We start from the raw sequence: 140,900 nt of genomic DNA, 5'->3' as shown, positions 1-140,900 counted from the left end.
AGGAGATGAGAACATGCCAGAGGGTCTCATTACAAGTACCACAGAGAGCACCAGTGGAGTCAACCTGAATCCATTTTGAAACAATATCCTTAACTGGAATCCCTGCATTTAATACACGCAAGAAAAACATCTTAAGTTTTGGGAGCAAATTAAGTTTCCAAAAGAAATTCCACCAATTGACAGAAGAAAATTCATGAGAAGTGGATTGAGAGTTGAGAAAATTAGTCGCTTTCTTAGTGTTGAAGCGGCCATCTTTTGCAAGGGTGCAGCACCATGAATCGTTGCCATTGGACAAGGGTATAAGAGATATCGCATGTGTAATATGCAGAGCAGCCGTTCTAAGTCGGTCCAAGTCCCAGGTAAGATTGTTCGAGGTCAACAGAGAAACCTTTTCAGGGTAGGAACGCCGAGATGCATTCAAACGAATGATAAAACCTGGGATGGATGGGATCTAGGGATCGGTTCAAAAATAGGTGTTTTGACCGGACCCAATCCTCCTAAAATTGAAAGATCTCAAGTGACCAATGATTTTGGTAATGCTGTTCCAAGTCCAAGATCCCTTTTTTGAGATCGTTCTGGGGTCGAAGAGAGAAGCATTGGGAAAATACCGGGCTTTTAGTACCCGAGTCCAAAGGGCATTATCATCGGTTAAAAGTCTCCACCCAAGCTTCAAAAGAAGCGCATTATTATAGGTTATGGCCCTCCTAAACCTCAGGCCATTGATAGACAAGGGCCGGCACAATTTTTTCCAATAGAGTAAGGAGGTTCTCCTATGGTTCTCAGTACCCCCATTCCAAAAATTATAACAAATTGAATCAATTTAATTTCCTGCAAATCGAGTTAGGAAAATAAAAATAGTTCATAAGATAAGCAAGTAAAGAACCAATCACAGATTTAATCAGAACACTACGCCCTATAAAAGATAGAAAGTTAGATTTCCAAGATGAAAGTCTACTATTAATCCTGTTTATTATAGGAGATAGGCATTTAGTTCTAGATCTGAAAGGGAATAATTTGGTTCCAAGGTAAACAGTGTCTTTTGACATTTCAGAGATGCCCAAAATAGAACAAAGTTGAACTTTATCAGCTCCAGAGACATTTTTACTAAAATGAATCCCGCTCATAGTCATGAGATTGTGTTTCGTTTCCTCCTTCGTTCCCTTTGCCTTAGCGTCTCCCCACTCACTTACCTTTTCTACTCATCCTTTCACCTACCCCACTCTTTCTTCTAATTCTCGGGTTCTGAGCCAGCTGATGTCCAATTAATGTTTCAGGTGTCTGGGTTAGGGATGTCTTTTTACGAGGCTCTTTCCCCAACCATTCCTTGTTTTGGCATGGGTCCTACCTCCTTTACACCAATCCCCACTTCCCCCCCCCCCCTTCTTTTCAACTTCTTCTTCTTCACTATTTGTTTCCATCGTTGTCTGGTGAAGTACGGGTATCTCTCTTCTTTCCCTTTCTGTCTGCTCTTTTTCAGAAGGTTTTTGGCTTCTTTGCACTGTCTAGGTTCGTTTGTTGTCTGGTTGGGGTAAAGGAGGTAGGACCCATGCCAAAACAAGGAATGGCTGGGGAAAGAGCCTCATAAAAAGACATCCCTAACCTAGACACCTGGAACATTAATTGGACATCAGCTTGGTGAAGTACGGGTATCTCTCTTCTTTCCCTTTCTGTCTGCTCTTTTTTGGAGGGTTTTTGGGTTCTTTGCACTATCTGGGTTCGTTTGTTGTCTGGTTTCAGGTTGGAGGTGCTCTCTCTGTTTGGTTTGTCCTTTCTAGCCCCTTTTGGTGGAAGATACGATGTCTCGATCAGCTCGCTTCTTCTAGCCGACATCGGTCCCTTGGTTCCTAGGGATCTTTGGTCTGGGATCGAAGGCTTCCTGTTGCCCGGGTCATTCGCTCCAATACGCCCTGTCGGGGCTCTTCTTCTGCTGTTTGGAGGTTCCCTGTGAGGAAAGTGGATACCTCCATGGTGAAATCTGAGGCGCAACCACTATTTTGCTCAAAAATTCTGTTTGGGTTCACTTTGGAGTACCCTCGCCCGTCGAAGGATGCTCTCTGTTCTAAGCTGGTGGATGTTTGGGAACCTCTTGGTCTGGTGTATCTCTGTTGCTATGATCGAGGTGGGTTTATGGTGGAGTTCTACTCCAGTTCTAATAGGGATAAGGTATTTTCTCTCGGACCTTGGTGGTGTGGCAGGTGCTTAATAAATCTTGTTCAGCATGTGTTGGATGAAGACCGATATGACTATGAAAAGAAGGTTTTCCACATTTGGGTGCAGTTAAGTCCTGTGATGCCTGATCTATTCTCTGTTGATGCCTTTAAGCAGGCTGTTTCATGTATCGGTAAATTATTGGATGTGCATGTTAACCCTACTGATCGGCCAATTGGTGTGGCTCGTGTTAAAGTTCTGCACAAGGTAAAGCAACCGGCTTAACTGTCATCCAAATAGAAACAAGTTTGGTGATCTCTTATCTATCTCCTTCAAGTATGAGGCCTTCAAAATCTGCTTTCGCTGTGGGCGTTTTTTCCATGTGGTGGACTACTGCTCCTATAATAGGTACACTGATGGTCGTTGGATTCTGAGGGGGTTCTATGACAATGCTCTGACCCAACCTCTGTTTATTAACTCTGTGGTTTTACCTGCTAATTCCATTATGGACATTGCTCTGCTGGAACCGGATGTTTCCTCTTCGGAGGAGTTGGGCCTCCCTATCCCCAGCTCGGTGAACAATGTGGATATGGAAGTTGATGTCTCTTCATCTTTACTTCTTGATGCCGATCCGGTTCCCCCACCTATTATTATTCCTTTCCCTGTGGAATCTACTTCTGTTGATGATGTCCCAGCTTCAATGGATTGCTCTGGCCCTCTTACCCCAGTGGACCCTTTGGTGAATAAGTATGTGCCTCTTGATGGTTGTATCAATGCTGTTAGTCCTCAATCTAGTGAGGATACTTTTATCTCTTCTTTTTTTATTGATCTACAACCCCTTCCTTCCTTTGGGGATTTGTTCGCAGAAAATGTGTTGGCTGAAGTCTGTGTTCAGGGACCTCCTACATTTGATCCTCCTTCCCGGGAACCTGATGGTAGCTTTGCTCTTAACCCTCCCCTTACTGACCCTGGGTTTGGTTCTTCTGCTTCCCTACTGGCACAATTCTCCAGTCTTGCTCCTCCCTTCTCTGGTTCGTCTGTCCAGTCCCCTCTCTGCAAAAAGCGTAAGTTGGTGACCCCTTCCTTACCCCCTTCTCTTGCGGCTGAATTTACCTCATTCCGTGGTACCCTGGAATCGGCTCTTGCTTCCTCTTCGGACCCTGCTTTTCTCCTCTCTCTGATCAAGGAGTGGCTTAGGGAAATTTCTTCGGACACGGAAGCTGGCATTGCATCCAACTACACTGAGATTGTCTCCCTCAACCCAGACACCGACGAACTTGGTGGGACATTGATGCCTGGTTCGGTAACCTTCTTCTGCTCTAACTCTTGTTTTTTCAATTGCTTTTTTGTTTTTTTTCTTCATTAGTCTTCTCAGTTTAGCCATTTGGTTGTTTGACCTTAATAGGCGTGCTTTGCTTCGTTCCTTTGTGCCTAGGAAATTCACCTTTTAATCTGTTACTTCTTAATAGTATATTTCCTTTGTTTTTGTCTTTTTTTCTACTTTTTATCTATTTATATTGTTCGGTGCTTGTTAGAGTTTCTATCATGATTTTTCTGGCTTGGAATATTTGTGGTATTAACAATTCCTTTTCTAAAAAATGTCTTTCCCATCATATTAGTAGTCTGAATCCTGATGTTTTTTTCTTGTGTGAAACGAAGTGCCAAAATCATAATCTTTTAAAACTGAAAGAGATATCAATGGGGTATAAGATGATTGTGGCCTCGGACTGCCCCTTTGGACATAAAGGTAAAGGGGGTCTATGTGTGTTTGCTAAGGCCTCTGTGAGTATTTTGAATTCACTTTCTAATCCCCTTTTCTTTGATATTAAATTATGTGATCTTGCCCTGGGAGTTTTTTGGATTTTCTTTATTTACGCCCCCCCTCGAAGCAGCGAAAGAGTGAACTTTTGGAATGTTCTGGGGACTGCTCTTGCCTCCCTATTTGAACCGTTTTGTGTTCTTGGTGATTTTAATGAAGTGCTATCTCATTTTGATAAGCTAGGTGGGACTCATTTTCATCCCTCTTCCTCCTCCCTTTCTCTTTCTGATCTTATTACCAACCTCTCTTTGGAGGAAGTTAGACCCTTTGGCTCCCAGTTTATGTGGTCCAATCATCAAAAACCCCCCAAGCTGATCAGGGAATGCCTGGACTGGGCCTTTTGCTCCCCCTCTTGGTTACAACGGTTCCCTTCAACATCCCTTAAAAAACTATCGTCGATTGGCTCTGGTCACAATCCAATCCTTCTCAATCCTCACCCTCGAAAAGCCTCCTTTAAAAAACTTTTCCATTTTCAGCTTGCTTGGACCTCTCATCTTGACTTTGCCACTTTGTGTTCTAACTATTAGAATACTCCTTCCTTGGATCCTTTCCACAGTCACCTTATATCTTTCTCTAACCTTCTTAGTGGTTGGAACAGACAAATACTTGGACATATTGATAATCTTAAGAGGTATCTGTTCTCCAATTTTGAACACCTCGAAAATCTTGACCCCCCTCCCCTGCTGATAACCTGAACTCTATTTCATCCAATTTAAGATGGATTTTTTATGCAAAGGAAGGTTTCTAGCTTAAAAAATCTAGGCACAGTTACATCAAGGACGGGGATAGAAACATTAAATTTTATCATTCTGCGGTCAAATCTAACCTTCGTCAAAGGAGTATTGACTTTCTGCAGCTAGAGAGCGGTGAAACAACTTCCAATCCCTTCTCCATTGCGAATGCTTTTGCTGACCACCTTTAACTAATTTTCACCTCCTCTGATCCCTTGGATGCCAGTTTTATTGCCAGTTTTATTGAATGTCTCTTTTCTCCCATTGTCCCCTCCGATCAACGTGACCTTCTTTGTGCTCCCACCGTCCTTGGAGGAGGTCAGGAATGTGGTGTTCTCCTTGGGCCCCCTCAAAGCACCCAAAATTGACGGCTTTCAAGCTTGCTTTTTTCAAAAAATTTGGGAAGTTATAAAAGTTGATTTATTCTCTTTCAATTCTTGTGTATTTTCCAACTTCCAACTTCCCTAGAACTTAAATCATACTCTTATCTGTCTTATACCTAAAGTTGATAAGGCCTCTAAGCTTGGGGACTTCAGACCGATCAGCCTGTGTACGGTGAGTTACAAGATTATTGCTAACAGGTTAAGGGCTTTTCTTCCTTTATTTATTTCTCTGTGCCAGGCTGTGTTCGTGGCTGGTCGTCAGATTTCTGACAATGTGATCATTGCACATGAAAATTTTCACTTCCTAAACCACAAAAAAGGTAAGATGGGTTATGTGGCAATTAAAATTGACATGTCTAATGTTACGGCCTGGAAAAAAAAAAAAAACCTGAACCCTAACCCGAATCCGAATATAGATCCGAAACCCGAAGTCGTGGGATCATGTGCGTTACAGAGTATTGATTTGATGTTTGAACGGGTAGAAGATGAAGAAGGAATCCCGGTGGTAACCCACCGCTTGTTGACAAAATGACAGATACCTCCCCCGTGCGGTTGTGAAATCCACGCGCAGATGTACAACTCGCGATAAGGAACCCCAACCTCGTAATAGGTGTTTTTGGTATTATAAATGTGTCCGTGTGGGTCCGCTTGTGGAACATTTTGACTTTTGGATGTTCCGACACGGAGAAAACAAAAACTGGATTCTCAGGTTGATATATTAGTTGATTGTTGCATCAACCAGAGGATCGTACCATCGCAGATTTTGCTCCTAAAGGCGCGGGGCCCAGTGTTTTGAGTCGGGAATCTCACCGCTGCACCCCGAATACTGGATTGGAATATTTTCCTCAACATTCTAGGATCCATGGGGCCCACAAAATCCAAATGTCTACGTAAGGATCTGCTCAATGCATAAAGAGACAAAATCCCTCAAGAAAAGACAAAATTAAGGAATTAGTATTGAGATTAGATTATGTGAGAATTAAGTTAATGACACCTATTAAGTCAATGACACCTATCAAATTAAGTTAATGACACCTATTAAGCTAATGACACCTATCAAAGTAAGCTAATGTCACCTATCAAATTAAGCTAATGACACATGTATACACCTAATAAAGAAAGTAAAACTAAAACCTATCTAATCTAACCGACTCTTATTAAGATTTAAATAATCAAACCCTATCAAATTTAAGAAACCGACTTATATTAAAATTTAAATAATTAAAGACTTTATCTAAACCCCACCTACCCACTTACACGATTCTAATCTTTTGAACCAAAACAAAAGAAAAGAAGAGAAGGAGAAGATGAAAAGAAAGAGAAGCCGATTGAGAGAGGAGAGAAAAGAAAAGAAAAGAAGGAGAAGAAAAAGAAAGGAAGAAGAAGGGGTTGCTAACCTAAGGTAATATCTTCACCCCCCCCCCCCCTCATCTTCTCTTCAACCTAATTATGTTAGATTCTATGAAACCCATCTTCCTTCCTCATCAAATTGTTCCCCCTAAACCCCTCTATTGCCTAATCTTCTCCTAAACCTATGGATTCTTTTAATTTCTTTCTTGAGAGGGAATTGAGTAAACCCATCTCTTGATTCCAACTTCAAGGTAAGCCTGACCTTGGCATTAGATGGTCCTGTTTATAGTAATGATCACGCAACAACATCCATGATCAATTGAATGTAGATTCAGCCCAAAACCCCCATTAGAAATTATGTTCTCTGCATTTTTGGGACTGTTGTGCATCTCTGGTCGATGTCCTAGTTGACTGGGTCATCAACCAGAGAATGTAACTTAAATTTTTAGAACATTACCATCTCTGGTTGGTGTCCCAGTTGACTGGTTCATCAATCAGAGAATAACTATATCAATTTTTGGAATACTGTCATCTCAGGTTGGTGTCCCGGTTGACTGCCTCATCAACCTGAGATGTTGTTTCACTTGTGAACACACCTTGGACCCTGTCCAACTTTACCATGGGGTAACCTTAGAACTCCACATGACCTTAGGCACTTTCTAACACATGTGTATTGGTTTAATAATCATAGGACATAGCTTCTCCGTCTTCAAACCTATCGACAATCAACTTGAGAACCAATCTAGCTACGCGAACACAAGTAATCAAGGTGAGTGGGAATATGCCATACATGTAGGTGTAATACAACTATTGTGCTATAATATGGTAATTGATTATGTTATTTCTCATTTTTGTTTCTTATTATTATTATGAGATTCACATGAAAATTGTTGAGGTATGATATTATTGTTGGGATGCTTACATGTGATTATTAGAATAGATGTCGTAGTCGGCTTGGAAATGAAAGGTATGGTATGCCGTAGTATGGGATGCGGGAGTACCGTATACTTCATACTATGTTCATGTAGAATGGCATGTGGCTAGGGATCAACATCAATCGTACTACGAACCCTTGCCAACAGGGGTTAAGGTGTTGGATACCACAATTATGTGAGGTAAATGTCCTGAAAGGGCATTGGTCATTCAGTAGACTCATCGAGTCATTAGGACAGGTGGGGTCGGTTGCTCCATCAGCCAATAGGGCTAGTGGTAGTACAGTGGTAACTTAGAGGGCTGGTTGGGCTGACCTTGAGAAGGGATGTTGGGGCCGACTAGTTTTTTCTGACAACTCAATAGATGTATCACGGATGGGGTTAGAAGCCCGTACCAGAGATACATGTATTAGGAATTGTAGTAGTACCTTCTCACCTGGACTTAGTTTTGTTGTTAGGTGGATTTAATAATAAAATTGAACCTCATGCATATAGGATCATATTTGTGTTGCATTTACATGCATGATTTATTTTTCATTCATGGGGCTCGGTGAAGCTCACTCTCGTGGAATATTTTCTTTTAGATTATCTTGCAAGTGGATATAATAGTAGTAGGAAGCATTACTTCAAGGCGGAGGCTGATGACTACTATGATCGTGCTGGTGCTGACCCTGAGGGTTGTGACCCCAATCAAGCAGATGATTAGGGTGTCCTTAGAGAACAAGGACTGATGACATGGCATTATCTTTATGTTTTATTTGCTAATTACCACCATTTTTGGTGGAAAAGTTTTCAGTGTTTATATTTTAGAATAGTTGTGTGTTGGCTCGATGATCGTGAACTTGGGAACATCGAGCTGTTGGAACTTTCAATGTAATTAATATGTATAACACTTATAGCACTTTACTTTCCCTGCACTCTGATCAATGTAACACGTGTTATCTTGAAATTGTGTTGTGCTTGTGACGTGTATTTACTGCATCTTGATCCTGGTGGTCTCCGAATACGTCGGGTATTCGGGTCAGCCATCGAATCCTCCCAGGGGGTGGTTTCGGGGTGTGACATCTAAGGCCTATGATAGAGTGGAGTGGTCTTTCCTCTCTTCCATCTTTAAATTTCTTGGGTTTGGGGATAATTGGTACAATCTCATTAATGCTCTGATTTCGTCAGCATCTTTCTCCATCAAATTTAATGGTAGCCCCTTTGGTCAGTTTAGTGGCACCAAGGGAATTAGACAGGGCTGCCCACTCAGCCCTTACCTCTTTATCTCAGGAATGGAAGTGTTGTCCAGGCTCATGTCGACGTACAAGGAGTTAAATATGTTTCGAGGTGTTAAAGTGGCTAGGAATGCCCCCGAGATATCTCACTTGTTATTTGCTGATGATATTTTCATTTTTTGTAGAGCGGTGCCTGAAGATCTCCTAACTGTCAAGGCTATCCTTGACCTGTTTTCTGATCTTTCAAGATAAGGAACTCTCCCTTCTTCTGAACTCAAAAGATTCTATCAACCATACCCATTTCATCAAAAATGATTGTTAAGTGATAATAAAAAGACAATAATGCCCTCATCTCTAACCTCATACCCTTCTTTTTTCTTCTTTCTTCTTCTTCTTCCTCCTCCTGCAACCCCACCGGCCGCCACCCCTCTGCACCTCTGAGGATGGCTTATTTTAGGGCGGTTATGTACAACCAAAGAGTCACCTAGCGGGACCATTTTGGCCTCACCAATGGCTTAGAACATGGAGTCAGTTGTTTCCTTCCCCTCTCTATGTCTCCATTAATCTAGTCCCAAATCATTACATAACTTTAGGGTTTTTTTCTTCCTCTGTTTCTGGGTTCAGAGACAGAGAAAAGGAAGAGGGGAAGTAAGAATTGGTGCCCATACCAAGAGCTAAAGCTAAGGGGAGGTTAGCGGAGGCGCCCATGATTTTACTACTGATGAGTGAGGAAGCGATGGTGGCAATGATGAGGTCTCGCCGGACTCGGTCAAGACAGGTTGTGTAACTCGAAGTTTCGAGTAATTGATAACGTAATAAGCCATGGTGAACTAAGTTTGATTCTCTGAAGGATGCACAGGTTCTATTTCTCTGACGATGCAGCCCTGAGACTCAAGAATCTGACGATGCTCCTGAGGGACATCAGGCAAAACGGCCACCACGAGTGGATACACACTCTTCACCTTCCTAAGCACCTTCGCCAAACCCACAACACCTTTAATGTAATCTCCATTCCCTGCCAAGAAGAAAGTCACGTATGCTTTAATCAGTGCACTCGCAGGTTTAAAAAAAGCGGCGTTTATGATTGTGTTGCTAACAATTATGGGAGCCGTTATTGATTAAAAGGGTCTTTGTTGTTGGAATCGTAAGGGAAGAAAGCACTAAAGCCAATGAGAGATTGGATTTGCCGAGGAAAGCAGAAGAGAGAAGGTTTTAGGTTTGTTAATGGCAAAAGAGAAGTCGAGAAAATTTGGGAATTGTTGTCTACCCGGTTTGGTTGTAGCTCTGAAAGAAAGCGAGTTTGGGTTTACTTAAATAGACTATGAAAATGCAGGATGTTGGAAAGGACAAAAATGGAGTGGATTTAAACCAGGGGAGTAGGTCGGTTGAAGTAGGAGTGAGAGTGAGAGAGGAGTTGCAGGTGTGACGGTGGTGTTCACTGGAGAAGAAGAAAGAAAGAGAAATGAGGGATGGGGAGGAGTGTGAGAGGATAGTGAATGTTATTAGGGGGTATTATTGGAATATCACAAACATAAGGGCATTTTGGAGTTTAATTGAATATATTTAAGGTGATGTCATCACTTAACAGCCATTTTTTACGGAATGGGGTTTGTCATTCGGGCATCATCGAGGGGGAGGGGGAGTAATTTACCCAAAAAAACGAGTGTGTCAATTGCAAACGAAATCCTTCATCAAATTGAGCAATTTAAAAAAGAGAAAGTTACTTGAACACACCCTGTACTATGGCCCTTTTGCTTACGATTACCAACGTTTGAAATAATTACTTGATACCCCCGAAACTTGACGGTGTTAGTCTGTTGTTAGTGTTTAAATGGAAATGTCTGTTTTACCCTCACCTTTAACCTCTATGAAACCATAAAAATGCATAAATAAGGAAAAAGAGAACGAGGATAAATGACAAGAATAAGGAAAAAGAAAAGGGGAGAAAACCCATTTGAGATTAATCCGTCCTCTTACCTGTAATAGAATAAATCGATCGATCTCCAATGCCTGCTTATCAATCTGAGGAGCTTAAAGACTCAGAAAACGCCATTGACAGAGGGTTATTTTGAGATGAAGAAGAAGAAGAAGAAAACCCTTAATACTATTCATCAGAGTTATTTGGGCAGCCAGATCCAGCCTGATAGTGGATTTACCAGGCGATCAGCCTATGGCAAATGGTAGACCACTACTAGGGCTACCCAACCTCCCCAACATGCAGAGGATCCATTAGACCCTTGGACCTGCAAAGCCCAGCCTAGGGAACTCAGCCTAGCTGTCGATTGCAGGCACTGGGCGATGCAGTAAGGCCCAGAGCCATCGCCCAGTGAAGAAAGCAGGGGACTATTTTCAAAACCCAAATTGTGATTTCTGAATGGATTGATATTCTGTAACATACTGCTGCATCTGTTCTTGCTGTTGAAGATTGAGTTATAAATCATGAAGCCCACCACAAGAATCCATCCATTCCTGCGAACCGCACAAAGTAAAACCTAGATTCTCCGGATACTGCTGCGCTTGAACAACCATCATAACAAAAAGATTTCTTACCAAATCACCAAACACCAAATTTCTTCCTTTCTGTATATGTATTGATCAGAGAGAAACGTTGCCATGAAAGAGATGGAGAGAGAGATGTGGAGCAGTGGAGAATGGAGAGAAATTTCAATTAAATTAGAGGTGTGAAAGAGTCAGATGTGTCATTTTGGTCACTGGGAACAGCTGAAGAATAGGATTTATTTTTTATTTCTTTGTATTCTGTCAATCTGTTTCAATCTCTGGCGTGGGGGTTAGGTGGGGTGGGTTTCTATTTCTTTATTTTAATGGGGATTTGTTTGTTTCCCAGTTTTGGATGGGCATTGAAATAAGGAAAAAGAGATTTGGAACCTTAATTCTATCAAATGCTCTCTCTAACTTTCACTTCTCCTCCGCCTCCTTCTTATAGTAAGCAATGCATCTAATGGTTTTGCAGAACTGGGTAAACCTGTTCTTATTAGATCATTAACATCTATTGTCCTTGATGCAGTGAAGACTGGAAAATATCTTATACAGTGCCATTTCACAGACAAAAGGAAGCTCCAAGCTACAGATACCCAATTTTTCGAGGTACATAAGCAAATGCTAGCCTAAGAAACAGTAACATTTTTATTGAGCTGAACGATACATCAACAGAACGAGGGAAATTTCAAGATGTATACCCATTGAACCAAACCTTAAGGGTTTGGGGTTATTTTGATTTGATATTTGTTTAAGAAAAGAGAATTTTTTCTGAAATCGATTAGGGTTTGAATCTGTAATTGGGTTGTAGGAAAGAGGAGGAGGAGGAGGAGGAAGATGGTAAAAGGGTCATTTCACTACCCCTGAAGGGTAGTTTAGGCATTACAAAAAGTTTAACTGATGACATCATCACTAAACTAACGGACAGGACCTACTTGAAAGAAATGATAAATTATAGGGGATGTTCAAGTAATTGTTTGAAAATTTGAGGAGAATAAATAATTAGGCTATAATCTAAGGGGTGTCCAAGTAATTTTTTCTTAAAAAAAAAAAAAAACAAATCGTTTAATAATCTGTTAAATTTATTGTTTTATGAAATACAATAATTTTTATGATTCAATTCGATTCGATTCGATTTTGACCCCATAAACCGTTGGTTTTTAATCTATTATAACTGATTAGCTTGATATGCTTATGAAGCGATTGAAAAATTGGCTAATCTTTCTATAAAAAAAAAAAAACAAAATCTGAAAAATTTGTAATCCTAAGATTTTAGATAATATTTTGGGAAATTATCCCTGAGCTATTCCGTTATTTTAATGCAATCACACAAAATTAATGGGGTTAGTCTTTTAACTATTAATTAGTGATGTCAGTAGGTTAGATTTTTAAAAGACTATTTTACCCTTCCCATTGAAACAATGGAACCTAGTCTTCTTCTTCTTCTTCTTCAATTGAACGAAGAAGACTTCCCACCTCTGCAACTACTCATCGTTGCCCATCTCTAACCTCTGCACCCTTGCACACACTCACTTGGTCATCGCTCACCTCTACAACCATCGTCGAAGTCGAAGGAAGAAACCAATTTTGGTTGCAGGTTTTTGATACTGAAAGCACGGTATGAAATAGAAAAGAAGAAAATGAACAAATTTATTGTAGATTCAAATATGACGGTTATTGTTGTGGTACTTCCTACCAAAAAAAATTTGTTGTGGTACTTGTGATGAATTATGATGTATTAAACGCATATAAAACTAGACTACGTTTCTTTAAACAAAGAAAAGGGCTGTAAAATTACAATATTACCCCCCCCCAAACTCTTTATTTTTTCGTCATTTAGGTGACTAGATTTTTATCCTCTCAAGTGCAAGTGCGGAGCACTCAACATTTGAGCAGGATCATTATCGTCTCCTGTTTTTGTCTGGTACAGTGGTCTAGTTCCTCGCATAGGAGGTGGGAAATGACGACCTAACCCAACCCCCTGCCCAAACACACTGCCCAAGGGAGGTTAAAACGTCATTTCCGTCTCCCTATGAGAGAAACTGGATTACTGTACCGGGTAGGGAACATGATAGGAAAAAAATTCCACTTGAGAAGATGAAAAGATGCCATTGCGCATATGGAAAATTATCCTCTCAGGTTCCCTGTCCAGTACAGTTCTCTAGTGCCTCTAATAAGAGGGGGGTGAACCCCACTCGGGCAAAGGATAAGGTAGTCAGTTCCACCCCCTATGAGATGAATCGTATGTACTGTTGGAGGCAGGGAACCTTGGAGAATAAAGATCCTTGCTTATGTTGCCCATGTTCTTTTTTTTTTTTTGAGGAAATATTGCCCATGTTCTTACATTTGGATGAAACATATGTTTACCTTTCTATACCGTCTTAGATCATTATCATTACCCAAGAAAAAAAAATCTTCTTAGATCGTGCTAAACCTTTGTTATTATTTTTGTTGCGTGTGAAAACCTCTGTCGCCTGGTTCGCCCATGGATGAGCCTGCAAAAAGACGAGTGAGCGCAAGAGAGCCAGTGTGGCTCCGGCCAAGGAATATTCGACGCTCAAGTTAGGTCTCCAGTGCAACAGCTAGTAAAAAGTGAGATGAGCGTTTGAGCTCCATACCTGAGTATTTATAGAGTGAGGTGAGGCGGTTGGGAGAGTCCTAGTATGGTAGGAGTTCTTCTCTTGGAAGGCTCTCTCGCGTAGAGCGAAGTGGAGAGTTATTTTCGGGGTCAGATTCTTATTAAGGTAAGAGTCCTAATGGGAGTGTGATTCGGTATGGTGATAGGATTGTGGCTCGATTCTTAACCCGCGATTCTCGGATTGTGCTGACGTGGCTCCGCGATTCCCCGCAAACCGTTACAAAGGCTTTTGTGGAGGGCTCAGCCTCAGTGGTCGACCATAGTGGTGGACCTCAGGGCTCGGCCTCAGAGTTCGGCCGCGGTCTCAGTTGACTGGCGTGAGGTCGGCTCGAGGTCGATAACTGATTTGGGAGTGCTTTGTAGATTGAGCCATGGTGCTCAGCTCGGCCATGCGATCTCTTGGGGACCAAGTTGGCCCGACTTCCCTTGGTTCAGGTTGGTCCTTGGATTGACCTCGGCTCGGCCAGGTGGCAGCATCTGATTGGTGAGGTGATTCTATGCCTTATCATAGGCCCCCCCACTCATCTGGGGTCTGCTCGGCCCTGATGAGTGAAATTTTCTGGCTGGCTTGGTTGCCTCTCCTTGCAATCGAGCCGAGTTCATCCTGTCGGCGATATGACATTGTACAGCCTGACAGTTGGGGCAGTGCCACGTCATCCGCCCCCATAATTGGGCTCAGGAAGTCGAATCGTCCTTTGATCTGGGCCGTGATCTGGGCCGTTAGATCTTATTGAGTTCTTCTTGGCCGTTGGATCTTCTCTGCTCAGTGGCTATAAGTAGGCGACCCTTCTTTATTTATTCTTCACTGTTCCAAGTTTTTGACTGCTCGCCTAGCTCGGATTCTTCAGCTCATTCGGTGCTTGGCGTTCTTAGCGTTCTAGTTCGTGCTCAGCTTGTCTCCGAAGCTTCTTCAACCAGTAAGTCCCCTCTGCCCATTATGTTAGTTGGTAGTAGTCATGCGGGCGAGGTGTTCGCTGGGGTGGCTGAGGGTGCGAGTCCGAGCCGAGAGCTCCTTGCTCGCTCCCCCATAATAGACCTATTGGGCTCGACCTCGAATGAGCCCGCCATAGCATAGCCGTGTTAGGCCGACGCCGCTGAGCTTCCCCTGCCCATGGAGTCCGACCTTGAGGCCCAGCCAATTCCTAAAGATCGAGTCGAGGGCTCGGGATCATCTTCGACTGATGACGAGGAGTTGGGTGAGGAAGGTTCTTCCCGATATGGGGTCGGCTCGGTCAGCTCGTCTGCTGATGTTCCCGATCTTAAGAAGGAAGTGTCGGCACCGTCCAGAGAACAGTTACCGATGCCGACCTCCAACGCCTCGGGGTGACTTATGCCATCCTCGAGGACGTCGAGCTCCGAGCTCCTAACCCTGGGGAGATGGCCTGCTTCATTTGGCCTGGCGAGGTGACCTTGTACGAGATGCCCTTCAAGTATGCCTTTAGGCTTCCCGTGCTTGACCTGGTGGATCAGATCTTGGACCATTTCCACCTGTCTCCAGGTCAGCTGGTGCCAATCTCATGGCTGTCCGTACGGCTTCCACGTCCTTTTCGGTGAGACGGGCAGAGCTACGAGCGTGGCTCTTTTTTCTTGGCTCTTTTTCCTGAAGAAGTCGTCGAAGAAGGGTTGGTATTACTTCACCCGCCGTACTGCGAAGAACGCAGTGCTGAGCAGCCACAAGTTTTTGGTCAAAACGCCGTCCTCAAATAAAAATTGGAAGCCTCGATTCTTCTTTGCTTCCATCCCGAACTGCCCCTTTCGGGCCGAGTGGAAGGTGATCCACTTGGGTTACGTCAATAGGACCTTGCCCCTGACCGAGAATGAGCTGACCTCGCTCGACCTGATCCGCCAGCATCAACCTTTCGATGTCCTCCAACTCCTAGACGAGGGGTTCCTTCAAAGGTGGCATATGACCCCTGGTAGGAGTCCGAGCTGAGCTGTCTTCAATCTATTGTGCTCAGCTGGGGCATCCGAGCCAACCTATTTACTCGGTCTTTTCTTTCTTTTGGCATATTTCTAACATGCTGTTTCTCTTGCAGTGGTCGGTCACATTCCCCCAATGGACACGGCTCTGCTCAGGGCCGAGACCATCGCGAACAGGAGGAGAAAAAATGCCGAGAAGAAGTCTCGAGGCGAGTCTTCCAAGACGTTGAAGGGCAAGGCTGTGCTGCCTAGCCCAACTGATACGGTGGTTGACCTCGAGGCCGAGAAGAGCAGAGCCCCACTGAGCCCCTCCCGAAGAGGGAAGGGTCGAAAGGATGAGCTGAGCCCGCTGAGGGACATCAAACGCCAGAAGCTCTTTGTCAATCTGACGGGTGGTGGTCCTCCACCCATGGCCTCGCCGATCGATGTCTCTTGGTACGTCCTGGGGCCTCGGCCAATAATGTCCCGCTGAGGCCGAACTGGTGCCTCTTCCCAGGGGACTCGGCCCTGACGTTGACCGTGCATGTAAAGGAATGGCTCGACGTAAGTCGGCTTCCTCGGGACAAGGAAATGCTCGAGAAGTTGACCGACCCCGAGCTCCTCTCCTCCCTGTTCTAATACTTTAATATGGTAATCTTTCTGTTCGGCTTTTATTAAGTGGTCTGATCTATTGTGCTCAGCCTTGCTAATGTTCGGTTGTCTTTTTCAGGGGTTTTCCAAGGCCATGGAGACCCTTCTTCGATTTGAATGGCTTCTGACAGTGAACTCCTCTCTTAAGGCTCAGGTCGAGTTGGCCAACAAGGACGCTAGCGAGGCCGTCCTGAGGCATCGGGAGATCGCTGAAAAGCTCGATGAAGCTGAGGCCGAGGTCAAGAGCTTGGAGGAGGCGTCGGTGAAGCGGGGGGAAGAGGTCGAGGCCTTGAAGGCTCAGTTCGACCAAGCCAAGAAGAAGGCCAAGGACGACTTGGCACGGGCCCGAGCCGGGGTTAATACCGAGTACCTCATGTTGGAGGAATACGCCGAGGTGTGCCATGAAATGAGGAAGCTGCCGTATGGCGAGGGTTATGAGGCTGGTTGGGCCGACCTCTTGAAGGAGGTAAAGGTCGCCTACCCCACCCTTAATCTTTCCCAATTTGACGATGATGCGACCACCGTGGTCGAGGAGTTGAGAGACGATGCTGGGGTGGAGGTCGACTAGGCCAGCCTGACTGTGACTGTTTCCCAGGACAAGGTCGTCGAGGGCGCTGTCGTCAAGGAGGTCGCTGTCGAGGACCCTACTGCCGTGGACCCCCTCCACACTGCCGAGCTCTAGGTTCCCTTTTCTTCTTTTGATGTACACATCCCCCTGTGCGGGGTTTTGGATCACCTCTTTTTCTTTCTTTTTTTGTATGTACTGGGCCGAGCTGCCCACTTTTTGTAACCATGCCGGGCTGTCGGCCTTTAATGAATAGAAAACTTTCTTTTTACAAATTATCTAAGTGTTTGAGCTCGGCACTCATTTGCCTTTCTTTCCTTGCATGCGTTGTTCTTGATTGTCTGTGTGCCATGGCCGATCTGCCGACCCGGCCTCTTAGCCGAGTTCCAGGACTTGGTTTTTTTTTTAGCTACGCTGTGCTGGGTCGGTCAAGTCTGCCTGACCGCTTGTTCATGAAACGTCTGCGATGGGCCGAGGTCATGTTGTCGTCCATCTTTATTAACTTATAGTTTTCACCGGTCAGCTCGGGCCAGCTACCACTTGATTGGTTGTGCGGCCGAGCTGACTCTATGGCCGAGCACAATGCCTTGGATATTTTTTCTTACTTTTTGGCTTTCGTTCGGCTCGACTGTGGCGAGAATTTGTGCTTGGTGGTTTAGTCGCCGAACTATGTGGGTCAGTCTTTTGACTTAGCCGACCTATGAGGGTCGGTCTTTGAGGTCATCCAGGTCTATGAGGACCAGTCTTACGACCTGGTTGTCGACTTATGAGGGTCGGTCCTGGACGTCGGCCAGGTCTATGAGTACCGGTCTTACAACTTGGTTGCCAACCTATGAGGGTCGATCTTTTTGAGGTCGGCCAGGTCTATGAGGACCGATCTTACGACTTGGCTGTCGACCTATGAGGGTTGATCTTTTTGAGGTCAACCAGGTCTATGAGGACCGGTCTTACGACTTGGCTGCCGACCTATGAGGGTCGGTCTTTTTAAGGTTGGCCAGGTCTATGAGGACCGGTCTTATAACTTGGTTGCCGACCTACGAGGGTCGATCTTTGATGTTGGTCAGGTCTATGAGGACTGGTCTTATGACTCGGCATGCTTGGAGTTTGAAAGTACGCTAAGTAGTGGAGAAAGACTTTATTTTATTAAATCGTCGACGTTGAGGCCGAAGCTGAGTACAAAATATGCTCATCATAGACTGTGCCGAGCAGGGTATCTAAGAAGACTACTAAAAAAATTTCTTCAAATTTTCCGAGTTCCACGACCTCGGTATCTTCTTGCCACCCAGAGTCTGCAAGCAATACGTTCCTGGGCGAATTTGCTTGGAGACTATGTACGGGCCTTCCCAATTTGGTGCCAACTTTCCTTACTGCCTTGGCTAGGATGCGCTGAGCTTTCTGAGGACGAGGTCTCCTTGGCAAAAATGTCACTCCTTCACCCTCAAGTTGTGGTACTTTGCCGTCTTCTGTTTGTAAGTTGTGTTTCGAAGCAAGGCGTTCTCTCGGACTTCCTTGAGAAAGTCGAGGTTGGCTCTAAGTCCATCCTCGTAGGTCTTCTCATCGAAGTTGAGCACTCGGTATGATGATGCTTTGTCCTCGACGGGAGTGAGGGCTTTGGTTCCATATGCTAGCCGAAAAGGACTCTCCCCGGTCGATGTTCTCATGGTTGTCCGATATGCCCATAGGACGTTCGGCAGCTCTTCCACCCATCTACCTTTGGCTTCATCCAATCTTCTTTTGATCCCCGCAGGTAGTGTTCGGTTCAACACCTCTACTTGTCCATTGGCTTGTGGATGAGCTACTGAGACCGGTCGAAAGTCAATATAGAAGTGCTTGCAGAACTCTCAGAAGGTCAGGTTGTTGAATTACGCGCCATTATTCGTGATGAGCACTTTTGGTAGTCCGAACCGATAGATGACCTTATCCTGGAAGAACTTCTCCATGCTCTTCTCGGTGATGGTTGCTAGGGGCTTAGCCTCGACCCACTTGGTGAAGTAGTCGATCGCCGTGACCACATACTTTCGGTTCCCCGATGCCGGGGTGAAATCTCTGAGAATGTCCATCCCCCACATAGCAAAAGGGATCGGGCTCAACATAGAGGTCAGCTTTGTTGCAGGTCGGCTCGGCACTGGTGCGAAGAGCTGACACTTCTTGCACGTCTTCACATACTTCATGGACTGTTCTTGCATTCTCAGCCAGTAGAACCCTTGTCGAAGTATCTTATATGCTAGAGCTCGGCCACCCATGTGGCTCCCATATATTCCTTCGTGCACCTCGGCCAGGGCGTACTCGGCTCCCTTCGGTCTGAGGCATTGGAGAAGGGGCACTAAGATGGCTTTCTTATAGAGCACTCCATCGATCATGGTGTACTTGGCAGCTCGGATTTTAATTTTTCTTGCTTCTTCCCGACTCCGGGAGCTGGTCATTCTCCAAGTAGTTTACAATGGGGTCCATCCAGGTCGGGCCTTCCTCCTCGATGTGTTTGATGCTTTCTTCTTGCAAGGAAGGCTTCTCCAGAATCTCAATGTATACTGATCGGCTCAGATTTGGGAGGTGGGCCTCAGCCAACCAAGATAGGGTGTCGGCAATGACGTTCTCTTTCCTCGGTACTCGAGTCATTTCAAAGTGCTCGAGCTCGCAAATCATCTCCCGTGCTCGGCTCAAGTAGGCTATCATTCTTTCATCTTTCGCCTCATAGTCTCCGTTGACTTGGTTGACCACAAGTTACAAGTCTCCTCGTACCCTCAATTGCTTGACGCCTATAGCCTTGCTCACTCGGAGCCCGACTAGGAGGGCTTCATACTCGGCCTCATTGTTCGAGAGTGGGCACTTGAATGTTTGGGCGTATTGTATGCGAAAGCCCTCGAGGCTGACTAAGATCAGCCCGACCCTGCTCCCCTCAGAGTTGCTCGAGCCATCAACGTTCTGCTGTCTTCTCTTCCTTGACCTCGAGGTCAGGCATTGTGCACTCGGCGACAAAGTTAGCAAGTGCTTGCCCTTTTATCGTGGTCCTCGGGCGATAGCTTATATCGTACTCACTCAGGTCGACTGCCCAGGTGATTAGCCGACCTAACACTTTGGGCTTGTGCAATATTTTCTTGAGAGGCTGGTCGGTCAGCACCACGTTCGGATGAGCTTGAAAGTATGGCCTTAGTTTTCTCGGGACCGTGATGAGAGCGAATGCTACCTTCTCAAACTTTGAGTATCTCGTGTCGGGGTCGACAAGAACATGGTTGATGTAGTATATGGGCTTCTGAGATCGACCTTCTTCCCTAACCAACACCGCACTAACCGTCACCGGGGTAGCGGCTAAGTAAACTTGAAGCTCTTCTTTTGGCTCAGGTCAGCTGAGAAGAGGCGGGTTCTCCAAGTATTTCTTCAGCTCTTCAAAAGCTTGTTGACATTCATCTGACCAAATGAAGTCCTTTGGGTTTCGGATGTTCTTGAGGCCCTTGAAGAACAGCAGGCACTTGTCGCCCGACCTCAACATGAATCGTGCCAACGCCGCTACTCGGGCTGTTTAGCCTTTATACTTCTCGGATCGTCCTAGGAGGGTTCATCTCTTGGATGGCCTTGATTTTTGCTGGATTGGCCTCGATGCCTATGACGGAGACCATGAAGCCGAGGAACTTTCCCGAGGTCACGCCGAATGCACATTTGGTGGGGTTCAGTTTCATTTGGTTATTCCTTAGCACGCCGAAGGCTTCTTCCAGGTCGGCCAAGTGGTGCTCAGCCTTCAAGCTCTTCACTAACATGTCGTCCGTGTAGACTTCCATGTTTCTTTCGATCTGCCCGCGAAATATATAGTTCACCAGCCATTGATATGTTGCTTCGGCGTTCTTCAACTCGAACGGTCTGACCTTGTAATAGAAATTTTCTTGGTCAGTTCGAACTGCTGTGTATGACTCATCCTCCTCATGCATCATGATTTGGTTGTAGCCGAAGTATGCGCCCATGAAGTTCAACATTTCGTGCCCCACCGTGGCATCAATCAAGAGATCAATCCGAGGTAGCGGGTACTCATCCTTTGGGCAAGCCTTGTTAAGGTCGGTGTAGTCGACGCACATCCTCCACTTTTCGTTCGACTTGGGAACCATAACGATGTTCGCCAACCAAGTCGGGGATTTTTCTTCTTTGATGAACCCTGATCGACGTAGCTTCTCTACTTCTTCCTTGATGGTGGCTTGGTGATCAAGGGCATAGTTCCTTCTCTTCTGTTGAACCGGCTTTCGGCTCGGATCTATGTGTAGTCGATGCTCGGCTATATGTCGAGGTATACCGGGCATGTCGACGGTCGACCAGGCAAAGACGTCAGCATTTGCCTTCAAGAAGTTTCTGAACTGATTCCTTTGTTCCTCGCTCAGCAGTGATCCGAGCTGTACCATCTTTGTTGGGTCTTTATCACTGAGTGGAAACGGGATCAGGTCTTCCATAGGTCATCCTCTTCTTTCAGTAAGTTCATCCCACTGGTCTTTCGGGAACTGCTCGACACATATCACCATCCCTCGGACGTTGCCTTTGTTTGGTTTGACAAAAGTAGCATAGCACTCTCGTGCTTTCTTCTGGTCACCTCAAAATTCGTCGATGCCGTTCTCGATAGGGAACTTCATCTTCAAGTGCATCGGCGAGATGATGGCTTGGAGAGCGGTTGAGCCCTTGATGGTGGCGGCGGCTCCCGAGAACCCGTGAAGCGAGGTACCCTCCGGCTTGAGCTCTTCATCGTCAAAGCCGAATTGTCAGTATGCGTCTAGCGACATAAGGTCCACGGATGCGCCAGTGTCGACCAATACCCGATGGACGGGTCTCTTCACAATTTCCACCTGCACTACCAAAGCATCATCGTGAGGAAAACTTATACCTTCTATGTCGGCCTTAGTGAAGGAGATCGTTGCCTCCGACTTTGGCCTTTTGCTTGGCATCTCAGCGACCCTGATGAACCGCGCATTAGCCTTGGCCTTCCGAGTGGACTCTTGTCCGGGCCCTCCAAGGATAGTGTAAATGGGAGCTCCTTTGTCATTGCTCGGCCCGGATCCATCGTCTTTCTTCTCAGCTCGGATTTTATCCTCGTCACGCTCAGCTTGTCCATTCCCAGACCTCGGTTCGGCCCTTCTCTAGTCGTGGCCTTCGGACCTCTGACCTCCGTGGTCTTCTCGGCCTCCCTTGATGTACCTCTTCAGGTGCCCTGCCTTGATTAGCTCTTCGATTTCTTTTTTCAACTGATAACAATCCTCGATGTCGTGATCGATGTCCTTGTGGAATTGACAATACTTATTGGGATTCCAAGATGACCCGGCTTGCATTGGTCGGGGTCGACGGATGTATCCGTTGTCCTGTATTTGCATCAAGATTTCTTTTCGCGACGTGTTCAAGGGGGGTGTAGTCAGGACTTCGAGCTCAGTCTGATCTCTCGGCTCAGCGATCAGTCTTGGGCCGCTTTTCCTCCTTACGATCATCAATTGTCAGCCTTTTCTTCTCGGCTCGGCCTTCGTTTCCCTTCCGGGCTTGGTACACCTTGGTCATATTTATAAACTCATTGCACCTCTCCAAGAGCCCGGCCAGGTTTTTGGTCGGCTTCTGGGCCAAGTCCTTGATGAGGTCCATGTCAGCGAGCCCATTGCTCATCACAGTATGGGCCGTGGCCTCATCCAAATTCTTGATGTCTAAGGATTCTTTGTTGAAACGTGAGACGAACGCTTGGATCGACTCATCAGATCGTTGCTTCATGCTGAGGAGGTTGACCGTTGTCTTTTTGTGTTTCATGCTACTCTGGAAGCTCGTGACGAAGGCTTGACAGAGCTGAGCAAAGCATGTTATGGAGTTCGGTGGCAACCAGGAGAACCATGAGGTTACCGCGCCCTTGAGAGGTGAGGGGAAAGCCCGATAAGGGACAATCTCGATTTCCCCATACATGGTCATCATCGCGTTGAAATAGTTGATATGATCCATCGTGTCGGTCATCCCATCATACCGGTCGAAGGGAGGTGGCTTGAACCCGACCGGTAGTGGTGCGGTCATGATCTCGGGAGGATAAGGGTGTCGTCCAACCAGGGAATAGGCATCCGGGGTCGCCTGTTTCTTTAATCCCTCCACCTGCTTGACCAAGTCTCGTAGCCACTTTTCCATCTTGGCTTCAGGTGCTCGGTCATTCGGCTCATCCACCTGATGCAAATTATCCCATTCATTCTGCCAAGGTCGACCATTTTGTCCTTCAACTCGGGATCGGTTCACTTGGTCGTCCCATTGAGGTCGGCCATTCTGGTCAACTCGGTCAGCATCACCCCTCCTTATTCTTCTTTCCTTCTGGAAATTGGACCCACGGGGACTTCTCGGTTGCTCTTCTAGGAGAGACGGCGGGCTTTGGTGTCGGGGGCTACCTCCTGTTGTTCTCGGTGTGCCCTCGGCTGTCCGTCCTCTCCGAGCCGGCCCTAAAATATCGATCTCCTCGCTACCGATGCCGCTAGTTCGATCTCTTGCCCGGTCCTCAGGCTCCGACGATGCTCCTGCTCATCCCGCCGAGCGCTCCTGTTGGGACGCGGAGGAGGAGTTTTTTGACGAGGCGGATGCGACGATGCAGCTCGGCTCAGCTCGGCTCGGCCCTATGTCGACCACCATTCTGCTGTAAGTTTCCCTTTATGCAGACCGGGGCTGGAGGGGGCGGGATCAGTGGTTGACCCATTAGCCCACCCCGGGCCATCTGGGTCATGAAAGTACGCAGCATCTCGTTGGTGTGGAGCATCTGCAGTTGCAGATCCATAACTTGTCGGTTATTCGCCGGGGCTTCCAGATCCAAATTCTCCGGTAAGGGTGGCGACAGTGGTAAGCTCAGCCCGTTCAAGTTTGGCTCGACCTATGCCCGATCAGCCGCTGCTGTACCCAGCATACTTCCACCATTCCCACCCTCCGGCGGGGGAGTTAGATTGGCCACGGCGCCCGTGCTAGGCTGCACACCCCCTGCCCGAGGGGGTCTTTCGGTCGCGCCTTGCCATGATGCTTCAGGGGTCGGTGATTGACTCGCCTGTCCAACCGACTGTAGCTTGTTTCTGTGGGAAGTCGAGCCATGCTGCCCTGATCTCGTATGCACCATTGTTTCTGCTCTTGAAGTTGGTAGAAACGACGATGGCCCCAAATCTGTTGCGTGTGAAAACCTCTGTCGCTCGGTTCTTCCACGGATGAGCCTACAAAAAGACCAGTGAGCGCAAGAGAGCCGGTGTGGCTCCGGCCTAGGAATCTCCGACGCTCAAGTCAGGTCTCCAGTGCAACAACGTAACAGCTAATAAAAAAGTGAGATGAGCGTTTGAGCTCTATACCTGAGTATTTATAGAGTGAGGTGAAGCGGTTGGGAGAGTCTTAGTATGGTATGAATTCTTCTCTTGGAAAGCTCTCTCGTGTAGAGTGAAGTGGAGAGTTATTTTTGGGGTCGGACTCTTATTAAGGTAAGAGTCCTAATGGGAGTGTGATTCGGTATCGTGATAGGATTGTGGCTCGATCCTTTACCCGCGATTCTCGGATTGTGCTGACGTGGCTTCGAGATTCCCGACAAGCCGTTACAAAGGCTTTTGTGGAGGGCTCGGCCTCAGTGGTCGGCCTCAGAGTTCGGCCTCGGTCTCGGTTGATTGGCGTGAGGTCGGCTCAGGGTCAATAACTGATTTGGAAGTGCTTTGCGGGCTGAGCCGTGGTGCTCAGCTTGACCATGCGATCTCTTGGGGACCATATCGGACCGACTTCCCTCGGTTCAGGTCGGTCCTTGGATTGACCTCGGCTCGGCCAGGTGGCAGCATCTGATTGGTGAAGTGATTCTTTACCTTATCAGTTGTAACTAACTATGACCCAACACGGTCACATTCTTCTTAAAAAAAAAAAAACAAATGCTCGAGGTGGTGGGGATTCCATTTGGTCGGCATTCAGGGTACGCGAACCTAAGGAGGTGTTGATTCCATTTGATTGGCATCAAGCGTAGAACCAGCCTCCACATTATGGTTCTCCTAAGGTACAAAATGAGCCTGTTACTCAAGGGCCACGGCAGCGGGCAAGCGGCTCAGCCGCTGATCAATGGGTTGGACGCCAATGGACTCATAAATTAGAGCTTGATATTCTTTCGCTTCCGCTCTTTCGTATGAGAGATGCCATGTGCGTCTAGATGGTATCTACAGCAGCGGCCCTTTCCTTTTCCTTCCTTCGTCGATAGAGCGGTCTGGGTCCCTGGGAACGAAAGCAGAGAGAGAGAGATTGTCTACCCACTCGTCGTTTCTCTCCGAGGAAGATGTTATGAGGTGAGTTTCCTTTTTTTTCTCTCTCTCTCTTTTTTCTACAGTTTGAAATTTGGATCCCAAGAGTTAATGGAATTCTCAAGTTAGGGTATTGAAAACATTTTCTTTTTATTATTGCCATGGGATTAAATTCAAGGCAATGGTCAGAGTTTGCCTTGTCCAGAGCTTGTTGAAACGCTAGGGTTTCGGTGTTAGAACGAAAACGGAAAGCCATGAAACGCAGGTCTCACCGTCTGCCGATCTCTGATCCTCCTGATGACTGGGGTGATGGCTCTTGGACTGTGGATTGCGTTTGCGGTGTGAATTTTGATGATGGAGAAGAGATGGTGAACTGCGACGAGTGCGGTGTTTGGGTGCACACAAGATGCTCGCGCTTTGTGAAGGGGGAGACGTCGTTTGCTTGTGATAAGTGCAAGAACAAGAAGAAGAGGAATGATAGCGAGGAGACGGAGGTGGCACAATTGCTCGTTGAACTCCCCACCAAGACATTAAGGATGAACACATCATATCCATCGTCTGTTCCTTCACGGCCTTCTTTTAGGCTATGGACTGATATTCCTATCGAGGAAAGGGTACACGTACAGGGCATTCCCGGTGGCGACCCTGCCCTGTTCCGGGGGTTGTCATCAGTTTTCACTCCTGAGTTATGGAAGTGTACCGGTTATGTGCCGAAGAAGTTCAACGTTCAATACAAAGAGTTCCCTTCCTGGGATGAGAACCGAGTTTCTGATGCTAGAATTGAAGAGGAAAACGAGAATCTGGTTGACAAAGGTGCCGGTGTTCTGTTCTCCTTGTCGAAGGAGATAATTTCTGCTCCCTCAATGGAGACTTCCATTGGATTGAGAGGTCCATTTGATGAAACTGGTGGTGAGAGGAATGCATCTCTAAAAGATATGAAGAAACGGGAGGCTAAAGATTATAGCGTTGGGCGCATGCAGAATAGCGTGAAAAAGGAGAGAGACCAGCTCCGGCCTGTTGGGGTTTCGGGGAAGCGGAAGAAGGAAGACTACGGAACATTTAAGGATCGGAGTGGAATGAAAAAGGCTAGAAGTTCCGATAAGGAGGCGGACAATAAAAAGAGAGGTATGCATTTTTTCAATGTCTGTAATCTCATACTGTAACCAATGTTGCACCCCTTCCCATCCTCCAACGGAGGAAAATGTAGCCAAATTTAAATGTTTTCTGGGTGGGCTGCTTATTTGTTACGTTTTATTTTTGCGATGAGCAAATAAGAGATGCATTTTTCTTCTTCTTTGGTTCCTGATACTTTTGTAGTTGTGCTTATTGTACTTATCTAGCTTCTGGACATGCCCATGGGGCGCATAAGCTGGAGTTTTCTGAAGTGGGTGTCAAGATCAAGACTGATTCTTTTGATGTGAGTAATGAACATAGAACTGAATCGGTACTCCCAGTTCCTGATCTTGAAGCAACAACTAATACCAACAAGACATTGAATGTATCGTCTGCCAAGCCATACTCAACTGAACGCATCTTGAGTGACAATTGTAGAGATGCTTTTCCTAGGGAAATGGAACCAAGTCCAGAAAAGGTAGATAACCAAGTTCCTTCAAGAAATGAGAATTATCCTATAACTGGTTGTGGTGCACTTTCGGTTTTGGAGTTAAATGATGCTGGGTGTATCGAACCAGAAAAAGAGGTATGCTCAACTGTTGCATGGTGTTCTTTGCTTCAATTAATTATTATTTGTCTTAGCCTTGTGGTTTTATGTTAAAACAGTTATTAGAAAAGGATATAATGTGTGATTCCAGATTTTGGTTCAAATTTACTGTAGTCTGGTGCAAGGCATTGCTCATTTTATTGGTGTTAGGTTACACAGCTTGTTTATGTAGATTCTATAGCAAATATGAGGCACACATGAAGGAATGGCTAGCAAATATGAGGCACACATGAAAGAATGGCTTACTTATATTTGGATGAATGCTGTATGACATAAAAGTGTAGAGATTAAAATGTCTATATCACAAATTTTCTTCCATGAAACTGTCATGTTAATTTGGTTAGAAATTTTTTTTTATCCTTCTTTTTTGTTGTTTGACATATCATGGTGCTAACTGAATTCTGGGAAAGCAGGAAAAACTTTTGAAGTAACTGGCAGTTCCAAGGGCTGAGCCATATAAGGACTTTCTTTCTACTGGGATGGTGTTATGCTTCCTTATCCAGATGCATTTTAGTACATTTTAATGGAATTAAAGAGATATTTAAGTTTTCATGTTTGCATGTAAGTCACCCTGGACTGAAGAAATTTAGAGTTGGCGACATACATAATGGACCATGGTGTATTCCTTAATATGGGTATGGGGTTGCCGATATTTGTGCAATTATGTAAGGATAAGCATTTTCTGGTTTTAGGCCTAGGAGTTGAATGTGGAAAGTTGCTTTCCTCCCTATAATGCTCTAGACTCCATTATTTTTGTTTTTTAAATTTATTCTAAATAAATTACAACTTTAAGGAAAAAGATATATTAGGAAGGGAAGGGGGTAGTGGAAAGTTATATTGCATCGTTAAGGAAAATTTTAGATTTTTATGTGTAATATTGTGATTTATAATAAAAGGCAGGACATTTTAGTTTATGTAGTGATCTTGTGAAGGCAACTTCCTTATTTTACATGCTTGTACTTTTATAAGTTGATGCCATGAAATTTCATTGTGTGATTCTGATATATGAGGAGAATACTGTTTAATAATGATATTGTGTTCAGAAGGAAAGCGCTAAAACTCATTGGGAGAGTAAAAGTGCCGAAATGATTGAAAAAGAGCCGTCTCTTCATGCTTTGGGTGTTGTTGGAGCAGTGGAGGCTTTGTTGTGGAAAAAGCTTGTGTAAAATGGTGAGAAATTTATTAGATGAAGGGGGAGGATACAACCTAAAATAAGAAAGGAAAAAAAATAAAGGAATTGAATCTTGAAGGTGTAAAAGACTGCTAGAAAGCCTCTTATCGAGCTTTGGAGTTGGAATTACTCTGGAGTCCCTTAAAGCCTGTTTGTATGCAGGGGAGTTTGGGTGGGATAGTTAGGGAAGTGTGCCCCACGTGTAGTAGATTGGAACAGCATGGAGAGAGAGAGACAGTTGTAAAATAACATAAAATTAGAGGAAGGTCCAAGCTAGAGTGTTGTCAAATAACTTAAAATCAGATGGTAGGTTAGGGTTGAGAGTGGGGTAGAGTGGAGCAGGTAAAGGGGGGAATGCTTACTGAAAGTTTCAGCCAAATCTGATGGGTAAAACTGTAACTATGGTCAAGTCCTGGTTGCAGTAGGAATGAGGGTGTTTTGGTAATTTTGGTTTCTGAAATTAGGGTTAGGATGTGGTTTTCAGCTACTGGTTTCAGACTTGAAATAGGTCTGCAAATCAGTGACTAAGTCAGGGGTTGAAAACAGAATCAGATTTAGGCTTTAGGAAGGTTAAGTGTGCGTTAATGGGGGAAAAGGGTAGATTAGGAAAACTCAAAATATGAAGATTGGCTGGTCAGAATCTCTTCTAGTTTGGATCAAGTTCATGAATGGGTAGCTAGAACATGCGATAAAAATTTGAATAGATTTTAATGGCTGGATTGGGCTGGGCAGAATTCTCTAATAAAAGGTAGTAGGCAATCTTCTAGAGAGAGGGGGGGGGGGGGGGGCGAGGTTCTAGTTGCAGGTTTGAAGGTTTTATGCTTACAATTCTAAACCAATAGAACAACAATAGAGAATTTGGAAGAATAGCAAAACGATCTACTCAGGCTTCACACCGTTAGGCATCAATCAGATTAAACACCGATTCCTTCAATCTTGATCAAACACAAGACCAATCTTTAATGGAGAAGATAAGTTGCAGAGCAGCAGTTTCTATTTTGCAGAAAATTTGTGGGTAATGAGACTTTCCACGATTTGTTTTATTTATAATAAGAGAAGTGGAGTCAGGGCTGGAATAGGAAACCCCCCATCCAATTCGCCTACACACATTACAACTCACAACTATTTACTATTCTAATCCTGCGTCTAAGTGGTGTGGACCCAGCAATGTCATTGCTAACTTAAAGAAAATTAAATAAAATCACTTAACCTGACCTAACTTTTGAACCAGCTTTAGACCATTGATCAATTAACAAACAATTGTTAGACGACAGATTGGCCTATTGACCTAATCACTTGGACTTCATCTTCCTTGAATAAGTCTTAGGTGTGTGTGTGTGAGTGAGAGTACAAGTCTGATGTGACTCTCTCTCTCTCTCTTTTGTGCATGTTCTCTTTTCTTCTTTTTGTGGAAGGGGTACAAGACTGTATTAGTGTGCACAGCGGCTACACATCAGATTTTCAGTTGGGTTTAGTTTGGTTATGTTGGTAGCCAAAGCTTTTTGGCTGGCTGTTACTGGTCAGGTGAGCCAATAACTTTAGGCATTGGTGGGCTGGGCTTTTGGTTGTTATGTATACATCCAACCATTTCGTTAATAAATTATGTTCTATTCTGCTCTTGGTCATGGTTGATCAACAAGTTTTCCCCCTTCCCTACTTTGCTTGCTATTACCTGGCAGCTACTGTTTTGGAGTAACTGTTTCTTGCTATATATTGCATTAGGATGTTAAGACAGCTGTTGATGATACAAATCGTCTTACTGATGGGAACTATGATCCAAGGGACTTAAATGGAGGTTCTTCCAGTGTTGCAGTAGATTCTCAGAATACGAGGCCCCTTGCTTCAAAGCTATCGAGTACCACTGCAGAAGTGCAAGAATATCAAATGCTTCAAGATTCGCATGGTTGCAGTCCTCCGATCTCTGTACAATCTACTATCAAATTGAAAATTGGAGGCGGCGATGAGCATCTGATGAAGGATTCAGTTATTCCTTCTTCACCTATTACTGATGTAAAGAATGACACGACCAAGTTCTCGACTACGTCTCTGGGGAGGTCTGCTTTGGCACAGGTGCATGACACAATTTTAGGGAGTTTGCCATTCAGTGAACATAAAGCCCAGGATAATGAAAGGGAATCAAAAGAATTAAGCCACACTGATTGGGAGAATATTGATGAAAGAATGGTTTCTGTATCTGATGAGCCTCAGAAGCGTGAACAAGAAATTGAAGGCTCAATTGGTCCTGCGACATTGCAGGAAGGTTCTTCAGAACCCAAGTGTGTTTTGCAACATGCTGAAGAGCCAGTGAAATTAGGAGAGACACAGCCAAGTCCTCCTGCACAACATACTCAACATAAAGTGGTTGCTGGTGTTGTAAAATCTTCTTCAACTTCATCAACTGTTGTGATCTCCAAGTTGTCTGTTTCTGGTTCTAGTAAAGCTGTAGTTGCTTCTACTCCCCCAAGGCCTTCAACTTCGACTAAACGAGTGAAGATGATCTCTTTTGCTGATACTAGGAGAGTTCATGCTGTGAGTGATGTAGTACGGGATGATTTAAGACATGAGGTGGCAAGAAAAACAGCAAAAGATTCTGTATTGAAAACACAGCAAACAAGCAAGAGTTCCCAAGCTGCGCTCTCTAAACGTCCCCCAACAGATTCAAAGGAGCTGGTGTCAAATGCATCTTTGAGATCACCTGTTGGACAGAGTGTAGCAACAGTTTCTTCTGGCTTTGTTGAGTCTACAGGCTCACTGCAGACTCAAGGTGCTTCGCACATGCAAAGCAAAATTACTGCTTCAGGTTTCTCCAAGGGTGAAAAGTTCAGTCAATCAAGTTCTCAGCTGTCGTCTAAGTCAAATAATTCACCTCCGATGCATCCTCCAGCACCTGTCATCTCTTCTGCAGCATTGAGTGATGAAGAGGTGAGAAAAGAACTGCCTTTTGTGTCTATTCTAATTCTTTCAGGAAGTGCATGTGTCACATTATTTCCTTGCTTCTGCAGCTTGCCCTACTGCTGCATCAAGAGCTGAACAGTTCTCCAAGAGTCCCACGGGTGCCTCGTGTGCGTGCAGGTAGCATCCCCCCATTGGCTTCTCCAGCTATTAGCTTGCTTATTAAGCGCTCATCAGGTTCAGGATCAAAGGATCAGGTAATGATAGGACATGCTTCTTTTGTATGCAACATTCAGCACTCACAGTTTGGTACGAGTCATGGCCTTTTGGCATTGATAGCCCTTTATAGCATCACCCAAGTAACTGGCCCAGTCTTTAAAATATTTTATAGGTTTCTCGGAGAAAAAACAAAGAAGATGCCTCTAAAGATGACCGCCGGAGTTCTCGTGAGCCTAGTGATGATCCCAAGAAGATTGATAGAGTGACTTCTTGCCTTGATCAGAGGAGACAGGATCCAGTTCTTACAACAGATGGTTCTACAAGTAGGGAAATATGTGATAGATCTCTGGAGTTGGTACATTCTGGTAAGAAGAATATGCCTTCTGCCTCCCCTATTGCAAACAGCGGTCCATCTTCCTCCAATGAGACCAATGACCAGAACTTGTCCTCCATACGCAACTCACCCAGGGAAATAGCTGATGATGATATAGGCACAATATCAGGCCATGCTCCAAGCACTTTACCAGGTTGCATATTCTTTTAGTGATTCTCTCTAGATTCTCTTGATTGCTCACATGATGATTTTACTAGGAAAATTTCATGGTTTTTTCCTGCACTATGAATCGTCTTTTTGCAATAATTCCATCCTGGTTTCTGCTTCCTGCAGGCCTTGTTAACTTGAGGAAGCATAATGGAGAACAGTATGCATCAAGTCAATCACAGGCTGTTCTTGATTGCCTTAGGAATCACAATGAATGGCCCCAGCTGGTTGATCGTGGTCCCAAGGTACGCAATTATTAGCAAATGAGGTGAAATTTAACCTAAGTAGTGTCTTGTCATTCTACATCGGACAATTTGCGTACTTTTTGGAACTTTTCCCACAACTAAAATGAAGTTACTTTTAATGTAGGGAAATAAAACTGGAATGTTAATTGGAAGTTTCATGGCTAATTAGGTAGCCCAATAATATTTTTTTTGCCGACTATGAACTTTTGGTTTCAGCAAGTGTTGTAAGGCTCATAATTCTGAATATCATAGCCAACATTGCTGCATGAACATTGTGCTATGAATCTGGAAATATAGACAACTACTACCAAAAAATATATATATATCAACAACTCTGTTAACAAGGATTGAAAAGTAGGCATGAGATGACGCATTGGTTCTGGTTCGGATTGATTTTTGAAAATTTAAAAATAAAATGCCATTTATCAAAAAAGAAAAGGACAAATGTCATATGGTTTTTATTATGCTTTGTGTTTCACACTCAAAGATGTGTATATCTTACAGACTAATGCCGGTAGGAAGAGACAGAAACTGGATGCTGAGCCATCCATGACAGATTTGGAGAATGAAGTTGACAGGGGCAGATACCCTCGGGAGTTAGAAGGCAAGAGTGTTGACTCACAGCAAGAGGACTTCCCCAAGGGTAAAAGGAAGGCTCGAAAACGCAGGCGATTGGCACTACAGGGTAGGGGCATAAAGGATGTCAGGAAGGGGCAGAAAGTAGCAGCAATCACTGATGATGATTTTGGCCCATTTTCTTATTCAAGCGAGGGCACTGAAGGCATCTTCAGTGAGGATGAGAGCCAAGGAGTTAGAGCATGTCCCGTGGGAAGCGAGGCTTCTACTGGTTCAGATGAACAGGGGCTCATGTAGTTATTGAATGGTTGTTTTCCTGTTCAATTTTCAATTTGATTGAGTAGATCTTGGAAGAGGGTTAAAGAAGTGGCCCTTGTAGGTAGTCAATGTCTCTTTGCTGTTGGTACAAGTTCTTCCACGCTGAGATTCCCTGATAGTCCATTCCAACTTGGGAGCCGATGTTGATCGAGAGCACTGTTTCTATGGTATCTCAAGAGGTGTTTATAGCCTCATTCATTTGTTTCCTGGACTCTAGACTATACAGGGAAGCAGTGTGAAGTAGCACATGGGGGAGCTTGTGGTTCCCTGTAAATTAGTAGGGACTCTAGGGAGGGGTGGGGGGTTGGGAGATGAAATTGTATTGTTAAGTGTAAAATATAATACATATTTTAGTGTTGTAATTGTTAGTTTGTTACTCGTAATTTCATTCTGAATGATAAAGCCGTCGGACAGGCAATTGGGACTGTAAAGGTCTTTTTGTTAAATGGAATTTGGTATTGTAAAGCCAAGAGACTACGGTTGCGATCACACTTTTTTCTTTGGAATTGCGAGCACTACTTATTTATGGTCGACTCCTCTTTGCACTCGCTTTGCAATAAGCCTGCTCTCCGTCTGAGGGTTTGACTCAAACATGGGTCTCAGCACTTCCGGGGGAGGCTGGGACTCTGGGAGCTCGCATATGGTAAAATTGTAAAAAGTAAAAACCCATCTATATGCAATTTTTTTTATCCTATTCAAAGGTCCATAGGCCAACTACAAGTTAAGGGGAAGGCTATAGGACAAGCCCACAATTTGGATCTGGCTCCTCTCTGGAAAGGCCAGCATCGAGGGTGTGCTCAGGGGGCATCCAAGGGTTGGGTCATGTCGTATCACACACATCTTGACGCACACCTAGGGATGTGTGTAGCACAGCCCAATGGCTAGATGCTCCCTAGGCGTGCTGGGCTCTCTGGAGAGGAGCTCAATTCACAATCTATACAAGGAAGGGGGGGGGGGGGGGGGGGAGGGAGCGGGAGAGGCTAAGATTTTCGGAAGCTTTATGCTTATCTTGGCTTACTAATTGATTCTAGTTAAGAAGCCATTTATGGAGCCTTTGGTCCCTGTTGGAGGGAATAGAGAATGAAAGATTACTTCCAAACCAGGTTGCTCTCACGAAAAGACAATCGAGAAGGATGCGATCATTGGATTCCACTAAACAATTGCAGCGAGGGTAAAGCCGAATCACTAGTCATTAGCCGCAACAAAGTCCTTCTCCACCTTGGGCGGTTGATCTCTAAAGAAAATACTTTATCTTCGTTGGAAGTATTACATGAACTGATCCTTAACATCCACACCCACCGTGAGCGTGCTCTATCCCTGAGGCAAGACTTTGGGCTCTTGCAAGATGAGTTGTTCAGAAATGTGAAGATTGTTTAGTAGCCTTAACAATTAATATCCACAACCACCATGCACTACTTTACCTGATCGGCCTTCCGGCTCTTCTCAGTCTGTGTCCCAGGAAGCATTGTCGAGTTCTTTTGTGTGAGAGTCATGAGTTCCATTACTATGCCCAATCCAGACATCCACAACCACCATGCACTACTTTACCTGATCGGCCTTCTGGCTCTTGTCAGTCTGTGTCCCAGGAAGCATTGTCGAGTTCTTTTGTGTGAGAGTCATGAGTTCCATTACTATGCCCAATCCAGACATCCACAACCACCATGCACTACTTTACCTGATCGGCCTTCTGGCTCTTGTCAGTCTGTGTCCAGGAAGCATTGTCGAGTTCTGTTGTGTGAGAGTCATGAGTTCCATTACTATGCCCAATCCAGTTTGTCCATTCAGTTGGGTCTCCCGCGGGGGACGCAATCATTATCCTGTGGTTTTTATTCCTTATTTTTATTTGAAGTCATTCGTTGTTGTCTGATTTACTTTGCCCCGTCAGATTGGCATCAAATTGGGAGATTTGTCGGCATATCTTAATGCTTTCTTTTACCATAACAAACAGCAACAAAACTAGTGGAAGACCGGATATGTCCTTTTCCAACCGTGCAAGCCATTGTAAGAGGTTACGGACAAGCATGTGCATGAGTCGAGCGAGAGGGGAGAGAGATCGTTGAAAAGACGGTGAAACAGGTAGGAATAGGATTTCTCTCTTCTTCTCGAATTCTCGTATCTTGTCGTAGATCAAAATGAACGACGATCTAGGGTTTGTGTCATAAATCTCTGTCATTGTTGGAGCCGGAGTTCGATTGTCTTGAGAAGCTGTCCGCGCTCTTAATTTATCGATTTGACGATTTCTGATATTGAGTGATCTTCATTCAATTAGGCGGGGAAGAATAGGGCGAGCAAAATAGAGTTGTTCTTTCCGGTTCACAGTTTTTCATCTTTATTTTGTGAGAATCTGTTGCACGTACCGAAATTTATTGGAGCACGGATTGAGGATCGGTGGTCGGACTACGAAGACCGAGTTTGAAATCTTCCTTTATTTATCATATGTTTATTTTTCTGGAGTTTGTTCCGTTAAGGAGTTATATAATCCGGCTCTTGATCGACCATGACGATTCCTAATTTTGGTTATTTGATGGACAATGAGGCGAGCTGCTTGCCGTGCACGCCGGAGGAAGAAAAAAGGATTATAGAGGAACTAACAAAAGAAGCAGAATCTAATTTGAAGGAAGGGAACTTGTATTACATTATTTCCAGCAGGTAGGATTGTGGGATGAATTATGCAGTCTGGTGATTTTAAATTATTTCTCTTCAGCATTATTAATTTTTGCTCTGTAATTTAGAGATGCTGCTTCTTTTATTCCACGCCGTTGTGAATTTCTACTATTTAGTATTGATTTTGTGTGTGTGTGTGGGGGGGGGGGGTTGGGAATCGTTTTTGCATTTTGATTCTTATGAGTATGGATATCTCTGTGGTGCTCATCATAAGGAATTTGATCTTTCTTATCAAGATTTGTAGCAGTTGGTTTCAAACAGATTGTTGCTAGTGTCTCAAAATCCTTTCATCTCCTCGTTATCTCAGATTCCGTTTACTTTGGCTTTTCCTTTAGTAATGTGATGTGTTGCATAAATTCAACGGGGAGTATATTCATCATTTGCTTAAGAAGAAATTTCCATGGATCTATATATTGATTTGTGATGACTTCCCACTGAAACTACTTTTCCCGCACTGGAGGAAAAGATTTTGTTTTCCTACTGTACCCTTGAAGCTGGGCGATGTTGGAAATGCTTTGACTGTTCTTCACATCATTTCCCTCGGTTGTGGGTGAAGTGGGTGAACATGTGTTTTATAAAGACGCCATTTCTCTGTGGTAGCCCAGAAAATTGAAAATGCAATCTTGCGCAGTTGGTTTTTTTTTTTAATGTGTACATCTCTGGGCCTTTGGCCCTGATTGAAATCCATATCCTCCCACTAATCCAGCTTTTGTCATTGTGTATTTGATCTGATTATAGCTCATGACACCTTCAATATTCTGACAGTAGCTAGTCTGATTATAAATCAGTTGCATTTGTTCCATTTGGTAAAGAACAGGAACAAACTCCATGAACATTGAATTTACAAAAGAGAAGGTCAAAAGTTTCCCGTTGGCCTTTTTGTGTGTGTGTGTTGGGGGGGGGGGGATAGAAATTCCTATTGGCATTTTATTACTACGTATAAATGCCTTTTATGTCTTTGCTACTGATCTGAAATTCCCATTAAGTGCTTCAAATAAGTAGGCTGTTAGAACATCAATTGATGGCAATGTATTTAAGATGGCTCTTTTTTTTTTTGGGGGGGGGGGGGGGGAGGGTGGGGGTGGGTGTGAAAGAAAAGCAATCCAAATGCCTTTCAACCATACTTCACTGCTGCAAAAAGAAGAAGATATGAATAGAAAACATTTAAAAACATGAACAACTGTAGGAAGTGGGAACATCGATAAACCTTGGTATCCGGATGGGAAAATGGATTTCCTGTCGCCTATTGGTTAATGTATAGAACTAACATCCCTGATGAAACTTTTCTTCTTGTTTGATGATTATCATTCCTGATGAAAGTTTGAGAGAGAAGTTAAAAGAGTTCCAATGTATTGTACCTTAAAGGGGGATGAAGTACATTCTAGCAGTTGTCATATAAAGAATGACTTTTTTTTTTTTTGTGTGTGTGTGGGGGGGGGGGGGGTATCTTACCTGTTTGAGACACATTACCTAACTGGTGTGCCTCTAGAAAATGTGCCTTGGCCTCATTGGTACTTGTAGTTTAGGACACTGTGGTTATGTCTACCTAGTCAGGCCAGGACAACGTATCATATTTCTAATTGCTTTCTTTCTTTGTTCAGCAATAAATAAAATTGTCTTAATTATGTAATGAAAACTGTACAAGTCATAACTTCCTTATGTTTTCTGTTCGTTGTGGCGGGAGATGAATATTAATGTGGTATATCTTTCTAGTTTCTATGTTCCCAATGGTGGCAATTTAGATTATGATTTTTGCACTTTGGGAAATAATTCTCCCATATTTCTTTTCCCACATTCACAGAGGTTGTCTGTGGTATAATCAGGTTTTATGCGAACAAAAAAAACCTTTAGAAGGAGTATTTGCTAAATGAAGAACAGACCAGCCTTATCCAAAATCTAGAATATCAGCTTCGGATTGTAACTTGTGGGTAAGGCTGCGTACATTTGCTAAAAACGACATTTTCCTTAGAAAAAAAAGAGTCATCAAAGCCAACATTTGGCTCAAAACTCCATGGCAAAGGGATCCTGAACAAGATTATCCCTTTGCCATGGAGTTTTGAGCCAAATATTGGCTTTGATGACCCTTTTTTTTTGGTAAGGAAAACGTTGTTTTTCATTTAATTATGTTGCTATAAGATCAACTAGAACAACAACATAGCCTTATCCCAACCAAATGAGGATCCGTCTTTTAGAAGTTGGCTTTTATTAACTATGTTTGATTCTTGGATTCTTGATTGTGCAGATGGTTTGTAGAGTGGCAGAGATACACTGGACAAGATACAGGTGATTCTTCAATAGATGAGCATCCCACTGGTTCCCAACATTCAAACGGATTTCTTTCAAAGAAATCAGAAAGACCAGAACAAATTGATAATAGTCATCTAGTTAAGAGTAGCAATGATGGTGAAATTGATGACCTGGAACTTGTTAGACCACTAGAGGAAGGACGTGATTATGTTTTGGTTGCTCAAGAAGTCTGGAAGAAGCTCCAGGAATGGTAATCAAATCTGTACTTTATTCTTAGTGGGATTTATTTGTGAATTCTTTATGTCTTCCCCCTTTGTGCCAGACAAATCTTAGTCTGATTTTCACTCTTCCCATTGTCTTCTGTTTGCAGGTATAAAGGAGGACCAGCATTACCCAGAAGGTTGATTTCTCATGTTGTTCTTCACCAGAACTTTACTGTAGAGGTTTACCCTCTCTGCCTTCACTTGATTGATTCTAGAGACAACAGCCAGTCCGTTATCAGAATAAGTAAAATGGTAATTCCTCCTTGTTTGGTTTATTGTCCATTTCACATTCATTATCAGGGTTGGCCTAGGGGAGGTTTGTCTTACTCTTTCTCTCCATTTTTTTTTTGGGATGGGGGGGGGGGGGGTATGGGAGTAAGCATACTGATGCAGGGCCTAGGATGAAAAGTTAGATCAACTAGTGCCTTCTATGGTATTGGTTGGGTGATTAGGAATTGTACAGGTATGGTTTTAGAGTCGGGGACTTCTGTGGGTGAGTTTGGATGGATTTCTTGTTAGCCGATTGAGATAGTTTGTGTTTTTGTGCTTTAGGTTGGGCTTTCTTTGTTATGTGTCAAGCTGGGTTTAGGAAAATGAGGGTTTTAATGGAGCTTTCAGATGGATTACAGATTGATGTGTTAAAATCTTGAAAACAAATTGAAAAGCAAGGGAGTATCAGTATCACATTGATAGATTTTAGGAATCACCATGGAATTTCAAAATAACTCGAGGACTGCCCATGAGTATTCTATGTTCAAAAAGGTACTGTGAAATTGACACAAAAACAAAATAAAACGAACCAAATTTTTAAATATAATTCGTCATGGGTGGGTTGCTTCTTCAACTTCTTGATGAAATGAAGCAGCTGCTGCCACTATTTCTTGATGTATACACAAACTTTGAGAGTATGTTCTATGAAAGTCCTAGGTCCTGACATAATGATTTTATCTTCTGGCTTCAGTCCTAACTTGATTATTCTATCTTCAGGCTTCTGTACGTGAGCTTTATGACCGGGTTTGCTCATTTGTCAAGCTAGAACCGGAGAAGGCATGTCCCATTATTATTTAGTACGAGGTACTCTGTTCAAGCTGTTATCACACTCAGTGAAAGGTTCTCATTTGATTAATTTTTTTCAGGTTCGTATTTGGGATTACTTCAATAAGCAGAAACATTCACTATTGGCTACTTCCAATCGTACCCTGGAAGAGATGAACTTGCAGATGGACCAGCATGTGAGTGTTCTGTACAATATATCAATTGTTAGAGTAGCTAGATTAGAGCTATTGATAAGTACTTCAGTAGTTTACTATATTCATGGACAATAATTTTGTTCATTGCTTCATCCTGCCCTGTAGATCCCTCATTATCTACCGAGTTTACTATGTAATCCACAAGGGGCAGCTGTGGTCAAGGTGTGTCAATAGGGGCCCAGGTTTCTCTGCATACTGAATCTGCCCTTAACCCTATATACCACACTTTAATGAATTCCAGTGTAGAAAGGCAGTTCTCCTCGGTTTCCTCATCCATATGAGCATAGGGCATGAGTTTTCATCTTTCATGGTTACCGTTGCGATTATGTATCATCAAAATTTTGTACATATAACATACGTTAGCTTCTAATTCTTTTGATATCATTGCTGTTTTAAGATCCATTTTCTCTGATGCTACTATGGGTGGTATGTTCATATACGACCTTAAAATGCTCAATTCTTACTTTAGGTACTTAATGTTCTTTTCTGTACTTTTTACCTCTTTTTTAACAATGCTAGGTAGAATTTTCTTTTGGGGGTGGTCTTCATGATATTTGTGCTCTTCTATTTTAATTCAAAATGAAGCCTTTGTCAATTGTTAACACCACCCTTCCCCAAAGAAAGATTTCCTAATCCAACTAAGTAACAACTGTGTCTATGTTGTGTTTACTTTACTAAGATAGTCATAGCCATGTTCTGAGTTAACTGTTTTTGAATTAAACAAAGAATGTTCAAGTCTTCTATTGACTACTAATAGTAGATCTTACATATATTGTACCGTTTGGAACCCAGAGTGTGAAAGCATTGAAGAAAGGGAGTCAACAACAGGAGCTGAGCTGAGTTTTGTCTTCATTATTAGTTTTACTTTAGAATGAGATTGTATGACTTACATATATTGTTTGGTTCATAAGCCCACAGTTGGTTGGGTACAATGGGTTCTTCCACAAGTGTAAAATGACTTTTCTTATGTACCACTTGAAAAGCTTTTATGTTTCACATCTCTCAAGCTCAAACTGTGATTACAGATTTGGTTACAATTCAGATTTGTGTTGTTAGTCTGTTAATGCTTTTGTTTTTAATTTTTTAATCTTTTGCCTTGAAGATACTTTTGGAGGTACAGCATAATGGGTTTTGGTCCTCTGGATTCAGCATGGACTCGACAGGAAACGAGTTAGCTCTAGTACCAATTGAACCTTCAAGGTCATCTGTAACAATTGCAGGAGGTCCAACCCTGTCCAATGGCTGTTCAACAGGATTTGGTTCCAGTTTGATCCAAGGAAATAATTTAAGTTCAGCACTGATGGATGTTGATGATGGATATGGCCCATCAAGCACTGTCAGAAAAGGCGATAGGGGAGGGTTGGCAGGATTACAGAATCTGGGAAACACTTGCTTTATGAACAGTGCTATTCAGTGTCTGGTCCATACGTCCCCACTTGTTGAGTATTTCTTGCAGGACTATAGTGAGGAGATAAACAAGCAAAATCCTTTAGGAATGCATGTATGAGACATTTTTCTGGAATTTTTTTTAAAAATTCAACGTGACATCTTTCTTTGCATACAATCCTTAAAAAGCTTCCAATTTTTGTTGCACAGGGTGAGCTTGCAATTGGTTTTGGTGACTTGTTGAGGAGATTATGGTCCTCTGGGCGGGCACCAATTGCTCCACGTGTATTTAAGGGAAAACTAGCTCGTTTTGCTCCCCAGTTTAGTGGGTATAACCAACATGATTCTCAAGTAAGTTTATATGATAAAACAATTTTTAAATTAGACATTCATTGATGAATTTATTTTGGTCTGATGAAAAAAATTGAACTAAAAAAGTTCTACCTATCAAAAAGGGGGAGGGGAGAAAAGTCTTTATCCCAAATGTAGTTAACAAATGCACTAATAATTCGGACCAGCAAAAGTAAACAAAGGGCGTACCCAGTGCATAAGGCTCCCGCCACTGCGGGGTCTGGGGAGGGTCATAATGTACACAGCCTTACCCCTGCTTTTGTAGAGAGGTTGTTTCCAAAATCGAACTTGTGGCCACTTGGTCACAATGGAGCAACCTTACTGTTGCACCAAGGCTGTTTCGGACCGGCGAAAGTGATTTTTAAATTTTTTGGAAAATATATGTTTTTAAGAGCTCACAAATGACCCTCCCCCGATCCCGCAGGGGTAAGGCTGCGTACATTATGGCCCTCCCCAGACCCTGCAGTGGCGGGAGCCTTGTGCTCTGGGCACACCCTTTATTACATGCTTTTAAGAGCTCACAAATAATTGGGGCCGAAAAGTTCATCCTTGAGATTAGTTCACGAATAATTTGTTTTTTCCTTATTTTATCTTTTCTAGTTTTTCCACTAGTCAATCTCAACGTCCTCATTTTCAGCTACACTAAGTTTGTTTATATGTTATTTCTTCACTGCCAACATTCAGGTCCATACATCATTACTGGCTGAATAACTGTCCTATAAAAATTTCCTTTGAGTTTTGAAGGAATACGTCGATGAAACTAGAATCATTATCCTTACGAATTATTCTTGAATCCGAGTGTGTCAATTATGATCCCAACTACTTGGTCCATCTCCATGAATTCCACTTTACTATTCACCCTGTCTGAGGCCATATTTAGTGTCAATTTATATGTTGTCAAGCATTTCCTCCTGACCTTGACTGACACCTATTCAGTATTCCATCTCTTTAGAACCTTTGATATGCACCTTATCTCATTGGTTTAGTACCATTGCTCAGTGTAAAACTATGAGTATGGCCATACATTCCACAGTTGTGATCAATTTTGACTTCGCAATCTCACTTCTATAGTATGTTTTGGGATCCTTTCCTTTTTCTAGTGTAGTTTTTAGCTTACCAAGAGAGAATAGTGCTGATTCATCTGTGAGGAATTTTTTTATTGTTTGAATATTTGAATTTTGATATGACGTAGAATTTCACCTCTAAGCTTATTGTTCATTTGAGGTTTTCAAAAATAATACACGTTGTTACGGTGATTGAGATATGAATATTTGTGCTATCTAAATGGTTGAATTACATGCCTTGATGTGAGTGAGTGATTAACTTGCTCCCATGCAGTTTTTCTGGTCTCTTCCTCTATACTATTGAAAATTGCTTTGTTTATTTTTGTTAAATGAATAATTTGTCATCCTTTAGGAACTTCTTGCCTTCTTATTGGATGGACTACATGAGGATTTGAATCGTGTCAAGCACAAGCCTTACATTGAAACAAAGGATGCAAATGATCGCCCTAATGAGGAAGTAGCAAACGAGTGCTGGGAATATCACAAGGCTCGAAATGATTCCATAATTGTGGATATTTGTCAGGTGATTACTTGATCTATATTTATACAGCATAAATAGACGCATCCTGAAAGGAACATGCTGCTATCCACTTGGACAGAATTGTGTACTTTGATTAATACCTTTGGCCCTCAGTTTACTGTCAAATTATAAGTCTTAACTCTTTCAAGAAGGATGTCTCTTCTTCCGGGTTGCATTGGACTGGTTGGATCAATTTCATCCCGTATGGAGGCCTAAGCACAAGCTTGGGAGATCCACATGGTGCTGGTGGCAGTCCAATTGGCTGAAAACAAGCTTTGGGTCATTATATTATAGGTTGGGTCTTTTATATTCTTGGGTTTTATTGTAATGTGTTTATTTTATAAGCCTATAAAGTGGGGGTGAAGTTAGTACACGGGATTAGCTTTTAAGTCTATTTACTTTAAACAGTCAATAATTATTGTTCTATTTCTGCTTCTTGTTTTCCTATTAACACTAAGACTTCACTGAAACTCCATCTTCTGTGTCAGAATTTATTTAGGTTTGTACTTCTACTAGAATAGACCAGTTTATTTGAATTTTGAGCCATTTTGAGTATTCTGTTCCGATGCCAACCTATTAAGTTGGGATAAGGGCATAAGGCTGAGTTTGTTGTTGTTTGAGTATTCTGTTCTGAGATACAAACTCTCTCTCTCTCAGCTGTTCTGTTTCTATTTGAATTTTGATACTCCTCTATTAAATATAACTACCTGAAATCTGCTCTGTTTTGTTTTAACTCCTATATTGTAGTTCGAGTTCCTAAACATCAATCCTCTGAAACTCTGTTATATTCTGTCGAGTTGAACTGCTGAAACCTTAGTTCTTGTACTGCTATTTAGTAATCCTATTAATACTAGGAGTTGCCCATGCAAGCTCATCCAGCCATTGGATCTCTGTGATATTTTACCTACCTTTTCTGATGATAAAGGACACTCGACCAGGATATTAGGCTAATCTTAATTCTCTCTTCTGAGTCATCAGATTTCTCCCTAATCTTGTCATATTTTCTGTTTTCAAGATCCTGTTCTGCTAGACAGCTCTAGACTCTCTTTAGGACTTCTTGCATTTCTGAGTTTCAAAGTGTTCGTGTTCTTCTAGACAGTAGGATGTCTTCTTATCTTGGAAGAGTCTGGATAAGAGAGTTTGGACCTTGATCACAGGTGGTACTTGCACTTCCAATCCCTTGTTTTTTGTTTCTTTAAATTTGTGTAATCCTGAGGACCCAGGAAATTCTTGTTTCCCTTCACCTTTTAGGGTACCTGGAAGCCAAATGCACTGTCAAAGTGGAAAGCCTTGCGCTGGGAGATAACCCATAAGAAACTGATGATCTCAGACACCTATCAGGGGAGAAGGATGGGCCAGTGCCTCTCCCCTTTTGTTAAATCTCATCTGCAAGGGCAATGATGGATCAATGGACCGCCCTTTTTTTCTGTTGAGGTTTGGTGCCATTTCTTGGAGTTGTCTTGAGTTTATTGGGTTTTCCCGTAAATTAAGGAGTCAATGTGGTTCTGGCATATTCTATTTGGGGCTAGAGGCGTGTTTCTTTGGAGTTCTATTCGGTCTATTTGGGGCCAGCCTTTTGGCTTGTTTCCTTATCAATGCAGGTGGTCATTTGGAAAGCCACTGTAAGGGTGGCTTATTAGCCTTGTCCTGATAGAGTTGGGGTGGTAAAGCCGTAAAGGACAGCTGCGGGGAATGTGGCCGGGATTTTTCAGGCCCTATATGATTCATTTAGATCTGAATTGTTGTCACTCTGTCTTGGGATGAAAGTGTTATCAACAGAGTGGTCTTCCCATATCTAAAATGGATGATAAGATGGCACTTGGTAGGTTTGCACATATTTTTTATCCATCAGGCCCATTGCCTCTTTGACTCTATTTATTACAGTGTAGGCGGAGGTCAGCAAATGACCTTGTGGGGTGCTTGTCCAAACAGGCGTAATGAGACCAAGAATGTGTAAGGGCAGACTTTCATGTTGTGAATCTTTGATAGTATTCTTTGGTTTCTGCCCCTTTCTCGTTAGCAGTTTGTCCATCTTTTATTCTTTTCTTCTTTCAATCAGTTCAGTTATTCATCAAATAAGTAAGCAGATAAAAAATGCAGCAAAATAAAAGGAACATGAAAAAGTAGACTAAGAGAGAAGACAGAATGATTGATAGCCAAGTATGGCATTCCCCAGGGTGCTGTTTTTGATGTCCCAAGTTTCAAGATAACTAAGGATCACACCACTGGGGATGCTATGAGTGTTGGAAACTGTGACAAATAGAACCTTAATTTCAGTCGATGGTTCATTGCTACTCCTCTAGGATTAAGAGGTATTGCACCATTCATGGATGGTAAATCTCACCAGCAGCCTAATTTCATTTGTGTAACCTTTTAAAGTGCAAATACAGTGTTTATTATATGTCTTACAAGTGTGAGCGGAAAACTTTGACCCTAGAACTCCAATACCTAAAATGACCTTGGGACGACTTAGTTTAACTTAACCGATCATGTGGAACAGGTCCAAATCCACCTGAAATTTAAATCCAAACAAGACTAAATTTGACTGAACCTATAGCATTGAAAGCTCAAACTTTAATGTTATTGTTTATCGATGGAGAACCTGAAATAAAGAAGATGGCAGCTAATCTATGAACATGTTAGTCACCCCTTTCTATTCTTGGCCCTCTTCAATGCTGTGTGAGTATTGTGGCCTAATGAAGCTCAAGTGAGCCTCATCTGGATTTTTTTACAGGATCTACTTGACAATCTTTTTATGCGTTTCTGGCTTTATGCTCTGTAGTGCTCTGCTGTCATAACCATTTATTGTTCATCTTCATGTACTTGAGACTGTCATGGTATGCAATTACTCACTTTGTCTAATTCTACAGTTCTGCAAACTTGGTTTACTATACTTTTAGATACTATAAGTCTATAATATTTGGTTTATATGTTCATGCAAGTGCCTGTTTGTTGCTTTGAGCTCCTGATAAGATTTTGATGTTAAAGCTTGACAATAGCCTACATTTTTTTTCTTCCTAACGACATGAAAGTTGGGTAAATTTCTCAGGGTCAATATAAGTCAACACTGGTATGCCCAGTTTGCAGCAAAGTTTCAGTAACTTTTGACCCTTTCATGTATTTGTCCTTGCCTTTACCTTCAACTCTCACACGGACAATGACAATAGCGGTTTTTTTTGGTGATGGAAGTGCTCTTCCCATGTCATACACAGTGTCAGTGCTCAAACTTGGTTGCTATAAGGATCTTACTCAGGCTTTGAGTAATGCATGCTGCTTGAAAAGTGATGAAAGCATCTTACTTGCGGAGGTATTGTTCCATCACCAACATTCTTGATAACCTCTTCATTTAGATATTATTTTCTGAAGTCACTTGAGGTAGTTGATTGCAACTCTTACCAGGTTTATGATCATCGAATATATCGATACTTGGAGAAACCTTGTGATCCATTATCTATGATAAAGGATGATGAATGTATCGTAGCCTATCGACTTCCTATAAACCACACTGAATTATCAAGATTAGAGATAGTTCATCGAAGTAAGGGAAAGTAAGCTTCCTCCTCCCAGGCAATCCATATCTATATTGTCTTTATTAATTTAGATCTGATTCCAGTTGCAGTAGTTTATTCTTTTCCATTTCATTAGTGTCGCTGTGCGTAATTTTGTTCCGACACTTCTGCTATGATGGCATTCTTGTTCTATTTTGTAATCATGGAGACATATCTGTATTTTGACTTTTCTATGGGAGGTGATTGTGACAGAATCAAGTCTTCCATTCTTTGTATTGCTTCCACTGATTTTCTTTTCTCACATACACTACACCCACACACACTATTTGTTTGTGGTCTTCTTCTTTTTTCTTCTATCTGATTATCGTAACCAAAAGGGTCACTCTCTCCAGAGCCACGTCGGACCCGATTAACAGCAAGGATTGGAAGCTTTTTGGAACACCACTGGTTACTTGTCTGGGAGAGGGCCCACAAACTGAAACCGATGTTCAAATTGCCATACATAAAGTGCTTGCACCATTACAGGGAAAATCATATTTTTCTTTAACTCAGACCCATGCCAACAAAGAAAATTGTACTGCTCTAGGAGTTGATGTTGATCGAACAAACAGCTGCAACCCTCAATCTGCACTTTGGAGCCAGGCTTCTGACAATATGGAAGTAGAGCAGACATCTAATGGAGGGTTATCGTTCCAGCTCTCTGTAAGTGATGAGAAGGGATTGAGCAGTAGTCCCCTTGGAAATGGTTATCTCATTGGACCTGGCAAATCCGTTAGGGTTCTCCTGGATTGGTCTGGCAGAGAACATGACTTGTATGACACAAGCTTCCTTGAGGATCTTCCTGAGGTTTGCAAAAGTGGATTTGCCTTAAAAAACACACGTCAGGAAGCAATCTCTTTGTTTTCATGCTTGGAAGCCTTTCTGACGGAGGAACCCTTGGGGCCTGATGACATGTGGTAACTTATTCTTAACATCTCCATGACAGTTGTTTTATAACCTAAGGGCTAAGGTGTCTCTTACAATGTTTCATGTCTTATTATTGTGCATTGTTTTATTGATACAGGTATTGTCCTAGCTGTAAGGAACATAGACAAGCAACCAAGAAATTGGATTTGTGGCGGCTGCCAGAGATTTTAGTCGTTCACTTGAAACGATTTTCGTATAGTCGATATCTGAAAAACAAGCTTGACACCTTGGTTAATTTCCCTATCTACAATCTTGATTTAAGCAAGTATGTGAAGAGTAAGGGTGCTGGTCCTCAAGCACATGTATATGAGCTCTACGCCATCAGCAACCATTATGGTGGCCTAGGTGGTGGCCACTACTCTGCATATGCAAAGGTAGAACACTTAACATTGTGCTTTATTCTTTGGTCGAGGCTATGCATTTTATAACAAAAAGTAATGATGAGAAGCCGTCTCTTTTCTGCACTACCAACAAACTCTGTTTTTTTGGGGTCTATTTTGAACTCAGAGTGATTAAAAGGCTCATTTATTCGTTTGCAACTTTGTTACAGATCCCTTGACAATAAATCTAATCTTTAGATTTATCGGTTGAACTCTGCCATTGATTATACTATAAGATCCCTATGAGATGTTTTTTTTTTGGGGGGATGAGATAAGATCCCTTAATTTTAGAAGTCTTGGTTTCCTGCTGAATTTTATGCCCTTTGCCAGATGACCTTTAACTGTTGGCTGACCTGTCAAATGCTAGCTTCAGGGTGTTAAAGAATCGGATCAGAATTAGCCAAGGCCAATCCCAATTCTCGCTGATCTGGCTCAGGCCAATCTTGGACACCCCAGATGCCTGGAATATGCCAATTCCGAGGCCAATCCAATCGGGTCAGAATTGGCTGGGACTAATGCAGATTCCGATTCTGTGTTTTTAAACCTTGGCTGGCTTGTCCCAACTTTTTCTTTTTTTGGGACCATTTCAGTGGGGTATCTAATGGCTTGTTTACTGGGTTTTGCAGTTAATTGATGAGGATAGATGGTACCATTTTGATGACAGCCATGTTTCTCCAGTCAACGAGGATGGAATCAAGACATCAGCAGCTTATGTATTGTTTTATCAAAGAGTAAAACCAAAGATGGGTGCAGAAGGGTCATCAAAAGTTCATTCTCCAAGCTGCTGAAGGTGATATCAAGAGTATGCGTAATTGCACTTGGCTATGCATCTATGATGGCTTTGGTGCTTCCTGGGGATAGCACAAATTGCTTTGGCCCTACTACAAATATTCATTGTGAAGTATACATTATTTTTGTGGGCTGAATAACAGACTAGCAATCCAGTTTTGATTGATAAGATAGGATATGAAGTGAAGCTGGTCTAGGAGGATGCAGAGAGTATCATTTGAGGTAAGATGATAAAATTCTGTTAATACTTAAAGAGGCAAGTAAAATTGCATGTTTATTACAATTTTTTTGCCACGAAATTTTGAACATGTAGTTTATCAGTATATAAGCTCATACTGAAGCATTACTGTTCCTTGGAATTATTGCAGTCTCTTTCACGTGTGGGAATCAGAAGTTTTGATGTTGGAAGTTGAATATTACGGTCCACATGAATCTCCCTTTTTTAGATGTTGGAAGATTGAATATGTATTAGGTTTCAAAAAATACTTGGTTTGTAGTTCTCTTTGTTTAGTTAGTTTCTCATTGAAAGGGTAATTCTCTCCTTTTTTCTTTTTTTTTTTTGGTAATCAAACGTTTAATTAAAAGGCACAGGAAAAGCGCAAGGAGTCTGTCTTACAATGATCGGACACCCAAGAGTTGGAAACAGGCTAGTCCATTCTTCCTGCTAATGAGACTGCCTTCCTAGCCAGGGAATCAGCCACACTGTTAATCTCCCTGGAAATATGAAAAAAGCTGCAAGATGTAAATTGAACCTTCAAAAATTTGATGTCTTCAATAATAGGCTGGAACTCTATAGGAGGAAGAGTAGTAGAGTTAATAAACTTCACAGCTTCAGAGCTATCAGACTCCACCTTTATACAGTCGAAACCATCCGCAATGCACGGAAGCAGGCCTCCTCTAATCGCCAAGCTTTCGCCTAGAAGAACTGAAGAAAAGCACTCTGGTTGAGAATCACTGAAAAGCAGACCACATTTGTGATCCCGAAAAACAAAGCCCAAGCCTCCACTACCTTCCTTAAGAGCAGCATCAGTGTTGAGGAGGAAAGTACCAGCAGTAGGAGGGCACCATGGAGGGACAAGAGAAGTGGTTGTGCTTAGTAAGCCCCCGGTGATGGTCGCCTTGGTTCTCCTTTGAGCCTGCCCAAATTCAGCAAAACTAATTTCAGCTCTCATGTTGATCTCCATTGGAGACGCCACACAACCATTGAAGAGGTCATTTTGAGCTTTCCAGAGCTGCCAACAAGTAGAGGCTGCCAAACTTTCCAAATGACGCTTCTGCTCCTTATCTAAGTTGGGCCATGCCGTCCAGCTTTGGATAAGAGACTGCAGATTTGGGCTATTAGACAGGGGAGAGAAGCTTAGTCTAGACCCGAACCAAGTGGCTCTAGCAAACTCACAATCCAACAAGATATGATCCGCAGTTTCCACCCCTTTCCCACATCTAGCACAGATAGGATCTACATTAATCTGTCGCTTTTGCAGATTTACAGCAGTGGCAAGGCCCCCAGCACACGAACGCCAAAGAAAAGCTCTAAAGGGTAACTTCTCTCCACTTGTATAGCCACCACAATAGTATGACTATAGTTACAAGGGTAACTTCTCTCCACTTGCATAGCCTTGTAACTATAGTCATACTATTGTGGTGGCCGCACCTGGGGCTATTGTTTTCACTTGATCTCCTCATTCAAAGGGACAAAACTGCCCCTAGTTAGTTGTACTATAAGTTGGTCAATTTACCTAAAGGGACTAAACTGCCCCTAGTTGGTTGTATGATAAGTTGATCAATTTACCTAAAAGGTAAGATTGATTTGGTCTGAGAGAATACATTGGAACCTTCATTAATAACCTACTAGCCGGCCAACTAATACAAAGTGAAGGGTAGTAACAATTCCTCCAAAGAAAGCCAAAACAAAAAAAAAATTCCTCAAATTGAAGGGTGGTTAACAATTCCTCCGGACGAAAATTAATTATATCCTGCAAAAAAAGAGTTGATGCAAAACATTAAAGACTGACAGAAACTGGAAACCATTACAAATTTTCAATGACAGACTTCACTCTTCGGAAAAAGAAAGAAAGAATGCAATACTTGAAAAAGAAAAGAGACTTTCAATTTACGAAATTGGAGTGAAATTACGGTCCTTAATGCATTATGATTCATGAATTGAGAAAAAGAAGATAAAGCTCAGACTTCAAAATTAAAATTTCAGATGTCGTTGATCTTAGAAACAAAACCGTCTTTTGTGGGGGTGGGGGGAGGAGTTCAAAGTTGAGACTTCAGACAGCAAAAAATGACGGACACACCCATCGATTTGAACAGTCCTAATTCTGATATATGGAGTTGTGGGCTCCAGCTCGACGTGTAAAACCCAAGAGCATTCGCTTTTGAGGATTCCTTTGAGCCTTTCAGAGACATTTTATGATAAAACTGATAATGTCGTGATTTACAGAAGTACCCAAAGTAAAGAAGGAAGTGATCTTCGCTTACCTTTCCCCATCTTCTAAGTTCTTCCCGATTCTTCTTTCCTACGTTCCTCGCCAGTTGCCACCACCAAAAGCTACTACTACTTATTAAGGCTTTGAAATTTGAATTCTAAAGAACGCCTGAGAATATTACACCGAATTCAAAAAGAGGAAGAACGACAAACTTAACCATCCACAAATCGCAGCAGCGGCGATCACGCATACCCTATCCTGAAAACCAAGCAGACGGCGTAAGAATAAAAATCCATATTCTTTTTTTTTATATATAAAATCCATATATTTTTTTTGGGGGGTTACAAAAAGCCATTTTCTTTCATTTAGCTTGATGACCGCAACAAGCCACTGCATGATGCATTCATGAAAAGATTAAAAGTACGAAATCACCATCAATTAGACAGAGTCCAGGAAAAAAAATATCGCAGCACCCCTGGACCCTGGCTGGGCGGAGGTACACGCCGAAACACAGCATCAGTGGGCTTTCTTTTTCCCTTCTTTCATTCAGCTATTCTTCCATTAATTACTAGCCACGACATGTTTAGCCTATGGCTTTTCCTTTTCCTTTTCTACGACTACAATGTACAAACCATGACAGCTCACGATTCACGAGTTGGAAGACTCAGGACTGCGTAGCATCTAGTAACGGAAGAACCCCAACTGACATTATAGTCGAATCATTTCTTATTATCTTCCCCCTATTTATTAATATTTTTCTGTTAGCGGAGCACAGCACAGATGCTGCTACAGCCTACAGGCTACAGCATGGCTACACAGACCTCGAACAAAACCCCACATGGGATTTTTTCTATTTTTTATTTAAAGTAATTTAAACACGGAATCCTAGTGTTTTGCAGAAGTAATTGACTAATCACATCCCAGTCTTCCTGCTAAAATGCGCCTCCGGGGTGCGTACCACTACGTACTACCACCATCAGAAGGCGGTGTGAACTGTGAAGTGTGGACTGGAGTCACTGGACAGTGGATTTCACTCTCAGACTGGTCACTTGTCTCAAGGGCCAAGTCCCTCCATCCCGCCCGCCACTGTTCCCTACTCCCCAGCAAAGTTTTTCAATCACCGACTGCTGGAACTCTCAAGTCTCATCAGAAGGGGGTAACCATAACCCATGGCTCGGTAAGAACCAAACAACTAATAAGAAAGAAATAATCAAGTTTGATAGCTACCGCGGTAGAAGACACAGACAAGTAACCAGTTGATGAACTTGTCGGCGAAGGCGGAGTTGCAGCATATCCGACACCACCGGTGCCTCCTGTGCTACTGCTATTACCGCTTCCAGTAGTACTGGCGAGTCCAAGCTCGTACGCCGGTGTCCCATCGGGCTTGAAGAGTCCGTAATTCCTCTCCGATGTCGGTCCTGGCTTCATGTTCTCGTTAAACAGAGCAAAAACATAAATATTCAAATCCGAGCTTGGTCTGGATGGCGTCCCCTTCTTCAGAGCCACCAGTTTCATCAGATTCCCATTATACTTTTTCGCGTTTTCCGGAGTCGCGCCGACTTCGTCTTCGTCTCCCTTGGAAGGCCAACCAGTCTCCGAAATCTGCACTGGCAGCTTCTTGTATCCTAGCGATGCAAGCGCAGCGTACACGGCGTCCATCTGAGCGAACAACATGTTGTCGTACCGGAGGTTGGAGCCCGGATCCACAACCCCTGGGTTCGGCTGGAACAGAACGAAGTCGAGAGATACCTGTTTCGGGTTTCCCTTGTAGGCAAAGAACGGATATGCGTTGATGAGGAAGGGGGAACCGGTTTTCACATGGAAGTTTAAGATGGGAGAGATGTACTCCGTTAGATCTCGGCGGAAAGATCCGGCAGACGGTGGATAGGAGTTCTCAAGCACCGCTAGCGAGTGCGCAGTTGTAACAGTGACCTGCTTGTCTAAGCCCAGGCTTACGAGTGCCGTGTGAACGTTTTGCATTGCAGGGAGGAGGTTCTCCGTCAGAGATGTGTCGTTAAATGTTAAAACCTCGTTCCCTACGGTGATGCAAGTGATGTTGGTTGCTGGCAAGAACGATTGAACGTTCGTTTTCACCCAGGCTCGAGCTTTCTCCGGATCCGTCATTTTTGCCAGGTATTGGTTCCCGAGAGCGACAACAAATTCAACACTGGTGTTGGCGAAGGCACGAAGTACTCGAGGATCTGCATCATAAAGCTTTACTTTATTGATGCCGATCGATCGAAGCAGAGGGACGACGTTTTGGGGCGAAGGGAGATTGTTCGCGATCTGACCGTAGTTGATGCCGACGGAAGCAACCAGTAAGGGAGGTACAAAACCTGCAAGAAATTTCGCGTTCAAGGAAACCGAAAGCAATTCAGACTGGGAACTTGAGTTAAGTAGGAGGCGAAAGAAGATAAAACTTACCTGAAACGAGACCTAAGAGAAAAAAGGAGTGAAACCTAGTAATAATCTCCATGGACGTACTATAAAGGTGAAAAGAAGGAAATCGATCAGCGCAAAATCTATCTCAGTGGAGCTGGAAGATTATGAAGAATCCACCATAAAAGGCGTCGGCGTCAGGATCTACCGTCAACGAATGTCACCTAATGTTTGGTATAATCTTGACGCTGCTTGCCGTTTTGGCTGAAGATCACGCGATTTATAGATACGCGGTCTGCTCTACGAAACCAGCCGTTACAGATCAGTGACTAGTGAGCACTTAGAGTGGGAGAAACAGAGTGATGAGAACTCTGAGAAAGGGAAGTACCACTAGCACTAGCACTAGCACTAGCACTAGTACTAACACAAGGCAAGAAGAAGCTTCAGCTGCTTTACACGCCTTCACCAGTTACCAGCCCAACTGATCCACTCCGGTCTCCGGGCCTCTGGTACTGCAAGTCTGCAACCGGTTAGTAGCATGAATGCCAAATGCTTATCTCTATTTATTTCTCTGTGTCTGTGGCCTCTTGATTCCTGCACCCGCAGCGAAGCAGCGTTAGATATTTATAGATGATGAATACGACTCTGCGGCTTCCTTCCTTAACGGCTCTGATCGAACAGCGTCAGGGCTTCCTCCTTTCGGTTTGCTTTTTCTCTCTTTTTCTTTTCCCCTCTCTTTCTCGCTTTGACGTTACAGAGTATAGATCCTGACAATGCAGATAGTTTAATTTTAAGACGCTCGTGACCCCAACAATTTCATCAGTCCCTCTCTCTCTTATTGAGGGTAAATCAGTAAAAATAATATATCCGTAATAATGTGTCGTGTTGCTGAAGATATGATAGATTGCATTACCAACAAAAAAAAAAAGAATATATATATATATTTTTTGGTAGGAAAAAAAAAGAAGATATGATAGATTGATAGTGGTTGTTTTATAAATTCCCTTGCGAAATTTTAAGTAAGGTTAGTAGGGAAATTAATTTGGTGCTCACACACCATTTTGGGGACCCAACGCACGACGTGTCCAATTATAAAATTTTTATTGCCAGATTTCACATGGTTACCACTTAGCCTTCTTCTCCCACATACATAGAATGTGATTCTTCCTAAAATTCTATCTTTGTAATGACTTTTTATTAGTAGGGAGAAAGGACGCCACCTGGTCTCACAACGCATGTTGCCCCTGGCATGTCCAGATCCTCTCCAACATTTCATTGAGTGCAACGCACATCAGATGTTTGGAGTAGTCTGGCATACGCCCAAATAGCTCCAACTGGTTGATGCACGCTGTTGCACTCATTGGCACAGTAGAAAAGATTTTTTTTTCGCAATGTCTTCTCTCTTTCATGGTGAAAATAGACAATTATAGTAAAAATAAACAAATAACACTAAAATAAGGTATTCAAATTTTTTAAATTAAAAAAATAAAGTAGTTTTCTGTATGGGAGTGTGGTTTACACCAGCACTCCCATGAGTCTATCTCTCTCCTCCTCAAAATAAGGGGGCAGAGATGTCTTTTCATTTGGGAAGAAGAAATATAGACTCATGAGAGTGTTGGCATAGACCACACTCACGGACAGAGTTCTTTTTTCCATTAAAAAATTAAAGATAAAAGGTTGGCAAGTCGATGTTATGCTTAACAAATTCTATCTCTCTCCCTAGGAAAATGAACCCCATGTCCTCCCCATCTCACCCTCTTCATTGGGCACAGTCGCTAGCTCCAAAAGTCCAACTGTGTGCCCAACTCTATCCCAAAATTAGAATATATAAGCAATTAGAATCTTAAAATGATTAAAATAAAGGGGGAAAAAAAACATACATGATCGCGTGGCTCCTGCATCTAGACATAAGAGTGCATGAAAGTGTTGCCCTACCCCTTATGAAATAAAAAATGACAATTATATTGATGCCCTTGTGTGCACTCTCATTGGTCCCCATGTTGGTGCATGTGCAACATAACTAGACAACGATCTCTTGGCCTAAACGAAAATGTATGACAATAATTAATTCAATTCAATCTTAAGTTTACGTCTATTTTAATAAAAAAATTAAAAGAGAAAGAAACAATTTGAATAAAAAATAAAAAATTCATTTAAATCTATTTAAAGCCATTTAAAACAAAAATATCTAGCACCTACCCTGGTCTGCTTGATCGAAATTAGTCTTCGTGTTATTTGATTAAATTTTATAACACAAGCATAAACTACCATACAATGAAAATAAAATAAATAAAGAGAATTAGGGCTTAGAAACCACACATACGCAGGTTTAATTGCAAGGGGAAAGTTGGTATACGGAAGTTAAACAAAGCAAACATAGTATGCAACATGCCATGAATAAGGATTCCATGCTAACCCTAAATGCATGAATAAGATAAAGCAAGCCCTAATAGTGTTAAAGAATCATTCCAAATGTTGAAACCCATGGTAATTATAACTTTTTTTTGTGAAGATAATCATAATCTAACACAAAGAAATATGCATTGAAATTTGTGCATACTTAAATATGATAAAATTACCAAAATGTCCCTAAGGTTAAAACACGATTAGAAAAAATCCATAAGTGAAAGCAATGGGGAAAACATGATTTTGCTATAGAATATGTCATCAAGGTTAAAGCATGGTAAAAGTGATGAAAACATTGTTTAGACGACATGAAAATCAATGATGATGCATAAAACATTAAAATGAAAAAATGGGATTATTATCCTCTCCAACTCCCTGAAGCTCGATAGTGTGGCAGTGCTAGGTGGAGACGTCGACACGTAATAGTTCGGCATCCAACGGTCCGAGCTCAACATAGTCAATGAGCTCGAACCATTGGATGTCTGAGCTGGCACGTGTTGGTATCTCCACCTAACACTGTCGACTGCTGAACTTCAGGGAATTGGAGAGGATAATTTTCCTGAAAAATGTGGGTTTCACTAGTGAAATGGTGTCTTTTTTGCTGGTGAATTGTGAGATTTGCTAGCGAATTTGACATTCATAAGAATTTGTCTTTTTGTGATTTTTATTTTTTGTGGGAACCCACATATCCTTAATATCTCAAAAATTCGGTTGAGGGGTGCTAATATGGGGAAGAGTGAACTACTGTACATTTGAGAAAAGGATTCATCAAACAACAAATCAACAATGTCCAAAGGATTCTTTACACCGCGTTTGGTTGTGTAAATCTGTGGGAACATGTATTGATTTTGAATGAGGATCTCTAAATGGACTTTATGTGGATTCGTATTTTGGAAAAATAAACTGTTTGGTTACCCTGTTTCTGTGACGTGAATCTTTCTGAAAAAAACTGTTTGGTTACCCTTATTCCGTGACATGATTTTTCCTGAAAAACTGTTTAGTTACCCTGAGTCTGTCAGGTAGATTCATCATGGATTTATCTGAAAAACTGTTTGGTTACCTTGATTCTGTCAGTTGCCAAATCTTAAATTTAAAAGTACAAGGCACTTTAACCAATAATTAAAAAAAAATGTCATTACCATATTAATGTACTCAAATATTTAATCATATTCAATTACCACCCAACCTACTATAACCTAAAATTACGAATATGTCATTGCTTGTCATTTTGATGTTTCCTTTTAATGTTACTTGATTCACTTGTCATTTTGATGTCTCCTTTTAAGGCAATCTGATGAATTATGAACACCTTTTTGTAGAATTTCATTCTCCAATGTAATAGTACTATTCCATGTTGCTAAATTATACAACAAATATTTAAATTATCTGTGCACTCAAAAGCCACTCTTTTATTGTTGAACTAAGGGTTTTCTTCATATGAATACAGGTGATGTTCATGACTTGAAAACCTATTCAATTTTTTATTTCATTTGTTTGTAAATGTACATCTCCACAACAAGATTATTGGCACAATGAACTAGCATAGAGCGACTTATAGTCTGAGAAATACCTCATCTCAATAACCATCAATGATATACATGTTATAGTGGAGCTTGGAGAGCATTTGGGGTATTGCATTGATGTGCTTTCAATGATCCATGTTGTAGTATTTGCAACAAGCTAGCAACTCACCCAATGTTAATTAATTCTAATAAGCCCAGATGTCTATCTTTGGGTTTAATATAAAGAAATAACAATTACATGATCTCTAAATAACATTCATATTCCTCATCAGACCCTTGAGTCCCAACAATATTAAGAAGGAATTTTCTAAAATGCATCAACTTTGTAATTTGTAAACAAGAGTTTCAACCATAGGGGAAAAGGTTAGGAAGGCACATCATAAAAACATTGATTTTGGTCTTATTTCCTTCGTTGAATCGAACACTATATGTTGTCTTGATATTGAATCTTACACACACAAATCCGAGAAGCTTTGAATTTAGTTATTTAGTAACTTGTTCTTCTAATTGACTAGACTGCTCAAGTGTATAGTTTCAAAATATACTTTGTTGGAAGAAATGAAGTCAACCTAAGAAATTTATCAACAGAATTTCAAAGAGATCCTAATCTAGTTATACATCGAAATTTTCAAGCCAATTTTCAAACATTTGCAAATACACTACTCCTGTATGGCAGGTTATTACTTTCTGATCTTCGAAAAAATGTTAGAAAATGACTAAAAAATCATCCATATCTGTCAATTTTTCAACTAAAAAAATAAAACAAGAAAAATGATTCCATGGAATATGAAAGTCAAATACACTAAGAACAAACAGAGGTTTAAGAGAAAGGACTAGGTGCACATATATTAGAAACAGCTACAAATGTTGTACATTTTCACATATTGAGACTTATACCAAAAAATAACATGAATCTCTTTTCAAACTTCAGTTGGGATCGCTATGTCTTCCCCTTCACTTTTATTAAAATGCATCTAGGATTTCACAATATACTTCAAGAAGGTTTCAAAAAAATGAAATGAAAGTTAGGCTTTGGGAAATCTTACCTTCAACACCTCAGATCCGAATTGCAACCCCTAAAAACCCTAGTTGTTGGACGAAGATCCAACTTTTTTTGTCTTCTATTTTCCCTGCAAAAATGAAGTTGAAAATTATATTTTTTTTAATCAAATAAATCTTCAAAGTGAGAGAGAGAGAGAGAGAGAGAGAGAGAGAGAGAGAGAGAGAGAGAGAGAGAGAGAAGAAGAAGAAGAAGAAGAAGAAGAAGAAGAAGAAGGAGGAGGAGGAGGTACCTGGTTGCAACTCCAGTTCTTTGCTGTTCTTGCGAAGATGAAGAAGCCACAGAGAGAGACGGCAAGAGAGAGAGAGAGAGAGAGAGAGAGAGAAGAAGAAGAAGAAGGTACTTGGCTGCAACTCCAGTTCTTTGCCGTTCTCGCGAAGATGAAGAAGCCTGGAAGATCTTGTGAAACTCCAATTCTTTGCCGTTCTCGCGAAGATGAAGAAGCCTGGAAGATCTCGTGAAACTCCAGTTCTTTGCCATTCTCGCAAAGATGAAGAAGCCTCGAAGATCTCGTGATAGGGTTTCTGATTATATGAATCTTAAGATTTATGACATTTTATATCAAAGCCTAAAATTTTTTTATCGATCAAAGGTGAAATCTCAAGATTTCACTTTTTAGCTTAAAATGTTGAGTCTCTAGATTTGTCAATCTGTGGAAGGTAAATTCGTTTTTCCAACCAAATGATTTATTTAAATAAGATTCATATCATGTGTTCAAAGATTTTTTTTTTTTGGTAGGAATGTGTCCAAAGATTTACATCCCACAGATTTATACAACCAAAAACCGTATTAGGATGACAATATTCATTGTCGTCACTAACGTGCACCGGGAATGCCCGATTATTATTAATCGGAAGGTGTTCAAGTCTTAAGCCGTCACATTTAGTCATTTACTAATCCGTATTTCCTACCAAAAAAAAATAAAATAAAAAAATCCGTCTTGAGCTTCATGGGCCTATGGGACGGGCCAATTTTGTTACCCTTGCCCACGACCCACCCCAGCAAAAAATATTCCATTAATTATCATTCGGGAGATATATCATGTTTATCATCTGAGACGGTGAAACGTGAGCGATCTTTTCTATCGAGTCTATCGACGGACAAAACACACAGCAGCAAACGCAGCAAAACTTCCGCGTCTTAGGTGACTTGAGAGACTTTTTTTTTTTTAATTTTCTTTAGGGAACGAAACTGTCTCTTGGTCCGTATCCTCTCTGTAACAAAACACAAAATTCTTACTGAATCTGTATTTATATCTGGATAGGAAAGACAGAAAAGCAACGGAAACCCTAATCTTGCTCTGTCGAATCGGAGACCTATATCTTTACAGATTTCTGTCGTGTAAACGGAACGAAGTAGCTCATAATTCCTGCTCGCGAGCCTTCAGCTCTGGTATGATATTCGATTGGTATTTTTATTTATTTATTTGTTTTCTTTGGGGTATCTTACTAGAGTTGTAAGGAGTTGTTCTGCAGTTTTTGTTTGGGCTTCCGTTCTTCTTACCTCGCCAACCACGCCCTCGTTCTCTTTGTTGTGCTTATTTGAAATTTGAAATTTTAGATTTCCCACTCGCGATTGTGGCCACTTGTCTTGAACTTTTTACTACTTTTTTTGCTTTAGACCCCACCTAGCAGTGTATTGATTCTTTTTAAGTGTTACTCGCTAGCAAGCGAGCATCCTTTACTTGCTCGTAAAAAACTAAATGGCGGTGGTCTGCACTCTGAACTTTGAAGCAGTTCCTAGGAAGCTTTAGATGAGGGATTTAGTTGTCTTGTATCACAGTGGGGCTTATGTTATAATCTCGCCGTCGTTTACTATGGTCATCCCATCCTGGAGTCCATTATTTTCCCTTTTTTTTAAAAAAAATTGTAATTATAAGTTAAATAAGATCAACCTGTTTGTGGTAGCTTGTCCCGTTATCAGCTTTTGTACTGCTAGCTGATCTCTTGAAGGTGTAAACTCGATGTTCTCTCTTTTTGTTGTGCGTTTTAGTTTCAAGTATGTTCATACTCGTTAAGAAGGCGATGTCTAGCCAATTTTTATCATGTGTTTCACTTTTCTCAAAGCGATCTTCTTCTATAATGTCTATACGTGCATAACTGTGTCATAATAACTATAAAATTAAGGATCAACTTGAATACTGAGGTTATATATTGCATATTCTCCCAGGTCTCTTTACTTCAGTGCAGTTGTGAAGAAATCTGATTAAGGTAAATGCATGGATCTTTGCCAACATTATCGCGTGTCATAATGCAGACAATTGCTTTATGGATAAATGAAAGGCGCTGAGACAAAATAGGAGCTTTTCAACCATACATAGGGTTTGTAGAGGGAGTGGGAGGAGTCAGTATGGAGTTGTGGGTATTTGATAAATGGACATTCTTGCTCACCCTCAGGAGATCTTCTGCACCTCTGCAAAAAATCAGAGAGAGGATGAGGAGATCAATTTTTATTTCAAATTTATTAAAGCTGTGGAGCATTTTGGAGCATATGAGGATTAGAGCTTGTGGAGCACCACTCACATCGAGGATTGCTCTCTTGGTTTGCTTCATAGTTTTGGCTTTGTTTTCATTGTATTCTCATCGAATAGAGTCCATCGGGCTGAGAAATAGATACACTTTAGTCTGTGTCACTTCACTTTTCAGACCTCACAATTCGTTCTTGATTTGGATACTTCTGTTTTGCCCTATGCAGCAAACGTGATCATTGAACTGTATCTCCCATAACAGAAATGAGTGGTCGTTCTGCCCGTACAATTTATGTTGGGAACCTTCCTTCTGATATTCGAGAATGGGAAATTGAAGATATATTTTACAAGGTTTGAGTTTCACTTATTTTATTTTGACTTGGTCAAGCATTCAATGATATATCTGCCTTGAACTGTCGATTTAATTGATGTGAAATCGTTATGTTGAAAGATTTTCTAATGAACTGAATAATTGTGAGATTTGATAGACTGTTTTAGTACTAATAAGTTGCACTGTTGGTCATTGTATTATAATATTGCTTGTCTCCTGAATTTTTGTTTGCTGCAGTATGGTCGTATAGTGGATATTGAATTGAAGATCCCACCTCGCCCTCCAGGTTATTGTTTTGTGGAGGTATGTTTTCCCATCCTTAAGTGTATCTGATTTCACGTATTACACATTTAAGACCATTTGTATATCATACTTGCTGTGACACTTTATTCTGCAGTTTGAGAATGCTCGGGATGCTGAAGATGCTATCAGGGGTCGGGATGGCTATAACTTTGATGGTCATCGATTAAGGGTAAGCAGGTTCCCCTCCTTTCTACTTCCATGTATATTGCATCATTCTCTGGTTGACTTTCTATTTGATCGTTGTTCCAGGTTGAGCTTGCCCATGGTGGGAGAGGGCAGTTATCGTCAATTGATCGGCGTGGTGGTAATGGCGGTGGTGGTGGACGACTTGGGGGTGTTTCACGCCGTTCTGAATATCGAGGTGCATTCTAGCTACATTCTTACCCTCTACGTGGGGTATCTTTAATGTAGGACTAGGTCACAAATAGACAACAATTAACCAAACCTACTGACTACAGTAAATTATAACACCACCTAAACACTAGCTAACAGCAAAGGTCTTTGGCACCTTGAGCAGTCACAAGTCTGAAACAGAACTCAAATATCACACCCAAACAGAGAAAACAAAACAGAAGAGTATCCTTTACTGTTGACAGAAACAGAGAACTCTAAAACTCAAAAATAAGATGAGTTACAAAATTAGTAACTTAAAAACTGCGATGAAAGAACCCTTCCCATCGAAGATGGAGTACCTAAGGGAGAACAATACCTGAAGATTCCAGCCTTTGTTCATGGCCAGATCATGAGTTATGATAGGAATTAAAAATTGCAAGGTTCAGAATTAGAAACATAGTACCTCAGGAAGATTCCAACCATTGGATGGCCACAAGACTACAACTAAAGATAGAGATGGACTTGATGGGGCGGGGGGTATGTAGAAACAACTGTCAAACCCTCCTGGATAGGCTCTCAAGTCAAAAACCACACTCAGAACCCGAAAATGGACTGAAAACTCAATCCTCTCTGATTATCACCAAACTCTAGGAAATAGTAGTTAATAGGAAGAATAAGAACCCCTCAAAAGATGGGAATGATCCGATAAATGGTTTGGGAGTAATTTGAGAAATAGCAATCTCACGGGTAGAGATCCCTGAGATGGAAAACTGTAATTAAATTCAATCCAACCAACGGATTTACCTGAAACTTGGATCAAACCTCAATCTCACTAGTTTAATTCAAATCCCGAAGTATGATAGCAATCTACTGGCTGGATTAAAACTAATTTTAGAAACAAAATTTCTGAAATAGAGAAAACTAAGAAAAGAGAGATATTTAAGTGTCTCACAAACCAGATATCAGTTATCACAACAAAGATCAGAGGAGAGATTCACCTTTCAACTCAGCAATCCTAGTAGTGATAGGACTGACAAATCACAGGTAGTAACAATGGCAGAAATCAAAGGATTTCTTGAGTGTTGATGGAGAAGAAGAATGAAGATCTGACTAAGCATCCCACCTAGCCTCGACTGGAATCCCACCAGCCATTAATGAGTATCCCACCACATAACTCTGCGTCTCACAGCCATCTTACAACAATAACAAGCATAACCTTATGATGCAGATTTATCACCAAACTGGGCTTCTTTTATTAGGAATAAGTCTAGGGTTGGGTTACATACATGTTGGGCCTTTGTTCTCAAAGAGTTTTCTATGTATTAGGCCACTTTAATGAGCCTAAACTAGGGGTACATAGGTTGCATACGGGATTAGCCCAATACTTAGTTTATTTTTATGTTTTTTAATTGAACCGGTTCAAATTGGTTGCATCCAATTGGTTCAATTTAAGTGATCGTGTGACTTGGTTAAGTGGTCATGTGACAACTTAAGTAGTCATGTGACAACTTAAGTAGTCATGTGATGTAAGTTGGGCTGGATTAGGACTCTATAAGTCCAACCATGTTTTGAGTCTATTTCTTTTAGTATTTTAGTTTCCTAGTTGGTTTAAGTTACCTAATAGGTTAGGATAGGGTTAGACCATTCCTTTTTAGTGTCTCAATCTATTTTTGAGTCTTCTATATAAGTTTGTAAGGGAGGCCAACATTACATACGAATTTGATTAATAAAAATTAGCTTTATGCTTGTTGTCATTGCTGTTGCTCTTTGTGAGTGTATATCCTTGTGGATCTCAAGGTGGTGAAGGGTAGGTGGACTCCTTGGACTCCTTGCATTGTGAAGATCGGGAGGTTCTCTTAAGTCATCAAGCTGCTGCCATTGTCCTGCAATACAATGAGTTTGAACCTGTTTTCTTATTTTAAACCTTCTTCTATCATCCTTCATCTTCCCTTAGACCTAATCCACAGTCCCCTCCATCCATCAAACCCTCATCTCCATTAAACCTGCAACTCCTACTTCAACTAGGACTCCCTTATAACTACAGATCTGGCCATCAATTTTGAACCATACTTCCAGCTTATATTCCCCACACCAATCCCTACACTCGACCTTAAACCCAGCCCTTAGTCTCCTCTACAACCCCTCCATTAAAACCCAAAACCTGCAACTCAATTCTGTCCAGAATTGCAGAATTTTAAAACCTTCCCAAATTTAATTATTTTTATCCCATAATAACCCCCTAGACCTGCATATTAAAGCCATATAAGACCCATTCCCAAATTCCCATCCTAAACCCTAGAATTAACCTAAATCCTAGTGCTGTCCATTCGAACCAGCAACCCCTTTTGCGATTGATCTGTTGTCTGGCTCCTAGTAGGTCTCCTCCCTATCTAGGACGACATTATTTGGTATCAAAGCCATGGATGTATATGGCATTCCAGTTTTGCCACCTCCACCAAATGAACAAGGTTTATTTGCCTTACCCTCAGATGATAGTGATGATGGGGCTGATTACTATGAAGACTTGGGTGAAGATTATGAAGATACCCGAGGAGTACATGTTGTAGCACGTGTATTGATGGTTGAAACTGAAGGTGAAGATTGGCGACGTAGCTGCATATTCTATACTCGTATGAAGGCTGGAGAACGCACTACTCAGATTATTATTGATAGTGGCAGTGGTGTTAATGTGGTTTCTGAAAGATATGTGCAGAAGGCCAATCTGAAGCGTGAAAAGCATCTTCTACTTTACAAGGTTGCTTTACTGAATGGCAACAAATTAGAGGTAAATGAAAGGTGTTATGTTCCTTTACAACTCCAACCCTATGCTGAAGAGGTTTGGTGCGACATCATCCCAATGCGAATGACTGATGTGTTATTGGGAAGACCCTGGTTATATGACAACAATGTTGCTATTTATGGAAGAAAAAATCAGTGTGTGTTTCAACACAAGGGACAGCAGATCATTCTAAATCCTCTTAATCTACCCTCCGAGATGCGCAAACAACAAATTATGCGCACCAACCAGAAAGGGACAGATTGTGAGAGTAAAGTCTTAGCTGTACCACAGAAGGAATTTGAGCAGACCAGCCATGATTCAGGTCTGATCCTAGACGTGGTTACACAACAAGTTGCTGCCCAGCCTGAGGTCAAGTTAGCACAGCCCATCAAGGAGTTATTGCATGATTTTTCTTATGTAGTGTCAAAGGAGCTGCCAAACGAGTTACCTCCACTGAGAAATATTCAGCATGTAATTGGTTTGGTGCCTGGTTCTATTTTACCAAATCTGCCAGCCTACAAAATGAGTCCTACAAAGCATGATGAGCTCAAGAAGCAAGTCGGAGAGTTGCTCCAAAAGGGTTTCATTCAAGAGAGCCTAAGTCCTTGTGCTGATACAACAGGAAATGAAGAGGTGATTCCACAGGAGAACAATGACCTTTAAGATGTTGTTCTTGAAGAGGTGGAGCTTGTGTCTCAAGCATTAGATGAGAAGGTTGCTAACACTGAAGACTCTATGGACAGGACATTCACAGTTGTTGTTGATTCAGAAAAGGAACACATAGAGTTTGTTATGCCATCATGGTTCTTCGAAGAGAAAGCTCCACGCCTTGAAGATTTTATTCCTAATGTCTTTGCCTCACCAGAATTTTGTTTGGGAATGGTTAAAGCTGCTACTCACAAGTTGTTTACCCCTCATCACTGCAAAATTCGAGGATGAATTTTTTCAAGCTGGGGAGAGCTGATGCAGATTTATCACCAAACTGGGCTTCTTTTATTAGGAATAAGTCTAGGGTTGGGTTACTTACATGTTGGGCCTTTGTTCCCAAGGGTTTTCTATGTATTAGGCCACTTTAATGAGCCTAAACTAGGGGTACATAGGTTGCATACGGGATTAGCTCAATACTTAGTTTATTTTTATGTTTTTTAATTGAACCGGTTCAAATTGGTTGCATCCAATTGGTTCAATTTAAGTGATCATGTGACTTGGTTAAGTAGTCATGTGACAACTTAAGTAGTCATGTGAAAACTTAAGTAGTCATGTGATGTAAGTTGGGTTGGATTAGGACTCTATAAGTTCAACCATGTTTTAGTCTATTTCTTTTAGTATTTTAGTTTCCTAGTTGGTTTAAGTTACCTAATAGGTTAGGGATAGGGTTAGGCCATTCCTTTTTAGTGTCTAAGTCTATTTTTGAGTCTTCTATATAAGTTTGTAAGGGAGGCCAACATTACATACGAATTTGATTAATAAAAATTAGCTTTATGCTTGCTGCCATTGCTGCTGCTCTTTGTGAGTGTATATCCTTGTGGATTTCAAGGTGGTGAAGGGTAGGTGGACTCCTGCGAATCCTTGCATTGTGAAGATCGGGAGGTTCTCTCAAGTCATCAAGCTGCTGCCATTGTCCTGCAATACAGTGAGTTTGAACCTGTTTTCTTATTTTAAACCTTCTTCTATCATCCTTAATCTTCCCTTAGACCTAATCCACAGTCCCCTCATCTCCATTAAACCTGCAACTCCTCCTTCAACTAGGTCTCCCTTATAACTACAGATCTGGCCATCAATTTCGAACCATACTTCCAGTTTATATTCCCCACACAAATCCCTACGCTCGACTTTAAACCCAGCCCTTAGTCTCCTCTACAACCCCTCCATTCCTCCACTCCATTAAAACCCAAAACCTGCAACTCAATTCTGTCCAGAATTGCAGAATTTTAAAACCTTCCCAAATTTAATTATTTTTATCCCATAATAACCCCCTAAACCTGCATATTAAAGCCATATAAGACCCATTCCCAAATTCCCATCTTAAACCTTAGAATTAACTTAAATCCTAGTGCTGTCCATTCGAACCAGCATCCCCTTTTGCGATTGATCCTGTTGTCTGGCTCCTAGTAGGTCTCCTCCCTATCTAGGGCTACATTACCTTATCCCAACTAAATGGGTCGGCTACATGGATCCGAAGAGGTCATGCCAGTAATAGAAAAAAGAGAAGAAGGAAGTAAAAAAGTAAAAAAGAATAAAAGGAAGTTAAAAAGATAAAATAAAATTATTAAATGAAAAAGTCTAAGCAGTAGTTAAAGCAGCATCCCAGGAACATCCCCCTACAAGGGGTCGGCTACACGGGTCCTTATCCTCTAAACAACTCTATCTGCAATCATCTTAGTCTCACATAATAAAAGAAAAAGGCTCAAGCCAAAATCTCATTAATCAAATTCGTGTACAAGGCTGTAGTCCCTTACAAACTTATATAGAAGACTCACAAACAAACTCAAACACTAAAAAGTAAAGGCCTAACTCAATCCACATAGCACCATATCTCACAGCCATTTAAGTCTTACAGAATAAAAGAAAAAGGCTCAAGCCAAAATTTCATTAGTCAAATTTGTGTACAAGGCCATAGCCCCTTACAAACTCATATAGAACACTCAAAAATAGATTCAAACAGTAAAAAAGAAAGGCCTAACCCAATCCTTAACTAATAAGGTAGCATACTGTCACAGCCTTAGACCTTACTAAGCAACCGCGTTGGCACTTAGCATTCACACTAGCACTAAGTCAGCCTTTCACCAACTCTAGCAAGGGACTTGGGAAGAAAACTTAGAGAACACAAGAGAGAGTTTGAAAGAATGAACTTGTATTGCTCAATAGCTCTGAGTACAAGGCTTGAATGCTCACTTGCTTGGTGCCTTGGCCAAATGAGGCCACCTCTATTTATAGGCACCCCAATCTATAATGAATGGTTAGGATCTGTACAAGTGTCCTCCATCCAACGGTGGAAAACTCTCTAGAAAAGAGTCTAGAATATTCTTAGATATTTACAAGAGTTCTCTAGAAGCTTGCTAGAACTTTCCTAGCTTCCAGAGGTTCTAGAAGGCTTCTAGAATGAGGCTAGCCTCTTCCAAGTATGGAGAGTTCTAGACCTTGGTTCTTCCTTGGCCCAAGGTCCATGTCAATGGGCCTTGCAAGTCTTGGCCTTGGGCCATAATTAGGCGGGCTGTGACATTCTCCCCCACCTAAGTTGGCGACGTCCTCGTCGCATCCTCCTCGTGGAACCTTCGTATTTGCTCTTGGAACTGCCATAGAGAGTCCGCATGTTCCCAACTTGCCTCGCTCTCTGGTAGCCCCTTCCACTTGACTAAGTACTCCCTACTAGGAGGTACTCCTCGTTTCCGAATGACTCGGTCCGCAATCATGTACTCGGCCTCCTTGTCGTAGGAAGTTGTTACACTCATTGGTGCTCTCGTTGATGTTCCACGGCTCGGGTCTTCCATGTCTCCATGATATGGCTTGAGCATGCTTGCATGGAAGACTGGATGAATTTTTAACTTCGGAGGTAGGCTCACCTCATAGGATACCTTGCCCACCTTCTTTGTAATCTCGAATGGGCCCTCGTACCGACGAACCAGCCCCTTTTGCACCTTCCGTAGGGACTTGAATTGTTGAGGTAGAAGCTTCACAAGCACCATGTCCCCAACTTCAAATCTTGCTGGTCGCCTGTCTTTGTCCGCCCACTTCTTCATCTTCTTAGTGGCCTTGTCTAAGTACAATTTAGCCACGTCCACCTTCTCTTGCCACTCCTTGGCAAACTTGAACGCCGAGGGGCTCTTCCCCGTGTAGCCTGTCATCACCGTATGTGGCGTCAAGGGTTGCTGTTCCGTGGCAATCTCAAATAGACTTTGGTTTGTTGCCTCGCTCCTTTGGAGATTGTAGGAGAATTGAGCCACATCAAGCAACTTGGCCCAATCTCGTTGGTTAGCATTCACGAAATGCCTCAAGTAGAGCTCCAACAAACTATTGATGCGCTCCGTCTGTCCATCGGTTTGTGGATGGAAGCTTGTAGAGAAGTGTAGTGCCGACCCTATCAATTTGAATAGTTTCGTCCAAAACCTCCCCGTGAAGCGAGGGTCTCGATCACTGATGATCGACCGTGGCACACCCTAATGCTTGATGACATGCTTCAAGAATAGCCTTGCTGCCTCTTCTGTCGTGCAGTCTCTTGGTGCAGCCACAAACGTGCCATACTTAGAGAATCTGTCCACAACCACCATGATTGACCCACACCCCTCTGACTTGGGTAGGGCTCTAATGAAGTCCATGGAGACACTCTCCCATGCTCTCTCAGGTATAGGGAGTGGCTCCAACAATCCCCTAGGTGGTTGTTGCTCCACCTTGTCTTGTTGGCACCAGGTAAGCAAATATCGGGGATATATGCGATATTTGAATCTCGACATGGGGGAAACAAGGTGAAATAAAAAGACAATAACTCGTCGATATATCGAGATATTTGACGATATATCGTGGAACTCACGATATATCGCGAGATATCACGATATATCGCGAGATATCACGATATATCGCGAGATATTGTAAAGTGACAATAGTGTCACATTCAAAATCCTTATAAATTGCATATTCGCAGCTCTTGGTCGATATTTCGACCGAGAGCTGCTGAAAATGAAATTTTCTCTCTCTTCCTCCCTTCCAAGCCTCATTGAAGCTCCTTGTCAGGGAAAGACGCTGAGGGTCATCTAAGCTCATCATCCAAGCCTAATTTCATTATTTAAGGTAAATTATATTTCTCTAAAACAATTTTTTTAAAAAACTTTGTACAAATGTTGTTGGATGTTGATGATATTAATATATGTTAGACACCGGGAGGCCGATCTACACCTCAATGTGTCAAATTTTTTCCCATATGTATTTTTTTATTTTTTTCTGGTTTTAAAATTCATTTTCCTACAACTAAAATAGGAAATAATTAGGGGTAATATGACTTAGATGGTAATGAATTAAATATATGTTAGACCCAATGGCCGATCTACGGCTTCACGTTGTCGGTTTATTTTTCTCTTAAATAATTCTTTTAATTTTCGAAAATTAAGAAAAATATATAAAAATTAAAAAATAGAAATAAATAAGGAAAAATATGAGTTTTAAGTTTAAAAATAATGAAAAATATGAAAGTTATTTCTATATGTTTTGAGATGCATTACATGTATATTATGTTTACTAATTATAGTTTTGTTGTGTTAGGTCAATACTTATATTAACATTATATATAAAAAATTGGTTTTAATTTTGTGAAAAATATAAGGGTTAGGGAAAAATATTAAATAACTATACAAGTGTATTAGTAATCTAAAAGTGCGAATGAAGTGCATCTACATTAAGTTTTTAATTATTTGTGTTACTTACATCATAATAAACAAGTATCATTATGGCGGATCGTGATAGACAACGTGCGAGGGGCAAGCAAAAGGTGGGGAAAGTAGTCAACAAAGGGGCGGAGGAACAAAGAGAACAGAGGGAACAAGAGAGACCAACCACCAAGATAAAGGTGACATTGCATGGTTACACGGTACTCCCGTTGATGGGGATAAGAGAAAATCTATATGTAATTATTGTCACATGCAATTTATGGGAGGTGGGTCCAGGACTTAAACAACATCTCACCGGAGGATCTAAAGATGTTGTAGGTTGTCATATGGTCCCTCTCGAAGTAGCCAGGGAGATTGGTGATAGTTTGAGGGAAGAAAGAAGAGGAAGGGTGATGCCGAAAGGATAAGAGAACAACTTGAGGATACAGGTGAGGAGTTCGATGGGAGGAGGAAGACGATACAATGATGATGATGACTCCTCCTCCTCCTCCGATGATGACATTGCAGACTGATGACATACAAACAAAGAGAGGAGGCTAGGGATTTTAGTGACTGTTTGAGGAGTAGAGGAAGTTTTCAAGATGATCGTGAGAGACAAAGAGTAGGGGTAGTGGAGGAGGTATGGCGCGTTCTGGAGGTCCTAAAACTTTGAATCCTTTAAAAGATCCAAAGTGTGAGGGCAACCCCAACACCTCTACCAGTGCAGATACCACCATCAACATCGATCCTAAATTGCATAAGAAGAAAGGAAGCGATCGACCTAGAATCAAAGGGCGTGGAAGGGGATGAAGGGATTGGTTAAAGAATCAATAGCTAAGTGGATGCTATACCATACCATCCCGTAACTTGCCGCACAAGGCCCCCATTATGATACCATGATAGATACCATGCGGTGGCCCCGGGATTCAAGGGCCCCACCCCTATGAGGTAATGAATGTTTATCTACCTCGACAAAAGAGTGAGATTGATGAGTACATTAGTGAGATGAAGAATATGTGGGAGACATATGGGGTGACTATAATGGCGGATGGATGGATGGGCCTACAAGAAAGTCCATCATCAATTTCAGTTTTGGATGGGAGGGCTGTTCCTCAATCGTGGGATGCATCCAAAGAGATAAAGGAGAAAATATTTTCGTTGTTAAAGGAAGAGTGGAAAAGTGGGGTATTGAGATGTGTCGGTTAGCATGGGAATGGAAGTAACTTGGTGGTTTTTTGAAGTGTGAACAAAATAAGTACCGGCTCTTGACTCCGCAGCCCTGCATGCTTAATGCTAAAAGATTGGGAAGTAAGTGGTGAAGGTGGTGAAGGCAAGACAAGTCGCCAACTTGTACAACCACTCCTATGCCTCAATCTATTGAGGGAAGGGGGGACTTGGTTAGGCCTGCATCCAAGATTGCCCACTACTGCCTCAAAAGCATTGAGCAAAGAAGGCCGCGAGAAGCAGTTTGCTTCAGGAGTGGTTTTGATGGAAGGGTTCAAGACCTGCAAATGGGAGGGAAGCCTGAGAACAACGATGTCATCTGAGGACTGGACCAAACTAAGCAAAGTGGTGAAAGTTTTAGAGTAGGAATCAAGTTCTACATGTTGCGACTCCGCTGAAGGGCTGACCATGCCACGCTCCTATATCTTTGCCAATAAGACTCGATGAAAGATAGTGGCTATAGGTGTGGGTCCTCGCATGGCAAACACTTCTTAGATATCATAAATGCTGTGGGAGAATCGACTTATGCATCCACTGCATAAGGCAGGTAAGTAAATTGTGTTTTATGTTTACTAATTCATAGTATTATATTTACTAATTACCTATGCATTTGACAATACCTCTATTCTATATGTCATATTTCAAGATACTACTTCAACCACTAAGTATCAATATAACAATAGGCTTGGGTTGGAAACTCAGCTTATTGATCTTTGTGAAACAAGTAGTGAAGAAGTTGGAGCCGGATGGTGACTACAAGCAATTTGCAACATGATGAGTGAGTTCATTTGGAAACTCAACTTATCGATGCTTTCAAATAAGTAGTGAAGAAGTACTTACTAATTTTCCACATGGGTATAGATCAAGGTATTTAGGGATGCATTGGGAAGTTTTGGAGCGAGGGCTGCGTCTGAGGCGGAGCACGTGGTGATCTTGGTAATTCTTTTAAGTTTTAAATTACATATGTATTGAAATTTGAAAGTTGAAAGTTGAAACAACATTGACATGTCTTTTTTTGTAAACTTGTAATGCGGTTTGAATGGTGGGTGTTGTATGGGGAATCGGTGAAAACTTAAGAAGAATAGCGATTAAAGTCCTTGCCCCAACATGTTGCATGGTTGTGAGAGGCTGGAGTACCGCTGCGCTCATCACATCGAGTAGCAGATTGGGAGTCTCAACGTTTATCGGCGTGGTGTATGTGCGCTCTGACTTGAGGCTGAAAGCTCGCTCACATCTGTACATGGGACATGAGGACGAGGAAGGGCGCCATTGATCTAGGCGACATCTTCAAGTTGACTCAGGACGATGAGGACCCTTGTGGATTGGGTGAGGGATAGAGGTGAGCCGGTGTTGGATGAGGAGGGAGGAGTAGGCAGACCCCCCGATACCCGAGTTGGGCGTGTGGACGAGTTATGGGGACGAGGTCGTACATGCAGGCCACCCATACCATTCCGGACCTGTGGCAATGTTGGCGTGATGAAGACCTGGTCTAAGTCCTCGAATGTGATGATGGGTGATGGGTCGGTGGTGGTGATGGGTTTGTGTGGTGATGTTGGTGGTGGTGTCGGGAAGATATGACGGCGTGCGGGCGTTTGTGTAGGCCAGGGGCCCGGGATTGGCGCTGTAGACCCACTCGATTCACCTGGAGAGACACAGGGTCGCCCCGTACGGACCACGGAGCACGTGCCCCCGCACCCCCCCCCTCGAGAGGCCCCCTCATCCGAGGTAGGGTCGGCAAACACGACACTCGATCAATGGACATGTACCTTCTGCCCGTGGTGTTGGTATGGGGATAGGGAGGGGAGGACCGGCGGACATTAGCGTGCCCCATCTTTTAGCGCCATGCCACTCCATTGGCATCGGATTATGGTGCATCCGCAACCTTACGGTGGATATGGAGATGGATCATCATCATATGGGCGATTTAGTGGGGTAGGGGACTATGACTACCGATCCCCAGTCCCAGGACATCTTGGATCATCTTTTGTAGATAACATCTTTGCATACCCTAGCGGACCTAGATACCAACCTCACCCGGCCATACATGCGGCCAATGCCATCGCCTCTTGCGGCGCGCAACATCATATCACAGATGGATCATCTTCTTCACGGATTTGGATCGATTGGTAACCCTAGTTTATATCCTAGGATAGGTTACCTCTGATTGATGATGATTCCATTTACGTGACACTTCTGGATGACTACACTCGTTTCTTCTCAGATTCTATACCGTGGTCCACGTATGTCATTGAACAGAAGCGATGGACGTCGACTCCGGCCGAGGCATGAGTGGGATTGATCCAGGGAGGCACGGCCAACTACTATTAGCAGTTTAGCGCTTGTAATTTGTAACTTAAGTTGTGATTTCATTAATCTATGTGTATTTAACTATTTATACATTAAGGTCGGCGATCGTATGTCAATCAGGGTGCAAGCCCAAAACACCAATTTGAATTCACATTTTTACAATTTTATGGTTTAAATGTGTTTATTAAGCTTAAATAAGGTGTCCACGGTTTCGTGCCTAAATATGGCCAAATACCCCGAGATGGACCCCCAAATATTGCGAGAAAAATGCAATATTTCGGAATATTCGCGATATCTCGGATATTTCGGATATCTCGGTAGGCCTCGAGATACCGATATATCGCGAGATATAGTACTATGGTTGCACACAAGACAAGTCTTCACATGCTCGCGTCGCTTGCCTGGATGTCCAAACCACTTTCGTGTCGTGGTAGGGATGTCAATTGGTCGGGTTGGGCCGGCCTGCCTAAACCCGACCCCGACCCCGACTCCGACTCGACTGACCCTGGCAGGCCAAGAAACCCTTAACCCCGACCCGACCCTACCAGGGTTTTTCTCTAGTCCGACCCGACCTGACCCTGATAGGGTCGGGCAGGGTCGGGTCGGCCCTGATTGACCCTGTTTTAACCCTGTCTTGACCCTGATTGATATCTCGTTCGGGCAGGTCGGTCGGCCCCGATTGACCTGTCTTGACCTGTTTTAACCTGTCTTGACTCTGATTGATATATATCAAAGAATATATCTAAAAAAACCTGAAAAATTCTATAAAGAATAAGAATAAGTTGGGAAGGAGAGAGAGGGAGAGAGGGACTTGTAAATTTAACTAAAAATAATTCACAAACATCTATAAAAATCCATAAATAAAAATATTGCCATAAACATCCATAAATAAAAATATTCTCACAAACATCCATAAATAAAATACTTCCACAAACATCATAAAAATACTACCATAATCATGCATAATAATCTACCACAAATATCCCTATAAATACTGCCACAAACATCCATAAAAATACTACTGCTACAATCATCCATGAATAAAAATACTGCCACAATCAACCATCAATCATAGCAACATCCATAATCCATCTCCATGATATGCTTGAATCTGGGATTCCTGGAAAAAAAAAATGCCCAAAATGAGGGAAAAACTCTATTAATACAAGCAGATGTCAAAGAAAATATTAGCTAATAAGAACTATTGTTTGGATACAAGTCCTTACCAGTTCACGCCAAATAAGTATGCATTATCATCAAGTCAAAGTTATAGTTGCATCACCACAATCATTGTTAGTAGCTTTAAAAAAACACATTTAACAAATGAACAAATCAATAAACTTAATCATCATTCATAATGTTATTATTATTATTGTAATTAAATGATATAAGGGAATTTAAAAGGTTGTTACCTGTTTCGATCTTCTCAAGATCAATTAAGTTTTCTTCAACATCAACTGAAACCGATGCCTGTCATAGCCAATCTTGTGTGCATACCAATGCCTCTACCATCTTAGGTGTCAAAAAGCTACGGAATTGGTCTAAAATCCTACCACCGGTGCTAAAAGCATACTCTGAAGCAACACTTGAGATAGGAATCGCCAAAACATCCCTTGCCATCCTACTTAGAACCACAAATCTTGTATTATTGACCTTCCACCAATTCAAGATGTCAAAAGAATTGAGTTCATCCTCCTCCTCAATACCTTCCAACAAATATTTGTCTAAGTCAGATGTCACATGGAAACGCTCCTCCTCTTCTAATGCATTATGAAAACCCCTTTCTGAAAATTCACTGTCATCATCATCTATTGATGAACCATCAAAAGAGGTTGTAGATGAATCAACTCTCACTGTACTACTTGTCGACCCCTGCATTTGGTAATGTCTCAAGAGACGATCCATGACATTTTTAATCCTCTCAATTTTCTCTTCCACCTCATGTTGAGAATATAATTTTGAATAGCAATATTTCACATATCTCAACTTAAATCGTGGATCAAGAACACGAGCAACAACCAACATAATATTCATTTTGTCAGTGCCACTACCACCCTAATATTTGTCAAATTTTTCTTTCATTGCCAATGACATATTCCGAATCATGTCATCTTCACTTCTTGACCACTTGTTCAACTGTGATTCAATTACACTAATCTCTTTGAAGTAAAGATTTGAAGTAGTAAAAAGAGACCCAGACAATCTTGTAGTTGCATTGTAAAAAAACTCCAACATCTTGCATAAAACTTTAGCTCTCTCCCAATCTTGAGTAGTTGGGACCCCATCCTTGCACTCCATAGTAAAGTTTGGGTCTCTATCTTCTACATATTCAAAAGCTTTTTGAAACTCCAAAGCAGTTTGCAACATAAGATATGTAGAGTTCCAACGAGTAGAAACATCTAAACTCAAAACTTTCTTACACTCAATCTTTTCTTGCTCACAACAAAATCTAAACTGTTGTGACCTTGATGGTGAACTCCTTACATACTTCACTACAGAACGAACTTTACTTACAACATCTCCACAATCCTCAAGGCCTTTCTTGACAATCAAATTCAAAATATGGGGCAGCACATCTCATATGAAAAAACTCACCACCCAACAATAACCCATTTTTCTTATTAAATCTTCTCTTTAAATTTTGAATTGCAACATCATTACTGCTTGCATTGTCCACAGTAATACTACACAGTTTATCCAACCCCCAATCAATCAAACACAGCTCAAGGGCATTACTAATTGCTTCACCAGTATGTGGTGATGGGACTACGCAAAAGTTAATGATTTTCTTTTGCAATTTCCAATTTCGGTCAATGTAATGTGCTGTGAGGTACAAATAACCAAGATTTTGGATAGAAGTCCGCATATCTGTGGTGAGGGACACCCGTTGAGCAGTTCTCTTAAACAAATCTTGCGACTTCTTTTTCTCCCCCAGATACAATTGCAAGCAATCTTGTGCCACAGTGTTACGGGTCAAAGTATTAAACCTAGGCTGTAAAGCCTTACAAAAATCTCTAAATCCGTCCCGCTCTACAAATATAAATGACAATTCATTCATAATAATCATGCGAGCAAGCGCCTTTCTACACAATTCATAATCAAATTTCCAAGCTAAGATACTAGTGATTGTACTCTTTCCATCACTCGTGTTAACTTTAAAATCCAAAAGTTTTTGCTTCTTATTTTTTTCACTACTTGGACACAGAAGACATCTATCCAAATGTCGTTTTAGTGAACTAGTACTATGTTCACTTGCACAACCAAATTCCTTGTGGCAATACTTGCATGTACACTTAGTAGCTTTTGAACCACTGGGAGGTATAACTTTAGTGAAGTGATTCCAAACACTAGATGACCCTATAGTGAGGAGATTAGAAGATACCTCAGAAGCATTAGAGTTTGGTTGTGCCTTTGTAGAGCTTGTCACAGGATCCTTAGAGCTTGATTCAACTGGATTTGAATTTGGATGATTTGAACTTGAGTTTGGCTGCCTTGGATTTGAGTTTTCCTCCATTGAGATCTGTACAAATTCAAAAATCCAGACATGTGTAAGATCTTTGAAACAATAAGTTGAAGAAAATAGTGAAGAAGAAGGAGACTTGCTCTATATGATTGATACATGGTGTGAGTGATGAGCTCCCACTCAGATTGATACATTAATGAAGAAGAAGGAGACTTGCTCTATATGTAGATCTGATCTGAAAGCACCACTCTTTCACACCCATTATAAGAACCCTTCCCTCTCCACAAAAAACCATCTTATCACACCCTTATCCACTCTCTCTGTCCCTCCCTTCTCAAGCTAGTTCATCTAACACCGGCTAACTTTAGAAAAAAAAATTACTAAAATGAAACAAGAAACAAACTAGTCACTACCCAATACCCATTCATTTAAATTCTTTCCATGGTTTTTTCATTTTCACAGTACGGTATGGGGAAAAAATAATAAATTTGGAGTCAATATTAGCTGCACTGACAAAAAAAGTAGTATTCTTTGTTATTACCTCTTGTATCCTTGTCTCTAAATTTGAGGGTTTGAGAGAAACAGGAACCTCATAGGGAAATGAACTGTTGTTGTATGAAGCAGACATCCTTTGACATCCAATAGAAAATAAGGGACTTTTTTTATATATATAAAATTGTTAACAAATGCTCAATCCCTCAAAACTTGCCTAGGCAGCCAAACCCAATAGACCCACGTTTAGATTTATTGTATAATTTATGATATGTGGTTCAGAACTGTGTAGAGAATCTTAGAAACCCAAGAACCTTGAATTTGAATGAACCAACACCCAAGCACCCAGGTGGCCAGATTTCATTTTCAAGAATTGTTTTTTTAACTCTTTTTTCTGTGTTTCTTAGTTTATGATACTCCAACTCAAATCTAACTCTCTTCTCTCCTATCCCAGTTCCCAACATTATTTTTCCTTTTAAAGAATCGCCCATAAAAGAAGGGTCAGAAGACGACTCCTTAACTTATCAAGCCAGAAGGACTGAAACTAACGTAAAAAGGATCTTTGTTTGTTACTAGTTAGGTTTATCTATAACCAATGGGGCCATGTCTCTCATGCGAGAAAGAAACAAGAAGAACAAGAAAACAGGGAACGATCTCTTACGTAAAAAGGATCTTTGTTTGTTGATACTAAGGTTCGTTTTGTGATACTAATATTAGTTATCTTCTCACGGATTAGATATCCATTGATTTCAATATTAGTTATCTTCTTTTCTTTTTTGGATTGCTTTCTTTTTGTTTCGAGTACAACTTGAATATATCAAATCAATTTCTCTATACCTAGCTATTTTTTTTACTTACTTGACCTAGGAAGATGATTTAAAATGTTTTTTTCTCGAATTTTTCTTGAAGAAATGGTAGTCTCCCTCTCTCCCTCTCCCCTCGCGTGGCCTTTGTTTCCCTCGACGAGAACACCACCAAACTTTTTATACCAACTAGACTTTCTTATTATGATATGATCGGTCAACACAGTAGCAGGGCTGCAGGGAACCCCTGACTCCAGAATCCAAAAGCTTGATCTTTCATAGTGTAGTCCTTCTTATGTGAGATTAAAGTCCCTTGTTCCTGACTATTAAACTTCACTTACTGCATCGATTAACCATCTGATCTACTTCTCTACGCTATTAATTATATTTTAAAACCAAAGGGCCAATAGGGAAAATCTGCAAAGTGGAAAGTGGGTGGGTGGCTATGATCATCTTTCCAGTTCTAATCTAGGCCGGCATGGGGCATGTCACAGTAGAGAACCCCATCAAAATGATAATTATATTTCAAAGAGCCGAAAAATCTCTGAATTCTGAAGCTTGAAGCTGCCCATTTCATTCTTTATTATTTGCTTCAATTCTCATTCCCTTTAAAACCAGTCTCATTCTAAGCACACAAGACTACAAGAGTTGAGAAGTAAAGAAAGAGAGAGAGAGGGGTTCCCCAGAAGAGCCTCTCTCCTCTCGTTCTCTCTCTCTTAGCTAAAGTTTTCCGCCGAACAGAGACAAAAGCGGTTGGATTGGACTCCATTTCCTTTTCATTTCTTACACCTGTCGCCATGATTTCATTAGAGATAAGTAGTTTGTTTCGGAATCCACGTCTACAACGAGCTGTGGGGGCATTGCATCCGACGATTGCAGGAACGATTCAGAAGCGTTGGTTCTTAAAATAATAAAATAGTTGCTATTGCCGCAATTCTTATGGCTGGTGTTGTAGCAAGATAAGTAGATCACAGATTCACAGAGAACATGCATTCAAACTTCAAAGATTTAAAAAACAATAAACACAGACGCTGATCAAGAGAGATGCATTTCAGATCTGAGTCCACGCATACTAGCAGCAGTGTTGCGAGGATGGGGAAAGACCCAAATAAAAATGAAGTGATGAACATTAGAACATACCTTGATGCGAATCTGGGAAGGAGGAACCGAGGAAGAAGAAGGCTGCTAGTCGTCGTAGACTCGTAGTCGAGCGGCGGCTTTCTCAGTTTCTCGTGGATGAAGAAGAAGAACGAAGGCTGAAATTGTGAAAACTGAAAGCAAAAAGGGAATATGGCCATATGGGATTAGGGTTATTATCACTCTTATGGGTATTTTGGTATTTTCAGCCATATAAATGCTTATAAAGAATTCAGGGTCGGGTCCGGGCCGGGCCGGGCTAGGCCCGCCGCCTTGAGCCCGACCCGACCCAACCATGCCAGGGTCAGCCAAAATCTCAACCCTGACACGCCCTTCGGGCTGGCAGATTAGGGTCGGGTTCGGGCCGGGCTCATGGCGGGTTCGGGCCAGCCGGGTATTATTGACACCCCTAGTCGTGGCATTCTTGGATGAGATTTCTCCTCAAGTTGTTCCACTTAGGAACATATAGTCTTCTCTTCTTGGCATAGAGCAAGCCATCTTGCTCCCAAAACCTCCATGTCTTGCCCTCTTTTGCAAGGGCAAGTAAGCTCTTAGCCACCGGGTCGTGTTGTAGGCCTTCCTTGATCAAGCCCATGAGTTCTCCCTCTGGTTGGCTAAGGGAAGCCAACTCCGCCTTTCTACTTAGTGCATCGGCCACCTCATTGGCCTTGCCCGGCTTGTACTCGAAGACGAAGTCAAATTCCTCCAAGAAGTCTTGCCATCTAGCTCGCTTGGGACTTAGCTTCTTTTGTGTCTGAAAGTAGCTAGTGGCAACATTGTCAGTCTTCACCACGAACCTCGAACCCAATAGGTAGTGTCGCCATGTCCTTAGGCAATGCACCATTGTTGTCATCTCTTTCTCATGGATGGTGTAGCGCCGCTCCGTGTCATTGAGCTTGCGGCTCTCATATGTGATGGGGTGCCTTTCTTGCATCAACATCCCACCAATAGCAAAGTCAGATGCATTCGTGTGCACCTCGAATGGCTTGCCATAGTCTGGTAAGGCAAACACTGGTTCCTCCATGACGGCCTTCTTCAGATCATCAAAGGCGTCTTGGCATGAGTTTGACCTCAGTGACCTTTGTAGGTGCCTCCCACTCCTGTATAGCCTTCACCTTGCCCTCATCCATCCTCAGTGTTCCACCCCCAATCTTATGCCCTAGGAGCATTACCTCCTCTTGGGCAAAAGAGCATTTCTCCTTCTTCACATAAAGTTGATTGTCTTTAAGCACCTTAAGAACAACCTTCAGATGCTGTACATGCTCCTCCAAGGTGTTGCTATAGACGACAATGTCGTCCAAGTACACCACCACGAACTTATCCAAATAAGGGTGGAAGACCTTGTTCATCAATGTGCAAAATGTGGCTGGTGCATTGGTGAGGCCAAAGGGCATGACCAAGAACTCATATGAGCCATACCGTGTCACACATGTGGTCTTGGCCTCATCTCCCTCGGCAATGCGGACTTGGTAGTAGCCTGACCGCAAATCCAGCTTAATGAAGTACCTTGCCCCACCAAGTCTATCAAATAGATCAACTATCAAAGGAATGGGATATTTGTTCTTGATGGTTACCTTATTCAGCGCCCGATAGTCGATGCATAGTCGAAGTGACCCATCATGCTTCCGCTGGAACAAGACTGGGGCACCATATGGAGCTTTGGATGGGCGGATGAATCCAGCATCAGGTAAATCCTTCAATTGCTTCCTTAGCTCCTCTAACTCTGGCGGCGACATTCGATAAGGTGCCATGGCTGGTGGCTTGGCATCGGGCTCCAACTCGATCACATGATCCCCCTCCCTCCTAGGTGGAAGTCTCTTTGGCAGCTTTGGTGGCATGACATACTTGAACTCCTCAAGGACCTTCTCGACTGGCTTGGGTAGCACCTCCGTAGGGCTGTTCTCCTTCTCTTTGAGCAACGCCACAAGGTAGGTGTCTTCACCCTTCTTGACCCCTTTCTCCAACTGCATGGCTGAAAGTAACTTGGGGCCTTCCTTGGTCCTTGGCACCGTTGGGACCATGCATGGTGCACCTTCCTCCATGATGCACACTGTGCTGATAAATGGCATGGGTATAGCCTTAACCCTTCTTAAGAACTCCATGCCAGGTACTACTTGAAAATCATCCATAGGCACCACCGACAAGTCTACAGTGCCTTTCCACGTCCCGATGCTTATCTCGACCCCTTGAGCAACACCTTCTATGGGACGAGCTTGGGAGTTAACTGCCTTGAGCCATCCTCCCTCCTTGGACACCCTTAGTCCAAGCTTCTTTGCCTCCTCCGTCGAGACAAAGTTGTGTATGGCGCCTGTGTCGACCATAGCACACGAGGGCTTCCCGTTGATGTGCACCTCCACATACATCAGCCCCTTTTGAGAGGTAGTGGCCTTGACCTCCATCGCCTTGGCCTTGATGGCACCCAGTTGCTATAGGGACCCCATATGTGCTTCATTTTCACCCTTCTCAAGTAGGGCATTGAGAGCCTTCCTCTTGGGGCAATCCCTAGCCCAGTGTGGCCCGTTGCACAAGAAGCACTTGTCCTTCTTGTCATACTTGGCTTTACCCTCCTTGCTTGCAGGGGTCTTGCTACTTCCTTCTTTCGGAGGCTATTTCTTGGGACCCTTCTCTCCCCCACCATTTCCTCCATGGCTGCCTTCCTTGGCCTTAGTGTTGTCTTCCTTCCTAAACTCCGCCAATGACTCCGCGCTGCTATGGCCGATGCAAGATCTTGCATGCCTCGGCGTTGTAGTTCTTGTGCGGCCCAGCCTTGGGGGCCATCCATGAAGTTGAAGAGAAATTTTTCATCAGTCATACTAGGGACCTCAAGCATGAATGTTGAGAATTCCTTGACATAGTCCCTAATAGATCCTGTGTGCTTGAGCCTTTTGAGGCTCTTTTTAGCCAAGAAAGCAGCATTTTCTGGGTAAAATTGTTTCTTCAGTTCTTTCTTGAACTCATCCCATGTGTCTATGGTGCACGTACCTCTTTCAATATCAACATGCCTCTTACGCCACCATAGAGTTGCAGTGTCAGTGAGGTAGAGTGTCGCGGTCCGCACCTTTGCTGCCTCGTCCTCGAGTGCCATCGCCTCGAAGTACCTCTCCATGTGCCACACGAAGTTGTTGACTTCCCGAGCATCTCTCTTCCCATCAGATGCCTTGGGTTTTGGTGCCTCCACCCTAGGCACCTCACGCGAGGTAGTGGCTCCCCCGGCCGCTGCCCTCCTACACATAGCCCAATCCTCTTGCACCTCATCGATGCGAGCATTCATCTTGGCCAATGCTTCCCACACCTGAACCTTGAAGGTGGCAATCTCCTCTTGTTGGGCGTGCATTATGGTGTTAAGAGTGCTTTGTAAGGACTCCTTGAGCTCCCCCATCTGGCTCACTAGCTCCTCCTTGAGCTCCACGATGTGGCCCTCGAGCTCTTCCCCACTTTGCCCCACAACATCGAGGTGTTCCTTCACCTGGGCTGTTGCTAGCTCCTCCCGAGCTAGGCGTGACTCCACAGTAGCACCAACATCGACAGACTTGCTCTTGCCTTTTCGCTTCTCCTTGTTGGGATTGGCCTCCCTTCCACGGGCTTGCTCATCCACCACCATGTCTAGCACTTTCGAGTTGTTAGGCATGATGTCGATTCCACAAGTATGCTCCCTCGCAACCGAAGCTCTTATACCACAACTGTCACGGCCTTAGACCTTACTAAGCAACCGCACTGGCACTTAGCACTCACACTAGCACTAAGTCAGCCTTTCACCAACTCTAGCAAGGGACTTGAGAAGAGAACTTAGAGAACACAAGAGAGAGTTTGGAAGAATGAACTTGTATTGCTCAATAGCTCTGAGTACAAGGCTTGAATGCTCACTTGCTTGGTGCCTTGGCCAAATGAGACCACCTCTATTTATAGGCACCCCAACCTACAATGAATGGTTAGGATTTGTGCAAGTGTCCTCCATCCAACGGTGGAGAACTCTTTAGAAAAGAGTCTAGAATATTCTTAGATATTTACAAGAGTTCTCTAGAAGCTTGCTAGAACTTTCCTAGCTTCCAGAGGTTCTAGAAGGCTTCTTGAATGAGTTTACCCGCTTCCAAGTATGGAGAGTTCTAGACCTTGGTTCTTCCTTGGCCCAAGGTCCATGTCAATGGGCCTTGCAAGTCTTGGCCTTAGGCCATAATTAGGCGGGCTGTGACAATACGCAGACTAGGAAACTAAAATAATGAAAAAAACTGACTAAAACCAAGACTCTTAACTAAACTAATGAAGTAAATCCCGTTTTCCTACTTTCTACCCATATTTGAGGCTCATTAAATTGTCCCATTACAAAATAAAACCATGGGATCAAAAGCCCAACAATACATAACCCAACCCAAAGCTTATTTTCAATAACATAAGCCCTTTAGGTGACTTATCTGCATCAGGACTAGGGAAGTAACATACCGAAAGATGGGTTCAAATTATTGGTTGGATGTAAGCGAAAAACACCATGGAAGTTGCTGCAAGAAAATAAGCAGAACCAAAAGGTGCCACGAGGTGAAATGTTGCCTTCCAGTCACCACAGGAACTTTAAAGAGCATTCAAAATTAAGTAATCACCTTCACAGTAGCCTCGGTACTACACAATAACACTCAGTTGCAGAGAAGAACAAAATAGACACTAAAGTGAAAAGATGGAGGAGAAGAAAAAGGAAGGGGGGGGGGAAGGATATGACCAAGGCCTCCCACCTATGGCTTTGGTCAGTCTCGCACTAACCTAGGTATCACATGTATTCACTGTTTCTCACAGCCATGGCTCAAAAACTAACTCATATACATCATCAAAATTGTGGAGGAGGTGATGTGGAATCCAGGTCAAAATACCTTGCTGGGTTTGCTATGAGTCCACCCGATTCAACAAAAGTCCAAGCGCTAGAAGAGAATGGCAAATTTGTAACAAATCAGAATTTTTGAGGGGCAACTTGGTAGTTAAATAGGGGATTGGACAAGGTTATTGATCATGGGAAGACTACACAATAACAAAAAATAAAGGACAAAGTAGAATTAAAATAAAACGTAAGGATACTAATGGGAAGAAGGAATAAAAGTGGAGGATAAAATTGGAAACTGAGGAAATAAAGTTAAGTAGACTATTGTGGGGGAGGGGAAATTATCTTCTTCAACGAACAGAAGGATAAGACAAAACTAATTATGAAGGACGAAATCGAGTTAAGAGAGAAGAGGAAGCTATTGAAAGAAAAATAAAATGATAAAGGAAAGCAATCAGAAATTATGGGGGAATGGGGATCACTTTCAACCTTACGACACCAGAGAACCAGCGGAAACCAGAACTGTTGTGGTAAGGATATCTCCCTCTAGAGAGGGCTTGAGATTTGAGAGGCAGGGTCGCAACTCAAGGTCCTATTGATTCTGCACAAGCAACACCCAAGATGGAGATAAAAAGGTGAGTAGCTTGCTTGTTGGTTCAATTTCTTCCAACTGGGGAGGTCTTGGAAGATGAAACTCAAGGGTTTGGGATGCCTATAGGTAGGAAACTTATACCCAGATTCTTCGGGAGAAAGGAGCAGAGATGAGGGAGATCGACGCACGTACGGGATGGGCTGTCAGTAGTTTCAAACAGAACTGGGAAGAAAATAAAGAAGGAAGAAGGAAACTCAACCCAAACTCAACTATAAATCTAATCTCCTACCTAACTCTAGTAAGGATAACATATCATTCATGATACCAAGTCTGTAACGTCCCCAGATTCCCAGACCTAGTGGGGCCCATGACACTGGATCTGGCTGAGTCCGCACATGGAGCTTAACATATCATTCATCCATAATCCATAATGATTTCATGATTAACATAGGAGCTTGTAGCTCAAAACCTATAGATGAATGTTTTTGAATTTCATGGCTCCAATGTTAATCATGAATCATTATGGATTGTGGATGAATGATATGTTAAGTTCACTGTATGGACTCAGCCAGATCCAGTATCATGGGCCCGACTAGGTCTGGGAATCTGGGGGCGTTACAGACTTGGTGTGATTGAGATTGAGATTGAGATTGATTTTCTATTCTGAAATTTCATCCTGATACAAGCTATTTAAAAGAAGAAAAAACCCAACTGACAAAGGAAACCTATTTAACTAGGAAACAAGCTCAAATAACAAAACTGGAAAATAAATCTAATCTCCTACGTAACCTACCCAATTATGGATAACATTATTTTCCCAATACTAATAAATAAATTTCTATAATTGGGTTCCCAAACGGGTTCAGGACGATCCATGGAAGCGCTCCTGCATCAGGACTCTATAATGGCTATTGCCAATCACAATAAAGGAAAGAGAAATAAAAGGAAAGTCCCTTACACAAAGAAATAATGGGACTTGTACAACAAGTAACTTAAATATCTTAGCTATTAAACCAAAATAGAACTAATATCCTAAGATTACAAAGAAATAACTTAAACAAAATGTCCCCCACAATTCTAGTTTTGGGTGAACCAGAAAACACCCAGCCCAATGGGCTTGCAGATCCGTAAGCCATTAAATAGCTTAAGTGAACCATTGCCCATTTAAGTGGTGTGGGTCTGGTTCCTTAGGTTCCTAAGACTGTATTGCTTGCATAGGAACCTGTCTACATCAATCTTACTCTACCACTTGTAGGACTGTGGTTCTGGTTTACCTTTAAGTTTCCTTCGATTTTGATGATGTTTTGTCTGCATTTGCTACGCAGTTGTTGTTCGTGGACTGCCCTCTTCTGCTTCATGGCAAGATTTAAAGGTAGGAGATTTATTGTTTTATTTTCTATTTCATTTACATCAAACATTGAGTGTTTAACATAATAATCCCGCTAATGGTAATCTGATTTCAGGATCACATGCGTAAGGCTGGCGAGGTGTGTTTTGCCCAAGTTTTCCGTGATGGTGATGGTATGTTTTGTAGTCTCTATTACAGTTTGAGTTACTGATGGTTTCTATTATTTTTCATTAAAAAATCTCACTGGTCTTACATAACTGGTGAGATTTTATTTATGTCAACAGAGTGCCGACTGGTTAAAAATATGAGTGTTTTGGTTTCTTGTTCGTTTTATTTACCATCTTCTATGATTAGTGCCCTTTTAGGTTTAAATTTCAGTGTTCTCAACTGCTTGATGTGGCTTCAGGAACCATGGGTCTTGTAGACTATACTAACTCTGAAGACATGAAATATGCTGTGAGTTGTCAGAGATCACTCCCTTGTTCCCTTGATTTTTATTGCTTTTCTACTGCAGTTTGGTCACTCGTGTGTTTCTGTGCTGTCAGATTCGTAAACTTGACGACACTGAATTTAAAAACCCATTTTCAAGGGCTTATATTCGGGTAACTCTTTCTTCTATAGTGATTATGTTTATTTTATATATTCCGCTAACCCTTTTTCTATGGCAAATTTTTTGCTCATCAGCAAAGAAGAGTTGCCTGAAAGATTTTCCTTTTCAAATATTTTCCCTGTAGTATAGTTAATTTACAAAAGCCTTTGCTTTACCATTCCCTCGTTATTGTAATGACTTTCAAAATCATTGTCATTTGGCATAATTCTAGAGCTAAGCTAAAGGTTTTTGGAAAAGAAATAGGTAAAGGAAATAGAGCTTAGTCTCATTTAGCTGCTTTGTCCCTGACCTTCCTTCCATTTGATTTCTTTCTTTTTTATATTGTATTTTTTCGTGTGCAAATGCTTTGAAAGTGAAGTTCCTGTTCTGGAAGCATTGGATCATCTGATATTTTTCCATATAACGAATTATTTCTTGGATGGCCCACTTTGGAAGGCATTCATGTATTGTGGCTGCTGTGATGAGGCCCAAGTTTTGTGGATGGGTTTCCAAGTCACCTAACAATTAGGATTCAGAAATCCCTTGGCAAACCAGAATCGCAGGATAGGAATTGAAACCAGCAATTAGAAAACCAGATAACAGAATAATGACAAGCCTTATCTGAGTCAAAGTCTGGTCGAAGGTCAGATGTAGTGGGATAAACAGTCTTTCAAAGTTTTACCCAAATCTGAGAAGTTATGGAACAATCGTAATAGGGATGAAATACTTCAAATGTAATTCCAGAGCAGCAATTCGATAGCAGGAAATCAAGTGTGCAGAACAGATGCAGTTGAGGGATGAAATTGATGGATTAAAAATGAAACTGAACCTTGACAATTAACAGAAATCAAGAACCAGAAAACTTGGCCGGAATTAGAGATTTTAGGGAAATAGACGTGAAGTAGCTCTTGGAAATCGATGGCAGAATCAAATGAATCAGAACAGACTTAACAGAAATTCCGTAATAGATTCAGAAAGATATTCTGAAACAACTACAACAACAACAACAACAAACTCAGCCTTATACCTTCTTAATGGGGTCGGCTACATGGATCCAAACAAAATAAAGTAGGGAAAACTGAGGCCTAAAAAAGGATGAGAAATGAGATGAGAAATGAAAAATGGAAAATGGAAAATGCCAAATGAAAGATGGAAAATGAAAGATGAAAGTAAGAGGAAAGAAACATAGCCAGCAAATTTGGAGTATCTCTAAAGGGGTCTGCTACATGGAGTATCTCTAAAGGGGTCTTGCAATAGGATTCTAGAAGTCGATTGAAAACTGAATGTAAATCAGTGTCCAAATTTGGCAATAAAAAATCTGCAATGAACAGATCAGCAACCAACAGACCAATTTTGACAGGTCATCAGATTTTAAAATATAGAATAACTAATATCCGCAGGTTAAAAGAGTAGTGCAGAAACTGACCTGATTTGATGTGTGATATAGAGAGAGAAAATAGGAGCAGGAACAATCAGGAATCCACCACATCCACAGAAGTACACTCTCGAGTCCACAAGAGTTGACACCCAGAAATCCACTGAGTTAGCCCGAAATCCAGAGACTGATTGAGCTGAAAAGCTTCTTCTTTAAACAAATCATGGAGATGGGTAGTTGCTTTTACATACTTATATAACTAACTACAACAACAACAACAAAAAAAAATTAAGCCTTATCCCATCTAAATGGGGTCGGTTACATGAATCCTTGCACATCGAACCAAAGTAAGAGAAAAGAAGAAATGAAGACACAAGAGATAAAAGTGCGAAAAAAGAAATGAATGAGAAATGAAAGTAAGAGGAAATAGGCCTAGCCCAGCAAGTCAGGGGAATCTCAGCTATATGGGGTCGGCAACATGGATCTTTGCCCTCCAAAAGGCTCTATCCGAGGTCATACTTGGTATAAAACCCAGACTACATGTCATTCCTCACAACCTCTCCTATGGTCATTTTCGGCCTGCCTCTAGGTCTTTTAGCTCCTTCAATCACAATCAGATCACTCCTCCGTACTGGGGCATCCTCAGGCCTCCGTTAAACATTGCTATAGCACCTCAAACGACATTCTCGCAGCTTGTCATTGATCGGGGCAACTCCCAAATCAGCTCTAATACAACCATTCCTTATTAATCCTTCAAAGTCTTTCCAGACATCCATCTTAACATCCTCATCTCTAATACACACAGCTTCTCTGTATGCCACTTCTTAATTGCCCAACATTCTGCCCCATACATCATAGACGGTCGGACAACCGTCGTATAGAACTTTTAAATTTTAAAGGAATACGTCGGTCACACAGTACTCCGGTCGCACCTCTCCACTTCATCCATCCCACTGAATGAACTAAATCAAACTCTAAAAGTAAAGATAGAAAATAAAATCAGAGAAGGAAATCATCTTCATGCGTAGGCTGTGTTGGAGTTTCCAGAACTTATAAAGTAACTGAACTATAATAAAATAAAGAAGGGAGAAAGAGCGCTGCCAGGTTGCGTAGCGTACTTTAGCGCATCCCTGTGTCTATCTCTCTCTTTCCTCCTATGAAATGACATGTCTGCCCCCTATTGTGGGATGGGAGAGATAAACACAGGGAGGCACTAGAGTACACTACGCAACTGGACAGGGAACACAATCCCAATTAAGAAATTAGACTCCTAAAAACTAGCTCACGATTTGGGGATGTCTTGGTTGAACCAGAACTTGAACCATGGGTTCAGTTCAACCAGAAAACTTTTCAAACCATGATCTGCAGAACCAGAATAAGCTATGATCTTAATGCTATTGCGGAAGCTTCTCTTCCTCTTCTTTCTGGCAGCTGAGTACTGCATCACCCTTGCTCACATGTTAAGTTTCAGCCCAGAATATTTCGTCACATAGCAACACAAAGCTTTCAAAGTCTATCAATAAAAGAGTTTTTATTTGAAAGATGTTCAAAAACAGATGGGCGACATAAAAATCCACTAAGAAAAATAGTTATTTTGGAATATGGTTGAAAACAAGTAGACATCTGAAAATACAAGGGAAAATGGCAATACATGGGGGTATATGATATTTGGCTGAAATTTGACATGTGGCGAGTCTAGAGTCTAAACCAGGCCCTCTCTATCCAATGAGCTACATCACTTTCCCATGTGGCAAAATTAAGTGGATCACACAGGAAGACCTTGCTCTGTGGGCCTTGAAAAGAAAGCATTGCTTGTTTGATAAGCCCGAGACTCATTTCCTTCCCCTTCCCCTTCCTTATGTTTTGTGCCTTTAATGGGGTTAGGTGAAGAGTTATGAGGGCAGCCCATCTAGGAGTCGAAGTAGGAGTTGCAGTAAAAGCAGAAGTGTGAGAAGGGATCGGAGGTATAATGCTGTAACTGGCTGCTTTTTTATTTTTTTCTCATCCACTCCCAATCACTTGTCTTGCTAAATATCTTGTCATTTTTGCAGCAAATCTTTGGATCGATCTGTCTCGAGATCACCATCAAAATCTAGGTCCCTATCTCCTGCCAGATTGCCCAGGTATCCAATGGTTCAGTTTCTTTTTGTTTTTTGGGTGCATCTCATGCTGTTTTTGTTGTAGTACTTTATGTCATAGTTTAGTATTATCAACCTGATACAGTTCTTCTATACGAGTATGCAGGTCCAGGTCAAGGTCCAGATCTAGGTCAGGCTCACCACGCCAGGTGAAGCCCTCAATTTGAAGACTTGATGTGTGTGTGTGTTTATATCATTGGGTTTTTTGCTATATGAATTCTGTTTCGCGATTATATCATATTTGCTTTGGTATGAACCCAAAACCATCCATGTCTTTTCTCACTGCCTAACCCTAAGTCAGTTTTTGGTCTGTCCCTTGTTCTCTACCTCCTTTAAGTTGTGCTATATTACTCCTTATGGTTTCATCTAATGGCCTTCATTTTATATGCCCAAACCAACTTAAATAGCTTCACCTTATCACCTATAGGAAGTAGGAACCTCTCCTATATAACCTCTAAATCTTTTTTTTTTTCTTTTGGGGGAGGGGTGGTGGGTTGGATAAAGCCAAAATGTGTTCTTTTTATTTTTTTTTCTTCTGGATTTGACATTTACCTATCTCAATATCTTCATCTCACCCAACATCTGCTCCATAAGTGTGACTGGTCTTATAGCTGACCTACAATACTCTCATTTTAGTTTTTGTAGAATAAGTTGATCACAAACATTATCGAAGCACCTTTGGCACTTCATGCAATATGCTGTAATTTTTTGTGCAACAACATGTTCTTCAAAATCTCCTTTATTTATGATTGAGCCCAAGTGATATGGTCCAGCTAGAAGGAAACAAGTGCTAGAACCACAATTAGAAACCAAGATCGCTTGGAAGTCAGGATTAGAATATGGGCGGAACAGATAGATGATCGGAGAAATTCGATATCTCACAAACCAGTAATCTGATCAGGTCAAATTTCTGGTCTTGTATAGACTGACCACTGACCAGTAGTGTCAATCGATGTATAAATCTTGGAAATCGTAAATCAGATGATAGATAAATCCACGAATTCCAAAATTCTTATTAAAAACAGAGATCTGATTTGATTCAGATGCAAGGATTGAGGGGGGGGGGAGAGAGTATGAAAGAAGCAATAAGAGAAGAAGTAATAGAGAGATATCACCTGGTTAAGAGGTGGACCAGAACTGAGAGGAGAAGAAAAGTATGCAATCGGCCAGACTGCTCACTAGTCGCACATGTATGGCACAGCTGCAGCGACTTTAGAAACAAAAAAACTCAATTTCTATTCAAGAAATCAATTGAATTGATGGGGGGAAACATTACATATAAATACTCTCTTAAAGACCAATGTTGACCCACATAATTACTCCTAATCACAATCTTAAAAACTGAAAAAAATATATATATTCAAAAACTAAACTGGACATAAAACTACTCTGCTGCCTGCCTAAAGACCCCTACACTGACTCACACTTTACTTTAATATAGACTAAATAACTCTCTAAGCAACACCTATCGACTAGGCATGGGATCCACCTATATTCTAAATTCCATATTACAATAATACCCCCAAATACTTCCTAAAAGACGAAAATACCTTTGGACTGTTACCTTAATCAGCCCCTGTTAGAGCCACAGGTTGATGCCTATCCAACTATACGTGGGCCTTAGCTGCTGCATCACTAGGTGTTGAACATTATGACACATTCACACTGAGGTATCTCCCTATCATCAATCTGGCCTCTCAATTTTAAAATTTGATTTCATTAGAGTTAAATACCATATATTCAATTTTGCTTTGACCTACCTTAAAACAATTTGATTTTTTTTCGCCCTAAATTTTCCTCTGTAATTGTAACTTTGCCATTTATCCTTGCTTTTGTTTCGGCTTCATGGTAAAAGATTTGGCATTTATGGTGCTTTCAACCTTGTATCGAGTGTCAGATTTATACCTACGTTAGAGCAGAACCTTGTAGTTTATATTTTTTGGGCTCTTTACTTATAAAGCGGGTGGGTAATCTTAATTTTTTTGATCTCACATTCACTTGACGTTCTCTGTTATGGACTTATCGATATAATGTGGTGGTACCATCTTGTGCGTGTGATGTGCTTTTATACCTGTGTGAGAAATGCTTGTTATGAGAGTTTGTTCTCTTTCCAGGCTCGATCAGTAAGTGCTTGAACAGTACAAAGTGGGGTCAAAATGTTTCTGGTGGCTATTATGAAGGAGAGATGCAAGAAAATTACAGTGGTATCTGTGGGTCTGGTAGCAGTGGTATGAATGTGATTGCCTTCCCTCTTGACTATTATGGGAAAAAATTCAGTAGAGAATTGTCTTTTTACATTCCATAGTGGTAGGTAGAACGAGTTCAACTGTCCAAGCATGATACTTTTGTGTATGTGCTTAATACTGTCCTAAGAATTCAACGGTATTTTAGGTCTGTTTAGATACTATTTGATTTAGACAATGTTTCTAATATATTTTGGAAAGCAATTGCATCCCCTATGGGTGGGTGATTCCAACTGATAACGTCAAATCAATGGGGAGAAGAAATGGTATCTAATAGTATTTCTATAATAACAGTTTTACCTATGCCAGCCGCCTTGTATTGTCATAAACACCCCAAGATTTTCTTTTCCCTCTTTTGTTTGATGAGGTCTGGTGACCCAGTTCGCCCATGACTTAGAATAGAGTTGGCATGACCTGTTCACAGTCCACTGCTAGGCTAACTAAGAAGTATTTTTGTTTGATAATAAAGAAAAATCAATTTGGTACAGATAAGAATGCTTTCTAGAGGAGGCAAAATGAGGTAAAAGTTAGAGGGGGTAGATATATTTGGGTGGGTTTAATGGATCTTTATCCCCTATAATACCCTGCTCGTCCATTTCATCAAATTCCTCTTATTGGGGTTGGGGTTGGGGGCAGAAATGACCACCCTACCCCTGCCCAGGCGGGAACCCCCTTATTAGAGGGACTTGGGGAAATGGACCAGGTAGAGAATTGCAGGAGATAATTTTCCTGGTTTTAACACTGATCTGAATCCTGGAGATAATGCTTGAAGCTTCAAAAAAAGGGGTACCAAGTACAATGACCACACCAACAGCTGCCTAGTGCAGGTGGTGAGCTGTGGTGCGCTTCATGCCCATGTTTATTAGGAGGTCTCGAGTTCGAGTCTTCACCGATACTCAGTTTTAGTCTTGCCACATGCCCAAGCCCTTTCTTCAATCTAAGAGCTTCAGATTCCAAGTCCTTGGCGTTTCCAAAAAACCTGTAGGGTTCAAAACAACTTATCCATCTAATAGAATATAGTATGTCCACCCCCACTCTGTCTAGGACTGAGTTAGGAGATCTCGGTTTGGTAACAGTGAATCAACAACTATTCCTTTGAAACAGGTGGAGATAACTGAGCTTGTCTGTAACCTACAATTATTCCTTTAAAATAGGTGGGGATATGCCTCTTGGGCCTCGGCTTTATTGGAGGAGTTTAATTCAAAGATGTTCCAGAGGATTAAATAAAAACAAAGATTACTGATTAATAGAAGGCTGATCCTTCATCTGCTTATATTGACCACGATATATTGGCTCTTCTCCATGTAATATTAGCACTCTGAATAACAGAACTGGGAAAGAGAACGCTACCTTTGTGCATGTAGTGCGCTTTTCTATGCCCAGATAAAGGGCCTTGCAAAATGACCGCCACTCCATCGAGAATTATCGTCTTTCCATGGGAATTATCACTTTTCCATAGGGGCAGGGCGGTCATTTCGTGCACGCAAATATTCTTTCTTCTATAATTATTTTAATACTCTTGAGTAGTGCATACTAGAATATAGCTTTTCAATGATTTTTGAAACATTTATTGACCGGGTTTTTTTTGGGGTGAAATTATTGACCGGGGTTGAGTGTCGGCATGAGAAAAGTCAATTTTGTCTAAAACTCTTGACTCACTTCTTAGATAAATAGCGTGGATAACATGCCCTCCCAGTAGGGCCATGATAGACGTGGCAATTATAGCGATTGAGATGAAATAAGATCCAAATGAAGGCATGCGGCACTGGTGCTGGTTCAACCTTTCAGTTGGCTTGAAGTATGCTGTTGGACATAAAATATACTGTTGGATAAAAAAAATTCTACCTATTGGTGAACAATAGAGATAATTGAAAAACAAAATGGAAACCTCGTATGATAATATGATTGAAATTAGCAACAAAAAATAGTGAATCCTTACCTATCCAATGGTTAGATTATCAAATAATTAAAATTCCAATGGTAGAAAATACCAGGTGTGGTGGTAAAGGTCTTATTTTTTTTTAAAAAAAAAAATGAAAAGAAGAAAATTATATTGGATAGAAAGGAGCATTTGTACATCAGGGAAAAAAAAGTTCTAGTTATAAAACTATCTTTAATGGCTTTGAGAGCCATTTTCTTAAGGCAGCTGAACCAGAAAAAAAGTTACTACTATAATTAAAAGACACACTAGTAAAGTTGTTAGAAAGATCAGCTAATTCAAAGAAATTCGGGACTAGGTTCCAAGGTATACACATGTTATCAAAAGGTCTACAATAAACTCCTAGGCTGCTATTATTGCACTAGATTGCTTTCAGATGGATCTTTGCCTCTACAGCTTGTTTCCACTCCTACAGGATTCCAAAAAATTCAGCCCCCATAATGTCTCTCGAACTAGAATACCCTGCAGATGTTAAAACACCCTGCTCAGCTAGCAAAATGCAATAAGACCACCCTATTAATCCTAGTTGAGGTTAATAAACGCCTGTGCAAAATAAAACAGGGAATTGGAAATCAATGTTAGAATTTATATGCAGATCATCTGTGTTGTGTGCGTAGTGCAATGAAATAATAATATTTTGTGCTAATATTGGGGGGTGTAGGTGTAAATCCGAAATCCACTTAAGTACATTTTTTTTGACCAGGTGAGGATCAACACAGGCTAATCCTCTAATAACTTTGTTCCATACATACCAAATGAAATAACAAGTTATCACAACCACAGAGAAAAACCAAATTGCAAATTGTTTATCCAGGGCTTTTTGAAGTGAGGAAAGAAGATCAGATGTGCCAGAGACGAGCAGGAGAGAAGCTCTGTTCTTAATCCGAGGGGGTCAAATGCCCAAATACGCTTAGTCCAATCACATGATAAAAACACATGTCATAGGGATTCAACACAAGCACCACAGAAAACACATGTAAGCTCGACGGACATCCATTTCGAGATAGTAGCTTTGACAGGTAATCCTACATTTAAAACACGCCAAAAAAACATTTTAAATTTTGGATGAATGTTAAGTTTCCCAAAAAATCGTCACCATTTGGTGATAATGGGGCTAGATTGAAAAGTTGAATCTAAGAACTTGGCCGCGAGTTGGGTGGAGAAAGTTCCATTTTTAGCTAAAGAACATCTCCATTGGTCTACAAAATTTGAAATAGATAACTTAGAAATCTCATCAATAAAAACATTAGGGGCAAAGTAGTAAAGCAAGTCAAGATTCCAAGAGTTATCAGAAAGCAGAGATTATTTCTAATCTCAAGAGGCATGGAGCTGCCTGGAATTGAAGGAATCCATGGGTCATGCCAATAAAAAGTATTTTAACCTAGACAAATTTTTTCAAATCCGGAATGAGAGCAGCAATGCTATTCTAGGTCCATGACCTTTTTTTTGAAAGGATTCTGGGGTCAAATAGAGAAGTTCGGGGAAAATACTTAGGCCTAAGGATTCTGGCCCATAGGGATGAATCTTCAGTAAGAAGTCGCCATCCCAATTTAAGAATAAGAGCCTTACTGTGAATGACAGATTTGCGAAGTCCTAGTCCACCATAGTCGGTAGGCGAGCAAATTTTATTCCAACCAATTAAGTGAGCTTTAGTCATTGTTCCAAAATCTTAGATAAATGGAATCTAAAGAATTGCAAATCTTCAAAGGAAACAAAAAACAAGACATGAGTAAAGAAGAGGTAGAGGCCAAAACAGAATGAATTAAAATGCGCCTACCAGCATAAGTAAGAAAAATTACTTTCCAAGTATTGAGTTTTGAGCTTACCCTCTGAACAAGGAAGTTTGGATCCTTTACCTTGGATTTAAGATGATCCAATTTAGTTCCCAGGTAGACAGAATCTTGAACCATCTCTTTCATATGGAGAATGGAAAAAAATTTCCTATTGTGTTCATGGTTGACATTTTTACTGAAGAGAATCTCACTTTTAGAGAAGTTAATTGCCACCAATTCTTATTGAATCAGACGATTCACTCAAATCCGAGTCCAATTCATCAAATCATGAGCCAGCTAGTCTGCTTTGGATGATTGCAGGAAGGAAAGCTACTGGGTGGGGGGGGGGGGGAAGGGGCATGAGAATTTGATCGGTTTTTGAACAGTGAATTTTAAAATGAGAACTTGGTGGGTCTGGTTCTGTGAAGGTGGGATTCAGCCTGGTCAACATTGGGGTTTGGACGTTTCGTAAATTATGGTATGGGCCTCTGACCTTCATACTGGGCTGGAGCCTGGAGGACCCACTAATGAGATATCCAATTTACTAGTGGCCCAATTCTAAGGATCCAAACCTAACCGCTTTGCAACGTAGACGCCACATCTCACGGAAACCCTAAGACCCTGGTGGTTTATAAACTCATAATTCCTCATTCGCCATTACCTTCAGGTCGTGAAACCCTGAACCAGGAAGGGAGCTGTCGGACATCGAAGGAACTTGCTTCGGTAGTTCAACCCTGAGAGGTAACGATGAGATCCCTTTCTCGTTCTAGCTTATCATGATTGTATAAATTTTCAACTAATTATCCTTGACAGATTTATTTGTTTCAGCTAAGATGACCCTCGGAGAAATCGCTTGCACTTACGCTGCTTTGCTCCTTCACGATGACGGGATTGCCGTTACTGTATGCTTTTGTCTCAAGCACTGTGATCTTCAAAATGAATCTTCATATGATTTAAAATTTGTTATTATTGTAGTTATGTTTATTTTCGTTTGATGTGTTAAATGGGCTTTAGCAATCAGGGTTTGAAGGGTTTAGTTACTTAGACTACGTTGTCGGAGTTGAAGAGTTTTTCCTTTAACTGATTTCACGCAGGCGGAGAAGATCGCAGCCGTGGTGAAAGCCGCAAATGTGACGGTTGAATCATACTGGCCGAACTTATTTGCTAAGCTAGTAGAGAAGAGGAATATTGAAGATCTTATAATGAATGTGGGATCCGGCGGTGGCGGTGCTCCCGTTGCTGTAGCTGCTACATCTGGAGGCGGAGGTGGTGGTGCGGCCGCCGCAGCTGCTCCTGCAGTTGAGGAGAAGAAGGTAAAATCGTTGTTCTCTTTTATTTTGCTGTCTTAATTCCGCTCCGATTCTGATTGGGTTTTCATTGATTTGGCAGGAAGAGCCTAAGGAAGAGAGTGATGACGATATGGGATTCAGCTTGTTTGATTAGGAGCTCCTTTCAGTATGCATGGTGTTTCTGCAAATTTAATTTTTGTGGTTTCTCTTTAGGATTTTTTTGTTGTTAGTTAGATGCTTACTCCTCGAAGTAGTCTCATCTCTGAAGCAAAGAAAATTACATTAGTCGGATATTTTGAAGCCTTTTTGTGGTGAATTTTATTAATTCTGAAGAGTATGTAAGTGACTTTAAAAGAAATCCATTGGTTTTGGGTTTGGATGGTCTACCATTATTGAATTTCTGTGTTTTGACATCTCGCATTGTTAGTTGTTAATACGACTATTCACAATATATTTTGCTTCCATAATCTTCTTGTCCAATTGATCAATTGTAGTTAGATACATGGTTCCTATGGGGTTCTCTGATTGTTGTATCCTTTCTGCTATAGAAAAATCAACCCTGTATTGGTATCTGATTTTAGGTAGACATTGCAATTGTTAACTAGTGCTCAATTGTTGACTGCAAAGATGCAAAATGTTGTTTGGATATATCATTAATCCCTGGGGTTATATTGGTATCTGTCCAATTCTTTTGCTGCTCTTTGGCAATTGAAAGCACCAAATTTGTCCAGGAATGCCTCAATGGCTGTACATTTTATCCTTCTTGGTGGTAATTTTATGGCCTTGTATGAACAACTTGTTGTTGAGGATTGCTTTTTTCATGGTGAGAAGACTGGCTGAGGATAACCTACTTCAAATGTATTTAACATTGCAAATTAGATTTGATGGTCACAAACTGGTGCTACACTATTGTTTATAATTCACAAATAAATTTTAAAAATTATCACCCAGGCCTTATAGGTAATTGTATCTGCCAGGGATAGTCCTTACTTGCTAGGCTTGACCTTGGTATCTGTTTGAAACAATAAATCTAGAGCAACTTCTACCTAAAACAAGTCTTAAGTGAAACTTTCATCCTGTGCTTGTGCTGCCATGTTTATCCATGGCAGATGATCAAGAATCTATTATAGTAACTCTTTGTGATTTGTGAGTAGGTTTGTGCTTTGTGAGTAGGGATGGATGAAACTGGTCGGTCTACGGATCAACAATCATCGTCTTTCTCAACTACATTGCTAGATTGTTTTTAGTCTCTCAACTCGAGAGGCTGTTACCATAAAAAAAACACACTTGAGAGGCACGTCTGCAAACGATACTTGGTGTCCGAGTGAGGTCTTCTTTCTCATAGAAGAATTCATTCAAGTGGAAAATCCCTTTGCTAGTTTTCCCTAACCTTCCCCCTTGTTTCGAAAGTTTTCCTTCCACTCTCGTTTTCAAAGCCTTTAAGGTACCCAACATTTTTACAAATTGTGTTGTAGGTATCCAGCGTTTCGTAAATTTTGTTTGGAATACTAGTTAATCAGCTTATTTAATTTATTTTTTTTGTTTTCAATTTCAATTTCACTACTGCAGGACTTACATGACCACCCCTTTCCAACCCCACCCCCTACTTCCTCCTGTGTACCTCACCCCCGCTCCCACCCTGTAACCTTCCTCCATCCCTTCGGTTATTGTTCTAATCCTCCACTGTCCCCTTTTCTCCCCCACCCTTGGTTCTTCCCCCTCCGTCTCCCTTGCAACCCACCCTCCCTGCCCGCTGCTTAACTACCTCTGCCCAGTCCCGACTGGGCTGGTGGGTAGCAGTAGCAGTGCCAGTGCGTCAAGCGATGTGAAGTATACATGGACCCTGACGAATGTGGGAAGCCCTGCAATGTATAAGGAGTCAATGTCTTTGACAAAGTCGGTGAGGATATCTGTTCAGTCGGAATCTCTAACTTTCAGAGATTCAGTGACACTGACTGCAATTTCAATGCCTTGAGGGGTGAAAAGATTTTGCCCGATCGTCTTCAATGGTTGGACGGTGAGCACATCGTCGGTCACTCTATTGCATTTAGTTGGTCGTGAAAGTCGTGAAGCGTAGGGATGAAGGAACGGAGATCAACTAGAAAGCTTTGGGTCAATATCTTAATTACTCGGCCGTAGAGTATTGAAAATGAAATGCTTATTATTAATTTGGGAAAGTGAAAGCTACCTGGTCAGGTGCGCGAAAAGACCACTGTTTCACCTTTTCATGGCAGTGTGGTGATCATTTCACGCAGTCCTGTGTCTGGTCGTAGGAACCGCCCGATAATGTCTCTGCTTAAATATGTTATCCGGCCAGCAAGGAAGGCTGGTTAAGGCCAGTTTAATGTTTGACGTTTGTTCTCTTGGAAGAAGGAAACACGAAAAGCCAGAGAAAAAAGAATGGAATGGCTTCTCGCTCGCTCAGTGTACATGACGGACTGTTGGAGATTGAAGTCTCGAACTTGAACTGGATTGATGATGAAATGAATGCCTTCATTGATTGGGGCATTTAAAATGCAATACAATCGGAATTAAAGAGTTTATTGAAAGGAAACCAATGCTTGACAAATGGCAGGAACTAGCACCGCCATTTTTTTTCAAACCAGATCTTAGTGCCGACTGAGATGTTTCTAGAGGTTGTCGTGTTCCGATAGTGAAACAGGCCCATGGGTGATACCGTGATGGATTGATCCCCGTTTGCCAGTCAAAGTTCACTCCCCTTTAGGACACCTTTCAGCCTATGCAAGCCGTTTTACTTTGGCCAGAATAGCCGGTCCATGAAGGGCTTGCTATTGCAAACGCCCTGCAGACAATCCTTCACTAACCTTGTTTATTCCTTGTCTCCTACTATTGTCTTCCTTCTATAACAAAAACATTGCAAACTTGTTATGTGCAAAGGAGTGAAGAAAACTGGGACCTTGTGAGTTTGTTGTTGACTAGTGATGGTTAAGGCAGTTTGTAAGCCCAAACTAAATGTAAGATAGGGAAATCAGCTCAACTTCGTTGCCTAACTCCGACTAAAGTAAAGTAGATCCTTTCTTTTGTGCCTGTGATAAAATTCCGGCTAAATCCTGCCAGTGTTGCTACTCCTTCCTATAGGTTATCTGAAGTGTAATTCTATACTAAAATCTGGTCTATTGATTTTCTTTCAACTCCTGAAATGAATACATGAAGTTTGAAACCATGGTCAGATCAATTCCATATTCTTCTTCTCGCAAAAACCTGAGATCCATTTTTGTATGCTTTAGTTCCCACGACCAATTATATCGGTTTGTGTTATGAAGCATCTGTCATCTGTGTGGTGGAAACAGAGACAGTTGGTGCACAAAGAGGCTAAAATGAAGAGTGACTTCACAAGTCCTTTAAATTACGGATTTGCATTGATTTTATGGAGCTTAGCACATTGCCTTGGCAGTTGTGGGATAAAGGAAATATCCCTTGGTTTCTCTGAGTGTTAATTGGTTGAGACTTGAGAGGGAGTTAGATTGGTTGTCATGATTCAAGCAACTAATAAGATGTAAATGACGAGTTTTGCTCCCTTTCTGATGATGTTTCGTTGGCCGCTTTAGTGAGCATTTTCTCCCCCCACCCAAAAAATTAAAAAGAAAAGGCATTGGGCTATTTAGCAGCATAGTATATCAAAGGTGATAATCATATGGGAAGGGACGGAATTAGATGTTTTCTTTGTTCAATTGATTTGATTCAAACTAGCTGTCTTTTAAACTAGTCAATTTAAAAATAGAGTAACTAGTAACAGGTGAAAAAACAAAGGGGTAACTTGAGCATTTTAAAACATCAGGGCAGAAGGAGCATAAAAAATTCACTTTATTTGAAGAATCAGAAACAGAGAGAGGTAAAGGTGTTTCAATAAATATAAGGTAAGTGCAGGGGAGTGATAGTAATTGTCCCAAAATTAAATAACCTGATTAACCTTAATCAGATTTAGGTATCCCAAACATAATTTATGAAACATTGGGTATCTAAACTACAATTTCTCAAATTATTAGATACTATTTACCTATTTTTAGACAATTTTCCTACATCCACGATGAAGGAAACATCTATCTGAATCATTATTACTCTCTAATTGTTGGAGTTGGACTGTGATGACCAGTTAATGAATAATGAATACATTTCAATTCTATCATTCTAAGTAAATCCCCCTCCCCCTATCTGAGTCATTATTATTCCCTATTTTTTTTTTTTACAACAAATAAGAAGTTGTCGGATATGAGAAGGATTGCCAAATATAACACAATTTCTCTTCTGATAGCCGCCTCCCGGTCTGTCATTTACCTAATTTGAGTTCAGGTAACCAAGTAACTTTCTTATTGCTGAGAGACAAAAAAGTAGAAAGAATTACGATCCCCATTCCACCTAGCCGAGCCCAGTCTGTCATTTCAGTCCTACTTTAATTCCTTAGATTTCAGGAGGGCACGATACTGTTCGATTATGTATATGGTGGTTTCATCCTAGGTTCTAATGTTGGGTGTGCAGTGTGCTTACATTGGTGTCTCAAAAGACAAAATCGGGTATCGAATCAATCTCTATTGGTTGGATTGGAATCAGCCAATTTTGATCCCAAGAACCTTAAAATCGACCCTCAGATCTTAAAACTCAGCAATTTTAATGTTTCTTGCCCTGGGCTTCTTCGCCTTTACTCTCAAAATCCTATCAATATTGGTGGATTTCGTATCAGGCTCTTGAAAAAAACACAAGAATGTTGGAAAGATACAAATCCAAAGCAATAGATTCTCCCAACAGCTAAGCCCTTGGTTAAATCTCTTTTGTACTTGAAGGTTTGTCATGGATTTTCAAACTTGATGGCTAAAACAAGTGATTTCCTTCTTTAATTTCACCGAATAACTTAAGCATAGGCTATATTACCACCCTCTTTTCCTAAAAAGAACCAAGAAAAAAAGAGGCATTGGTAACCAGATTACGTACGAAAAAAAAAAAGAGTTTAAATTTTATAGAAAGATTTCTATTTATTATTTACTTGGTAGATAATAGTAGCTTGGCGAGAACCAACGGCCAACATCTCCCTCACATGACAACCTCGGTGGATTGTATGGAACATACATCCACTCAACATATTACAGTCGCACTTACTCTCCCAAAACCACCACTCCCTTGTAGCAAAGACCAAACAGATCTAACAAATATTGGTTTCCAACTAGGGAGTATATGCTTGAACAAACATAGAACCACACACAGGGAAACCGTCAGTGGTATATGGCACATAAGTTAGTTTGACATGGATTGTCAATTAACTTGGGAGCTAATTCAAGGAGTGGCTATGTTATCCTTCGCAAGGGGAGCAACTTCCTCACCATCGACTCCAGGTTCACTTCCTGCGACTTCTAGGCTCAATAGCAACTCCTCCCACTCCTTGGAAGGTCCCTGTGACGGCAAAAAAAAAAAAAGATCTCATAAGTGTCCACAATCGAAGACGCAAATAACCTTTCTTTTACAGTGTTTCAGATCCTCACAACTGCCAATTTACAAAAAGCAAGCAGATGTAAAAACAACTTTGTAGAAGTTTATTTTTCCTCACCTTCCAGGAAAGATCTTGAGCCATGCCTTTTACTATCATCCCTTTTAAAGCCGGAGTACCATACATCTCAAGGGCCCTTTTAACAGTTGTTGCGACAGCAGTAACATCCACTGGATCAACAGCATCACACTGAAATAGCCAAATGCAAGAGTTTTGAGCCTATTTCCCGCAGCTAAGATAAAACACTCAATGCTAATAGGGTACCTCTAATGACAAGGCAAATATTGTTACCTCTACATTGAAGCCTCCCATCTGAAATCCTGTGACACCTTCCTTCACGGTGTCAACTAATCCCCCAGTGGATGCAACGATCGGAACCTGAAACGATGTATCAGTTTGGGAGTTAGAATTTAAAGCACTGTTTGGGACAATGATTTCTGAAGAACCATAATCAAACTTAGGAAAGAGAAAATATGGTAAGGGTAAGGGATTGTACCGTTCCATATCGCATGGCATGTAACTGAATGAGACCACAAGGCTCAAATCTGCTTGGGATCAGCATAAAATCAGCTCCAGCAATGATCATATGTGCCAGAGGTACATTGAATTTTGCAACTCCTCTGGCCCTATCAGGATATTTTATTTCCAACTGTTCAATCTGCTTCTCCAATGGCTTTTTACCAGTACCCTAGAAGAAAAGAGGAAGCAGCTTATGATGACTCTCAAACGAAAAAGAGGGGCGGGGGGGGGGGGGGGTGTAGAAGCAGAAACATTGGGAAAGCCATTCCAAGTCTCATACGTACAAGGACCACAATCTGAACATTCTCTCCAATAAACTGCGAAATTGCAGCAGCAAGAATATCTGAGCCTTTCTGCTCCTCAAGTCTACCAATGAAACCTATGACAGGGATATTTCCATCCACAGGCAACCCGACCTCAGCTTGAAGTGCTTCCTTCAAAAGAGGTTTAGCATCGAAGACCTGAAAATACCAATTTCAGTAATACTGGTAGTGACATCCAGACAAAGTTGCATGATGGGAGCTAAAAAATGGAAGAGGGGGGAGGGAGTTGAAAGAGAAGCCACCAAAAAATTCTTACAGTTGTAGCATCATATTTCACATCAATATGTTTGTCCGTAGATGGGTTCCACTCTTGGACATCCATCCCATTCACAATACCAGTAATTCCGGTCTTGCGAATGATGTTATCCAACTCCACACCCTTCTCTATGCCTGAAACAAGTTCTTGGGCATAGTGTGGGCTGACAGTGATGACCCTGTCTGATTCTAATATTCCAGCCTTCATCCAATTAATTTTCCTTCCCTCTACAGGTTTGTGATAGCTGCACAATTGATTTGCCAAAGGAGTCATGAAACTCATACAGGTAGGAATTTCCCACAGCAACTGAAAATAAAATTATGTTACAGCCAAGTGAAGACCACCTACCCATCCATAAAATCAAAAGAACTCTTAAAGTGATCCGGAAGATTGAGAAGTGAAAAGTCTGAGAAGGCAAATCTGCCTTGGTAGGCAATGTTGTGTATGCAGAAAGCAACCTGGTAAGGTTAACAAACAAGGTTAGTTCCTGAGGAACTTGAAAGTACACACAATATCTAAATGAAATGATTCAAAGCAAAATAACAGGTTACTATAGGATGCTTACCTTTGCAGTTTTGTAAATTCCTATAGGCTTGTACATACTTTTCAGGTAGCATGGGAGAAGAGCCGTGTGCCAATCATTGGCAATGAACACAACATCCTCCCCTGCAATCAGAAAGAATGGATAACAGCGCTTAGATGAAATTGTCTTCTTGGTAAAAACTGAATTTATCAGCACAGAAGAATCAGAGAAGAGGGTCCTCACCATATGGTCCAGAGAAATACTTGCTGTTGTTGAGATTCAGAATTCTTGGGGCTTCTAGAGCTGCCTGAAAGCCATAAAATGCATCAAATTATAATTCTGATAAAAAAACAGGGATACTGACTTCTGAGTGTTATCACCTGATGTCAGAAGGGACCCAAGAAACAAGTATACAATGGTTGAGGTAGTAACTCACATGGAATGCTTATGGTGATTAATATTACACTGCCACCTGAACCACATGCTAAAGAACACCCCCCCCCCCCGGAAAAAAAAAAAAGAGAGCAAAACGGAAAAAAGAAGGGGGAATCCAAAAGAAATTAGAAGAAATTTGTCATAATAGCATTCACCATCGGCAGATCAAGGTTGCAGACAAATTTTGTGGCTTAAGTAACCACTAGCTTCTCCACAGTGCCACAGGACGTGCATAGGAGCTACCCACCACTTTGCCAGCTGAACCACATATCAGCAGGCAGCAACAAAAGGTAGTGCAGTTCCCATCTCAATTACGCATTAAACCAAGGATTATTTTGTTGGACTGGAAGACAGGAACTTTGAAGAGAGTTCATTCTAATCTGGTGAAAGAACTTGGTTATAAGGAGAAACTTCTGTATTACCAAGAGAGTACAATTCTGCATAATGTTTGTAAGAAGCCAACAATATTTATCTTCATTTAGATATAGTTACCAAATCTGAACAGAATTTTTTTTTTGCATAGTAGTTAATGGTTGAAAACAGTATTACTTGGTTGACAATATCAAACTAACGATAATAATGCACTACTAACCTGGCACAGCAGGCTGAATCTGAATTGGTTGTCCTGATAATCCACTCCAGCCGTGGGACCATAGATCTTGGAGCCAGTTTTTCCCCATACCTTAAAATTTAAGAAATAAAGCATTGCATGAGCATTAATTGTCCTCATAGTCTGGTTTTACTGCCAAAGTATAACAGAGCCCTATGAGGTGGACCTAAGAATTACTCTCTGGCTTAAACCAACCTTCTCAAGGAACACTGGGTGGTCCACAAAAACACGATCAACTCCTCGTTTGTAACAGTGGAAGAACCGAACTGCTTCAATTCTATCCCCAATTTTAATCTACATATTACAAAGTCGGTTAGCAACTAATCATATAATATGGCCCCCAATGAAAGGAAGGCTTTCCCCAGAAGCATCATCAGAATTTACCTCAAGTGAAACATTTGTATCCCAAGCATCTTTGTACTGGTCATAGCGCGGAGAGATTGTCATTACTCGGTGTCCATTGGCCTTGAGAAGGACCAACCATAGTGTTCAGTGAATTAGTTTTCATCCGACGATGATCATAGTGCAAAAAGAACAGATCAGACTTCTATTACTTTTGCAATTCAAACAGGCAGAAAGTAAAACAGAGAGCCATGCTTACCGCCATAGCTGGTGGCAGTCCTCCAAGAACATCACCAAGTCCACCGGTTTTGCTCCATGGACCAACCTCTGCTCCCACAAAGACTAAGTTCATTCCTTTTCCACATACAATGGTTCCAAACTGCGTGTCATTTTCAGTTTTGAATCCCATCTTCCTAGCTTGCCTTGTAGTTGCTTTAGTGTTGGTTTTCATCCGTAGCATATCGACTTTGTTCAAAGATCTTAACCCATTGTGGGTCACTGTTCGATTCATGAGGCCAATTTGTGTCCATGTTGCCTTGGTTTCAGATCTGGATGCTCCCCCACAGTTGAGGTGTGAGCCTCTAGAAACAAATTGCGATGCAGTCACAGTTGCCATCTGTAATATTCTTGCACTGAACAGGAGTAGATCAATTAGGATGCTATAACGGATCAGTTGCATAAAAGGTTAGGGTGGTACCTAACTACCAAAGACATGAACAAGAACATCACTAAAGCAGGGTTCCAGGACAGTTGAGTACTGTTTACTTATCCATAAAAATGATACACAACATAATTGACCAAAAAAGGCATATATCATGCAGGTAGTGATGGGGTCATAATGCTCACTGACAATTAGCACTCTTCCTACTTATGATAGAACTCTATTCAACGGACAGAAATATTTTCACACAGCCGGAGCATCAGTTGTTGGGATCTACGAGGAATCGCTTCATCGATTACTAACTAATTTAGCATGAGATTTCACTAGCCCTAAAGATAAACATGTAAAATCTAAACACGCATACAGACTTTTTCTCCAGAATTACTCCGCATCATTGTCCTCCAATCACGATTCTGAATGTGATTATAGACTCGACATCAAAACTTTTGGTGAGAAAGCTCACTAATTTCCAGTAAGCATTATGCTGCTTTACTCAAAAATTTATCTTGGCAAAAAATACAACCCAATACATATTTGGCTATTCAACTAGACTTCCGAAGGTACTTGTCGAGTAGTAAACTAGGAAGGAAGGTTTAAACTCATCAGGAGTCACAAAAAGCTCCCCCCAAAGAACAAGGTAATTAAGCAGCAAGAATAATCAAATTCAGTTGCAGAAATCAACTAGGATAACAGGTAGATCACTGCTAAACCCTTGCAATCCCCTCCTCCAGAGAAAAAAATCTTGAGATGTTGGAATAACTAAAGGATAAAATCTAACAAATAAACCAAAAGCTAAAAGGAAGCAAATGATCACAAAAGCTAACATCAAGAAGATACTAACCGATCGGCCCAATCTCTCAGAAAGTAGCAAGCTAAACTAGAATGAAGAATCACATTGGGCCCCGGGTAACATACAATTTATAAAAGGAAATTGAAAGGGTTTATCGGGTATAGCAGAGTAAGCTGGCTTACCACTTCAACGGGGAGGAGAAGAGGAGGAGGATTCGGGATCCGAAGGAAAAGACGAACTCTTCTTCTCACTTCTTCTCCGCTCTGTTAGTTCTCTCTCTCCGAAGTCCGAATCTCAGGTAGCTGCTGCCAGCAAACGTAGACGGCAAAGTGATGACTGATGAGTGAAGATCGACGACCAGGGACTAGCTACCAATTTGTAGTTGTTATAGCCTAGTTGTCAGTGTATTCCACGTGGCGGGAGGAAAATGGTGAGCTGGTCTTGGGTTTCCTATAAAACTCAAGATTTGTTGGAGCACTTCACAGGAGAAATGGAGTGCAGCTGGGCAGAGATGTGGGGTATTATTCATTCGTGGGAGAGAATAGATAATTTAATAATATTAAAATTGAGAACACAGCAAAGCGATTGGACATGTCAGCACCAGATTTTGTGGTGCCATTAAATCTTTGATTTGATTTGATTATTCCAAGTAATTTCATACAATCTCATCTTGTCCTCTCCTGTATCCATGTATCTGCATGCATTTTTTTGTAATTACAAAATTTTAAAAGTTTATTTTGCTACTAGACCACCTCTAATTGGGAGGCTGAGACTTTAGTGATCGATGTATAATTGTTTTTGGTAAAGATCAAATATATTGAAAGGTGCTTGAAGCAACCAAGGAGTCCAAATTACAAAGATGATGGATCCAAGGATTGGAGATCGATGTATAATTGTTGAATGAACGGAATGGTTTACAATTGATAGAGAGGTTGGCCGCTACGCTGTGTTGTTTATAAATTTATAATACTTCCAAAATGTCGTATTGTATTGTCCCAACTCGCAAGTCCCTGGATCGTGATCCTCTACTACCGAGCTGCCTGGTAGGATCGTGCAGCCCAGACACAGTGAGGCACGCAATGACTGTCTTATCCCCACTTGGGCAAGGCGTTTGGGTAGGGGCAAGGCGGTCACTGCATGCCTCACTGTGTCTGGTCTGCACGGTCCTACCGGGCAGCTCGGCAGTAGAGGATTTGGATTGCAAGTCCCTACGCATTAACCTCGGCCCTAAAAAGAACAATTAAAAAAAAAATTTCTTAGCCAAGTGACAACTAAATCAACACAGATCTTCTACAGTGTGTTGCCCTGTGCTGCGCAGACACAGGGTCATGCGCATTGACCGCCTTACCCTTGCTTGGGCAAGGAGTTTGGGTAGGGGTAAGGCGATTAATGCACGCCGTCTTGTGTCTGCGCAACACGGCAGGAGGGGCAGCCTGTGCCGTAGAAGATCTGGATCCCAACTGAACGATTCTAATTCGCATATATATGATATTTAATAACGGTTTGGGTGTGATTAGGACATGGGGGTGTTTTCAATGGTGATTATTAGGGGAGGGCATTATCATTATTCAAAACTTGGGGGAGAGGTTTGATATTATGGATACTTAGAGGGGAAGGGGATGATATTTACTCTTAAAAAAAAGAAAGTTGCTTGGTTGCGTGGCTCCTGCGCTTAGATCAACCTCGTACAAAAACCTGATCTCGACTTTTAAAAATAAGATCAAAATCAATTGAGGCCAAGTCCAACTTAACCGTGATTATATGTGTATTGAGTTTGATCAAATTAAATCGAATCAAGGCCAATCCACCCAATTTCAACCGATTTAAAGTAAATTCAAGCCATAATCTATGAAGACGGATCCATACTGGATTTTGACTTCTTAACCCTTGTTCCATTATGTATATGTAGGGGTGTAAGTTTGGCCCTGTCGGCTCGAGCCTGCCCTGGCTTGCCTTGAGCCCGGACAAGGTCTGTGCTGGATTTTTCAACTCTGAGAGCAGGTTAGGGTTTAAATTTTCAGGCCTTGGGTCAGGGTCGGGCTGGGCCAGGGTCGAGGACTCGAGCTAAGCCTAGCCCAGCCCAGCCCGGCTTGACCCTGTGTTAGGTTATGTTTTACAATTTTTGTTTAGTATCTAATTATCTATTGTTTGCCCAAACAAAAGGCTAATTATCTATCGAACAAAAATATTTGCAATATTAAGATTCGGCTAAGTTTTTTAATCCAAAGAAAAATTTAATAGTCAATTGAGTATGAAACAAATCAACACCCAATCACATGAAGTAGGATAAGTCAGGGCCAACCCAACCTAGCCCGGGTTGATCAGGGTCAATTAGGGCCAGGCTGGGCTGGGCTGAACCCGATAGAATTAGGCATATCTCAACCCAACCTAACCCTAGGTTAGGCTTAGGTTGAGCTAGGGATTCAAAAAACCCGGCCCAATCCAACCCTATTTCACCCATATATATAATGCAATACTCTTATGGTCCACAATCCACACTCTCTTATACATACACACACCTTTACTTCTTCGATACTTTATTTCATCAGTTGAGCTCTACTTAATTGTTTTTTCCCCATCAATTAGGATTAATAAATTATGAGTTTAAAATGTATTTTGAAATCTAATTTTCTTTATTTTCCTACTATAAAATGCGATATTGATAAATTCCGTTCATTGAAACTTGAGGTATCCTTGGTTCTACTTCTACCTGCCCACAAAATTTCCAACCATAGCGGCTTTTTTCACGTGGCTAAAAATGGTGCCTAAGAAAACCGGACTCTTGGAAAGAAAGAACGCTGTAGAAACATGGTTCAGAAGAGATCATAGTTCATTAGTTTGGGTGCCAGTTGAGTAGTGTGGACCGTGGACTGGTCTCTTCTCACACTTTCTTCTAAATCGTAAAAACTGCCAGGCCCAGGCGGTCTTTCCTAAGCCCAGCTTCTTGGGTTTCTCCGCCCTTGTGGCCTCGTCTCTCTCTATATTTTCTCCTTCAATCTGATATGCTTAGCGTGCTTTCTCCTTCTCTGTCTGTCTGTAGCTTTATTATCAAAATCCCAAAGAAAGCACAAGCAGATCAGCCGAGAAGAGAAAGGCTGAGAGTGAAAAGGCGAGGAGTAGGTCTCTGAAAAACGACAATGTCTTCAGCTATATCGGCAATGAAGATCCTACAGCCACTCCATCTTCCCACCACCGCCACCAGATCTCCAGAAAACTCCCTCTTTGATCCCTTCAAATCCACTTCCTCCTTCCTCGGCTCAACCCACAAGCTCCGGTTCAATTCTCTCAAGCCCTCTTCCTCTTCTCCCCGTCGATCTGCCGTTGTTGCCATCTCCGACGTCGTCAAGGAGACGAAGCGCAACTCCAACTCATCCATGGCCAATCTGGTATCTTAGTATTCCCCTTGTCGTAGAAAACACGTCCTGAATTTCAATTCCACTTCCCCCTTCTCTTGTGTAGACTTCAAAATTTCATACTTCTTACAGATCGGTAAACCCTAACTCCAAAATATTTTTATTCTTCCCTTGTTTGCTGCAGATTACTAAAGAGGAAGGCCTGGAGCTTTACGAAGATATGGTTTTGGGTAGAGTTTTTGAGGACATGTGCGCTCAGATGTACTACAGAGGTAAAATGTTCGGTTTTGTTCACCTCTACAATGGCCAAGAAGCCGTGTCGACGGGATTCATCAAGCTCTTGAAGAAGGAAGATTCTGTCTGCAGTACGTACCGTGATCACGTTCACGCACTCAGCAAAGGTGTCTCGGCGCGCGCCGTGATGAGTGAACTCTTCGGCAAGACCACTGGGTGCTGTCGAGGCCAGGGTGGGTCCATGCACATGTTCTCCAAAGAGCATAACGTTCTCGGTGGGTTCGCCTTCATTGGCGAAGGAATTCCTGTTGCCACAGGGGCTGCTTTCACTTCCAAGTATAGGAGGGAGGTTCTGAAGGAAGCTGACTGCGATCATGTGACGTTGGCCTTCTTTGGTGATGGGACCTGTAACAATGGGCAGTTTTTCGAGTGCTTGAACATGGCGGCCTTGTGGAAATTGCCCATTATCTTCGTCGTTGAGAACAATTTATGGGCAATTGGGATGTCACACCTGAGAGCCACTTCAGATCCTGAGATTTGGAAGAAGGGACCTGCTTTCGGGATGCCTGGGGTGCATGTGGATGGGATGGATGTTCTTAAGGTAAGGGAAGTGGCCAAGGAGGCGATCGCCAGGGCTAGAAGAGGAGAAGGTCCGACCTTGGTGGAGTGTGAGACCTATAGATTTAGGGGACACTCGTTGGCTGATCCCGATGAGCTTCGTGACCCTGGTGAGCTTCTTATTCTTCTTTCTTGCGTCTGCCTCTCTTTGTTATTCTTGATTCTGCATACCCGGAAATCACTTCCATTTTTCGGTTTTCAGATGTTGAATCTTGTTTCTCCTGTTTGTTTATTATGTGATTGAACTTGGGTATTGCTCTTGGAGTTCTGATTTCCCGCTTGAACATTGGGAACTCGATTAATATGAGGTGAGTCAAGTGAATAGTATAGGGTTACTTAGAACATGACACTGTCGTAGAGATTGGTGGTATGCTTTCTTGATCCTCAACTGAGAAAGATGTTGGTCATTAGTGTCCGAATACACTTACTCAAAATTTGCTTTTTAATTTCTATCCTTTATCCAAGTTTTTATTCTGTTTTCTCATAGATGGATGTGGAAAAGATGATCGCAAAGCGCCCTTGCATTCACGACACCCTTAGTCTATTATTTTCTGGTGTTTCTTTGAGTTTGTTGTTGTTTACTCTTTAGTATTTCTTCTTGGTGTTCAATACCAGACTTTGGGTTTTACAGAATTTGGTGTTCGTTAGTTATACTAAAACATATCATTTGTGTTTTCTTATGATCTCTGCATCTAACTTCTTGTATCTTTTTCCTTCGTGCTTCCTTGCCCCTTTCTTTTTCCAGTATTTTTTGTCTGCTGCTATAACTGTAGTTTTGAAATTCTTAGCTTTCTAACTGCAAATTTCTTTACTATACATATCAAGCCTGGCCATTAAATAAACATTATGTGATAATAAAGATTTCTTTCCGGAGCTCCGTTGAACAATAATATTTACCATTGTAAAGGTGCTTTCTGAAGCATCTTGCTGAATGCAAGTATCCTAGTTGCTACCATTGGCACTCCAAAGTAGAGTGCCTACTTCAGCATTGGAAATTTGTTAGAATTTTTCATCCGATAAAGGATTTTAAGTTTGGATAACATAATGGTATTCATGTGGGTTGTGGATCAAGAATGAAAACTTTTACTTCATGGTGTTCTCCAATTTATGTTTGACTTGCTAAAATTGCAACCAGTGAGTGAAACTCCCACTTTAGGAAGTCATGACTTGTCTGTTATGACTGTATAACCACTTATAATTGTAACCACAATGACTAATACCTAATTTCATGGGACAGGACTCAATTTATCATTATGGGTGTGAAGGTATGGTGAAGTTCCCTTTATAGAGCATCATATTTTAATTTTTGAATTAGGTTCTTCTCCTTCTGTGTATTTTTTATAGAAGGATGTTGGAACTTGTTTGTTATGTAAATACTTGTAACTGTAACCATGATTGACTACTACCAAATATCATGCAACATGGCTTAAATTTAACATTGTGTGCCTTTGGTGTACTGATCATTTTGCTTTACAGGGCAGGTGTTTGACCTTAACATTTATAGCTTATTCTCTTTTTAAGTTTCACGATTAAATGATGGATAACTACTCTGGTTTATCTGGAACTAATTTTTAATCTTTCTTTTTTGGCTTCTTGTTTTGCAATTGCATGTTTGAGTAAATATTGAGCGCCTATTTTATTTATGATCTTCAACTTCTGTAAACTTTATGATAAAACAACCTTGGAGAGTGATTGAAGATACAATGGTTGAGTTGTGTGTGTTTCATTTCTTCTCGTTCACTTGTTAAGAATTCTTTGAAACTTTCTCCACCTCAACCTTTGTGTCTATTCTTACAGCTGAGAAGGCTCACTATGCTGCAAGAGACCCCATTGTGTCTCTGAAGAATTACATGACTCAACACAATCTAGCCAGTGAGGGAGAGTTGATGGCCATAGAGAAGAAGATTGATGAATTGATTGAGGAAGCTGTGGAGTTTGCAGATGCAAGCCCTCTTCCTCCCCGCAGCCAGTTGCTGCAGAATGTGTTTGCAGATCCAAAAGGTTTTGGAATTGGCCCTGATGGGAAGTACAGATGCGAAGACCCTAAATTCACAGAAGGCACTGCTCATGTGTAAGGTTTTTAATTGTTAATCTTCCACATAGAGAGGCAAATCTTTAGCTCACGGTTAGAATGACCTCTTTGATGGATATGCCAGTCTCCTAAAACTCATTTTTTAGGTTATGAGTTACCTCTCGCACATAAGCAGGGTATGTTCGAAAGGGTGCCATTTGAATTATTTTTATTGTCATATTTGGTGCCTCCATAGTTGCCTGTAGTCCCTACTATTGTTTTAATGGATGAGCCAAAAGGTTTTTTTATTTGAAATTCCCCGTTTGGATTACGAGTTCAAATTTCCAGTACCCACAACATTGTAATCATACTAGGGTTGTATGTTTAAATTTCCAGACTTCCAGTGCCGCAACTTTGTAATCATGCCATCGAATGGAATGGACGTTTTCTGTAACTTCTTTCTAGTTGAGAGTTGATATTATGTTTCTAGAAGTCACAAAACAGATCTGAGCAAAACCATTTTCTTGGTTTTTCCTATTTTAATTGTTTCTGTGTACACATACATGTATGAACATACTTGTCAATACACTGGAGTATTTATTGATTAAATTAGATTATGAAATTTGAAAAAGAGTTGGACTAAACCATTAACTCTTTATTCAAGAGTTGGAATGACCACATCATTTGATCAGTTGGCAGAATAAGTGTCTTGTGAGGTTTGGAAAAATAAGAGATTCTTGTGATAATAATATATTAATTTTTTTTTATTATTGAAAAAATGAAGTTTACTTTTGTAATTCTTACTGAAATGTGAGTGGGTTACAAATCAGCACTACCACATATTGAGCTTCAAAACGAGCCAAAAGCCAAAAAGACAAGACCTCATGTGGGAAGATGAAGCCTGACCCAACAGTATGAACGGAGATACTAGTGCAGCTTTATATTTGCCATTAAACAGGGTTAATCATGGATCATGTGTTGGAAACCATTAAAAATAAAACTGCTAAATACAAATTGTTTTGGCAAACTCTGGTTTAGTCCAAGCCCACTAAATAATCAATGAATACCACTTGCTTGAGTTGCTTCAAAACTTTTCAAACAGGCCTCTCTATTCTCAAATGTGAAGTCGCTACGTGCCTTCCATATTGACCATGTTAACGGCATAGGGCTTTCACTGAGTTTGAGTTTTGGCTATCCATCTTGGGAAAATATCCTTCACTGAACCTGGGCCTGCCCACGTACTTCTCATCAAATATTTCAAGGTAGTATTTCCATGTGAAGTTTGCAACCTCGAAGCCGTGAAAATAGATGCAAAACCCTCTTCGTCTTCCTTCTGACATATAATACATCGATCAGCAATGATGAAACCCCCTTCTCTTCATTGCTTCAAACAAGGGAGGGATTTTTCTTTTTTAGTTCGAAACCTTCTTCCATACATCTGCTCTCTCTTGATATAGCGATTTAACTGAAAATTCTCCTTTCTTTGAGGTACCCCAAAGTCTTCTATCTTCTCTCAACAATGATACTAGATTCTCATCCAAAATTTGGAAAGAAGTCACCTTCTGATGAATCTCTTGATCGTTCAATCTCCTCGGAAAGTGGGTTTCCAAACTACCAGTGAGCAAGCATCTTTTCTATAGGCCAAGAGGTACAGGTTTGGGCATAACTGATACCGTTTCCCTCTCCTTGGCCGGTTGTCTTCCCATAGTCTGATTTTCTGACCGTTCCCTCTCACCTATTCGTTTAATCCTTGAGGTAAGTTTGAGAGGGCACACCTAATCAAAGTGATTCTCCCACCCCACCCCACCCAAAATGACAGATATTTGCTCTTCCTTTTTTCTAGTCTTGTCGCGAGTCTTTCTACCACCAGTTCCCAAATGCTGTTGATTTTGAGATACACCTACAGGGAGAGGCCATACATATGGTGGGAAGACCATTCTTGCACACAAGCATTTTTCTCATTCAGAAGCCACCCCTTAGCCTGCATCTCCAACTATGAAGAATTTATTGCGCTTTGTTCCACATTGTATCTGGAGACCTTCTAGATTGTTTCAAATGACCTTCTAGATTGTTCCATTGCATCACCTTCGCTTGTTGTACATCAGCCTCAAAAGAAGAATACTTTATCTTTGAATATGAAACCTGTAATAAGACCCTTGTTTTCCAGAATTTTCAGCCTTTGAGTTATAGCAAATCAAAGTACGACACGGGAAATATGCATCCTCTTATCCACTTGCACCATCTCTCCCCAAATCCCAATGTTTCCGGCACTGAATTGAGAAACGACCATCCAACATGATCAGGCTTTCTGGTTATCGATTTTGTACATTGAACCCCTTTCCCTCCCCTCTCTTTTAGCTTTAAGTCGACACATTCATAAGCCATAACTACTCCATTCATTATTTCTCTCTCACGAGCAAATGTACCTTGGTTTTCGACTAATCAACTTATCAACAACTCCTTGTAGCCTTCGAGCTAAGACTTTTGCCACTACTTTGTATGTAATTTGTAGGAAGTCTTTTGACCTCTTCAGCCCTCTCTCCTTTTGGGATCAGCCTCAAGTAGGTAGAATTTGGAGCCTTGCTCCATTTAACTCTACAATGAAATTCATAAAAGACCTACATCAAATCTGATTTCACAATTTGACAGCTTTTCTTGTAGAATTCAATGTTGAACCCATCTGGTTTGTCTCCCCTCATTGACTTGATGCCTTCCCAAACTTCCTCCTCAAAAGGGTGTTCAACACTCTTTTTTTACAAATGGACAACCTTCGGCAGATTTAGGTCTTTTAAGATCCACTTCAGTCATCTCGTCTGCTTGAAACAGATTTTGATAGAAATTCTCAATTTCCGTGGCTTCCTTCTCTAGCAAAAATTTTCCCATCCTAATTCTGTTTGAAGTATTAATTGCTCTCTTTGTGTCACCATATGAGTGGAGGAGTAAGTATCTTCACAATGCCAGATGACCCGAGATATCTCCAGGTTGGATTAAACTGTAACCGTGCCTGTAGATATAATGTCAATCCCATTTTTTTAATAAAAGAAAGAGCGTATGTCTACTAACAATGGAAAGGTGCAACAGCAAGATGTAACTAATTGTTGGAGAGCCAAGCAATGGAAAGGAAAATTTGGATGATTGGATCTGCCGGTAATTTCAATGGCATTGGATCCTTGGATGACATTTTTCTATTTCTACAGAATACAAACATACTTCATTTGGTAGACTAACCATACAGCTTCTCCCTTCTCCTGTCTTGGTCGGGTGTAAATACATTATGGGGAAATTTTTTTTATTTTTATTTTTTAATAAATGAAGAATCAAGAATGCAATCTGAGATCTGATTGATCCATTCTGCCACTCAAATGCCAATGCAGAAGCCTCTACAGAAACCCCATGGTATTTGTTCCAGTTGCTCCCTGTCCCTGGTAAGTCACAAAGTCACAACCTCCTCCCAATCTTTGCGAACTGTCTGGCTACTCCTAATATAACTGCCTTTGTCAACAAGCCCCTATCAAGACTGCAGGCAAGAATGACAGCTCCACCTACAACCAAGAGCTTGGGGATGTTCCTCCCCATAGGTTTCTCAGATGAATCCACATTTTCCTCTGATGAAGCGCTGATGGTTTCTAATGATCTCAGGTACTCTGTGTTAACCTTGGTGTTGATCTGCGCCAAGATCGCACTCCGGGAGAGTGGTGCTCCTGATGCTCTAGCTTTCTGGTAGGCACGTAAGCCTGGTTCAATTTTCTTCACAGCTCCCCACATACCCTGTCGAACACCAAGCTTTGCAATTTCCCATGGAATACCCATGTCTTCATGATGGAAGAGTAGCACTTCACAGGCAGTCAGCTGGCCACCCCCTCTCTTTGATTCCACTGGTTCATGTAGAATGACAGAAGCAATTTAGTATAACTTACAGAACAAAAAAAGGTCCATTGGGGTGAGGGGAAGGGTTGCAAAATTTTCTTAAATTATGAGCAAAACAGATTTAACTGTCATTCATAATGGGAATATAGGATTCCCCCCGCAGGGGTATTCACAATCAAACACTATCTGAACATCCATCGTTGCATCTTTTGCAAGAAGATGGGCACTAACATTAGCTCATCTTCATATGCAAGAACCTTGATAGCCAAAAAGTATTAGGCTGCAACAAATATTTTGGTTATTGACTGGGATTCCTTTTGTTCAGGGGAGGGGAGGGGTTGAGATGTTTCAAGATTAAAATATTTACGAATTTCAGTCGGTCACTCAAATGAAACTTTCAGCAAATTTTAGCCAAAAGAGATCGTGTAATTACTTGAAAGAATGAAGAAAATTCTAAAAGGGAAAATCTTGTTGTAACCAAGGGTTGGTTACAACAACATTGTAACCTTACTTTTTTGCCCTTTTAGTATAACACACTTTTGTTTTTTCTAATGAGGGTAAATCTGTTCATTTCACATAAAAACGCATTAAATGTTGCATTATATAACTTTCAACTTTTTGAAAACCCTTTTTTACTCCTGCATTAAATGTTGTATTACATAACTTTTGGAAATAAGACACTTGTTTATTGGGGTGTTTTCCCTGACCTAATAATTTTCCTTATTAGTTTTAAATCCTAGACTGAACCCATCCTTTGGTAAAAGATTCTATTTGGTTTCTAGTTTGAGCAATTTGAATCTAGGACTACATTACAGCAAGTAGACAAGACTAACATGGAGAGGGGCAACAAGCGCAAGATTTTAACTTACCCGCTCGAATGCACCAACTTGAGTAGTAAAGGTCCACACGTCTTGGTTTGTTGCGCCTCGGCACCGAATCATAGGGTACTCCCTGAAATAGGAATAGATACATTGTTCATTCAGGTCAAAGGTTCTTCTCCTTTTTATTTTGTTGGGGGAGGGGTGTCTGTGTGTGTAAAGATAAAGTAACAAGATTCATTCACCATATACACCATATGTTATATATGGATAGAACACATAAAAGTGGTGTATGAGCCATAAATTTTGAGGGAGAACACTAGCAAACTGCAAAACAAGAATCAGAACACATTGACTAACATGGTGAGACAGTCACACATAAGGTTTCTTGTAAATAGTGAGCACCCAAGAGGTGACAAAAGGAACCCGCTGACTTAAATGAAAAGTAGAAAGTCTCTGTGCTTGCTTGAGTAATAACCTTAAATTCCTAGAGCAGGCTAAGAATTTGCATTCAGAAGTACACATCAGATGTAAAAAACCATGTCTTAAAAAATCCATTAGAGACAGTCCAATTGTGTTAAGCTAGTCGTTACTCAGAAAGATAATATTTCCCAACTGGATAGATTTTTAAATGTTGTTCTCCCCCCTCCCCTCTCTCTTAACATGAGGACATTCCCTGTGCTTACGCTTATTTTGCACAAGATATCAAGTTCAAAATTGTATTTGCATTTCATTGAAGCAACAGAACACCAAAAATCATGGTTAGAGGCTGAAACAAAAGGAATTAATAGAGCAAGCAGGATGATTTGGCACAATATTTGTTTTTAAAGAGTAGTCATTCTATTACTGGTAGAACATAACCCATGGTCATTGTAACAGTACAAGAAAGTGGGTAAAACAGTAATAGAAATCCGAGGCACAAGCTACATCGCAACTAAGTTTAGAGAACTAAAAAATCTAAGATGACACCTTGAAAAATTAATACAATACACACATTACTGTTAGATAGACCAAGACAATAAATGATTCATGTTTTCACATATGAGAATTTGTGTTCCTGTTGAAGCTTTGCTTTTCTAATTCACAGAAAACATCACTTCAAAATTAAGTGTTCATGCAGTGGTAATAGAAGATGGGTGGAGCCCGCATGATACGAAGGGTAGCATAGAACGAATTGTCTACCAATGTCCGCACAAACTTTTAACTGAAAAGGAAAAATTAAACTACACGAATGGAAGATCCAACAAATATTTTAAATAGTTTTAACTCCCATACCTTGGTGACACAATAATATGTTCTCCCTGATTCCCAAATTCGACGTCCTATTGTGTACTCTCTGTCACTACAGAAGAAAGGGAACTGTGTAACAGCAGAATTAGAGTACGTGAGCAGAAGCAACCGAGTTAACATATCCACAAAATGGACAAAAGCAAATCTTCTTACCTTTCGTATCCAATGAACAACCATAGTTCCCGTGGTGGGACACTCTTCTAATGTCGCAGAATTTATAAGCATGTCATCCCACTTCTTTCGGAATTCATCATCCCAGAAGAAGTCCCTCACCAATTCTGGTGTAGCATCTTCAAAAACAGATCTGCTGCGGTATTGTGGAGGGCCGCTCTAGCAAGGTTGGAAAAAATATAAAAAACAAACAAACATGATGAAGGAAAGGTCCAACAACAAAAAATCCTATAAAGATGTTTTCTTTCCTCTTCAAAATACTATACCAAGTCCTAACAAAAGAATTACGTACATGTTCAAGTTCAACATGTCACAAAATTTGTTCTATCAGATCCAAGTAAAATACTTGCAGAAGAGACAAACTACCTCGGGGTCTCTCCGCCAAGCTTGGTAACTCATATTAGGAGTCGAACGATCCATCATATGTATCCATGCTGGGCCCCCATCTTTCACCTCCACTAGCTGACACAAATGTTCTAAATCCTCCCCCGTCACAACCACCGATTTTTCACTTTCCAGCTGTGAGGAACTGGAACACCAAGATGGAAAAACCAATCAATGCGAGTAGAAAAAAAAAAAAAAAAAAAAAAAAAAAGAACAAATAAACAAATTAGTGAAGAATAGGTTAAGCTCCCACATTGCAAGCTAACTTTTTCAATCTTTTTGTGCATCTTTTCCCCTCCTCTCAAAATCAACAAATTTCAGCTATACTGCTTATAGGATAGGCCTTACGCAGTTTTACGAATGGCAGAAGTTTAGACAAGCAATTGCAATTTTCTTGCTCACCAAGTTTCAGAGAAGATCAGAGAGAAGGACGGCAAATTCAACATACCTACAGTCGGAAGTTATAGCTGCCGGAGCAGAGAACGTCTGCTTTTCCAACCCATCGTCAGACATCCATGAAATGCAACTTGGCAACTGTGGCTTCAAGGAACTAAAGCCTTTTGGTATGGACCCAAAAGCAAAAGATGGGGGAGAAATCGAACCAGGCAAAAAGGAAGATGATCGTAACAATGAAGTGGGATAGGACACCGAAAAGTCCATTTTGTCTCTCCCCAAATTCGCCCATTTTGGCTTCCAAGACCATCCGATAAGAAGCCCTATAAGAACCGCAATCCATAGAGGACTGAAAAACATCACCAGCTCCATGAAAACATCCCCAATTGTAGGTCTTTGTAAGATATCAAAAAAAGCCGAAATCAAAGCCATAAAAGTTAAAAGGAAGAAAAAAAAAAAAAAAAAAAAAAGAGAGAGAAGAACAAGAACAATGGGCAAAAGCAACAGCAGGAAGAAGGAGAAAGAAACCCTCGATTCAATCGATAGTATAGGCGATAATTACAGCGATTATTTGAGGGCTTCGAGAGAAGGATAGAGCAGATAGAGTAAAATCCTAGAAGAAAACCAGCCGCTGAATTTAACAAGAATTCTAGATAAGAGAAAGAGGAAAGAAGAAGAGTAAGAGATGAGATTTAGATATGGAAAAGCCGCAGGAGTAGAAGAAGAAGAAGAAGAAGAAGACAAAGGAATCCACACAGCTTCGGATAAGGATTTGAGAGACAAGCGGTAGAGAGGCGTATAAGCTGGATTACCGTAGGCCCGTCTTTAGTTTCACTTGGAAGTTGGAAGTCCTCTCTTGCCCAAAAACATCTTTCTCTCTCTCTCTCTCTCTCTCTCTCTCTCTCTACATTTGGCGAAAAACTTTAAAAAAATAAATAAGGGAGAATACCTAAAAACCTAAAAAAGCCGCTAAATTTTGAGAAAACACAAAGCCAAAATCGAGATAAATAAATTAATGATTTTTTTTTGGTAAGAGATAAATAAATTAATGATAATAAGCTACAATTAGCGGAAACCAGATGGGCAATGAATGATAAGTCAGTCAGTCAGAGTCGGAAATCGGAAGGATTCAAGACGAATAGTATTTAGCACTGCGACGCCTTCCCTTCCCTCCTCCCCCTTCTTCCTTCACCGATTTCAAAGTTTGTCCATTTCTTGTGTTTATAATTTACAATCGTTTCACGGTTTCTGTGGTCGCGGCGCTCTCGTTTATCACGTTTGCTGACTTCGAACCTTTTAGGCAATGGTCCCCTTTTGAAACACAGGCACACCACCGCGGTGGCTCTTGCTACCACGGCCTATAGTGAAACTTATAAAGTTCTAAGATATACTTAATGTGATTAATGAGAGTTTTTTTTTTTTTTTTTTTTAAAAAAAAAAAAAAAATGGTAGAATGTGATTAATGAGAGTTACAAACCATGACATATAGAATCATTTAACTACATAGATTATAATGAAAAGCTTTCCATGCAGTCCACATTCTCTTAAAAAAAAAAAAATGTTTTTAGGAAGAAAGACGCTAACCAGTGTTGTGCCTCCGGGTGTACCAGCTTGCAATTCCTTTGGTTTCCATTTGCACCCCCACATCGTGTTGCCAAATGACCACCTTGTTCCTCCCCTTGGGATGCCCATGCATGCAATCCCATTGGCCCTTGTGTTGGCCACATAGCCTTGTGCAAACCCTTATCCTATATTTTTAGGGTAAGAGATTGTTGTCTTGCACCAGCATGGGAGCCAATGAGAATATGTGCAAGGGTATCAACATGATGAGATTTTTTTTTCATAGGACGGAGTGGTAATTTCATGTGCTCTTGTATTTGGGTGCACAATCAACACGACAAGGCAACATTTTTTTTTACCTTTTTATATATATTTATCTTTTTTCTTATCGCTATGGATCCTTACCAATGATACCATCCTGTGCATTATTACCATTGTTGTGGTGTGGGAGATTTCTCCTACATTAGCAGCATGGAGAACCCTCTCCTTATATTGTAGAGATGGAGTTTGGTATCAGCCTGCAAGGGTTTGCTACCCCTACACTATCGTGAGAGTCCAATGGGACTGCCCACATGGGCATCCAAGAAGAGGACGGGTAGTCATTTCACTGTCCCATATGAGAGGGCACAGGGGGACACTGCTGGGTAATATTTTTTTTCCTATATTATATTAGGGAGTGAGATTCCACCCTTTCCATAGTCTATACTCCGCATTTGAAGCATTCCACCATGTTTTTATTGAAATCCAAATTTAGTGGATTTGTTCTTAAAAATAAGAAAACTTATTTTTACAATATATAGAATGATGAGGTTGTTTACCAAAAAAAGAAAGAAAGAATGATTTGGTTATAATTTTGATTGTTTGATATATAGCACATAAACTAGATTAGTCATATGTCAAATTTTAAAATCTAATTCAATTATTTGATTCTTTTTTTTTTCTTTTTTTTTTTTTGTAAACACTGTCTTTGTTGCGTCAAGAAACCTCCAGTTGGTCTACCTGGGATGAACTTGCAAAAAATTGAGTGAGTAAAGGAGAGCCGGTGTGGTTCTAATCGAGGATTCTCCGATGCCTAAGTCAGGTCTCCGTTTTAGCAGTAGTTTAACTTCGCAAAAAGTGAGATGAGCGTTTGAGCTTCATACCTGGATATTTATAGAGTGATAAAAGATGATGAAGATGAGTCCTCATAAGGTAAATGCCTTATTTTTAGTAGGAGTCTGTTAGGCGGAGTTATGTTCAGAAGTGGACTCTTCATTTGACAAGAGTCGTTATTTGAGTGTGATACGGTTTCTCGTTGGATAACGATCAGATTCGATTGATTCAACGTATCCTGTGATTGTTGAGATATGGTGACGTGGCTCCGCAATGCAAGCGACACTACATTTATTGCCTCGTATGAAGCCTCGGTTTGGGATATCCGACCAATGGCTGATCCCGGAGGGGTAGGCCACTTGCTATTTTTTGTTGGATTGAAATTTTACATTTACTAAACAGAAACAAAAAATTAAGGTTCCATCCAACCAATCATGTGGCGTATATTTGACTCGCCTTGATAAACTAATCAAGATTAATTATTCTGAAAAATTATTTTTTTGTTTTCTTGGTTTTTTGGTAAACAAACATTTTACTCTACTCCATGAATGGCGGTAATGACCATCCACATGATGCTGTAGCAGGTGCTCCCATTGGCCCTTGTCTCTGCACATGGACCACTCTCCCCATAGAAAACTCTTAACCCATATACAAATTGACAAATCGATAGAACTTTTCATTCCCCATAAACCCTCCTCCCTCCCCTTTCTTCTCAGTAAAAATCAACACCAATGTTGCTTGTAGCTTCTACCAAAAAAAAAAGTTGCTTGTCGCTTGTATCTTTTAAGTTTTCGAAAATGGGTTTATTCTCAGCCCGTTTCCATGTAAAATGATGGGAAAAGAAAAATTTTCTATAAAATAATTTTTTGTATTATTTAATTTAATATAAAATAAAAATATTACAAAAAAAGAGAAAAGACTAGGTATGCTAGTGATATACCGTAAGTTAGCTTCCTACTATGAAAAGATTTAGTTAAGATCATATCAAGAATTATGGTGAACAATGTGTCTATCTCTCTTCTCCCTTTAAAATGACTTCCTTACCCCTCAAAGGGAGAAAGAGAGAAATAGACACATAAGGTGTTAGGTTACGGTAAGGGTATCAATTTGGGGCCGGAATCGGGAATCGTCCCAATATCGTCCCGCTAAAATCCGGTATCGGACTGTCCCATTAGTAAATGGGATGGTACTGGTACCTGATTTTGGTACCGAATGATAAATGGGACGGGACGGTTCTAGGACGGGATTCCCAACGGTACCAGTACTGAAATACCAATTAGGTACCGGATGGTACCGAAACTACTAGTACCGTTTAAAAAGAAAGAGTATATAAGATCTTTTAAACAAAAAAAAGGTATAAGAATTACGATTCATTAGGGTTTCACTAAGTGCCTTTTGAATACGAAGAGGAAGAACAGGTCAATAGCCGTAGCTTGAAATCTCTCCTCACAGAATCTGCTACAGTGATACTCCCTCCTCCCTCGACCAACTACATCTACCAGGTTCTTCCTTTTTGCACTTCGTACTTCGTACCATACTACCATATGACATGTGTGATAAATAGAGTTTTGTTTGGGAAAATAAAAAGGGAAACACAACGGGATTCTTCCATTTTGTAAGATTTCTCTAGATTTAAAAAAATGAGAAGCTTATTATATGGGATCTTAGGAAGTTTGAAGAAGTAAAACTATGATTTCATAATTTAAGTTGCTTTACAAAAAGCAGTCGACAACTTAGATTTCATGATAGTGAAAAAATTTCACCAACACTAATAAACCGCCTTGTTAGAAAAAAATTAAACTTCTCCCTTTTTCTACAGTGCCTAGAACCGTTTAAGAACCAGTACCGTCCCGTCCCGCTAGTAATCGGGACTGGGATCTAGGTTTGGTCCCGTTAACTAAATGGGACGGTACTGGGATTGGCACTTTTGGTACCAGTACCGGTATCATCCCGTCCCAAATACCGGGAACCGTCCCAATTGACACCCTTAGGTTACGGTATACCATTAACATATCAATCCCTCTCCCTAAAAAATATATATATAAATTACATAAAATAAAATTTCATGTAAAATATCATTTGTATTTGTTTACATCAAGGGTAAGGTTGCGTACATTATGACCCTTCCTAGACCCCGTAGGGACGGGAGGCTCGTGCACTATGTATAAAAAGAAAAAGAAGATATGTTTACAACAAAACAACTTAGACCAATATCAAATTAATACAAACTAAGGAAATTTCAATTATGAAACAATGATACTTTGATAGACAATATTTTTCTTTGGCTTTACCTTACAAGTAAATTATACGGACCATCACATACGTAACCACCTTCTAATGGTTGTAATGAGAGCAGCGACAACTGATCTACAACGAATTTTTATCCTCTCTTGTTACAGCACGGTATTGTAACGCATCGTGCGGGACTGCAAAGGTCATATGGTACAGCAGACCCCATATAATACACATAGCCTCTGCAGCTACCCCACGATACGTTATAGCACCGTACTGTAACAGGAGAGGATAACGATTCGATGTCAACCTTGACAAAAGAATGGTGAAGGCAAGATTCATTTCTATCAAGAAAAATCCTACGATTCCCATAGATTTTGTCACCTCCTCAGGTAGGCACCTTTGAAGATACCAATGGGTGTGATCACATTGTGAAGTCAAATCTTTACTGTATTCATATGAGAACTGTTATATATATAAAAGTCATCAGAAAACGTATCTTAACAAATAACAGATACACGTTGTGTTATGTGATAGGCAGTTACAGGTGGCAAATGTTATGGTGTTTTTTTTTTTTGGGTTAAATGTTATGGTATGATACAACCTGTAGAGGCTTATCGTTTACATCACCTGCAAGTGAGAGTTAATTAACCCACCAAATCAAATCATTGTGGTAGAGAAATGTATTCAAGGATATTTTTTTATTGGTATTTGATCAGGATAGGCGAAAATCCGTAAGCGGATCCGTGTTCGAATCTGTTTAGGAGTTTTTGAATTCGGAATTTTGGTTTCTAAAAAATATTTGAATCCCTTCGAAAGATAATCAGATTTGGATTCGGATATTTTTATTTTGGACCAAATAACATTCAATAATTTACTATTTGATTGTAAAATAAGATTAGATTAATATTTTTGTAAAAAATATGATATAATTATATTACCTTTATTATAAACACTTTTATAAGGATATTTTTGTAATGTGCCTAATCCTAAGTCCTAACCCAAACCCTAACCATGAGTCCATCGGTAATTGGAGTCGAAAATCTGTAATCGATATAGGTCAGATTCGTTTATTAATCGGATATTTTATCGGATCGAATAATATTCAGATCTCTAATAAACTCCCAAATTCGAATAAGATATTAGTTTTTAAATCCTATCGGATATCGGATCAGATACAGATACGTCATTTGGTAAACGGATTCGAATTCAAATAGTAACAAATCCGAGGCGAATCTGATTCGTTTACATCCCTACACACAAGGGTGATACAAGGTGTACCCCCAATTCTATTTATATCTCATTCATGATATATAATGCCACTAAAATTAACATAATCAAAATAATATTAATTATTCAATGTAGTCTAGCTAATTGATCCCTTTTTATTAGAGATCCTATTGAATATCACTCACGGTTGTTGAGAATGACTAATGAGATAGAACCAAAGTGAGGCTGGGAGACCTAAAATCAATACCTTACAAAGCTGTTATGACCTTACATGTTGGACCACCTCTTAGAAAAAAATGAGAGAAATAAATTCTAGTCTCTTGAATTTCATCCAATTAAAAAGAAATAAAATTTCTCTAATGATAGAAAATAACAATGGTAAATCTTGAAACCTCTATAGCCATTATTTGGAGGGCAAATTATTGAATTAAGGCTGAAATTGGACACATATGGTCAATCCAGACTCCCTGACTACTCCATAGATATCTAATGGTCAAATACAGCATCATCCTTCCACTTACACACCTTTTAAAATATAAAAGATATTTTCTATGAGAGTAATTATCACTAGGAGTTGGATATACCATGTATTCTATCTAAATATATTTTTTCTAAGTTTACAATCATGATTTACACAAATTTTCTTTTTTGTTTTTAAGGGGGTGGGGGTGGGGGTGGGGTAGTAAACTAATAATATATAACACAAATTCCTTCAAGGAAAAAAAAAATGCTTAATATGGCCTGATCTGGTCTTAATAGAGGATCTTCCATTGATGTTACATGAAGTTCTACCATGTGGCAAGATGATGTGGTTGTTTCAATTGTTGGATAGACAAATCAAAATTTAGATTATTGTTCACGTGTAAGGCTTCAAACCAAATTTCAATATATGGTCATACCCTCCCATGTATGTCGATCCGTCTTATTTATAGTTTCAAAATATTCAATGGTTTGTTTTACAATTTGGCCAACTCAGATTGAATTGAAACTTGACATGTGGCGGGCATTGGACCTTGAGGTATTCCTATACACAATTTGAATCCCACCCAACAAGATAAGCTTCCCTTGATAGTTGAAGAAGGAAATATTACCAAAACTTATGCAATTAATTAATGTGTTGGGATGTGGTTAGTGGTATCTAAAGGAGGAAATTATGTAATTAAAAATGGCTTTGTGTATTGCGGGTGCAAATGGTTATACAAATGAGAAGACGTAATTACAAATTCAGATAAGTTTTGTTGACGATAAGTTACATTGTGTGGACTTTATTCGAGTACCTTAGGATCCACATCCTCTACTTCCATCGATAGTACTTCCATTTTACTTCCAAGACTTAACATCGCGCCACGTGGCCTGACAGCCATCCAACGTCTGGAAGTGAAACAATTCAAAAAAATTCAAAATGCTTTTCAAAACCTGATGAGACCTTTGAACCAAACCTTAAACCCCTAAACAACCCAATCCAACCGGTTCAAACTCACTCAAACCAAACCCCAAACCCATCTTCCCTCAAATCAAAATTTATCCTCTTCTTCTTCCGAAAAACTCAGAGGAACTCCATCGAATGAAGATCTCCTCTTCCTCCGAAAAACTCAGAGCCTCATTGCAATCGTTCATGGCCATGGCGATCTAACGCCATCTGCTTCGCTCCGCTACTCTCTTCTTCTTTTCTTCCAGAAACTCAAAACAGCACCGTCGGGTTTTAGGATGGGCATAAGGTGTTTGGTTAGATGTCAGCTGATGGCTTAGATAAAGAAAAATCCATTTGGCATTCCACCCGGAGTTGCAGGTGTGATGGTGGTGTTCTACTCCAACGGCAAAGATAGAGTTGAAAGACACAAAACAAACAAACGAGGACCAATTACCAAAATTGTTTTAAATCTAAGTTAAAAGCCACAGAAACCATGGTTGAGTCAGTAACCGCTCAGAGTTGTAAAAAATACCAAAAAATGAGAATGTTTAAAAAGATAAAAGAAAAAATTTGAGAGGAGCAGAAACTAGAAAGAATTTGTCTCATGTTCTGGATTTATGTTTTGATAGAGGGAGACGAAGAGGGAGATTTGTATTCTTTATATTGGTTTTCCTTTTCCAATTTTTTAATTGATTTTAGAGTAGTTGAATATCTCTCCTTTATACTTCTATACATAGCTTGTATATCAAATACTATGAGAAGGAGATGACATTAGACAAAATCACAGATAATCTCATAGAATGTGAACCTTGAAAAATGATGGTGGGTCTGGTGGTACTTGCACTCTCAATTTGGTGGCTGTTCTCCCTCGCATCTTATTCTTTCTCCCTCCGATTTTGGGAATAAGATCCACATCCTAGGGTGATTTGAACCTTAGGTTTCCTTCCCTTAGTTTCATCCCTGTTGTGAGATATCCATCTGGATCCATATCTGAACCTGCAACTCCCGCTGGTTCATGTTTCAGAAAAGTTCTATTAGTCTTCAAACTATTGAATCAATTGATTTCTTGCTGGAATCCATAGGGCTATGGGTCAGAAGCCTTATCCTGAAGCTTTGAATCCGTAGGAGATAAAATCAAATGATTTCTTCTCTTGAAATTAATTATGAGTTTTCCACCAAGAGGGTTCCCAAGGTTGAAGACGAAGAGCATTTTCGGAGTTGCAGGTTTGACGTGTTCTACAGAGAAGAAGAAAGAAAGAGAAACCAAGGTAGGGAGGGATGGGGAAGAGTGATAGAGGAGAGAGAATGGGTTAGATTAGGGTAGAGATTGGGTTAAAGATGTGTTTGAACCTGTCGGATAGGTTTGTTTTGGGGTTTAAGGTGATTCAAACAGGTCTTATCAGATTTTCAAAAAATTTTGAATTCAATACAGGCCATTGGATGATCAAAAAAACAGGTGGTGCGCTTAGAAGTCGTGGAAGTAGGATGGAAGTATTATCAGTACGTTACGTGCATGTGTCTTGTGTTTTTTTGACGCAAAGTTGTTGACATTTAACTTTCTAGAACTAAACCCGAAAACTATAAGTGAGAGGGGCCTAGCTAGCTAGAGCACTCGCTACAGAAACTCTCTCCTCTGCAACAACTCACTGTACGTTGCCTTGTAGACTGGGTCTTGGCAATGAATTTGGTTAGAAAGGGCGTGTGACAGAGTAAGCTAAAGCTAATGAGATGGCTAATGGGGAGAAGGAGTTATGGAGTGATTGATGTGAAAGAGGCACAAGCAATGGACGTCGGAGAAACTGATGGACTAACTGAAACACTCTCTCTCTCTCTCTCCCTCAATACCTCATGACCCAAATTAACTGGATTGGCTCCCAACCAAATCCCTTGTTTTTTTGTTTTTTGAAGATTCCATTGACCTTTTCTACAAAGATAACCATGAACGTCGTTGAGTCGTTTTGTTGACAAATCAACTTTTGTGTTCTGTCAAGTGCCAACCATATGCCTATACGTACAGCATTTGAGTCAAAGTTTCAAATTTTGATGTTTTTCAAACAATCAAATTTGGATTGCTAAGAAAAGGATCATTTTAGAAAGGGAGTGATCGAGCTGCTTGATGAAAAAAAGACTAGAAGGTAGCACCCAGAGAAAGAAACTAGCAAGACTTGGATTAAGTTTTCCTCAAGCTACGGTGAAGTAGGAATCTTTTTCCAACGGTCATCATTGCTGTAGGATTGGTGTAAAACAGAGTGAATGATATTTCAACGTGACTTCCAACAAAGAGGGGGTATTAATGACTCTAGATTCATCGGTATTTCTTCTTTCATCACGGTTAAAGGAAGAAAGATTTTCCCCTTGAATATTACGGGAAAAAGATTGATGTCTGGTCACGTGCAATGCACTAGCCTAGGGGCCAATGAAAACGAACTCAAGGGCATCAACAGAAGTGAAAATTTTTATTTCATAGGAGTGGGATGATAATTTTGTACACTCTTATGTTTGGGAACAGGACCCATATGACCAGGCAGTGTTTGTTTTTCCCTTATGTTATTTACAATAGTTTGAAGTTGAAGAGCACAAGGTTTACCTCCAAGCTGGAATCACCTAAAAAAGAAGGGATCACTTTCAATGGTGATACTGTCTATGCCTTCACTAATGGTACTGAGCATCCTGCTGCTCTTACAGCTTGAGCTAGCCTCTTGGAAAATGACCCTTTCACACCATTGCCTACCCAGACGATTCCACAGCTTCGACGTGGGATGTAGAGAATGACCCTTTCGCACCATTGCCTACCCAGACGAATCAAAGTTTAAATAGTTCCACTAGTCAACAACAACACTTCCTACGACGGTTAAAGTATTCCATAATAAAAATACCATTGTAAATGACCATTTTTCTTGTAGTGCGTGAAGAACAGTTATGGTTACAACACCAAAACAAATCATCATAGCCAAGCTAGCATGCAAATGTAGTTTGTTGAAGAAGAGCAAAGGAGAAATTTGGGTTAGAAATAAGGTTAGGGTAGAACATAGAATAGGTTTGGGGAAGACGAGGATATAAGAGTCATTTCAAGTCCAAGTTATATCCCACATCATCACTTAACAACTACTGCTTAATTTGCATGGTTTTAAAAATTCAAGGGGTGTGCAAGTTCATTTTTTGAAACCTCGGATCGATTTGCACTTAAGGCAAAGTACAGCGGGTGTACGCGTAATTTTTCCATTTCTAAAATAGAAATCACCCCATGAAATTAAAATAAAAATCATACAAATCAGGTGTTAGTTAATATTATTCCCCTATAATCATGGTTGGGGTAGATATCCTCCAATCATAAGAATTTGAATCTCTACAAAATAGGTGAAAATTGTGCAACTCCCTCATGTGAAAATTGGCTAATTAGAATCCAAATGTCATGTAGAACTTGATGTGAAGTAAAGTCTTTTCTCATTGAATCAAATGTTACTGTTACATATATATATATATAGAGAGAGAGAGAGAGAGCTGTACAAGGTGTGCCACCTGGCATAACTGACTCAACAGATCACATGGGAGAATACACATGGAGAACTAGGGTCCACCACTCCACCCTATGGTGGGTTATCTCTATCAGAACTAACTAGTATAAAGAAAAAAGCATAATGAAAGGAAATATTAACTTTTGTTTCAACGGGTCATGCTGCTGGGGATTCATTGAGGGAAAGCCAAAGACCAGGGTCTAGCTAAAAAAGAAAAAAGAAAGGTTGGGGGAGGGGGAGTTTGAATTGCAAAAAAATTATCCCTCTTTTGCCATTTTAATCATTTGGTTTTTTTTTTTTTCTTCTTCGGACCCTCGTTATGTTCTTGTTGCTCTCTTGCTTCTTCTTCTTCAACGCAGTGAATCAGTCCTTGCGGTCGAGCACCGTCGTACCATTTATCGCCTAAATCGAAGCTCTGATATTCATCGGTGTGTGGTTGCTTCCACTTCCGGTACCCTCCCAGTTAGTATCGCTTCGGATTTCCTAACATTGCTCGACTCGCCTAAGTGTATTCCAGGTGGGTTTCTTCCTTTATTTATTTTCCTGTTCGCTCATTTTCATTTCTTTAATAAAATGTGCTTATTTCATCTGTTGGATGAGCAGGTATATGAATTTGGAATTCTATTTCTAACCTTGATAAAATGCAGTAAGTACAAACGAAAATGGAGAATAATGAATCTTTGTTATCTATGAAAGAACGATTTACAGAGAATAAATAGAGGAAACTACAGTACCGTCAGAGATCTCATACTACAATTAAGCTACACAAGATATTGACGAAACTAAGATAGGTAAGAGGGATATAAGGCAACGGCTGTACAAGATATTGACAGAGAGGCTATTACGGTTGATGGAGAAGTAATTGAGGATAATGGAGAGATGAATATGGGTGATGAGTCAGCCTTAGTGTCAATTAGATAATTACGGATTAGTTACCGTAATAAACCTTTTGTTTATTTATTTTTCCTGTTTTTGGTTTCCCTTTTGAAGTTACAATTAACGAACTGTAAGAGCTGCTCAAGAAGCTGATTAGCTCCATTATTATATTGAGGATAGCTTATGTGTACAGGCCTATGGCCAAAACCAACAATTTTTATGAATTAAAAGTTTCAGTTCTTTGATCTAGAGCATCTACAAAGCCATGCTGAGTTCCTCAGATCCTTTGTCAGCTTGACAGACCCTGAAGTCTTCAAGCTCGTCATTGTATACGCAAATGTCTTCAGTGTCAGCAAGGATAGAAAGCCGCAACCTCAGTTTGAGTTCCTCAAGCAATATGGGTTGAACTCAATTGATATATTCAGGTTTCTCATCAAAGCACCACTGTTTCTTGGCTTGTCCTTCAACGAGAATATCTTATCTCTAAGAAATTGGGGTTTCTGCTGAAGATAGGGTATAAATATAGAACGAAAGAGCTGACTCTGGGGTTGGGGGTAGTGACCAGAACCAGCTATGAGAATATGCAGAAGCTGATCATGGTGTTCCTAACATATGGGCTCTACTACGATGACATTCTTACCATCCATAGATATTGCAGTACAATTTTGATTCTTTTGTTACAGCCCAAGTGCATCCATCTAGTACTCACAAGTTCCAAAGGAGTTCAACTCACATTGAAGCCCATCAAGCCCATAAGGCCCAGCCCCAAAATGTGGTTCAAGGACAAACCAAGTCATGCACTAGGACCAAAGGATCAGGTCCAAGACTCAAAACATGATCTCCTTGGTGATTGTTTCAACTCCCATAGTGGAAGATGATATGGTAGCCCTTGTCTCAAAGGTTCTCTTGGTCTAAGCTCCTTAAACTACTTCTCCTAAGAATCTTCCTTGAATACTATAAAGTCCCATTAGTACAAGAGAGTCTTCCTTAAGGACTACAAAACAACAGATATCTTCTAAGGTCTTTTCTATTAGGACACCCATTTCAACTTTGAAGTTTGAATCAAGGCAATTTGGAACAACCCCTATGTCTTGGAATCTACTTTTAATTCTTTGTTTTCTATAATTTTCATTTTTCTTGGGACGTAAGCGTGTAATCTTAACCCTTGAAAATCAACGGCTGAGATATTGTAGGAGATTTTAGTGTTTGTTTATTTGTCTATAAAAGGCCTATTCGTAGGAGGAGACCGATTAGGCCCAACCAAAACCATCCTGAACCGACCCGATTGACCCCAACTACCGAATTTAACTCATCTCCGGGGAGCCCAGCACGCCCAAGATGCTGCCACCCGTTGGGCTGTGTTGCACACATCCCTAGGTATGCACCGAGATGTGTACGGCACAGCTCAACCGCTAGATGCCCCCGGGCAAACCCTAGGCATTGGGCTCCCTGGAGACGAGCTTGATCCCCAACTACCCCACCTAAAATAAAAAATTGCATCTATGTTGATGCACTTGTATGCACTCTCATTGGTCCACTCGTTGATGTAGGCGTTACACGACCATACAACGATCTCTTATTATTATTATTATTATTATGGAAAAGTTTTTTGTGGGGGAGCATAGGGGCCACGCCAAGACATAGTGGGGGTAAAATGATCACCCCGCTCCCATGAAAGATAGAAATATCGCCCCTAGATTCCAACGCACTTTCTTATTGATTGTCGTGCGCATGTGGCCCTTGCTCTCCCCAACAGAGAACGCTCTCCCTATTATTTATTATGATACGTGTGATAAAGGGATTAAGCTCCTCTCCAGGGAGCCCAGTGCCTAGGGGGCATCTAGTTGCTCGGCTGTACCGCACACCGATGGCTGACTGACAGTGTGTCAGGATGTATGTGCACAACCCAGCCCTTGGATGCCCCCTTGGCCACTCCCTGGGCGCTGGGCTCCCTGGAGAGGGGCCGCATCCGTGATAAAGCGTAGTGTACACCTGAGCATAAGAAAATAGAGATGATCTTTTCTTCTTTTTTTTGGGTAAAAGAAAACAGAGATGATCAAATCATTTTCAATCATGATATTATATACCACATATGATAGATGCCACGTGGCAGATCCGAATGCAAGTGTTGCTACCTTCGAAAGGCTCTCCTTAGTTTAGCTCAAGTTTAGCTTAAGGCTTGGCATTGGCAATCGATGATACTTTGCTATCCGTTCAGGAGTGTGGGTTAGATTTGGTGCTTCCTTGGCCTCTCTCTCTCTTCGTCAGAGTTAATCTTGAGCTGGCGAGCCCGTAGAAGCTCAAGGGTGGAGCAGAGTTTGAGTTTCCGAAAGTTGTAAAAAAAACCCAGCTGAGGCTACCAGAGAGCTCCTCAGGTTCTCAAGTCTCGTTGGCGATGGCCATTGCTCGATTGACTTCCCCCTACTCCATTACATCGACCTTACCTTTTCAAACCAGAACCAATCAACGTTTCTTGTCTTCATCCTCTTATTCTCTTCGCTTTCCTTATCCAACTTTCTCATGCTTCCTCGCCGTATCTTCTCCCTTTTCCATGTCTGGCTCACATGAAGCGTTTGCTTCTGTGCTGAACCCAACTGGTAAAACTAGGTCTCCCGGAGTCCAGGCCGTTGTTGACGAAGAAGCCGTGGCCGCACTTACGCCGTTAATGGAGGAGAACAACGAGGATAGTTCGTCCACGGATTCGAAGGTTAGAGTCAGGCCTTGTCAACTTTACGTCTGTAATCTTCCCAGGAGCTGTGACATTTCAGACCTTCTGGATATGTTTAAGCCTTACGGAACTGTTCAATCGGTAGAGGTACGGCTCGGCTCCCTCCCTCGTTCCTTCTACGAGTACCTTTTCTTTTCTTCTGCAATTTCAGATTGTAAAAAATTGATTTGTTGTGACTAATAAATGTTTAGGTTTCGCGGAATGTTGAGACAGGGATAAGCCGAGGATGCGGTCATGTCACAATGAGTAGTATCAATGAGGCTAAAGCTGCAATTTCTGTTTTGGATGGATCTGTAAGTGGCAAATTAGCCAGAAATTGGGCACTATAGGGCTTTTACCGCCGAAATCTTTGTTTTCTTTTCGTAACTGCTCTATCTTTTGCCTAGGATGTTGGTGGGCGTGAAATGCGGGTTCTGCTTTCAGTAGATACGAATTCTGGGGGGAAGAACCTTGTGGCTTTGAATTCTGTGGCTAGGAGGAATATTATCTTTGAAAGCCCTTATAAGATTTATGTTGGCAATCTTGCCTGGTCAGTGAAGCCCGAAGATTTGAGAGAGCATTTTAGCCAATTTGGAACTGTGCTTAGTACAAGATTGCTGTACGATCGCAAAGCAGGGAGGAGACGGGTTTATGGATTTCTTTCTTTCTCTTCAGCTTTAGAACGTGACGCTGCCATCTCTTCTAGTGGAATGGTAAACTCGATCCACTATTTGGAAATTTCACAACTTTGCTCTGCTACCTTTTTTTAACTCTTCTTACTTAAGCAGGAGTTTCATGGTCGCACACTACTGGTCAGAGAAGGCCTCAGAAGGAGTGAGTCGTGATCCTCATGGTCTTGAGTTGTATGTTTCCCTATGAGATAATTTTGTCTAATATTCAGAAAATGGAGAAGTAACTTGGTGCATTCTCATGGAATTGATCTGCATTAGCTAACAAGCAGGTATCTCATGCTTAAGTTCTCCAGATTTTACATTCTTCTAAACAGTCATGGCTTTAGCCTTTATGCATGAATGCCTAGGCCCTGTTGGCTGATGGGTTCTTCCAATACATTGTTTCTTAGTTTGTTTAGGGCTTGGTTTTGTAACCTAGGCGCCTTCTTGAGAGTTTCTGAATGAGAATATTACTGTCTTAACCTGCTCTGATTCTAAGCTTTTCTGGATCCTATTGGTATGTTGAATCAATGTCATTTTTCCTGTGTTCTATTGGCATCGATACGCAAATGTATGAATGCTTCCACGGATGCAGGCATTGGTATGGTTAACTTATTAGTTAGACATAGAAGGAGGCAGTTCCCTACTTTCTTAGAAGTTTGTCTTACCACCATTGGTGACTGTTTTGTTTTTGGTTGGCCATACTGGAGCTCTACAAAGGAACTCAATTCCCCAACTTTGGAGGCAGATTTATGTTCAAAACATGATTCGAAGTTATGTAATTCTGTTACATACACTACACAATACAGCCGATATGCCTTGGGGGGAGGGGGGGGGGGGTTGTAAGGGGGGAGCGCAAACCTCAGCCATCCAAACCAGCCACACTCCATCACCATATACCTACATACATGAAGTGACGAAGCTATGACCATGCATGTATCATTGATGGTGTCACCCTGCAAAGAGCCTCAAACATGTGTGGGTCAGGAGGCTTTACAGTAAAACACTAGCATGGGGTGATTGGTCACATATATGAAATGTTACAGGCATAAGAGAAGAAGAAACACATTGTGTTGATCAAATAGTATTGATTACATATTTGTCAGAACAAAAATAGTTTAACTCTCTCTTGCACAATGGCCTTCTTACTTCCACACCTAAAAAATGTGAGTGCCATCTTCTTGTGGAAGGTGTTTACTTTCTCTTAACATGGGTATGCTGATCCCAAACACTGCCATCTAGATGTACGAGTAGATCTGTACATGAGACCTGATTTTTTTCTCGTCAAGTTTGTCAGCTGTGCAAAGTTGGAAATGAATGAAAAGAACTCTTTTTTGTGACCATTAAGCGCATGAGATGAATCTGCAGGTTACCTATACTGATAATACAGCTTTCTATTTTGTGTTTGGTGGGTCAGTGAGATTTTGCCAAACACCTACCAATCTTGACCCTAAAGGAGGAACCACAAGTACCTAATCAAATGAGATCCCATGCATTGTAATTCACAGGGTCAGCAAGGTATTAGAAGAACTGTACAGTATCAACTTTTGTCATGGAAACTGTGCAAGCAATCTAGCCAGTATTCCGTGAGGTTGCCTTTTCCGCACCCATCTTACTTTCCGAAACACTAAAATTTTAAAGATATTCAAAATTATCCATTAGAAGGTCTTGCCTTCGGATAATGACCCCCAGCATCAAGTAAATGTTGGTAATTTTTGGAATTTGCAAACTCCTGGTGAGGTAAATAGCTTTCAGGGCATTTGGCTATCTTGATGATACCAACAAGATTTTCTTCACTTTTTCTAGCATAAGCTATTTCCTTTCCAATTTTGGACATTTTGATCCGGTCGATTTGTTGGGTTTTTTATTTTTTTAATTGGATCGTCGGGTCGATTCTAGGGTGTTTGAGATTGATTCCAGCTGATGATTCCAAGCCAAGTACTAATAGGATCAAAATTGGATCTGACCGTGTCTCATCCCCCTTATAGTTAACAGTGCATATGTTTACTTGCCCTTAGCACTCTTAGTACCACAAGCTGAATGAACGTGGCCAGAGACGAGAATCGCACATTTTCTTTTGGCCTGTCTTATCTAACTGCTCAATGAGATTTTAACTATAGCTACAAGAGAGTTTCTAACCACAACTAAACGAGGAGGGGCGAGGGGATGCACTCTACTGGCAACGGATAATTAGATACCAATTCAATGATCCAAATCAACGTGCATACTGCATACACAGTGACCCACATGATGGTATAATTGGTATTGAATTGAGGGGAAGAGAACTGAAACAAACACACGTAATTTGGAAACTAGACGAACAAGCTACCTTTACTGGTCAATTAAAAAGGTCGATGATGGGGAACATCTTGTCTTACAAATCTCCCAACACCACCACCCCCTCCCCCCAAAGAGAAAAAAAAAGCACTTAGCCCAATGACTTTATTTCTAGGATCAGATCCATATTAAGTTTGGGTTAACTCTGCATCTCTTACATGTACAAAGTCTCTCTCTTCAGAAATTCTACTGCCAATTTGAACTTAACGAGCTTCCAGCACCGTCAACCCTTCTACTCTACCATAGAGGGCTCCTTCATTGGTTCTACAATCACTTGTTCTAGCTTCTCAGTTTCTCCGTTGCATTTAGGAATAATCAACCCATATCCCCCAGCTCTTCTTTTGTAAAGAATATTGATCTCACCTGGAGCCAAGGCAAGGTATACCCTCACCATTAGCCTGTGAAACATGAAAATATCCAAGCAGGGAAAAAAAAAAAAAAAAAAAGAAGACAAACGTAACTTACCAGTTTCTTCATTTCTGAAAGCATAGAAGTCATGATCAACATTTTCTAACTGCTCTAAGGCTTCAGTGACGGTCAGGGGTGGCATCTCAAAGTATTTTGTACGAACAATCTGGAAAATACACCAAAAATCAATAGAAAAAGGCAATGAAACAACAGAAAATTATAGGCATTGCAATGAAGAGAACTTCAAGAGATTTTTCTATTCTGGGTAAAAACTGAACTTCATTTGGATAAACCGACAGTTTTGAGGGAATGAGCTCTCCATACAGTCAGCTTCTAAAGGGGATACAACATCAAGGATCAGATAGGAAAATGGAATATTGACAGTTTAACACACAATAATGAAGGGGACTTGTTTGAATGACACAAAATTAAGCAAATCACATGAGACCACATGCAGGAAAAGGAATTTTTTCTTCAAATTCTATACTCAACTGTGATACGAACTTAAAATTTCTCCCATGAAGCGTGTGTATAGCTTATATTATATACATTTGATACAATTTCTAGGAAATCTATTTCTGGATTTCATATGGCAAATAATAAGACCACTATGGTCCAAAAAACATGCTTTTTTGCTTTTCAGCCATCAAAACCATCCTAAGCGCATTCTGGGGTATCCCCAAAATACATTCAGGACTTCCTTGGTATTCCTAGAATTGGAGCGACATAGGATCCCATTACTAGGAACATCAAGAATGCTGATAATGCATCCCACAAACATTTCCAAACAGCACATTTATATTGGATTATTTTTTCCGAATGGTTTGAGAATATAGTTGCTGATCTCCTAGATAAGAAGGCGGCAAAATCTTCTTATTTTCTAATGGACCACCATCCTGATTTTGTGGGACATGTGGTCATGTGGGATGCTTTCAGGAAATCCTGATTTCATTTTAAATATTTTCCCCCCTATGGTAGGTTATCTTGTTGATGGCGATGCTGAAGGTGAGAAGCCTATTATAGGTTATCTTGCTGATGACAATGCTGAAGGTGGGAAGCCTATTATAGTGGGATTCTTGTACTTGTATCTTGTCTAGGTATAGGCCGAAACATTAATCTTGTAATCCTAATTTTTCTCCTTTTTTCTAATACATTTTCTGCTGATCTAGTGGGGAAAAAAAAGGGAGTGAGGTGCTATTGTTGTACATTATGTGGAGGGCAAAGTGGGTGCCTAACTCTTATTTAAAAGGAAGAAAATAAAAGTAAAAAAAACCTAACTCACCTTTTCAGACAGCCATTTTACAGACAAATATTCCAATCCTACTTATATGTGGTTGATGGTAAATACAACTATAGCTGTTTCATGAATCAACCCCTATTGTTGTTTTAAGTTATTCTTATATATTTTCAATATGGGTTGAATCTGCACATCCTAATTTGGTTGGGTCTGTCCACATTGTAAAACATCAGATTCTTTCACTTGTAAGAATATTAACTAATGCAGGACAGTCTAGGTTTCTAAGATTGTAGGACTTGACTAGGTGGACAAGTAAGAGACTGAAATCAGAATTCAAAATGGTGTTTTAATTCAGCTGGTTGAATCTGAATTAGTTCAGAAATTATGTTTGTGTGTTAAAAGGTTCAATATCCAGATTACAAATGTTAGGAGAGAAAATGGCTAGGATTTCATTAAACAATTGCAGGTTGTGTGGAATATAGTACAGGTAATGAAGAAGATGAACAACTGGAGTTGATATCAAAGGGCAGAAGGATTTAGAAGAAGATATATTAGAATGAGGTTAGATAAGAGAGGAAGACCTGTAGATAAAATTAAGGTCTACCCCAACTGGAAGAACTTCATTTTAAGCCTAGTGCAATGGTAAACATACTCACCCCTTAGTTTCTCTTTGTTCTATTGTTAAACACTAGTTAACACCATACATGCTTCTAGATCAACATATCTAATAAAAACCTATCCTTTTCTTGAACCTGCTGGATGATCTCTCTCAGGTATCCTATGATATGCCGTGAGCAACTAAGCACCTGTGAAGTTCCTTATTCTTCCATCAGTTGCTAGCATACAGAAAACAGCCGCAGTTATTAATCCAAATTCACTTCATGATGCTCTATTTTCAAATTTTCTTTCCCTAGTCATTGCTACGTCACATTCTGCCAGAGTTTAGGAAGGATCACAGGCTTGATTCCACAATAATTGCTGCCGCTCTGGATATTTCTGTTGCTCTGGCAAATAGGAATTCTGAAGCTTCATCCAAACAATATTTTCTTAGACCCCTGATCCTGTTTAGGGTAACCATCTACTGGTAAGCAAATAAATACCTCTTAAACTTTAGACAACTCAATATTATTTCTATCAATCCATGAGACTCATCAAAGCTACTAATTCCCTGCAGCAATCCTTATGGTTTCTCAGTTGTCAAACAAAAATTCCAGAAACTTTATTAAAGGAAAAAGAAACAGAACTTCAAAATGCGGCAGTGAACAATAAAAATCGACAAACAATGCAGTTGCAAATTGGAACAGAACAGAAAGTGACAACGATATCAACATAACAACTCTGGGCCAAATCCAAATAGATACGTCAACAAACTGAAAACAGTTAAAAAGGAAAAGGGGAAAATTAGTAAAAAGATTATGAGAAGAGGAATACCTCATCGATTTGGTCCCCTTCATCTTGCTGGCGAAGTGGTTCCAGATTCTTTTCCAAGACTTGGACCTCCGGGTCCCGAACTTTTAGTCTGTTG

The 140,900-nt window shown here is 41.1% G+C and overlaps 10 protein-coding genes across 18 annotated transcripts in view; 6 read left to right on the top strand and 4 right to left on the bottom strand.

Moving 5' to 3' along the window:
- Window positions 1–25,133: 25,133 nt before the first annotated feature.
- LOC122664245 lies at window positions 25,134–32,862 on the top strand. 5 transcript variants are annotated; one of them, XR_006333316.1, is made up of 7 exons: window positions 25,134–26,176; window positions 26,392–26,750; window positions 29,665–30,864; window positions 30,945–31,097; window positions 31,226–31,418; window positions 31,522–31,580; window positions 31,721–31,801. XR_006333316.1 is itself a non-coding variant. In XM_043859989.1 (7 exons), exons 1-6 carry the CDS (start codon window positions 25,306–25,308, stop codon window positions 31,527–31,529), a joined length of 2,784 nt encoding a protein of 927 aa, XP_043715924.1. In that variant the 5' UTR covers window positions 25,134–25,305; the 3' UTR covers window positions 31,530–31,556; window positions 31,721–31,804. The 5 variants fall into 5 exon arrangements, 4 of the variants coding, with proteins under 4 accessions (XP_043715924.1, XP_043715922.1, XP_043715923.1 ...); XM_043859989.1 differs by having other exon boundaries at window positions 31,522–31,556; window positions 31,721–31,804; XM_043859987.1 differs by adding an exon at window positions 32,344–32,862 and having other exon boundaries at window positions 25,137–26,176; window positions 30,945–31,091; window positions 31,226–31,580; window positions 31,721–31,839.
- Window positions 32,863–35,051: 2,189 nt separating this feature from the next.
- Window positions 35,052–48,526, top strand: LOC122664247 (ubiquitin carboxyl-terminal hydrolase 9-like). Of its 3 annotated transcripts, none has more exons than XM_043859992.1 (15): window positions 35,052–35,132; window positions 35,231–35,382; window positions 37,640–37,894; window positions 38,015–38,159; window positions 38,895–38,954; window positions 39,044–39,139; window positions 40,260–40,658; window positions 40,754–40,894; window positions 42,311–42,481; window positions 45,528–45,785; window positions 45,878–46,026; window positions 46,380–46,943; window positions 47,051–47,327; window positions 47,960–48,344; window positions 48,491–48,526. In XM_043859992.1, exons 2-14 carry the CDS (start codon window positions 35,231–35,233, stop codon window positions 48,119–48,121), a joined length of 2,829 nt encoding a protein of 942 aa, XP_043715927.1. In that variant the 5' UTR covers window positions 35,052–35,132; the 3' UTR covers window positions 48,122–48,344; window positions 48,491–48,526. The 3 variants fall into 3 exon arrangements, with proteins under 3 accessions (XP_043715927.1, XP_043715925.1, XP_043715926.1); XM_043859990.1 differs by having other exon boundaries at window positions 46,365–46,943; XM_043859991.1 differs by lacking the exon at window positions 35,052–35,132 and having other exon boundaries at window positions 35,210–35,382; window positions 46,365–46,943.
- A 243-nt stretch (window positions 48,527–48,769) lies between these two features.
- LOC122666095 (glucan endo-1,3-beta-glucosidase 11-like) lies at window positions 48,770–53,264 on the bottom strand. Its single transcript, XM_043862205.1, has 3 exons — window positions 52,979–53,264; window positions 51,716–52,890; window positions 48,770–49,699 (listed from the first exon to the last, which is right to left on the bottom strand). Exons 1-3 carry the CDS (start codon window positions 53,028–53,030, stop codon window positions 48,770–48,772), a joined length of 2,157 nt encoding a protein of 718 aa, XP_043718140.1. The 5' UTR covers window positions 53,031–53,264.
- Window positions 53,265–59,191: 5,927 nt separating this feature from the next.
- LOC122664148 (serine/arginine-rich splicing factor SR34A-like) lies at window positions 59,192–92,050 on the top strand. 2 transcript variants are annotated; one of them, XM_043859850.1, is made up of 14 exons: window positions 59,192–59,314; window positions 60,092–60,132; window positions 60,617–60,740; window positions 60,958–61,023; window positions 61,118–61,192; window positions 61,273–61,384; window positions 85,637–85,683; window positions 85,775–85,832; window positions 86,066–86,115; window positions 86,205–86,261; window positions 89,508–89,587; window positions 89,675–89,746; window positions 89,874–89,910; window positions 91,876–92,050. In XM_043859850.1, the coding sequence occupies exons 3-14, from the start codon at window positions 60,654–60,656 to the stop codon at window positions 91,894–91,896; spliced, it is 762 nt and encodes a 253-aa protein (XP_043715785.1). In that variant the 5' UTR covers window positions 59,192–59,314; window positions 60,092–60,132; window positions 60,617–60,653; the 3' UTR covers window positions 91,897–92,050. The 2 variants fall into 2 exon arrangements, with proteins under 2 accessions (XP_043715785.1, XP_043715784.1); XM_043859849.1 differs by having other exon boundaries at window positions 59,199–59,314; window positions 89,868–89,910.
- A 4,328-nt stretch (window positions 92,051–96,378) lies between these two features.
- On the top strand, window positions 96,379–97,357 carry LOC122664149 (60S acidic ribosomal protein P1-like). Its single transcript, XM_043859851.1, has 4 exons — window positions 96,379–96,456; window positions 96,544–96,617; window positions 96,810–97,028; window positions 97,105–97,357. Exons 2-4 carry the CDS (start codon window positions 96,549–96,551, stop codon window positions 97,156–97,158), a joined length of 342 nt encoding a protein of 113 aa, XP_043715786.1. The 5' UTR covers window positions 96,379–96,456; window positions 96,544–96,548; the 3' UTR covers window positions 97,159–97,357.
- Window positions 97,358–101,980: 4,623 nt separating this feature from the next.
- Window positions 101,981–107,215, bottom strand: LOC122664144 (granule-bound starch synthase 1, chloroplastic/amyloplastic-like). Its single transcript, XM_043859845.1, has 14 exons — window positions 107,143–107,215; window positions 105,769–106,141; window positions 105,552–105,632; window positions 105,363–105,461; window positions 105,150–105,239; window positions 104,366–104,429; window positions 104,165–104,265; window positions 103,948–104,057; window positions 103,600–103,843; window positions 103,305–103,481; window positions 102,998–103,189; window positions 102,793–102,879; window positions 102,562–102,690; window positions 101,981–102,407 (listed from the first exon to the last, which is right to left on the bottom strand). The coding sequence occupies exons 2-14, from the start codon at window positions 106,123–106,125 to the stop codon at window positions 102,291–102,293; spliced, it is 1,848 nt and encodes a 615-aa protein (XP_043715780.1). The 5' UTR covers window positions 106,126–106,141; window positions 107,143–107,215; the 3' UTR covers window positions 101,981–102,290.
- LOC122664145 lies at window positions 104,178–120,579 on the bottom strand. 2 transcript variants are annotated; one of them, XM_043859847.1, is made up of 8 exons: window positions 120,155–120,579; window positions 119,689–119,851; window positions 119,305–119,481; window positions 119,137–119,220; window positions 117,913–117,994; window positions 116,611–117,051; window positions 114,494–114,502; window positions 104,178–104,265 (listed from the first exon to the last, which is right to left on the bottom strand). In XM_043859847.1, exons 1-6 carry the CDS (start codon window positions 120,529–120,531, stop codon window positions 116,615–116,617), a joined length of 1,320 nt encoding a protein of 439 aa, XP_043715782.1. In that variant the 5' UTR covers window positions 120,532–120,579; the 3' UTR covers window positions 104,178–104,265; window positions 114,494–114,502; window positions 116,611–116,614. The 2 variants fall into 2 exon arrangements, with proteins under 2 accessions (XP_043715782.1, XP_043715781.1); XM_043859846.1 differs by lacking the exons at window positions 104,178–104,265; window positions 114,494–114,502 and having other exon boundaries at window positions 116,291–117,051.
- Window positions 110,029–113,385, top strand: LOC122664147 (pyruvate dehydrogenase E1 component subunit alpha-3, chloroplastic-like). The gene is made up of 3 exons (XM_043859848.1): window positions 110,029–110,346; window positions 110,498–111,275; window positions 112,963–113,385. Exons 1-3 carry the CDS (start codon window positions 110,098–110,100, stop codon window positions 113,238–113,240), a joined length of 1,305 nt encoding a protein of 434 aa, XP_043715783.1. The 5' UTR covers window positions 110,029–110,097; the 3' UTR covers window positions 113,241–113,385.
- A 13,689-nt stretch (window positions 120,580–134,268) lies between the features above and the next one.
- Window positions 134,269–135,869, top strand: LOC122665306 (33 kDa ribonucleoprotein, chloroplastic). Its single transcript, XM_043861422.1, has 4 exons — window positions 134,269–134,830; window positions 134,935–135,036; window positions 135,130–135,435; window positions 135,511–135,869. Exons 1-4 carry the CDS (start codon window positions 134,411–134,413, stop codon window positions 135,565–135,567), a joined length of 885 nt encoding a protein of 294 aa, XP_043717357.1. The 5' UTR covers window positions 134,269–134,410; the 3' UTR covers window positions 135,568–135,869.
- A 1,972-nt stretch (window positions 135,870–137,841) lies between these two features.
- Window positions 137,842–140,900, bottom strand: part of LOC122666212 (ribosome-binding factor PSRP1, chloroplastic) — a 4,049-nt gene continuing 990 nt past the window's right edge. Inside the window, exons 3-5 of the mRNA XM_043862362.1 lie at window positions 140,807–140,900; window positions 138,196–138,304; window positions 137,842–138,093 (exon numbers count right to left, since the gene is read on the bottom strand). The exon at window positions 140,807–140,900 is cut by the window's right edge and continues 155 nt beyond it. Of these exons, the coding sequence (XP_043718297.1) occupies window positions 137,963–138,093; window positions 138,196–138,304; window positions 140,807–140,900 (334 nt within the window). The 3' untranslated portion in view covers window positions 137,842–137,962. The remainder of the gene's footprint in view (window positions 138,094–138,195; window positions 138,305–140,806) is intronic.

Source organism: Telopea speciosissima, chromosome 6, assembly GCF_018873765.1.
Source record: "Telopea speciosissima isolate NSW1024214 ecotype Mountain lineage chromosome 6, Tspe_v1, whole genome shotgun sequence".
Lineage (NCBI taxonomy): Eukaryota > Viridiplantae > Streptophyta > Magnoliopsida > Proteales > Proteaceae > Telopea > Telopea speciosissima.
Note: the sequence above shows the minus strand (reverse complement) of the source record. Positions and strands in the feature narration are given on the sequence as shown.

Bases quoted from the DNA above. Each gene is read 5' to 3' on its own strand.
- LOC122666095 (XM_043862205.1), bottom strand. From the start codon at position 53,030: ATGGAGATTATTACTAGGTTTCACTCCTTTTTTCTCTTAGGTCTCGTT. The intron at 52,891-52,978 runs GTAAGTTTTATC...AATTTCTTGCAG, and splicing joins TCTCTTAGGTCTCGTTTCAG to GTTTTGTACCTCCCTTACTG. The intron at 49,700-51,715 runs GTTACCCCCTTC...TTGTAACTATAG, and splicing joins TTACCGAGCCATGGGTTATG to TCATACTATTGTGGTGGCTA.
- LOC122664247 (XM_043859990.1), top strand. From the start codon at position 35,231: ATGACGATTCCTAATTTTGGTTATTTGATGGACAATGAGGCGAGCTGC. The intron at 35,383-37,639 runs GTAGGATTGTGG...TTGATTGTGCAG, and splicing joins TATTACATTATTTCCAGCAG to ATGGTTTGTAGAGTGGCAGA. The intron at 46,027-46,364 runs GTAAGCTTCCTC...CGTAACCAAAAG, and splicing joins GTTCATCGAAGTAAGGGAAA to GGTCACTCTCTCCAGAGCCA.
- LOC122664144 (XM_043859845.1), bottom strand. From the start codon at position 106,125: ATGGCAACTGTGACTGCATCGCAATTTGTTTCTAGAGGCTCACACCTC. The intron at 105,240-105,362 runs GTTGGTTTAAGC...TTAAATTTTAAG, and splicing joins ACCCAGTGTTCCTTGAGAAG to GTATGGGGAAAAACTGGCTC. The intron at 103,190-103,304 runs GTACGTATGAGA...CTTTTCTTCTAG, and splicing joins ATGTTCAGATTGTGGTCCTT to GGTACTGGTAAAAAGCCATT.
- LOC122665306 (XM_043861422.1), top strand. From the start codon at position 134,411: ATGGCCATTGCTCGATTGACTTCCCCCTACTCCATTACATCGACCTTA. The intron at 135,037-135,129 runs GTAAGTGGCAAA...TCTTTTGCCTAG, and splicing joins TTTCTGTTTTGGATGGATCT to GATGTTGGTGGGCGTGAAAT. The intron at 135,436-135,510 runs GTAAACTCGATC...TTACTTAAGCAG, and splicing joins CCATCTCTTCTAGTGGAATG to GAGTTTCATGGTCGCACACT.
- LOC122664245 (XM_043859986.1), top strand. From the start codon at position 25,306: ATGAAACGCAGGTCTCACCGTCTGCCGATCTCTGATCCTCCTGATGAC. The intron at 31,581-31,720 runs GTTGCATATTCT...TGCTTCCTGCAG, and splicing joins TGCTCCAAGCACTTTACCAG to GCCTTGTTAACTTGAGGAAG. The intron at 31,840-32,343 runs GTACGCAATTAT...TATATCTTACAG, and splicing joins TGGTTGATCGTGGTCCCAAG to ACTAATGCCGGTAGGAAGAG.
- LOC122664149 (XM_043859851.1), top strand. From the start codon at position 96,549: ATGACCCTCGGAGAAATCGCTTGCACTTACGCTGCTTTGCTCCTTCAC. The intron at 96,618-96,809 runs GTATGCTTTTGT...GATTTCACGCAG, and splicing joins ATGACGGGATTGCCGTTACT to GCGGAGAAGATCGCAGCCGT. The intron at 97,029-97,104 runs GTAAAATCGTTG...TTGATTTGGCAG, and splicing joins CTGCAGTTGAGGAGAAGAAG to GAAGAGCCTAAGGAAGAGAG.
- LOC122664147 (XM_043859848.1), top strand. From the start codon at position 110,098: ATGTCTTCAGCTATATCGGCAATGAAGATCCTACAGCCACTCCATCTT. The intron at 110,347-110,497 runs GTATCTTAGTAT...TGTTTGCTGCAG, and splicing joins ACTCATCCATGGCCAATCTG to ATTACTAAAGAGGAAGGCCT. The intron at 111,276-112,962 runs GTGAGCTTCTTA...CTATTCTTACAG, and splicing joins CGATGAGCTTCGTGACCCTG to CTGAGAAGGCTCACTATGCT.
- LOC122664148 (XM_043859849.1), top strand. From the start codon at position 60,654: ATGAGTGGTCGTTCTGCCCGTACAATTTATGTTGGGAACCTTCCTTCT. The intron at 85,684-85,774 runs GTAGGAGATTTA...ATCTGATTTCAG, and splicing joins CTTCATGGCAAGATTTAAAG to GATCACATGCGTAAGGCTGG. The intron at 89,588-89,674 runs GTATAATGCTGT...TCATTTTTGCAG, and splicing joins AGTGTGAGAAGGGATCGGAG to CAAATCTTTGGATCGATCTG.
- LOC122664145 (XM_043859847.1), bottom strand. From the start codon at position 120,531: ATGGCTTTGATTTCGGCTTTTTTTGATATCTTACAAAGACCTACAATT. The intron at 119,482-119,688 runs GTAGTTTGTCTC...CAACCTTGCTAG, and splicing joins CTTGGCGGAGAGACCCCGAG to AGCGGCCCTCCACAATACCG. The intron at 117,995-119,136 runs GTATGGGAGTTA...TTCCTATTTCAG, and splicing joins CATATTATTGTGTCACCAAG to GGAGTACCCTATGATTCGGT.